The 144179-nt window shown below is 46.6% G+C and overlaps 1 protein-coding gene across 1 annotated transcript; it reads right to left on the minus strand.

Annotated features, from left to right (window-relative positions):
- Positions 1–15030: 15030 nt before the first annotated feature.
- Positions 15031–79058, minus strand: PAFAH1B2 (platelet activating factor acetylhydrolase 1b catalytic subunit 2). Its single transcript, XM_086957050.1, has 6 exons — positions 78944–79058; positions 75821–75911; positions 21292–21381; positions 18515–18631; positions 17143–17265; positions 15031–16897 (listed from the first exon to the last, which is right to left on the minus strand). Exons 2-6 carry the CDS (start codon positions 75899–75901, stop codon positions 16619–16621), a joined length of 690 nt encoding a protein of 229 aa, XP_086813176.1. The 5' UTR covers positions 75902–75911; positions 78944–79058; the 3' UTR covers positions 15031–16618.
- Positions 79059–144179: the final 65121 nt, after the last annotated feature.

Raw genomic sequence — 144179 nt, forward strand, 5'->3', positions numbered from 1 at the left:
CAAGGAGTTATTTTTGTTGACTTACCCTCGAATTATCCAAGTACTCTTTTACCAATTGTCACGACATCCATGTGGTGACCTTCATCTGTGTCACATAATAACAGCCGTGAGGAAGTCGTTTCAGATGAAACACGTGTTGATTGTGCTGTTTCCATCTTAGAAAACGACCTCTTTCAGTATATTACATCATGTTCATCAACACTAAAATCGAACAATTGTTTAAAATGTCTTTTGTTGTATGTTCCAATACTAAGCACTAACATATTATTGTGAGAACCCAATGCATTTCACCAAGACTGGAAATAAACAACTCTTTTTTTCTTTCTTATAAAATTGCGAATTACTATTTTCTGTGTGCTCCAGATTACAAAAGTATGTATAGTAGTCATTGCTCTTGCAGTTGACTAATTCACAGCTCATTGCAGCAGCTGTGCAGTCTGTGGTAGCACCACAAAACCTTTTGCTTTTTATGTACTGACAACACCTGTAAGGAGATACGTGTGCAGTAATGTCCTCCTCTGCTGCATACTTGTAATAGTAAGTTGGAGGCATCGAGGTAGGGGTAGTCTCGAATGGTGGAAGGGGAAGGGGGGGTAGTAGTCCCATCGGACTATCTGAAGACCCACCTGTCTGACGTGAGGTTTCACCAGTGGAAGGAGGGTGATGGCTGATCCTGCCACCAACTGGTCGCCCTTGATCTTGAAGGGCCAGACTAGGAGGGTTTGGAGGCTGAGGTTGCAAGGGGGCGGAGTGAACTGACCTGACCTCTGGCTGCCTGACCCACAGGGTCGAAAAGCCCCTTCTGTAACCACAAAAGAAGCTAAAAGCAGATGGGAGATGTGTGGCCACTGAGAGGCCCAAGGACTTTGACTTAGCCTGTGAGTCCTTAAAGCGCTCAAGAGCCATGTCTGCTTGGTCTCTGAAGAGGCGGATGCCATCAAAGTGCATGTCCAGGAGGGAAGCCTGTGTCGGAAAGTAGGATCTCCGATATGGTAGCTCTCACTTTCTTGCCTGGTTTCAGTGTGTTTAGACTGAAGTACATTGGAATCCTGCTAACCAGGGCCCCAGTGTCCGTGCTCTCTACCCTAAATTGACTGATAAGTACATTGTACACCCCACAATTGGCATACTGGTGTACCCCTGTAAGTCCTTACTATATGATACTAAGGTAGCGAGGGTATGAGTACACGAGGGTCTCCCGTGGTCTGCAGCATGCATTATGCCGTCCATGCAAACTGTATGCACCTTTCACCCAGACCTATAAGTCACCCCTAAGGTTAGCCCTTCAGCCTAAGGGCAGGGTGCATGGCTCAAAGTGTGATAATACCCTTACATGAGCAGAGGCACCTCTATAAACCCTGGACTACTTCCCTGCGCTTTGTAAGTGCAGGGAAGCCAAGGTATGTAGTGTACACAGGCAAACTCGAGATGTCATCCACACAATGGCTTCACAGAATCTGGTCATGTTTGGTATCAAACATGTTGGAAGCATGCAACTACACCAATTCCAATTTTAGTTGCATGATACCATGTACTGGGGAGCTCCTTGTAGGATCTCCCTCATGCATACCTGTGTAGCCTTGCAGTGTCTGTGTGCAGCCAATGATGCTGCCGACCCCAGACACTGTTCTGCCTTCCTGCTGGTGAGCCTAACTCTAGCAGGGGAAGGCAGAACAAAGGATTTCCTGTTAAGAGAGGTGTGACCACCTTTCCTTTAGAATTAGGTGTCTGGGCTAATGTGAGAGTACTTCTGAGTGCCACCAAACTGTTTTGAAGGGCACATTTGGTGCACGCCTTGCATAAACCAGTTTACTCCAGTGCAGGAGCCATTGGTTCCCGAGCCAGCACTAAACTAACAAAGGACAGGGGAGTGACCACCCCGTGCCCAGCAAGATAAGTAGAGGCCCCAGGGAGCATCTGACTGGTCAGTCCATAAGACGCCTCGTCCCTGACCCCACCCTGATTAGTGGGTCACTGCTGATGCTGTCCAACCTATTTTCTGGGTTACTTAAGGGCTCTCCTAGGGCTATCCTGCAGGTGGGTTCTTAGATTCATCTGGACAAAGATTCCTCTGCAAGATTAGTCTTCAGGATTCTCCCACAAGACACCTCTGCTGCTTGACGCTGAACTCCGCTGTTAAGCTAAGCCGGACTCAAGACAAGACTGCTTCTGGTAGGAAGGTTCCTACTGCAACTTCGTTTCTGTGCTTGCAAACATCCTGTAATATCCACGGTTGTTCATCCTCCTGAGTCACAAGTACTCTGTGTGCATCAAGGACAGCAAGAAAAGGATCTCCCTTGGAGTGGAGGAGTCACTTCTCTGCAACCACAGGCACCTCTATGACAACGACCGGCTGGTGGAGTCTCCTGCACCAGGGACTCGCCCAGGCTCTGCAACACAGGTGGGGGTGGATTTCAGTCTTCTCTTTAATTTGGAAGATAAATCCCATGTGGAGCTACATCCCTGTGCACCGCACCTGTCCGCCGTTGCCAAGGCTTCTAAAGATCTTCAAGCTCCAAGAAGCCCCAACCTCAAACACCACACAGCAGCAGAAACGATACCGTCACTGCCTCTCCAGCAATGTGGGCCTCCATCTTTAGTGTGCTGCTGAGGTCTCCCTGAGACTCCCTGTACCTGCTGCTAGAGGAACCGTGTGTGTGTGTGTGTGTGGAGGGGTCTCCTGCGATTCCTGCTGGCTCGCCTGATAGCTGTGGGACGGCTCTGATTTACCTGTGGTGGGTGAGTCCCTCAGACCGTGCTGGTCTGCAACTCTATATTTTCAACTTGCAACAAGTCTGTTGCATTTGCCAAGACTTGTTGGTGATCCTGCTGGCCACTGACCCTCCTAAAATTAGTCGGTCAAATGGGACACCTCATAGATGACTCCTGTGTTCCTACATCATCCCCTGATCTCCATAGCTGCAACTGCCAGACCTCCCCTCTACCGTGAAGTACCCCGGAGAAAGGTGTGCATTGTTATCCTGCACCTCTGGGACGACTACGGTGGAATGGACTCTGTCTCCTCTCTCCTCAGGTGCTCCTCATCTGGAATCCACACCTGGGTTCCACTGACCTGGCCCACAGGTCATGGGAGCAGCTGGTTAGCTGAAGATCCCCACCGACTTCAACGGGAGGTTCTGACACCACTTCACACCGATGCACCCGGGCTCCCTGGTGTAGGTACCATGCTTCTCTGGGTATCCACGGGTGGGGATGCTTCCCAACCTCCCTGGTTCCGAAGGTTTCATCTGGGTCCTCTGAAAAGGGTGCTGAATCGTGAAAATCCTAACTGTAACGTCCCCATTTTATCCTCTAGACACTGACCCGGGTAATCACTTCTGCACCCGGACGCCTAGGGACTCCTAGTTACTTACCTTTGGTAGTTACGTGCTTCCCCTGGCCTACAGATCCTTTGGGTGGTAGTCTTGGTTAGGTACCCGTTTTGCATTTCACTTAGTATATGGTAAACCACGCTTCAGGCTATTGTGGGAGCATGTCTGTATTGAGGTACTGTGTTGAACCTAATTTTAAACAATATACTGTGGTACTCTGTGAACCTGCTTCAATCCACATTTTTTGAGGTACTGTTTTGAACATTGTTCAAGCTACACATTTATGCTCACATTTCTTAGCTCGGAAGTGTGGGGAAGACACCTTTATATTTTAGCACAGCCGCAGTGCAAACAATACCTGATTGAAGTTTGTTATTTTAGTGTCTTGTGTCATCTTGTTATGTTACTTCATTATTTTAGGTTGATTCATTAGTTAATTGTTTTTACAAACCGTGTTTGATCTTGTGCCAAGACTGAAGCATGACAGTAGGAAGCATGCTTTCACCTTCACAATTTCTCTTTGAGGCAGGTGACCCCGTTTTGTTAAGGAAGAAACTCCGAGTCTTAAATAATTGCAATTGGGGCAGGGGAGGGTTTTGTGGAGGGGTAATTGTCCCCAGTAAGGAAACAGGGTGTATTACTGCATTATCTTGGAATTTAAATTTATAGCAGTTTCGATGAGTTACCCATAGGGAATGTTGTGCGAGAGTTCAGATATATTATGAGATATCTATGGCTATATTGGAAAAACACTGTGGATCGAGAATCAATGTTGTCCTAGATAGACAAGTTTTTCATGAAAGTTCAGAATAAAACTGAAAAGGAGGAAATTACATTACTAAAAAGAGTTTGGCATGCACTAGTGAATTCAGGGACTTAACTGACTAGTTAATAAGAGACCAGCAGATGAATTACACGAATAGTCCTAGAGTACAAGAAAAATTACTTATAACAACAGGATGGGTCAATGAAATGCAAGAGGAACCTGCCACCATGATGGAAAGACTATCTCATACGATGGATGAAGAAAAGCTATCCGAGCTGAGTGAGGCCGGGCAAAAGGGGGCCTGGCTACTTTTATATAAGTGACTTTGGTGCACATTAAGGTTCTCGAAATTGCTGTTACACCTTATTACCATATACTCTTGGCCACTTTGTAGAAATCCTTTGATATGGTATCGGTCATTTTTTATTACAATATATCCGATTCCTTCATGACTAAGATTGTGGACGGATCAGAGTATGCCCTACATAAGATCCAGAATGACCATGGAATGGAACTTTTAATCATGTAGGCGGGAGAATCGAATATTGAAATGTGCGATTGTAGGGTCTCTGCATCATGTGGCGTCTGTTATGAATTTGACCAACCCCTTATTAACTTTGAGCATACCACGTATGGGGATACACTGAATAGAGCGCTTTTTGCCAATAATTTGCTCAAGATTGTTTTATTGTGAGTTGAGCACAAATACCAACATATATGGGGTCAGGCGCAAATGTAATCATTGACAATATATTAATCTCTAAGGAATTGCTACCAGTGTTTATTAGCTGTAAAGTTATAGCCCCTGCATACGAGATCACAACCCTTTAATATTAGAGCTTAACTTAGATCTAACCGGAAATACACATAAAATCCCACAACATAGGATACAATAAAGCAAGAACAAAGATATAAGCATTAAGTAGGAGAAAATTGTTAAGAAAGCCTTCCATAGAGACCTCTTTGTACGTAATCAAACTAACATGGATAATGTCCTGCAAGAGTACTTCGATCCAGTAGAGGTTATACAAGCCTATACCTCCTTAAATGATTATAAGGCGGCAATACTAACTAAAAACACCTCAAAAACCAGTAATAGCCCAAGCTGGTTTGACAGTACCTGCTCCAAGGCCCATAAATTGTTAAAGCTTTCTTTCAGCAAACTCCCACAAGACTAGGTGAAAGTACCCATGGCCAGAAAAATGTATAAAGCCATTAAAAAAAGAAGGGAATACAGGAAAAGGCTTGGAAGATTTAGAAACTGCAAGCTAGATGAAAGAGTCACAAGCCTTTTTGCAGGCAGTAAACACCCTAAATCTTTTGGGTGAGGATATACCAAGTCAAGTGTTTTGTCCCATGCAAAGATAGGTCGAATCACTTTTCTAAAATATTTGGTCCAAAGGCGCAGAATGTAAATGAGACTCGAATGCTGTTTTGGAGCAGAGTAGGTCAATTAAGGTGCCTGCGGTCATCTTAGCCATTGAGAGTAGTCCCTCAGATAATGCCCTGGACCTGATAGAAAACCATCAGACCTTTCAAATTCCTCCCACAATTTTGAGTCCCTTTACTAACAAACATTATAAGATGTGCAATTGTAGGCCCTTTAGTTAAGACATGGCAGGAGGCTATCATTGTCCGAATTTTTAAAAAGGGTGAAAAGCGTCAGCTCCCTTGTTACCGTCCAATTTTCCTCCTAGATAATACGCTCAAGATTTTAGGTAGGGCAATTTTGGCCAAACTGGATACCTGGGCCACCAATACCAAAGGGCTCTACGACCTTCCGTTTGCATTCAGTCCAGGCCTAGGAACACAGAGCAGTCCCTGAGCCTATCTTTGATAGTTTAAAAATATACAAAGCTTAAAAAATAGGCTGTGTCCATCTAGCCTCAATGAACGTAACATAAGCCTTTGATACAGTCGACTGCCACAAACTATGGTCAATAAGGTCACAACTAGGTATTGATTGTGTGATTGTTACCCTGCTTTGTAAGCTTCATGCACACACTATAGCCAGAGTCTGGTATTGTAGGAGTGGGGACCTCACAGAATAATTTCCCTTGTTAGCAGGGGTCAGACAGGGATGTACAGGCACCCTTTCTCTTTTTAATTTATATTAATGGCCTTGGAGAGCATCTGACAAGGGCAGGAAAAGATATCCCTAAGGTTAATTCCTGTGTTACTCTATACAGGCGTTGCTGTTCTTGCAAGAACAGCTAATGGACTCCATGTCCTGCTAGATGCTTTTAACAGTTTTATGGATAGCCTAGGACTAAAGACAAATCACACCAAGTCTTTTGTAATGAAATGTGGCCCTACATTATCAAAGAGTAAGACATTTTTACATGGTGGTGAAGAAATTTGGAAAAACCCTCATTTTACATCTCTGGGAGTACGATTGATGTAGATTTTAACAAAGTTTTTAATGAATGTAAGAGTTCTGCAATTTCAAAGGGCGACTGATGCAGTTTTTAGATTTTCCAAAAGGCTGGGGCAAAAACCAACCAATGAACTGCTTTGTATTTTTAAAGGTAAATTTGTGTCAGTTGCTACATTTGGTGCCAGTATCTGGGGGGTCATGCCAACTGGAAGTCTCCCGAATTGTGGAAAATAAGTTCATAAGAAGGCGGTTGGCAGTCCCACAATCCACTGTAACGTCCCTCTAAGATGATGAGATTGGGCTGAACCACCTACAAGATCATATTAAACTAAAGCCTCTGTTACTTTGGCTCAGAAGCTGAACAAATCCAGAACCCAATCGTGCAGAGCAGATCTGACTGATTGCATGAATTTGGAATACTGCTTAGATATTCCATGCTTTAAATAGATCAAAATGAGTTTTGCTAGGCTTGGTACCTCTATATATTTTTCTAACCCAGCTATCTAACTTAACATCTCTCAGAGTAGAATAAAAGAGCTCTTCTATCAACACCTTCAATCGGCATGAATGGAGGACAAATGCAATGGGTTGGGTGTTAAGCCATGGCCATTACCTGCACGTCGCATTCTACTTGCAGATAATTACAAAGGAGAGGCAGGAGTTCCTGTTGTCAAGGTTCCGTCTTAAATCTATAGATTTTTTGGTTACTTTCCCAACTAAAGGTATCTGGTTCCCATCTCGTCCCCGTCATTGTGAAGCTCCAGCGGAGCAAAGCACTATGCATTTTTTTCCATTTTGCACATTTTATACCCCACAAAGAAGGCAGTTTCTTCATGCAATATTAGAGTCGAGATCACACGTAACTTGCTTTGCTTATTTACATCACTTGGGAAGTTAAACCGTTATATATGCTATACTGAATTAGAGTTTAAGAGCAGTAGGATTCAATCTAAATACTGAATCATGTTTTGTTATTATTGCTGTTCTTACACTCGTACACTTATTTTAAACGATTTTTAAAGGTCCTTTCTTTTATTGTGTATTGTAACATATTTTCTCCCTGGTGGCTCGAAAGAGCTGAATAAAGTATTTTTATTTTAAATTCGCCCCTTTTTATGAGGAAACTATTCATGAAATTGTACCACCACCACTGGCACGGAAATTATTCATTCAATACGGTTTCAAAACTTTTCCAACTAAGATTCTGTCGAAAGTGGTGTAGTAACGCCTCTGCAGACAATGAGTGTCCTGCATGCAATGCTTGCTCTGAGTCAATAGTCCACTTGCTGTTCTTCTGCCCTTACTATAAAAATCTGAGGGCTATGTGGATTGTGCTATTATGTCGATTGGTAGGACGTGGGCATTACCTGGAGGTATGAGAATCCTAGCCACCGACATGCGCCAAGTGGTATTTTGCTTGGCCAAATTCTGACATGCATTATGGATCAAATGTTCCAAATGTTTCCTAAATCTTTGTAAGGAGCTACTCTTACCAATTTTTAATTTTGTATTGTTTTCATCTATTGCTGTATTTTGGATATTGCTTTTCTTGCTTGTATCATTCTTACATTGTATGTCACCTAGTACTGGAGTGGCTCACCTCAGTAAAAACAATGAGGAAGATGATGAATCTAAAACATCAATTTATAAATGGGTACCGTCAACTCCAAAGGATATTCAACAAATGTCAAAAGCAAGGGAAATGCAAAGATATGAAAGACTGTGTTAAGATAAAATGTTATAGATATGGCAATCCCAACCACCTTTCCAACGGCCCAGATTGTTTGCCAGAAAGTTTACTTGCAAGGGTTGTGGGAAGATGGGACATCTATTATGGGTGACTATAAATAGTATGGTGCAGTCCATAGATTATCAACCTGATGTGCATCAGCATGTCATTTTATATGTATCTGAAAAGGAGGAGAGGAGAGGTGGACTGTGATTGGAAGGTGATGCCGGGGTGCCAAATAACTGTGGATTGAAAGGAAGTCACTGTCTTGGCCAATACTGGTTCACACTTCACTTTAATTGGTGATAAAAACTGGGAAATCACAAGATAAAATTGAGTGCCCCCGACATCTCTCAGCTATCACAGCTATGGTAGTATTAAAATCGTCTTGATAGGCTACACTATAATGAACGTCAACATCAAGTGTTGTGAGACGGTAGGCAAAGTATAAGTAGCTAAGCAAAGTAAAAACCTGTTAGGCTGGCACCATCAAAGGAATTTAGAAATCACGATCAGTCCCAACGCCACTAATCAGGTTATACTCCGAGAAGATCAGTGAGGATGAGGACATAGCAAAAGATTATCCAGATATGTTCAGGGGCGGTTTGGGTTTGCCGAGAGGTTTTGAGCATAAAATCATCCCTAAAAGCAATGCCAGGCCGGTAGTGCATAGGTTGCGCAAAGTTTCCAATCTTATGATGGGTTCTTTGAAAGATGAACTGGACAAGCTTAAAGCATTGGATGTCGTGGAGGAGAATGATTTGGAGTGGTTGGCCCCTGTGTTCTCCGCACCAATGGGTCCAAGTTGAGGATGTATGTGGGCCTCAGGAACCTAAACCAGTGTATCTGGGTTGACCGCCAGCCTCTTAAAAACCATAACAGATGCTTTCTCTGTTTAAATGGGTCCATTGTATTTAGTGTCATGGATATGCCGGCAGCTTATCACCAGATCGGGCTGAATAACAATTCCCGTCACCTCATATCTTTGTGACACCATTAGGCGCTTACAGATTTAAGAGGATGTCTTTTGATTTAGCTTCAGCTGCCACTTGCTTTCAAAGAGTATTGACAAAGGTCTTGGGGTCGGTAATGTGTTATTCTCTCAAGATGATATTCCTGTTTTTGGGAAGGACAGGACAAGCCATGATGTTACTTTAAACCAAGGTTTGGAGAAACTGAAAGAAAACGGACTTGTATTGAAACGAGAGAAATGCAAATTTAGGGTGAGCACTGTGTCCTATCATCTCTGAGGAAGCATAAAACTTAAAGTGAGTTTGACGCAGTCTATCATCAAAGTGCCACCTCCTACTGCCAAAGACGGTGTTCTGTCATTCTTTGGATTGGCCGATTACTATGCCAAATTTGTACAAGGATTTGCTAGCACTGTTGAGTCTTTAAGGGCACTGTTGAAAAAGGAGCTAAATTTGAATAGTCAGCTGAGTGTGAGGAAGCTTTTTCTAATAAGAATATGATGAATGGTAGTATTCTATAGTTTTGGTAGAGCGCGACAGCTGCCCCAGCAATGAGGCGTCCCGGCGCTAGGAACCCAGAGCCTGGTCAGAGGGAGGGGACAGGACAGAGGGGGGTTACAGGCAAGGGAATAGGAATGCTTTCACAGCTTTCCGGAATGCTGGTAGATTGTCTATTGAGCGGATGTGTTGTGGCAAGTCGTTCCACATCTTGGCTCCGAGGAACCTAAAGGAGCGGCCGCCCATGCGGCTGAGTTTTATGCGAGGGACGCATAAGAGATTTTGGTTGGAAGATCTTAGGTTCCGTGTCGGGGCGTAGGGAGTGAGGAGGGGTCGAAGCAAAGGGGGGTTGTTGAGTTTGAGAATTTTGAAGGACAAAATGAGGGTCTTGAATTTGATTCTGGAATCGACGGGTAGCCAGTGTAATTTTTTGATGGTCGCTCTGGCTGAGCATCTGCGGGGGAGGCCGACCAGAGTTCTGGCCGCAGAGTTCTGCACTCGTTGGAGACGTGCTATCTCGCATTTGTTGGCACCAAGAAGTAGCACATTGGCATAGTCTAGACGCGAGAGGATGGGGGCTTGGATAATTAGTTGGCGGGTTTTGGCGTCAAAAAAACCTAGTATGTGGCTGAGGCTTCTCAGCAGGCCAATACAGGTGCCGGCAAATTTCTTGGTGTGGGCCCGAAAGTTGAGTGAGTCATCCATCCATACACCTAGATTTTTCACTAGGGATTTGGGGGGGGGATGGTTCCCAGGGAGGATGGCCACCAATGTTCATTCCAGAGGCTGGTGTTTTTGCCCAGGAGGAGTACCTCTGTCTTTCCGCTGTTAAGTTGTAGACAGTTCATGGTCATCCATCGGGCGACTGCAGAGAGTCCGTTTTTGAAATCAGAGGATAGATTGGAGGGACCTTCTGAGAGAGCGATGGCCAGCTGTGTATCGTCGGCGTAGGATACTAATGTTAATCCCCACTCTTTGGCCACTGCTGCCAAAGGCTGGACGTAGAGATTAAAAAGGGATGGGCTCAGTGCGGAGCCTTGCGGAACTCCCTGTGCGATGGGGTGAGGTTTGGATAGGAAGGGAGGGGGGGGGGGGGGGGGGGGGGGGCAGAAACTCGAAAGGACCTGTTTTCGAGGAAAGATCTGAGCCAGTCCAAGGCGTGACCAGCCACTCCAAAGGTCTCCAGACGGTTGAGAAGGATGGCATGGGATACCATGTCAAAGGCCGCGCTGAGATCTAGAAGGATCAGCGCGGCACTTGGCGTCTAGGATCGCTCGGAGGTGCTCTGTGGTGGCTAAGAGAGCAGACTCAGTGCTGTGGCCTGGTCTAAACCCGTTTTGTGATGGATCAAGGATGTCGTTATCGACCATGTGCTGGGATAGAGTGGTGTTGACATGCACTTCAGCGAGTTTAGACAGCCATGGGAGAAAAGAGATAGGACGAAAGTTTTCCGGTTTCGTTGGGTCTAAGGTGGGTTTCTTGATGATAGGCGAAACCCATGCTTGCTTCCAAGCGGAAGGAACATATGCTGAAGTGAAGGAGAGGTTCAGAATGGCGGTGAGTGTTGGTAGAAAGAAGTTGAGTGACTAAGAATTGAGCCGGGCGCATAGGGTCTGCGGGGGAGCCAGATTTGACCTTTTTGCATAGTCTGGAGAGGATGTCATCAGGGATGTCTGGGATGCGCGTCATGATCGAGTAGCTGGGGGAAGAGGAGGAATTGCTGGTGGTACTAGGGTCGGGTTGAGGGAAGGAGGTGTAAATTTTTCGTACCTTGTCGACGAAGAACTTGGCAAGGTCTTCGCACTGCTGCTCGGAGGAGATAGTAGGGAGGGGGGCTTTGCTGCTCTGCAGTTCTTGTACAAGTTTGAAGATTTCTTTAGAGGGGGTGGGGCTGGATTCGATCTTATCGGCGTAGAAGGCGGACCGCGCCGCGCGGATGGCTTTGTGGTACGTTTTCTGTAGCAGTAGATATTTCGATTTCTCTTCTTTGTTGTAGTCCCTACGCCAGAGGCGTTCCGCCTTTTTGCATTCTTTGCGTAAGTTTTTGAGGGTATCGTTGTACCAAGGGTTGGATGGGGAATTGCGACCTTTAGTCCATTTAGCCGGAATGAGGCTGTCTAGTCCGCCCATGATCCACTCATGGAACGCACTGTAACTGGCGTTGATATCAGAGTTGGCGTCCAGGTGGAAGTCCCCTAGGGTCGTATGCAGATCGTTATGAGATAGTTTATGCCATGGTCTTTTTAATCGGCGGGTAGAAGCCGTGTTGTGTCTGCTTTTGGTGACCGGGATGGCCAGTTTAATAAGGGAGTGATCTGTCCATCCCATTGGTAGGGGAGGCTCTGAGGTAAGTTTGTCTAGGTTTGAGAAAACAGGATCTAGAATATGACCAGCTGAGTGGGTTGGAGTGGAAATGAAAGAGTTGAGTTGCAGTGCGGAGAAGTCTGCAAGGAGCGTTTTGATTGTAGGGTCATTTAACTGGTCGAAATGAAGGTTCAGATCTCCCAGAATTGTAAAATTAGAGTTTTTGGTTATTAAGGAGGTTGTTGACTCGAGGAGGGCCTCAATGAATTTAGAAGCGGGGCCAGGTGGGCGATAGATGTAGAGACCTGACACTGTGAAGTTAGGATTTATGGTGATTTTAAAGCGGGCGCATTCAGTTTGGCATTTCTTCTTTAACAAATGCCAAATTTAGGACACTTTGATGTGATGAAAAGAACAAAACTGACTAAAGATGCCAGTCACAAGGTGATGCAGGTAGTTTTGGCCCAGATTGTGGCTGGAGAAGAGAAAGTCAAAGCATTTGCTTCACACTCACTTAAAAGGGGCATAGGAGAGATATTCTGTCATCGAGAGTGAGGCACTTGAGTGCGTCTGGGCCATCTATCATTTTAAGTTTTTCCTTTGGGGTTTGCCTTTCACCCCAAAGTCTGACCACAAACCTCTGCTCCAGGTGTCTACGTGCAAGGGTTCTGAAAAGATAACTCCGAGGATTAGGAGATGGGGGGAAGAGTGTACTGGAATATAATTTTCAAGTTTAATATCTTCCAGAAATCAGATATGCTGCAGGAGATTGTCTTTCCAGGATCCCTTTGAGGTACAGGTATTATCTGAAGCTGAAATTCCGATCATGCGGGTGAAGGAATCAGCTATGAATGAACTGAAGTAGGCTTAAGAATTTGACAGGGATTCGATTTGGGTGGAAGTGAAGAAATATGTAGTAGAAGGATGGCCTGAGCGAAAGCTTATGTTGGAAGAGAAGAGATTTTGGGGAGTGAAGGAGTTGAGTATCATTGATGGCAAGTTGTTCAGGGTAGATCAGTTGGTTCCACCTAGTGGGTTGACAAAATTATGAATTTGGCCCATGAAGGATACCTTAGCAGAAATCTCACCAACTCACTAAGGCGAGGGTAAGGGAGAACTACTGGTAGCCTGGCTTTGGTAGACAAACAGAGGCACTGGTGAGAGACTGTTGTATCTGCACAAGCAGAGACAAATCTGAGGTGGTGAGGATGGCACCATTGTCTCCAGTGGAGGTGCCAGAGGAGACTTAGTGCAAACTGGGGTTAGATATTGTTGGACCTTTTAATTTGTTGGCCCTGAATGAAAAGATACATATTTGTATTAGTGGACTAGAAGTCCAAATGGGTAACTGGTTGCTGCATCAGTTCCATTACCACTGACAATATGTTGGAGTTTATGAAAAAAGTGTTTGCGTGCGAGGGTGTCCCAAGGGTAATTATCATTGATCAATGGTGTTCAGGTCGTATCAGATGAAATGAAGAGCTTCCTTGAGGAACTGTCCATCAAACATCGCCATACTGCATTGTATGCGGCCGGCACCCCAGGCCAATTGTCTAGTTGAAAAGATGAATGGTCTGGTGAGAGATTGTACTCAGGCAGCTGTGAAAACAAGAGGGTCATTTAGAAAGATTTTTAGGAAAGAAGCTGGGTGGCACACTGCATCACCCCCAACAATGTTACAAAATTCTCTCCGATCCATTGTCTGAAGGGACGGGTGGCTGGATCCAAACTCAATCCTTTGTGTTTGGAGTGCAGGGATGACAGAGTCCGTTTTGGTGTGGGAAATTGGGCTGTGTATCAAAAGAAATGCAGAGAATGTTACAATGTCAAACAGGATACCATTAAAAAATTCTGGAAAGTTGGAGAATAAGTGTATGGGAAAAAACCTAGGTGGTTTGCCAAAGGTGAATCTAAGTTAGAGGGATTTTTCCTCATAACCGAAGTCAAAGTGAATGCGGTGGTTCTGGAAAATGGGGCTGTGCAGAGTATGTCACGCTTGGCAAGATGTCCCTCACAGATGGATCAGAAGCTGAATAAACTAGCAGTGAAACGTGCGCTTTGTGGATGTTAAGCATAGATCTTTAATAAGTCTGTCCCGCGTTGGTGCTCACGTCAAGAGGAGCCCAATCTTTCTGAAGGATTATGTTGTGAGATAGTTTTACTCTTATAGGGATAAGAATAATTTTTGTTGGAGCTTGTGTGAAATGTCATCATGTATTTTAGCAATTTTCTTTTTACCCTTGTATTTTCTGTTATATAGCATAGTAGAATTAGGTAGAGTATGAAGCCTTCCATTTTCTTTAAGTTGTTACATCATTTCTTTTAACTTTTCCTATTTGTTTTCGAATTAATATTATGTACTGTTCTTGTGTTATTATGGGGGGGGGGAGAAGATGTGTTATGGCCTATGCATAGTTGTACATGCTTCTTTAATGATGATGTAATCCTTGGAGTTCTGTGAGCATCATGCAGAGAATTATGCTTTGAGAACAAGGGGACAGTTGGAAAAAAGGTTAGCCAAGCTGTGGCTTTGCTTGTAAATGGTGAATGCAATAAAGAATTAAAGCAGTTCTACTGTGTGCTGATACTCTCAACGCATGTCTTGACATGCTTGGCAATTTTTAATAGAGTGACTACCATGATCAAACAGCATACGCAAGACACATTGTTCCTTTGCTGATTTCATTACACCACATAATGGGCGACTAAAAATAGGTAAAGTACGCTGTGTGTTGTGGTCACAATGTAGCAGAAACAAAGATTTGGCATAAATAAATCAAAGATCACACCAAAGAATGCGGATTTATGTGGAGAAAGTCTAAATATCAGACTAAGAAGGAGCCAGAGTTGTAGAAACAAGGGCAGAAGCCAGGAATCATCATGCATGGACACAAAAAATATCTTCCAGTCAAATACCACAGCAGTGACAGTAGTAAAATGAAGCTCGAACTCCACGATTCCTATTCCAGTACTGACAATATGCTCCCTTTATAAGCAATATTTAATACTCCAGAAGCAAGAAATGTAGACACAAAAAAATACAATTAGCCAGGTTTGGAAAAAACAATCTTTCTTTCAAGGAGTGGAATGGAAAAGGTGACAAAATTAAAAATAATGCATACAGGGTGAAAGACAAAACATTGGGAACAAGACACTGAGCACAACATCAAGTGAAAGTCATGGTCCCCAGGATCTACTGCAGTCACACAATGCTCTCAAGCAACACTATATACACAAAGCACAACTACCTCAACAGCACACAACAGAAGCAGCATCTACTGGAGGAGCCAGTCAACCATACAAGAAGGCTGGGTCTATTTACTCGGCAAGCTACAAACTACAGACTATATACAACTGAGAAGTCTTGCTATGAAGAAGTCCCTTTTTTTAACTCGCCCGTCCTTGGGACTTACAGCACAGCAGACGGAGTGCAAGATTCCAGAGACAAATAGTGTGTCACTGGTGGCATTAGCTGTTAAAGTTCAATGAACAAGGATATACTTTCTTTGATAAGGTCATGGAAGGGGAAAAGTGAGGACAGCTTGCCACATACGATGCTGATAGCACATCTGCCAACCTATTTCTTTTGAGGACAGAATGTGTGCCAGCTACACTGTTGTCTAGAGTGGGAAACCATGCTGAGGTTTTATAGGGTATCTGTTCTTCCGCTTAAAGATTCCCTTTAGAAGAGACAGTGATTAACCCAAGAGAAAGGAGAAGATGGATAACGATTTAGCAGGGAATTTTGGATGCAACGTTATACTACACCGGAATCAAACATGCTATGAAAATATTGGCAGAGGCGTTGAATTTACAAGGTAAATGACTATTTACAGAACCAGCATGGTGCTTAAGCAACGGGAGCTAGACCAGATTCACAGCGATGAGAAAGAATATGCACATGTGGAATGAGAATGATTTTAACATCAAGAACTGTCCCACCCCCAGGTCTCATGAGGGACGCGAGAAAGGAGCGGACAAACCTAACATTATGCTAGCAGTCTCCCAATCAAATGGTTGCGAAGTGAGGTGGGTATGAGGCAGCTGCAGGATGCTGCAGCACTTCAGTTTCACATGACAAATAAAGCAAAAGTCGGTGGGAGCAAGATAGGGAGACAGGAGACATTTAAAACTCTGAAGCCAATTTTCAGCACAAAGGCAGGCTAGCTAAACACCTGTGCAAATGTATTGATAGTTTAAGAGTAGTGTATGGCCCTTATATACAATATTTTAACAGCCTCACTACTGGGAGATGCTCAGGCTTGAAAACAGCACTTCTTTATGGCACCAAGTTCAGTAGATGTTAAGATGTAATTCTGTCTCCAAGGGAACCAGCAAAGAGTCCCTGCTTAACCAATCTGAAGGTTTCCATTACTGCATTTGGGCACCACAGAACAACATGCCTCCTAAATGTAAACCACCAGGAGCAAACAGTGCCGCTCTGTGCCTTTTTCTTTACAACTCAGCTAAGCATGCTCATGTAATTTCTTAGCCCATCCCTTGCCCTAACGTGACCGCTTTATCCATACAGCCAGCATAAATTTGGGAAAGAAACAGTCCTAGGTAGGGTTTCTGGGAATAAAACTTATCAGTAATGAAATAAAGAATGACTCAATAGGGTCAAACCCCAGAAGAAGCATGTCAAGCCAGAGTGGCCTGTTTTTCTTCGGGTGTTTCCTCCAGCAGCTGCATGATCAGTTCATGGAGAGGTTTACAGACTTTAGTGTAGCCCGTAGGCGTCAAGTGCAGGAAGTCGAACAAATCATGGCATGAGATAGTTCCGTCTGAGTGCACAAAGCCTACATCCACATCAAATAGCTGCACCCTGGGGAGTTTAGGAAGAGCCACTCTGAGTTGCTGGTTCACCTTTGCATTCTTTTGCCGCAATGGGTTGGGCTTCTCACCTCGTGGCTGCAGACCCTAAAAAAGAAAAGAATGACAATCAAATACAATCTGTCACCTTAGATTTTATGCGCTTTTTCAGAAATCTCTGGGCCCTTTGGGCTTCCAGGTCACATGTGTAATCACACAAACTGATTTCTCTGGAAACATCCTAATTAACTTTGAACGGCTATGGTCATGAAATATGGCACAATAATGAACAAGTCAAACACCACCACAATGAAGAGTGCAAGATGTGAGCCTATCTAGCCAAGGTTACCTACCATTACAATAATCTTAGCTTGCGGCTGTAACCGGTTAATGAGCTTCACAATGGCTTCAATGCCACCAACCACGTCCTCCGCTGTGTTCTCAATATTGTTTGTTCCGATCCAGACAACAATAACCTGCAGGGGAAATCAGGTGTGTTATGTTTGAGGTTGACTCAAATCCTGATATTCTTGTGTGCGTGATTCATCAAATGACAGCCATCGATGAATCTGTGGGGTAAAGGTTCAAACATTTTTGCTCATCTTCATAATTCTTTACCTTGGGTTTTCAGGCTCTGCAGGGACAGTCACTCTTTAGCTTAGCACTTTGACACCTTTGGGTTTAGGGTGCTTTACAAATATGTTTTCATTACATTTTTCATCATCACTAAATAAATGAAAGGCATGACTTCAAAGTAAGCGATCTAGATAGACACCCCTATGCATGGAACCTTGACAAGAAACAATCTCTAAAAACCAGATATTGGCAACTCCTCACATCAAATTTATTTAAAAACATACTTCTGGAGATGACAGAATAAAATGCTATATGCGCTTCCACAATGCTGTTGTTCCTATGCCTTTCTGGAACTGCAGGACTCTAAAGACCACAGATTTGGGCCAGTGATTAAGTGTCAGGACGGGAATCAAAATAACTGAAATGTGTACATTAGGCACCTAATTATGAAAGGACTGAACAGGTCCTGAATGTGCCAGTTCACACCTTCACTAAATAATCTTGGCTCAGACAAAACCTAGCTGCATCATTCCAAATAAATAAATAGCTACGTTTTTTTTTTAAACCTCCACTGCAGTGCATAGGCTTTTACTTTATGTGGGCGCCCATATGGTGCGGATAGCGTACAGCATGGAACTATGGAGCATTGGTTTAGCTCCCATGCTGCTCCGTCTGGGTGACTTCCTTGCCCTTTGAGGCGACCTTTAAGGCCTTCATGAGAGTGGGTATAATCTTACACTGACCTACAAAGCCTCTACTTTAGGGCACAAGTGAGGAGCCATGCATAACTACAAAGACTTTAATAGTGCTGTTCTTGCCCCACTGTTGGTATCTTTTAAGGAGCACCATGCCCAGAGTCTATGACTGCACCAGTTTGTTGTCCCTGGATTCCTTCTTGCCCTTTCTCAATAGTGGACATCTATGCCTAGCTGGCTAGTTCGTGCACACTTAACATGTTCCTCCAGGGTATCTTTGAGATTGGCACAGGAGGTAAAATTGTGGCCCGAGTAAGCCTACAGAGTACAAGGATAGCCATTCCACCCCCAATGTGCAACGTCTTCTTGAAATAGGACACACTGCACAAGCTTCCTAGAAGTGTTATTCAGTCCATCAATGCCAACTCACTCACTCTTCCGAAAAACCCAGTACCTTAGGCTTGATGTTCTCAAGTTCCCCGTTTTGCAGCCTCCAAAGCAAGTGCTCTGTCCTATCTCCACCGATGCCGAAGCCCAGGGCATGAAGGGGAGAGAAGAGCTCCCTCCATAGCTGGAAACATAAAAGAGAAACAACAATGAAGCTGTCATTCTGCAAATTCACAAGACGAAAAACACGATGGACTACAAAATGAAACGGGTTTGTTCAAAGTTTTAAGTTGGACAGCTATACTAATGCCATCAGCTGGTGCCGACAGCATGTTTGAACTGAGGAATTATGTGAAAATCATGATTTAGACTTGCAATAGCCCTATAGCATATAGGATAACACATTATTTCAATAGTTTGCTGCAGATCTACATTTGAAAAGATCCCCTAGCTGGACATTGTCGGGTCTCTCTGCAATAATGAGTAGGTTAGGCAATTAGCAAACATGGCTGTGTAGTGTTGCTCGCTGACCTGCTACAGTGCAAGTGGGCCGTTTTACGTGCTACTTTATTTGTAACTAGCTAGCACCAACAGTGATGACACAGACAGAGCCTCCTTCAAGTCAGCTCTCATCAAATATCACCAACTAAAAGAGGCGAAAAAGGAGTCTCTTGCAGACCGCATGGAGGCTAGTGCGAACCACACCAAGGATCTCTTCAAGACCGCCTGAGAGTTCTCCTTCCCAGCAGCCATGAGAACTTGATCCCTCCCTCACAGGAACTCTGTGACGCATTAGAAAATCACTTTACCAACAAGAGATCTACTATATACAAGAACTTTGACCCCCAACCCACCGACCTTCTCAGTCACACCACTTTTACGGAAGCCGCCCGACCACCATCTCACTGCATGAGAACAGCTCAGCACATGGGGTAACACAACCATAATGAACTCCATCCACTCAGAAGCACCCTCTACCCATGCCTCCACCGCCTCTTAAACCTACGAAGTGACGAGAACCATCACCAACTCATCACCACCCTCAAAGCATCCATCGCCACAGCCATCTTTCCCGACACATGGAAAGAAGCGGAGATTAGACTTTCCCTCAAGACACCCTCCACAGACCCCAGTGATCTCCAGAACTACCACCCCATCTCGCTACTCCCGTTTCCCATCAAAGTCCTGGAGAGGGCCATCAACCGTCAACTCACCAAACTCCTGGAGCTAAACAACCTGCTAGATCCCTCCCAATCTGGTTTCAGAGCCAACCAGAGCACCAAGAGTGCCCTTATCACTGCCAAGGTCGACATCTGCACCCTCCTCGACAGAGGAGAATCGGCCACCCTATTCCTTCTCGACCTCTCTGCAGTCTTCTTCTGGCCGTTTTACACCCCACACTCATCAAAAGACTGCACCAGATCGGAATCAAAGGAAGCACACACAGATGAACAACATTCATCACGGAATGCACGTAGAGAATCCGCACCACCCTTCACCTTGCAATCCAAGAGCACCATCTGAGGCGTCCCCCAAGGTTCATCTCTCAGCTCCACCCCCTTCAACATCTACACGACTCCTCTAGCCAACATCATCAGAAAGTACGATATCATCATCATATCTTACGCCGACACCCAGCTCATCCTCTCGCTATCAGCAGAACCCATTACAACGAAGACCAACTTATATAACTGCATGAAGAACGTCACAGCCTGGATGAAGGACAACTGCCTGAAGCCTAACATGGACAAGGCCAAAGTGCAGATCTTTGGCAACCATACCTCCCTCTGGAATGACACCTGGTGACACGTGGAACTCGGACAACTCCCCCCCACCCCCCCCCCCCCCCCCAAAAGACCCCGCCTGCATCCTATGTATCGTCCTGGACAGCAAGCTCACCATGAAACAGATCAATACTGTCTCCTCTACCTGCTTCCACACACACTGCATGCTCCGAACAATCTTCAAATGGCTAACCACAAGCACCAGCAAAAAGTCACTAAGCAGTAATTACTAGCCGTCTGGACTGTGGCAACGCACTGTAAAGAGGCACCACCATCAAACTCATGAGAAGGGTCCAGGAGGACACCGAGCTCAGCGGCCAGACTGATCCTCAAGCTGCCCAAAAGGACACACATCACCATGCACCTGAGAAACCTCCACTAGCTCCCCATCCAGAAAAGATGCTAATTCAAGTTAATGACACACGCCTACAAAGCCCTCCATGACCAAGGACCAGCATACTTGAGTCACCACCTGAAATTCAAATGATCCAGAAAAAGTCGCTACCCCGCCTTGGCAGTCACTGTCCTTCCACTGTAGCCACAGCGAAGATCGCTCCTTCTCTCACCTTGCCATCAAATCCTGGAATGTCCCACCCCCTCCACATCTGACCATCACCTTCGCTGGCAGACTTCAGCATGAAACTCAAGACCAGGCTCTTCGACAAAGCACAGCAACCCAGCCCTGGATACCTTCCATGGTGATACGCCCTGCTATACAAGGACGGATTGATTAAATGATTGACTGACAGTGCAGATCTAGCCCTAAGGAGCAAAAGATGACGTTACTATACACAAACCCACCAACATGAGCCAGGTAAAGCAGTTTTAATCGATTATATCCTTGTTTTGATTCCCAATCAAGCAGAGCATTTCAACTGAGGGCAGAACCCCAAAACTTCACTTTATTTAAATACAGTAATGACCACTGTGGTAACTGGGGTGACCTTTAAATAGTCCTTGGACAGGTATTTTACCAATACCTCTTCATTCAATGGACATCAATGGGCTTTTAGGGTTAAGGGATGCCAAACATATTCTGTCTCCAAGCACCAAACCTTACCTCATACTGCTGAAGCACTTGCACCATGGAATCACCCACAAATAAAACTTCAGGCTCTTTATCTTTGCAATCCAGGACAAACCGGAGGTGCTGTAATGTAAAAGAAAAAAAATATCTCGATACACTGACACAAACTTGTGTAACTGCCATCTTGCATCCTGGTGCCTTGCACCACAGGAGTTATTTAAAGGTGGTTCCGAAAGCAGGTCACAACCATGAAAACAAATAATCAGTGCTGGCATTCTTCTAGCCATTGCTTTCTGCCATCCGTAATGAAAATCTGGAGTTACAAGATTAAGACAACTGTGGCATAGTTTGGCCCAATCTGTAGCTCTACCCCCACTATACCAAATAGGAAATTGAATACATACTTCTTAGTAGGGTGTGAGAAGTTGGCCTGATATATGATGTTTCCAATTCTGGAACCACCTTGTATCAGTCCAAACAATCCCTTATGGTGTCTGGTTGTAAGTCAACCTTATTAGACAAGCTATCCTAGTGGTAGCATGGACTAAGCAGCCTTAAAGGCTAAACTCAAGAGGTCGTGTTACGCGAGCTGTTTTACCAATCACAATCCTGTAATATCAAATGAAAGGACACCACACAAGTATATATTATAAAAATATATGTGTTTATTACTAAAATAATCCCCAGTACTCTTTATGAGCAAAGGGGCACAAGTGTTAAAACAAAAGCACAGTATAACATATGAAAGTTGCACAATTATGGATGAGGGCGGGTGGCCACTCAAACCATATATTAAGAAAGTGGTATAAGAGATACCAATCGAACAGTGGTTAGGCCTAGGGCCTAGGGAATCGCTGGGAGCAGTCGGGACTAGCTATGCTGAAGTCAGGAAAAGCCCGCGGGATTCGGGTGCAGCGCTTAAAGCACACGCATGCACCAATGCAAAGTCAATGGTGCGTAAAAGTTATAAAGTTACTGTTTAAAGAGACTTCCGCTTAACCTAGAAGGACGAAATTTAAGACACATACACTAGAGGTGTGTACCAGTGTGGGAACACCGGCGTTGTTGAGTTACCTCACCCACAGGAAGCGGGTGCATAGGGTCGAAGTTGAGTCGGGTTTCGTCACGCAGGTTGTTGGTGCTTGAAGCTGAAGATGCTGCAGGCGATGTGAAGGAGAAGTGTCCGGTGTGATCCAAGGGTGGATCAGAGTTGTAGAGTACCTGAAAGCAGAGGGGACAGAGTCTGGGTCACTCAGCAGTGACCAGGGTGGAACCAGGCAATGTCGGGTGCAATCAGGTGGTTGTCGAGGAGCTTCTCTCTGCTGCCACGTGGGCTCTAGGGCATCTGCGACGTCCAGGAGCGGGTCACGAGCTGTCGCACGAAGGCTCTCACCGTCGGCACTGTCGGCTTCAAGATCGGAGCAAACAACACTTGGCAAGAGCAATCCACGCAGGACTGGAAGATTGCTTCTCACTCGGACCAGGAGGGTCAGAGCGGGTGCTCCTTTTCAGAGGAGCGGGTGCAAGTCTGGAGCAACCAGAATCACAAGTCGTATTTCAAGTTTCGTCGGCAAAGGGCCACAAGCCAGCTGGCAAGTGACCGGGCCAACGCGTTGAGCCAAAGGAAGCAGAAGGGCCCCACGCAGCACTCGTCGAGTGTAGAGGGGTGAGCTTCGGTGCAAAAGGGGCTCAGGGCTGGGGCTTCTCAAACCCCGGTGTACAGCTTCGAGGGTCACTCGTGGGCTGCACGGTCAGCGTCTCGTGGTCTTTTCAAGATGGCGTGCCCCACTCTTCCGGTCGCCTCCACGGGTCTCAGCTCTGCAGGGACTGTGGATCGGGCTGTTAGAAGGCAGGCAAGCTTGATCTCGTCGATCTCTGTCGCTCGAGTTCCGGCTGGAACTGCAACAAAGCAGACGTCGAGGTGCTGGATGGTGCCTGTTTGGACAGGGTGGTCACTCCTTGACCACAAGGGAGATTCTTCAGTCTTCTACATTGAGTAGGATGTCGAAGGGTCCAGAGTTTCGTTTCAAATGTTTCATCAGGATAATCTGAGTGCGTTGGCACTGCTCCCATTCTTATACCAATCTAGGGGCCTGGATTACCTGCTAGGTCCCCTCCTATGGGTGGGACCCAGGAAGGGGGTGGATACACCCCTTTCCCTTTGATCCAGGCCGCGCTGGGACTAGGGCTGGTGTGCCCCAGAACCGGTTTGGCCGGATTATGCAAGGGGAAGCCTTGTGCTCCCCAGGCAGTGTCTGGTTTCTTTCAAACCTCCCTGCTACAATCCACTATCTCCTGTCTGGGGTGGTGTGACACCTCCCTGTGACAGGAAATCCTTTGTCCAGGCCTCCTTGGCTGCGTTTCGGTCAGCTGCAGGAGGTCAGACTTGTGTCTGTGGCAGAAGCATCCATTTTGTGGATCTGAGGCTCTTTTTAAAATCAACCGCGTTTTAGCAAAGTAACATGTCGTCTCCCTCTAGAGGGGTAAAATGCTACCCCCGTCGCCAGGACTGGCGAGGGGGTAGTATTCCAAATCGTATAACACCTTACACGACATGTTTTGATAAAGCCAGACCAAAGTTAACATATAACCTCAAGGATTATAATGCACTTAATAGTATATGGTATGGCAATATCCCGGAACAGCTTAGGGAATTGGTCCCGACAGCTGCAGACAGGCTCAGCTCATGCTAGAGCACCATCTCACATAAAACCCGCACTCTGCCTCCAGGATTGTTAAGGCCTGCCATAGGAGTGGCTTATAGGTTTATATGTGTCCAGATAGGTTTAGATATAGGCCTACTATATCTAAGCAAGGGGTGATTACACCACCTTGCCCCAGCTGAGTGATCAGCCAGTTGTGTCAATTTTGGATAGCCAGCCAGGGGTGGCAAAAGATATGCTGCAGCCCCTGGTAGGCCTTGGATGCACCTATGCCCTGGGCACCTATAGTGCTCTGTACAGGGGCTGATAAGGTGACCCAAGCCAATTTAGTTATGCACCTAGGGTACATGGAATCCATTTTACAGAGAGAGCAGATAGCCTGGGACCGAGATTAGCAGGGAACCAGGCCAACTAAGTCGAAAACTAGCTAAACACAAGGAAAAAAATTTGGGGTAACCATAGTCAGGTAGCCACCTTCCTACATAGGGTGATCAACTTCTTCCAAGTCATTAATGAAACTGTTTCCAGTACTTCCATTTCTGTGATCACAAAATGCATCCTGGGTGGATTCCTATTCAATTAAATTACTTCGACTAACACTTAAAAATAATTATTTGCAGCTGAAAAGGTCAGGACCAGAGACAGTGTCCGGAATGACCTAGAATAAGAAGGTAATCGTTTGCTTAGAGTACATGAAGAAAGTGCCCCCACCAGAAGGGCTTAACTAGCCACCCTCCTTCTACACTATAGCGCACTCTCTCACCTTGCAAGGCCAAACCCTCTTTCACAAACAGCTCTCCTTCCTCACTTATTCCAATCCAAATTCCTCCCTTTTACTTTTTATCATCTTCCCTATAGTTGTGTTGTGTGTATCTGTATAGCATGCATAGTATCCTGACACTGAAGCAGGAGCTCTATGGGCCAAGCTAGTGTTGGAGCAGGTTGAAGAGCCAGTTCTACAGTTACTCGTGGAAATCAAAAACTGCGGAGGAGGCTTTGATATACAGGGGAAAATCATTCCAGGCTTTAGGATCGAGGTAGGAGAAGTCAGGACTGCCAGATCTGGTTCTGCGTATTTGAATGGGGAGGGGGTGCGAGTACGTTTCCAGAGGAGCAGAAGAGTCTAGTTGGTTTATAGAAGTGTATGCAGTTGGTGAGGTATGTGGGGCCACTATTGAGCAAGGCTTTACATGTGTGCGTGAGGACTTTGAAAAGTGCTCGTTTGTGGTTTGGGAGCCATTGGAGCTCTTTGAGGTGCGCAGTGATGTGCGTGAAGGATGGGAAGTTAAGGGTGAACCTAGCTCCGAGTTGTGTATGGTCTGGAGCCTTAAGGTTAGTTGAATGTTGATTTCACGACAGAGTGCATTACCATTGTCCAGCTTGCTAGTGATGAGGGCTTGGGCGACGCTTGATTTATGCAATTCATATCTCTATAATATGTCAATAATATGTACGAATCAAACTTTTTATATGATACATCAAAATGAGATATAATTTTAAAAGTCCATGTGTTCCCTTATGAGCAGACAGGGGGCTTGCTTTGGCAATCCCAAGGTGCTCTTATAGGGAGTAGTGTGGTCGAGCAACCTTAGGCTTATCAAAGAGAAGTGCAATTCCACTACAAATACACACAATAGTCAGTAAACGATCCACACAACTCAAAAACGAGATCCACACCAATGTATAACAAGCATTTGCAATGCAATTGCTCTCGCATCACTGAACGTTTGAACTATTGGCGATGCACATAATAGTGCTTTTTAGTTTTTGTTAAGAAATATTCCAGTAGTAGCACAAGTAATAAAAGAAAATCCACGATAAAAAGGCAAGGGTGTAGTACTATGGGCTATTACTAGGTGTTCCTGTGGGGTTGCAAAAGACTCCTATTAGCCATATAAGGTGCTGCACCCTTAATGCAATAATAAAGAGAAAGATTGCAGCTGAGCATATGTTTCCATTTGTTTTTATTGAAAGTGAGATTTCTGTTACCTTGCGTTTAAAAAAATGCAATATTAACATAAACAACAATGGTGCATTTTTAAAACGCATGCTTACAAAACAATCTCACTTCCAATAAAAACAAATGGAAACATCTGCTCAACTGCAACATGTCTCTTTATAACTGCATTGAGGATGCAGTGCCTTATGTGGCTAATAGTGGTTCCTTTACAAATCCGCAGTTAAATCTAGTAAAAGCCTGTGGTACTGCAATTTTTTCTTGCTGTGTAGGTTTTATTTTATTACTTATGCTACTGCTGGGATATTTCTTGACAAAAAAAACTGCAAGAAACATCATTTGCAACGCAAATAGCTGAAACTTTCAGTAATGTGAGACCTATTGCAGTGCAAATGCTTGTTTTGTAGTACTGCAGCTCTGTTGGTTCAAAGCACTGAAAGCTCGGAATTACTATTGTAATTGTAACTGCATTTATATCGTGCTTACTACTACTGATGAGGCGTCAAAGTGCTTTTTAGCGAGTAGGACGCTGCTCTGGGACTTAAAATGGATTAGTGGTGAGTTAGTATAGGGAATTATGAAATGTATTTGAGCGGTGGACATGTGAGTCTGTTATTGGAGTTCAAAAGGATAGTGCAGAGATAGAAGAGGGATTGGTTTGCATTCATATAGTGCATGCTACCCCTGATGAAGCATTAAAAAGCTATGAGGAGTAGCACGCTAATTTCGGAACCAGCACAGGAATTTTCTTTGATAATCTAATTTATTAGCATTTGAGAAAAACAAAAACCTACAGAGACAGCATGGGAGTGCACAATGTATCTAAGTCCATCACCAGTAGACAACAGTAGACTCTGCCTGAATGCAAGGCCCTTGAACAAGCCTTCTCGTAGAAAAAAAACAAAGTAGCAAGACAGGAGAAAGACATGCACAGCATTCAAAACACCAAATTTAGCCACTTGCCCCAAACCTTTTCAAATTTTTCAGGACGTCCCCGGGCCTCAAAGAGGGGTTCCTCTTGGGCCGTGCACCAATCCACCCCTCGTCGCCACTTACGTACGGTAGGGGGTTTGGCCTGTGTCCAGGCTGTTTCAATATCGTGCTTGGCTACCGCAACCGCAGTGCCCAAGAAGCATTTGTCGGCTCTAGAGCCGTCCAGGCCATCAAATACTCCCAGGAGAAAACGTAATGGATCGTGGGGGACAAGCCATGCCAAAGTCTGCATGAGCTCCGATTCCACCCCCATCCAGAATGGATTGAGAACAGGGCACAGTCAGACCATGTGATAAAAATCAGCCAGGGCGTGTACACATATTGGACAGTCTGGGGAGGAGCGTAGTCTTGCCCTGTACAGGCGCTCTGGGTAAGGTATGGCGTGTGAAGGTAATGAAGATGAATGAGACGTAATTTAGTGGAGGTCGTCAGAGTTTTGGGAGCCATGAGTGTCTCGCCAGTCAGCTTCCTCTAGGGGACCTAGTCATCACTCCCAGCGGGTACACACGGAGTCTAGGGTCGCGGGCCATTGTTCACAAGGGAGCAGTTGATCTGTGACACCCCCCATCCAAACAGGATTAGTGGTGAATTAGTATAGGGAAATATGAAATTAATTTGGAAAAGTGAGTTTGTTAGTTGGATTGAAAATGATAGTGGAGGGATAGACGAGGGAAGGGTCTAGAAAGTGTTTTTTTGGAGATCATAGCAGCAGGAGCAGGTTTAGGAAGAGTAGAGAGGAGGGGGGAAGAGTCAGAGGGAAGAGATGCTCACGTTGCTGTGTCATAGATGGTCCTGCTAATGGAATTCAGTTTTCGGTTTGCATGACTTCCAGTTTCGCCCAGAGGAATCTGTCCCAGCTTCAGATCTCTCTCGTAGCACTAACTTCCATTAACGTGAATCACCTGTTCTCAAGGGGACAAGATGGTGACAAGAGCAGGCTGTCTGATTGACATGGCAGTTCTGGCAGGTTCTTGGAGGCAGCCCAGCTGGCTACTACACCCTTCTAGTCAAAGCTGGTTCATACAGCCCTTCCTGTTAAGGCCCTTCCATGGAATGTGTGGTAATCTACATGAAGCAGCTGGTGTTGCAGTGGAAAAGGAACTGTCTCTCATACCATTTAGGGGAAACATATTTATGCTGTGCATTGTACACCTGGTGACAAAAAGCCCCCTCCAAGGTAATTTATGATCTTTCTTTTATTACTATATTTTTTTATATGCCATCTGGCCCATAGAAGGCGAACCACCACGAAGAGGAGCAAAGTTTCCCTGAGGCAGGAAGCCTGGTTATGCAATGTGAAAAGTGGGCAAATGTTGCTTCTCCAAGAGAAAAGAGTGGCCATCTTGTGCACTTTAGAAGGAAGCCACCACATTGATGTGCAGTAGCCTCTCCTATATAATAGTGCAGCTTGGCATGGGCAACAGATAAAATTAAAAAGCATTTCCTCAATCGTTCACACAGTGAACCATAACGTGCTGATGGAAGGCCCCAGAGGAAGTGCCAGTCTGTGCTTCTGAAAAAGTGGCCGCATGGCAGCCAACAGAAAAGTGTTAACCAGGAGAAGAGGCAGAGACAACTGCAATGCCCATCACTTTGCAGCAGCCAGACTTGAAAACCAATGTGCAGTTAGACAGACAGATGAGCTTGCAGCGGGGCATATTCTGCGGTACAAAACCTATGGGACTTGCTAAAGAGCATCAGTGGTGACTACCAGGCAAAAGGGTGCCAGGACCTTGAAGATGCACATTTGTCAAGACAAACGGTCAGAACACTAGTATGGAAAGCATCACAGATTTTAACACTAAAAATGTGTGTTTAAAAAGGTACTGTACTCTCCCATGTTGCATGCAATGCACACTCCCTTCCTTCACTTCACCCACACCCTTATCAAAGCATGGGATCTGTGTCTCATCATTGCTATGTACAGCACTTAGTGACAGAGACTATAAGCAACAGATATTAATTGTCCTACTTTAAGGATGCATTCCAGAGCTCGCTAGGTCTCCATCATCTCCCAAGAGAAGTCTAAATTAAGCGTTGGAATTATTAAAAATTCTTCAGACTTTTAGGCAAAAGTAATAGGGGATACGGATTAAGAAGGGAGCTGATGTTTGGGAGGACTAAGTGACCATATGTATATGTAAATAGCACCAGGTAACAGTTTAAATAAATAATTAAGAAAAGGCTTTTGTGATATAGGTCAGGACATTTCCCTAGAGAGGCGTGTATCAGGGGATGTCCACACTCACAAACACAAGATAATGAAACAACAAGGACGCCAATACTGAGTTCTACTCCAAACCATACCATAATCATCAAGCTAACAACCAATAAATGATTAACCCTGTGTTGGATTTAATCCATCAATATTTATTTCTTTTTTTGAAATTTCAAAAGAACACACATAGTAGAAAATGAATTTATAAATATGTGAAAACACCTAAACGTTATTTTAGGGAACAGACGTACACAACAAAAATAAACGGACAATTATTATGACCCATTCGCACAAAATTCTCACATTCCTGACTCAAATCGTCTTCATGTCAAACTCACACACATTCAGACTTGCACAACCAGACACGACATACAACAAAAAAAACCCTTGTGGCATTTTCTAAAACCTCTTGACTTATATGAAGACATTGCCCCTTTATTATTTGTTTTTGTATGTCGTGTCTGGTTGTGCAAGTCTGAATGTGTGTACGGAGGTAGTGCTCGCAAGCCGTTGGCCGACGAACGCACACAACGGGTTTAAGCACCACAGAGGTTTTTAGGTTGGCAGGAGTGGACTCCTTGTGACACGCACAAAATTGTGCTGTTACGGCTCGCAGCTCTTTACCCTAATCTATGCGCCTGAATAAGGGGCCTCTGGCACCTGTGTTCATGCAGCAATCTATGATATCTCAAGCAGCCAAACGGTTTCCCTGAAAACCAAAAAAACAGGAAAACACAAAAAAAAGGGGAGGGGAAAAAAAAAAAAATCAAAAGAGCTTGCTTTCTGTAAAAAACGTTAACAGCCCAGCTCGCCGTATTGTGCTCCATGTCCTGCTTTTACTTTACCTGTGGACACGCCCTGTTCTTTAGCCGAGCTGCGTGTAAAGAAAGGGACGTGGAAGCCATCAAAGTGAAAGTGCGGCATTGGGTGCTTTTACAAAAATGAAAAAAAAGTATTTGTTGGTGAACTTCACAAACAAATGATTTTTTAGGTCTCGTAGAGAGACCTAATGCCGTCCATCCACAAAGCTGACTTTTACAATCCGGATTTGGCCTCAGGCATTCACCCCAGCAGCATTTCTCCTCCCCTTACCATTTGCTCCTGCCTCCGAGAACTTCAAAGGGATCTGCTTCACACTTCACGGCCGCCGTGACTCACATTTCTCCTTCCTTCGTGCCCAGCCCCCCTCCCAGCGCTGCCTTGTTCTAATTTGGGAGTCAAATGCGTTGGAGTTGTCTACAACAGCCCTTCCTGGTTAAGCTATGTTGCGTCCACGTTACTTTTATCGCCTTACTGCTGGAGAAATCAATTCCTGTCAAAATTAATGGGATATTATATAACCAGACTGGGTCCTTTCAGAAATCGACCTTTCAAGTGGTGCTTTCTATTTTGCTTCCATCATCTGAGCACGTTTCTCACGTCGGTATGCTTCATCTTTCTTGTTTTAAAACTTGTTCATATCTAGAAAGCACTTCATGAGGGTGCATTTGTTTTACCTCTCTCCCTTCAACGCTTCTCTGCCCAACACCGTGTTGCTGCATCATTCCCTGGGGTCTACGGAAACCCCACCCACTGCCCTCTATCTCACCCCGGTGGTTCTCCGATACCCTCACAGTCCCGATCTCCATACTCCGTTTCATCCATTTTTTTCTACCGGCCCTCCTGTTGTTTAAACCCCTCCCCTAAACTGTTTCGCAATTAACATTTGGTTTTTAAAAAAAACATTTTGTGCTACTTTAGATGTACAGCCAAGTGCACAGCCATGTTTTGCACATATATATTTTTAAATATATTAAAATAAATATTCAGTCTTTCTTTGTAGTGCTGTTTAAGCGGGCGGACATACGCGGAGATGCAGCTAAATTAGCTCTGCCTCCTGGCTCGAGTTAGTCACTTTTAGCATCCCACAGTTTGATTTGTCTGACTATCTGAAAACAGATTTCTTCCAGCAGAAACTCTCAACAGCAGACTTGTATTTTCATATCCAGCTGGAAGAAGCCTATTTCTTGTTTTTAATTTGAGATTACTTTGGGTGTTCCTCCTCTCTCAACGCCACCCTTATTTTAACAACCCCCCCCCCACACACACACGTTCCTCCTCTTCTCAGCTCTCTCGCCCCCTGCCTCTCCCCTCTTTCACTGTGTGCTCTGTGTCTCGACTGCCTCCCCCGCCCATGCCCAGCCTTTTTCATCTTCCCCTCCCACACGGCCTCCCCTCTGCCCATTCATCCATTACCAGCAGCCGGTACAAGAGAAGCTACTGTCTCCGGAGCTTGGCCGGGAGGGGTGCTGCTGTGCCCAGACCTCCCAGAGAGCCACTGCACCCCCTCACCAGCAACTAAACCGCCCTTCCCCCACCCACCTCCAGCCTGGGTTATTTGGGGAGAGCCTTCATCCACCGCCTTTGTGCGCTGCGCGGATGCCGCTCCGTTTCTTAACTCTCCTGCAGCTTGCTACCTGAAGACTCCAGGGGGTCCGGAGACATCTTCAGCGCCACCCCCTCCCCCACCGGCACCATCCATCATCTTAGCTAGAAAGAGCCAAGAAACCACAGCCCTGCGGCCCTTTCCACAACTTCCAGGTCAGAAACGGATCTTGTAGCAGGCGACCACCTACTTTAAAACAATTTATAGAGCGCCTACAAAACGGTATCTTAAGGCGCCGAGAGCGGACGTTAACATTAAAGCACGTTGGTGCTTCGTGGGCTGCCGCAGAATGGCAAGTTGGGCCGGATTCCAATCTGCGGTTGCATCAGCACTTCCGCACTTCATTCTTCAAAGCCACACCATTTTGAAAGGTTTTTCAAAAAACTATTCTGATGTGAGACCCCCTGCCACACACACACACACATACAACCACTGTTGTTTGTGGATGATGTCAATGGGGTCCCATCCCCCCAAAACACTTACTTCTGGCTAGGGGCCTGACAGAACACATGCAAGTAGAGGTCATTTATGTGCCCCCTTATTTAACATATCTTTTAGTGCTGAGTTGAGACACATCAGCCCAATGCTGCTGTTACCCAAGGGTCACTTGTAAAGGACAGGAGGGCCGCTTGGGGCCCCAGGCCGTTCTCTAAGTATCACTGAAGGTCAGGGCAGGACTGGGAAAACAAACACAGCCTTTGCAATAAACGTTTTGCAATGCAATAGGTCTCACAGTTACAAGAGTTTGAGCTATTGGCATTATAAATTACAATGCCTTTTATTTATGTGTTGATTTTTAAAAAATAAATAAAAGGCATTGCCATTTATAATGCCAATAGCTCAAACTCTTGAAAATTCGAGACCTATAGCGTAACATACCAAAACAAAACATAGCATACAAAAAAATAGCAGAACAAAACATAGCAAAACACAAAACCTAGCATAACAAAACACAACAAAACATAGCATAACAAAACACAACAAAACATAGAATAGCACAGCAAAACATAGCATAGCATAACAAAACACAACAAAACAAAGCATAACATAGCAAAACATAGCATAGCATAACAAAACACAACAAAACAAAACAAAGCATAGCATAACATAACAAAACAAAACACAACATAGCATAACAAAACAAAGCATAGCACAGCATAACAAAACAAAGCATAGCATAACAAAACATAGCATAACAAAACATAGCCTAGCAAAACAAAGCATAGTATAATAAAACACAACAAAACAAAGCATAGCATAACAAAACACAACATAGCATAGCATAACAAAACAAAGCATAGCATAACAAAACAAAGCATAGCATAGCATAGAATAGCATAACAAAACAAAGCATAGGATAGCAAAATTAAACATAGCATAGCATAACAAAATAAAGCATAGGATAGCAAAACAAAACATAGCATAGCATAACAAAACATAAAACACAACAAAACATAGCATAGCTTAACAAAACACAAAAAAATAGCATAGCAAAACAAAACATATTATAGCATAGCAAAACATAGCATAGCATACCAAACACAACAAAACATAGCATAGCATAACAGAGGATAGCATAGCATAACAAAGCATAGTATAACAAAACACAGCAGAGCATATCAGAACAAATCAAAGCATAGGATAGCAAAACAGCATACCATAACAAAACAAAATATAGGATAGCAAAACAAAACATAGTATAGCATACAGCATCACTCAGCATCACCACAGCATCACTCAGGGGCACCACAACATCACTATGCACTACCACAGCATCACTGAACGCCACAGCATCACTCGTTCGCCATTACAACATCACTCAGCGCCACCACAGCATCAATCTGTGCAACCATTCAACAACAACTGGTTTAAATATGTTCTCTCAATGTTTCAAGCTTTATTACAAATGTAACAAAAAGATGTTCATATTTCACTTCTATTCTTGGATTTTCATCACAATAAAATACACTGAACATAATCTTCACAAAAGTTATTTACAAATGTTTAAGCTATTGCCATTATAAATTACAATAACTTTTATTTAAGTATTAATTATTTAAAAAAATTAAAAGCCATTGTTATTTGTAATATCAATACATGTAAGTCACGTAAATACAACACATATTGCATTACAAATGCTATAGGTGTCATATTTACGAAAGTTGCAACTATTGTCATTGTAAATGACAAAGCTATTAATTTTGCTATTTTCAAAAACAAAACAAATAAAATAATTGTCATTTACAATACCAATAGCTCAAACTTTCCTAATGCGAGACCTATTGCATTGCAAATGCTAGTTTGTAAAAGCACCCCATAGCGCGCTTTCACATTAATGGCGGCCACGCCCCTTTCATTATATGCAGCTCGGCTAAAGAAAGGGGTGCAACCGTCGTTAAAGTTAAAGCAGGACATGGAGCGCAATACAGCGAGCTGGCATATAGATAGGCCACGGCGGCAGGAAGGTGGGCTGTGGGAGCCATTGTTGACTGTTTGCCCATATTAATGTGAAAGCGGGTGCCTCGCTCAAACCTTAAGAGTGGCGCCTGGGGGTAGGAGTTGGCTGCGGGCGCCATTGTTGACTGTGCGCCACTACTGTTCATTTAAAATGGCGAAGATGCAGAGGACTGCATAAATAAATACGTTATAGTGTGAAGGCCATTAAGCGGGCGCCGCGCTGAGTTGCTAAAACACAACTAAGCAGCAAAGAGTTTGCAATACAGGACACTAATATTCGAGCCCAATCATGGCGATTTTGGAAAACATAACATCATATAGAATGAGGCACTTTTATGCAACTTCTTTACACGTTTCCGGAGAGAAGAGAAATACCATAAAAAAGTAATTGGCACGCAGTCTTTTTTGCCGTGCTCTTTGTCAAGACAATTTTTATACATGAATAAAACAAAACCACAGGACACACGATCAGTAGGCAAAAAGTTCTGCACGCCGGAGGCACCCGCAGAGTTATGCCACCGCCACATTCTCTTGCCCCTAATGCCTGTGCCAACGTGTCGCTACCCCTACATTTGCCCACCTACTCTCCAACAGAGTAACCAACAACAGCGCCCTCTGCCCTCATGCACCCTCTGCCCCACACACCCTCTGCCCCCACGCGCCCTCTGTGCCAGTAGGAGTCCTGGAGAGATGCCCCAAGGTGCATGCTTACCCCCTGAAATAAAAATGCTGCTCTTCTCCGAAACAGCCGCAGCCTCAATGTCTTCCTCCCCCCAAAACAATACAGCAATGCCCCTGAAACTCTGTTAATTACGCAGGGCAGTACAAAAACTACTCTTAGCTGCGACGGCAGTCCCCTACCTGCACTCCCCTCCTTCCGGGCACCGCTCTGCCTCAGGTCCTGGCAGGGTCACGAGGCCAGGTCTCGCTCAGCCGCATCCCTGGCCCGCACCTCACAGCATCCTCACACAGAGCTGAGTCGGGCTTTCCAATCCACAACATACACGCCTGGAGTTCAGACTGCACGCGGAAAAGCCCCGGAGCTCGTGGCAGGAAAATCCCAGGTAATGTTTCCAAAGAGCCCAAAAAGAAACAAGACTGGTCTTTCCAGCGCAGGTCCACCCTGGTCCAGAGCTCTCCTTGTGGAGACCGGGAGCGGCGCCTCATGCTTTGGAGGTGCCCTGTCCATTCCCGGCTCCAACCACTTCGTTTTGTCACTTCTTACACTTAACCACCCACTGCTCGCCCTCCTGGGAGAGGAAATTGGGCGGAGAGCTTCACCTTCATGAGTGCAGGTTTCCCGCCCTGTAATGAGACCTTCCAAAGTTGCTGGAGGTGTGGGTGGAGTGGTGGGGACTGAATGGATGGATGTGGATGAATGGGTTGACGGACGGACGGACGGCTGGGTGGCTGGGTTGGAGGATGGATGGACGGATGGATGTATGGATAGATGGGAAGAAGGACGTGGATGGATGGAATGAAGGACGTGGGTGGACGGATGGATGGGCTGATCACTGGATGACGGATTGATGGCCGTATGGACGACTGAATGGATATATGGATTGATTAATCAATTGGCCGATGAATGGATAGCTCGATGGATGGGTGTGTGGGTAGAGAGACTTGCACCACACAATGAATGGAGTTTTGCATCCTCTTGTTAAACGTGGTAAGGGACCCGCTGCGCTTTCGGGAAATACAAACCACGATCTGAAATCATGAAGAGTTTCCTCGCCTCCCCGGTAAGTCTCCTGACTCTGATGCCACAGAAATCCGTCCACCTTCAATTACTACAAACTCAAACAGCCGCTTGAAAGGTCATGGTTGCTCCAGTCAAACCTTTCCCTTCCTCGAACTCGTCTCCAATATTTCCACAATAAGCTTCCTTGAAACACTATCTAAATTAGAAATATCTTCTGTGGCTGTACGCGTGCCTCATCTCCACACGTCAAAACACTGAAATGATTGTTGGGAAGCTGGACGAGCACTCCCCTCTATTTATTCAACATGCAACTACAAGGGTGAAACTTGCAGGTAAATAACATGTACTTCAAATTAAACAAATAAACAGTTAAAAACTCCTGCTTTCACTAATACATAATGTAGCACGCAAGACACACAATTGCCGGATCGCTTTTGAAGAATCTTTTTCTTTCTTGGTTTCTTTTTGTGGCACATGAGAGGCCTAGGGCAGGGGATTTGAAGTGAAATATGACTGCTACCCTTTGGAGACTGCTGGGGCTTGTCCTGAACGGGGGGCATTAAAAAAAATTGCATGCTTGTATTGCGCATGTGTTCTGGAAACTGCCATCTTTTTGTCAGGCAAAATAAGCCGCCAGCAGCGTGTGACACCAAAAAGAAAGTGCAAATTCACCCAGCCAATTCCACAACACACAAGCATTTAAAATTCAATAGGAATCGTATTTACGCAAGACCTATTGCAATGCAGGAAAAACAGGAAGGCACGAACGCGAGGGTGGCGCGAAAAGTCACGGACTGCGGGAGGGAGAGGGGGGGAAACACAGGGAGGAAAATAGCATTGGAGTAAAGGGGCAGATAGCCTCGGAAGTATACAAATGACGACATGGCCTTCAAGAGGAGGAACTAACAATCCGAAAACCAATCACCAATCAGAAGACAGCATTTACGATCTAACCCAATCAAACAGACGGGCGGAGTGGGCGGAGCTTCCACAATGCTTTCACGCTATAGTATATACTGCATGCCTCGCAAAGCGAGTAGCGCAGGCGTGCTGCAGGGCTAGGTGAGACCTAAAAAGGGGGCACTTTCCTACATAGATCCAATGCAACCTTTGTAATCGATGACAAGCAAGTAGAGTTGATGGTAGAATATGGATTGATGGATTCGACCACACTGCAAGACTTATTGGTAAAGGGTGGAATGCGAGAGGAGAATAAATATATTAATCCCAGTGGTACCAATGTAGGTGGATAGATGTATTAGGCAAGATACATGGGAAGAGAAATAATTTTCAGGATGAGTAGCATCAGAGGGAAAAAGTAGGAGGCAAAGCCTAGACTAAGGTTTCCGGGGACCTTTACTGTTTAAATCAGAAAATAGTTGTGGACAGCTTCATCCTAGCAAAGATGAGCGAGATGATCTTGATGCTCAAAGAACAGAACTATGTCTCAAAATTAGATCTGAGGGATGCTTACCATCAGATCAAACACCATAAGGAATCAAACTCATTAATAACATTGATAAAATCCAAGCATGCGATTTAATTCACCTGTCTGCCTTTTGGTCTCACCTAGGTGGGAGTGTGTTCTTATGTCTGACATTCCGAATCAAAGTGTATTCTACCAAGCATATATCCTTGTTTTTGGACAAACCGTGGAGGAGCACAACTTGGTGCTGATCAACTTATGGATAGATTAGGAAAGCCTGGAATTACATTGCATAAGGAAGACTGTAAATGATTGGAAGAGGAAATACTTGGGACATACCATCTCCGCCAATGGATCGAGACCAAAGACAGCATTGGTGAGAGTCATAAAGAAGGCGCATGAAGCGCACAACAAAAAGGCATAGGTTTTGTAATTGGTTTAATTGCATATTCTGCCAACTCTGTAAGGAATTTTGCAGACAAGACTGAATTGTTGAGAGCATCGGTACTTACAGGAAAATAGCTTGAGTGGTCAAATGCACAGAAGAACATTTAAAAAGATATAGATGAAACTGTTTAATGCCAAGATCGTATTTAAAGGGAGTATATAATAATGGTGGACTCAAGTGTTAAAGGGATAGGTGCTGTGCTGTCACAGATGCATGGGAGTAAAGAGAAGGCAGTGGCTTTGTTTCTTCTTCATTGCCTGAGTACAAAAATAAAAAAAACAAGTACTTCATTATCGAGAGGGAAAGCATTGGCTGCCCTATGGGGTTTGAATTACTTTAGAATGTACATTTGGGTGGTAAATGTAATCTTGCATACGGACTATGTGCCCCTTCTAAGGTGGCACAGACTGGCGGTATGATCAAATGTCTCAGCTATAGTAGCTGCAAGATTACAATCATATGGTTTTCAAGCAAAATACATCCAAGGAGCAAAATACATCATGGGAGGACGCAATTTAAAGAGGCGATAAGATAGTCTTTCCAGTTCACCCTTTGCTTTATTGAAGAATAGAAAGTAGCATGAGCACATTGTAGTGGTCCAATAGCGAATGAGGAGTGGTTAGTTTAGGATGTAGAGGATGCACAGCTGAAGAAGATAAATACCTAGTAAAAGTGTGTGTGAAGGGGCAGCAGGAAGACCGTTGTATGAACATATGTGATGTCATTTTCATGGCAGGAGTTGAGTCTTGAAAGAGAGGGTGTTGTTAAGGCGAGGGTACCTAACCCCAATAAGTGTCACTTAGGCCAAACCGTGAGGCTAAAATGGATCAAAGTACACTTTTGGTAGCTGATTATTCAAAGGGTGGAGGGTTGTGAGGTGGGTAATGCAAAAGAAGAGTCTGGAAGTAGGAAAGCCCAACACAAATGATCCAGCTGTCTGTGGTAGTGATGGTTCATACACACACACAAGATGGCTTGAGTTAGACTTTGAGAAGAAAATTACCACAGCAAGTTCCATAGGGTTCTAAGAAAGATATTTGGAAAAGCAAAGGTTTGCTCACAGCCCATGTTTAGTGGGGTCAAAGTCTTTCGCCATCTTAAAAAGGCTGAGAAATGCATTTTGGTCCTGTTTGCTGTAAGGCAAAGATGAACTACTGAAAAGGTTAGTAGAGTAGACCCCGGGAACTTTTACCCCCACCCACTATCTAGCAACTGGTATAAATGTGGCAACTCCAGGCATCCACTTCAGAACACTTTCTGGACGTGCGGAAGAAAAGATCAGGACTGGATCAGCTGTCTGATTTGAGAGGAGCCTGGCAACTGCACTGACAACTGGACCTGTACTGGACCCTGCTATTGGCCTTTACGGGAACACTTTAAGTGCTTCCCTAGGTCTTGGGGGTCTTAGAAGTGTACTGCTGTGGTTGGTTGGGTCTTAAAAGAGAAATATCTTTGATCAAGACAAACCTGGTAGGTGTATTTGACCCGTGCTCCATTGGGGTTGGCCTCAAATCCCTCCCACGTCCTGGTTTACCGTGACCATTGACTAGATCTTGTGTTCTGTGCTTTTTGGTGCCATTTTTTATTAAAGCATGAGAAATGCATATCTCAGATTTCCGTAATTTGGTTTTTGCCATTTTTATGTCTTTTTGTTTATTAGATATAACTCTATTGTTCAAAGTAGGTTTGAAATTTTTATTGTTTTGAAAACTGACTAATGTTTTAGAACTGCATAAATATTATACACATTGTCTGCCAGAGCTAACAGGGGTTTGAGCTCAGGTTGATTTAGGCATCTTGAGGGTTCCCCCTTACAATGGTTGTGATTATTCTTTGAAATGGACTGTCCCCCACCCAAAATAATAATCCAATTTTTTACAAGCGGTCTTGGAAAAGTAGGCTACTTCTGGTATTTTGGAGTCAGAATGGTGCATCAAACCTATGCCAATTAGGCCACAGGACACTATACTTTCTGAAGAGCGGCAGAGACAAAAAAACAGTTAATGTCTATCTGGATGAGGGAATTAGACGGGAAGAGAGAAGTAAATGGCAAAAAAATGGAGCAAAGCTAAAGACAAATGGGTGAAGTAAGGCAATTAGATCAAGGTGAAACTGAGTGGTTGGACCGAGGAATTTTTAAACTTAGGGCGCTGTAAAAACTCAGTGCGGTAAGCTGTAATTACGGGAGGAAGGGGACAGACTTGAATTGGAACAGCAGGAGAGTGGTGGTATGTCAGATGGGAGGAACATGTGAGGGAGCGCAAGAGGGTAGGGAAGGATGTAGTGGTATATAGTTAATAAGCAATGAGTGCTGGCAAGGACAAAGTGTGACGAGTAAGGGAGAAGAGGGTGTGTCTGGAGGCAGACATTTTGGTGTCGATCTGATGGGAGTTATGAGTTACAAGAGGTCTTATCAAACCAGTGTGATAAGGGTGTCAGATTGTCTGGAAGACTGTGTGGTAAATACTCCTGCATGTTGGTCAATCTTAGAAACTTTGTAAATAATTGATGGCATGTTTTGGGAAAGGTTTTCTGCAAATTAAATTATTCGGTTTACTTTTAACACTATAAAGGGAATAGGATGTGTAATAATGTGTACAGCCCTGTAGAATGTGAGGAATGTGTTTGAGGAACTCAAGGGCAATGTTCTACAGGAAGTCAGTTACCTTCTGACTGGCCTGGGTAGCACCACGGGACAGGCCTATCCTTATAGGTGTGGAGTGACTCTGCAGTTGTAATGATACCACTAGTAAAATTCCGTTGTGAATAGCAATCAAACTTACACAACAGTATACGTTTACCTTTGTGAATCAGGTCCCTAGTATTTTGCTTTGCCAACTGGACCATTGTTTACACTTCTAATTTTGATACTGTATGCCTGATGGTTGCCTTCTTACCCTCAATGCCATAGGTCTGGGTTTGCTACTTTGACAAGCCAATGATAAAAGCAATAGGCCATATTGGTTCACCAGTAAACGTTATGCCCGGAGCCATAAGTCTGATCTTTTTATTACAAAATGGTATGCAAAAGGCAGTAGTCTTGGCTTATTTGCTGCTAAAAGCATTTCTTAAAGCTAATATGACTTTGAGTGGTTTGTCATCTTGCCGTGTTACAGGCTGTAGACAGGTATTTTGAAATCGTTCAGGTGTAAAATTTTCACTGTGATGATCATTGTTTTGCCCTTTTGAATTGGGTAGTATGTTGGTTTGACAGCTGTTATTTTGTACATATTTCCAATTTTGTAACTGTGGGCTCCTAGCATTTGCCCACTTCAATACGCCCATGTCGCTTATAGTGTCAAGCCAATGGTAAAGGCTATAGGCCTTATTGTTCAGTGGGAAAATGTAGGTCAGATTTCATAGGCTTGAACTGTTTATTATGAAAATGTATGCGAAAGCCAGTAGGCCTGACTTACTTATTGTGAAAAGATTGTGTTAAAATTAAAGACTTGGGGGCGTGGCTTGGCGCCCGGTGGCGGCTATGTGAGGCTCCTGGTGCAGGTGCGGCGGACTCCTATTTCCACGACACCTTGAACGAAGCCGAACGGATCACTGAGTCAGTGAAGTGCTCTGCGATAACACGCGCTGAAGCTTGAAGAGCGTTTACACCGCGGCAAGAGTTTTTTTGCAGGTAAAAGTTCGGATGTAGGCGGATCGCGGCATTGCGGCCGCCATTTTAATTGCCACGTCTACGCTACGAGTGTCCTACTGCTTCAACTGTGGAGAACACATTACTCCAATATGCCCAACTGCCCACTAGAAATGTATACTCTCTGGGCATCATTAGAGGAAATTTGAGGGGGCACATTTTTCCAACATTCTCTCGCCTTATTTCAGAATGGCTGAGGAGGCAAAGAATCAAACGCCATTTTGTAGAACCTCACCTAATGCCTCAAGGCATCTCCTCTAATACCAGTGCCGCTTATGAATATGCTCACTTAATTTCTTTCATAATATCACAATAGAGGACTACTTTTTCATTTTTTTGCACCCATGTTTCAAATTCTTCAATACCTTGATTGCTGACTTACATGGCATATATAAAAAGGAGGAGAAGCATATTTAGGAGAGCAAAACAGCTATTCTAGTAGCAAAGGCTGTAGTGGTTCATGTACCTTATTCTCAGCAAGTATCTCATAGCTTACTGAAGGATACACTACCAAGCTTAGCTACTTTACTTTCATTTCAAAACGCTACATATCCCAATTTGAAGTTGTTATCTCATCTGACAATTTTCAGGCCAACTCTCTCTCAAGCCATATCCAGGATTTTCTGTTTTGCTTATCTTTCATGTTAATGGGCAGAACAAAAGGATCTATTCGCAGCACACTAAAACCACATCGCTCATTAATTAAAAATTCAACGCTTTTTACACAACTTTCCAAGCTGGAGGACTCCGGATTAATCAAAGCAGAGCATACCAACAAAACAATGGATTCCTCACAAGGAACATCAGGAAAGTCAAATGTAAAACTCTTGAAAAAAGTCCCTCCCTCAACACCCAAACCAGCCTCTCCAGTCTCAATGGAGCATTTATTACAGGAGATAAGGGCTTTCAGGCCCTTCATGGAGGAGACAAACTCTAAATTACAAACCCTTTCAGACAACTGGTCGCAAATGGATACTAGACTTACAGCAGTAGAACATAATGTTTCTTCTCTTAACAAAACTACCAAGAGTGTCACTTTTCAGCAGTCTCAAGTTTCAAAACTCAAATTGCAATAGAAGAAATAACATGTGTATTTACGGTCTGGTGGAGGGGGCCGAAGGTATGGACCCTCTGTCATTCTTCACATCATTCCTCCCTAAAGTTCTACATATGCCAGCAGGTATTACACTTAACATACAGCGTGCTCACAGGTTGGGACGAGCTCCTAATACAACGTCATCTTCACAGAGACCAAGGGGTGTCATCCTCTATTTTCTAGAATATACAGACTTGTTGAAAGTCTTAGCAGCAGTTAAAACTATGCAACAGATCTCATGGTCTGACTCCACCTTGTTCTTAGCACAAGATTACTCTAGGGCTACAGCTGCCAGACGTAAAGCCTGTAACATGAGACCTGACCTTCGTTCCATGGGTGCTAGATATGGTCTCTTTCGTCCAAGTCTTTTTAAGGTCACTTATAATAATAGAACAACATATGAAGACCCAGTTCGTCTACAAAGCTTCATAAACTCGCAAAAGACTTAATATGGACTCTTCGGGCTCTTCCACTTCTCATATTACAAGATTTGTTTGATCTGCTTGTATGAGAGGTTATTTCTCTGTTGATTAAAATCTCTATGATCATAGTCTCACGTTTTAGTTGGTACCTTCTCCTCAATAGTATTATTGCTTTAGCTATTTTGTTTCAATATTCTCATATTTAATGTTCGGTTTCTAAATTAAAGTTAACCGTGTTATCTTGCGCCTCACAGTTAAGTCCTGTCATGATGTGGTCCTCCCCCGGTCTTTTTGAGTCATCACAAGCCATCTGTTGGCTTCATGTGGTTCCACCCTCCCCCGCATTCCAGTTTCCTTTATGTAGGTAAGTTATTTGTTTTATTTTTGGCTATTTGTTTTGTCTTTTGTTCTTTGGTTTGTGTCGCATATTTTGGTTTTTTCCTTGTTTGATGTCTTCAATATTCCCTGCTCCTCAGGTATTCCCAGGAGTATGCTTCTTTTTATAGATGCAGATTCAAGTTTCCATGTAGACAAGTGATTTGTTTCGTTCTTTGTTCGGTATTGCACTCCCTTATGCTCTTCTCTTTTGGGGTCATTAATATATTCACCTTTCCTAGCATACTTATGTCTGTTAATATATTTTTCGTTAGATTACCAAATCTTATTGTATACTCTTTCTTATAATATTTATCTAGAGTATATCATTTATGCTATATTCTTTCTACTTTCCATTTTTGTTTTAAGACGTCTGATTATTCTATCCTCTTTCGCACTGAAATGGAATTGGTTATTCATCTTCAATGTTTCTCTTCCTATATTCTCCACTTGTTTCTCTTCCTATATTCTCCACTATCACTTACATGATTTGGACTTCTACTTCATGCTCCTTCTCCATTTTTCTCCTGCAATCTTATTTCTCTAAAATTGATCTTTTGGAACGTTAGGGGATTGAACTCTCCCATCAAAAGGCAAAGAGTCTTATCTCATCTAGCTAAAATGGGCGCTGATATAGTTTTGCTCTAGAAACGCATCTTACGGCAGTTGAAGCTCTAAAACTAAAAAGAAACTGGGTTGGGGGAAGTCTTCTTCTCTCAAGGGGATGGTAAACGTAATGGAGTTATAAATCACTTTCTGTTAAACTTTTATCACAGGAATCAGATGCTAATGGCAGGTGGCTGAACTTTAAAATGTCTCTCAAAGGTGTTCCAGTCTCTTTCCTTAAGGTTTATGCTGCCACTGGCGGTGATGCCTCTTTTTGGCACACATTGGCTTAGCAAATTACTCATGGCATGGAGGATAATTTTATAATGGCTGGGGATTGTAATCAGATTTATGACCCGTTTATAGACCGATGTTCCAAGGTTTATTTTGTCCCTAGTAAACCTCATAAATCTTTTGTTCACACTATTACTCAACATAAATTCTTGATGCTTGGCATTTATGCAACCAGACTACAAGGGAATACACTTTCTCTTCTCCAACCCATCACACTCAATCATGAACGGACTATATTTTTGTTTCTCATAATATTTTGCAAGCCCTCACATGCAGAAATTGGTCCTATCCTACTGTCTGATTATGCCCCTGTTTCAATTGGCCTGGATATACTGCCTATAGTCAACGCTCCTTGGAGATGGCGTTTTAATAATGCTCTTCTTTTAGACCCTGTGTTTACAGCTTCTTTTACCTCCTTCTTTAATGAGCACTTTGCCATAAACCAAGATGATTCCATGCCATTTTCAACCATTTGGGATGCTTTTAAAGCCTCAGCGAGGGATTTCATTAATATTTTTGTTTCCAAGAAGCGAAAAACAGCTCGCAACCTTACTAATGATCTTTTACATGATATTTAGAGACTGGAACACTCCTATTACACATCCCCTTCGCAGAAATGTTTATCAGTTCTTATAGATGCTAAATTGCAATTTATTAAGACATCTATGGATAATGCCTCACTTTATTTGTTAAAATCTAGTGCAAAATGTTATGGTGGTAAAAATAAAGCTGGGAAAATACTGGCTAAATATTTAAAAATTCAGCACAAGTTAAATATTTAATCCATTGATGACGACTGTTCGGTTTTAAAGTTGCAGAGTTATTGAATGAATTCTCTCTCTTTTATAAATCATTATACACATCTGAAATTCAGCCCACAGACCAAGAACAGTCACACTTTTTTTCCTACTATTCTGAAATCCCAACACAACCCTTCTGATTTATTTTCCTTCTAAATAGACCTCACACAGAAAGAACTACCTAAAGCTCTTCATTGTCTTAAAAAGGATAAGGCACCAGGTCCTGATGGTTTTACTGTTGAATTTTATCTTCACTTTTCTACACTTTTAATACCAAAGCTATTCTCCCTGATAAACTCATTTTTTACATACATAGTTCCTCTGGATCTTTCTCTGAAGCCCACATTTGCCTCATCCCGAAAGAGGGGAAAGATACTAAGTATTGTAAAAACTATAGGCCTAACTCCCTCGTTAACATGGACTATAAAAAAAATTCGAAGGCATTGGCTTCACGTTTAGATTCATATCTACCTACTTTGTTGGGCAAGATCAATCTGCCTTAAAACCTTAGAGGGGAGGGGGCGTGAGGCCGCCTGGGGGGGGATACAGGGTCTGTCCTTGGTGATGCAGGATTCTCAGGGTTTTGGGTATTAACAACTCCTGTTTGCATCTTGTGCTCAGGCTTGCAGACCAGAGAGGTCTTCAGTAGACTTTAGGGAAGGGGGGCAAAGGGAGCAGACCTGGAGTCAGCCACGGGCAGAGGGATTTAAGGGTAAATCGTGAAAAGTGGTCCATCCGAAAGGCCGGCTGCGCTGGGGCCAGGTCAGTCACACTGAGAGCGCGCTGATACCAATGCAAATGGAAGTCCATGTAGACTTGTGGCTTCCAGCGCCTTGGTACTTTTCCTAAAGAGAAGAATTTTCTGTGGTAAACCATGTCCTCTGGCCGGAGATTAAAATGCCATGAGAGGGAAATGGGGGCAATATAAGGTCGTTTGGAAGCGCGTGCCACACAGCTGAGGCCTTGTTGGAAAACTGCCCTGGCAGCGACCAGAGTCAGCCTATGTAGAAGTAAGAGGGGTTGTGGCGGGCCGGCACATAGTACTTTACCAAGGAGACCTGCCTTCCTGGCAAGAGCATCTTAATGGCCTTTAAAGCCCATGTGTCCAATGAGTACCAATTTTAATGTTTAACAAACTCACTTGGCAGACATGGGTATTTCTAGAAATACACGCCAGAAGATATTTCTAGAAACACACGGCAGAAGACTAAAAATAAACAAAGTGCCACTGCTGACCTGGAACCGGTTTCTGATGATGGTGGGCCCTAGTTGATAGACATTAAGATTGTGCGAAAAAGAATACATCAGGACAAAAAGTGAAATTAAAAATAATTGCATTTAACATTTTTTCCTCTGGTTTCAAAATTTGTAGGCAAACCACTCACATGTTTAAGATCCTCCAAATCAGTGACAATGTAAATGGAGCATGTTTTGGCGGGAGGTGGGGATTTTATATAGCACAAACTCGACCCAAAGGTATCAGAGTGCTTTACATGAGCTCCAGTTGCGTTACTGATGGACACATTCATTTTGTGAGGCATGGGGAGATTAAATGATTAGCCCAGAAACACAGGACGTTGAGCGTCCCTGACGAGACTCGAACCCGGTTCTCCAGTTTTGAGGTCGACCACTCTGGCCCTTAAATTTAAATGCTAGGCAATAAAAAAAAAGCTTCATAAACTCTGAAAACGTCAGAATGTGAAAGCCAGGGGCTGACAAGTATGGCATTAAACACATTCCTGGTTATTGAAGCAATGAAACTATATGTTTGGCTTGAGTTACTGCAACCTGACACTACGAATAAAAGGAAACAGCATTAGCAAAGTAAAGTACTGGCCCAACAGCCTTTGCAATTTAGTGCACTTTTTGTTACACAGATATTTACATACAATCAAGCAAAATGTTATTAATTTGTCGTGCAAGGCAGCCAACAACTAAAGTACGCTGAACCACAACCCTATATTGTGGTAGGAATAAGCAAAATGTGATTGATGGTTGAACAGACCACTGGGTGAAGTGGGCCAGCCCACAGCGCCTCAATGTATCTATTTATGCAGGCTATTTCTTGACTTATTTATTATACGAGACAGCGATCCAACTAAAGTTGTTTCTAGGCCAAACCTAAACAAACTGGTACAACTGACGTCAAAAGAGAGTGCTATACAAAAGATACACGACTGTAGCAGATGGCTGACTAACTCGAACAGGGAACTAATGTGATTAATTTTAGAGTATATTGTAAAGCTCAAAGCTTCCAGGTTGTCACCCCAACTTCTCCTACACCTCATTGTGCATCAAAGAAAACCACCAAGGGCAAGGCAAGATCTCTTCCAAAGTTCTCTATTTCGCCAGGATCGTCGCCCTGGTGCACATTTTAACTCAATGTAATTAATTTATCTGTAACCCTAAACACTAGAGACTTCTGTGATGATAACCCACATCGACAACATAGCGGTCAGTGGACAAGGTGCATATGTGAACTAAAAACAGAGAACGCAGGCACACCCACAAAACCTACAAAACCAAGGAGCAAGAAAGCTCCACCACACCAGTGTGAACACGCAACACGGATCAGACAGCACAATTAAACTAGGAGTACAAACCTAAACAGATGGAGGCCGAGGCGCACAGGACCTAACCTATAATTTCAGCACTTTCCTTACGGACAGACCCTTTGCTGGCCTGGAAGGTATGCAGCGTTGAATTTATCAGCAATTGGCCTCCTCAACTCTGCCGCTCATATCTCCCGCATCCATGTTATGGAGTCTGGCTTCAGGGCAAAACATGAACGGTATAATCTGGATGTTATATGCTCTTTATTATTATTATTATTATTATTATATTCTTATATAGCGGCAGAATCGACCCCCGAAGGGGTATCTCCGCGCTTGCCTTGGGAACCCGTCCTGGTTTTTCCCTGTGAGATAGCCCCTACAGGGCATCCCCAAGGTGAAAGCCAGGCATCCCGCCGCGGGGGGCCGTTGTGGAGATTAAGCAAGCTTAATGCCCAGAGTTGCAGAGTGTGAACCCATGATTAGGTCAGACGCCGAAGCGAGAATTATCGAGTCCATGAACATTTGAGCTCAAGACCCTGCCGCGTCGGGAATTGAACCCTGGTCCCGGGTCTGACCTCTGCTTCAGGGTCTGCCTGCTCTAACCAGTGAGCCACACTTCTCCACTTCCATGTTCTCCGTCCATGTTGGCGATCGCTATCATCAGGGGTGGAAATTCCTCAGGGCAAGCGGATATGAGGGTATAAATGACCACAGAGTATGCTGAAGTTGCATGAAAACGAAGAGATCCATATGGAGGTGTCTTGTGCACGTGAGTCGTCAGCCAGATGTAGGGCTGGGCCGACTGTGAATAGGTCTCTTCTGGTAGATAGATTTTGCCGGCGTAGCGTGCGTTGGACACATTTTTCCTGCATACGTGGAAGCCGCGTAAGTCTATTATTGTGCAGGGGGAGTGCGCTAAAGTAGAGGGGGCCTCCGCCTAGCATTTGTCAAAGCCTATGACAAGCTCAGCATGTGGTAGATTTTGTGTGAATGTCCGCGCCATCCAGCGGTATGCCTTTAGGTAATCTATGCAAGTGTAAAAGTCTATCCAGCTGCGCTCGCTCCGTCCGCGCCTGGACCGCGCCCAGCGCCAGACCCCCTGCCCCTCGCGCTGCCCAGCCCCCCCGCGTTACCTACGATGCCGCCACCCTCCTAGCCCTTAACCCCGGTTGCGCCCCCAACTGCGTCCAAGCCGCTCCTGGACGCACCCATGGACCGTTCTCCTGCTTCTCCTGCAAATTTAGCGGCACCGACAACATCTCCGCTACGACCACACCACAGATTCCCGACCCCAATCTCCTACAATGCATCCTCCTCAACACCCGCTCGATCCACAGACACGCCATTGACCTATGGAATCTACTAGACACCATCTCTCCAGACGTCGCCTTCCTAACGGAAACATGGATGAACGCTTCCTCCGCCCCTGACATCGCCATCGCTATCCCTGATGACTATAAGATCACACGCAAGGACCGCACCGACCATACAGGAGGAGGAATCGCTATCGTCCATAAGAAATCCATCCGCATCTCTACCAGCTCCGACGCCAACCTCGCTAACTCCGAACACCTTCACTTCCAGATCCACATCGACCCCAAGACAACTCTTAGAGGCACCCTCCTCTACAGACCACCAGGACCCCGCGCAAAATTCAGTGAAGACATCACGGACTTCATCACCCCACACGCGCTCCCCTCCAAAGACTACATCCTTCTGGGAGACCTCAACTTCCACCTTGAAAAGATCAACGACCGCAACACCGCCACCCTCTTAGACAACCTCGCCAACCTCGGACTTAAACAACTGGTCACTTCCCCCACCCACATCGCAGGTCACACACTCGACCCCATCTTCACCTCCAGCAACCATGTCTCCTTCAGCCACACTACGGATCTCCTCTGGACTGACCACAGCTGCGTTCACTTCACCTACAACAAGCCGAAACCCATCATCCACCTCCAACCAACTCTACAAAGAAACTGGAACAAAATCACCACGGATCAGATCTCCACATCGCTCCTTCGAACCTCCCCAGCCCTCTCTTCTAACGCCAACGAAGCCGCCTCCAACCTCACCCTTTGGTTATCCAACACCGCCAACACCTTAGCACCACTGAAAAAACGTCAACACAAACTTGGCAACAAGAAGGCCTCATGGTTCAACGGTGATCTCAAGAAGTCCAAGAAACTGTGCCGCTCCCTTGAAAAGGCCTGGAAAAAAGACCCATCCACCAGCAACAAGGACGCCTTCAAAAGCGCCACCCGTACTCACCACCAACTGATCCGAAAAGCCAAGAAAACAGCATTCAAGGATCGACTTGACAACAACGCCCACAACAGCAAGGAACTTTTCAACATCGTCAAGGAATTTTCCAACCCCTCGGCCAACTCCAACGACATCACCCCCTCTCAAACCCTCTGCGACTCCCTAGCCTCTTTTTTCCACAACAAGATTGCTGACATCCACAACAGCTTTGACAACCAACCCGGAAGCCAACCCACCCTACCATCTGCTGACCATCTTCCCCCCGTAAACAACCTTAACGCCTGGAACCCAATCTCCACTGAGGACACCATCCGCCTGATGAATTCCATCCACTCTGGATCCCCCACAGACCCATGCCCTCACCACATCTTCAACAAAGCAGACTCCGTCATAGCTCCGCACCTCCGAGACGTCATCAACTGCTCCTTCAACTCCGCTACCTTCCCAGAAGACTGGAAACACGCTGAACTCACCGCCCTTCTGAAAAAACCAACAGCAGACCCCACCGAACTCAAAAACTACCGCCCCATCTCGCTTCTTCCATTCCCGGCCAAAGTCATCGAGAAAGCCGTCAACAACCAGCTCGCCGCCTTCCTCGAAGCCAACAAATCACTCGACCCCTCACAATCTGGCTTCCGAGCCAAACACAGCACTGAGACCGCCCTCATCGCAGCAACAGACGACATTCGAACTCTACTGGACAATGGAGACACAGTCGCCCTCATCCTCCTCGACCTCTCTGCAGCCTTCGACACAGTCTGCCACAGCACCCTTTTACAACGCCTCAGAAACATCGGAATCCAAGGAAAAGCACTGGAATGGATCACCTCGTTCCTCACCGGAAGAACCCAGAGAGTCCGCCTCCCACCATTCAAGTCCGAGGCCTCTGAAATCATCTGCGGCGTACCTCAAGGATCCTCACTCAGTCCCACCCTCTTCAACGTATACATGAGCCCCCTCGCGGCCATCGCCCGCCAACACAACCTCAACATCATCTCTTACGCGGATGACACTCAACTGATCCTTTCTCTCACCAAGGACCCCAGCACCGCCAAAACTAACTTACACGAAGGAATGAAAGAAGTCGCCGAATGGATGAAACAAAGCCGTCTGAAACTGAACTCAGACAAAACAGAAGTCCTCATCTTAGGTACATCCCCCTCTGCATCGGACGACTCCTGGTGGCCGGAAGCCCTCGGAAAAGCACCCATCCCGACAGACCACGCACGGAACCTTGGCGTCATCCTGGATTCTTCACTCTCAATGAACAGACAAGTCAGCGCCGTATCCTCTTCCTGCTTTAACATTCTTCGCATGCTCAGAAAAACATTTCGCTGGATCCCCTCCGAAACAAGGAAAACAGTCACCCACGCTCTAGTCACGAGCCGACTGGACTACGGAAACACCCTCTACGCAGGTACCACCGCTAAACTCCAGAAGAAACTACAACGAATCCAAAACGCCTCAGCCAGGCTCATATTAGACATCCCACGCAACGAACACATCTCTGGTCACCTTAAAGACCTCCACTGGCTACCCGTCAATAAGAGGATCACTTTCCGACTGCTTACCCACGCACACAAATCACTCTACGACATCGGACCAGATTGCCTCATCTCTCGACTGTCCTTCTACACCCCCTCCCGCCAACTTCGCTCTTCCAGCCAAGCCTTCGCCACTGTACCTCGCATCAACAAGACCACCATGGGAGGCAGATCCTTTTCATACCAGGCTGCCAAAACATGGAACTCACTCCCCGCTTACCTTCGCCTCACCCAGAATCACCTAGCGTTCAGAAAGCAGCTTAAAACGTGGATATTTGACAAATAATCCTCCTCCCCTTCCTAAGCGCCTTGAAACCCTCTGGGTATGTAGTGCGCTATACAAATTTTATGACTTGACTTGACTCTGGTTGGTACCTGCTGTGTGTGTAGTGGCACTGAGCAGCTAGGTAATATAAACAAAATAAAAGGAACTCCAAGTCCGCTGCGCTCATAGGGGAGAGTAAGCGTGTCCAACTTAACACTGGGGCGGGGTCCAGCCCAAACCAAGCACATTAGGATGCTGTGCAGATTATGGAAGAAGGATTGCGGCACGGGGATAGGGATATTAGTAAAAAGGTATAGAAAGCAGGGAAGCACGGCCATTTTAGTAATGGCCACTCGTCCAGCCATCGAGAGGGGTGAGGTCAGCCACTGCCGGGCCATAGTTATGCAGCAGTATTTGGTCTCTGTCTTTGAAGAGAAGGATATCCAAGTAGTTGGTGCTGTTTGTAGCCCACTTGAGGGGATATTTTGAAGGTGCTGTGTCTGTCAGCGGGATGAGTTTCAACTTTGCCCAGTTTATACGGAGTCCAGAGCGGTCTCCATAGTGCAATCTCCTGCATAAGCAGAGGGAGGTTGTCTTGAGGATGTTGAATAAAGAGCAAGATATTATCCGTGAAGAGAGAGCAGTAGGGGGGCACAAGTAAGCTGCAGCCCACGGCGTGTGTGACGGTCTTGCAGGGCACGGACTACAGGGTCCGCTGCAATTATGAAAAGGAGGGGGAATTGTAGCGGGCAGGCCTCCCGGGTGCCCCGCAGTAAGGGGAGCTAGCCTTGTGGCAATTTTTGCCAATATTTTTTATCTAGTTTCAGCAGTGAGAGGGGTCCATAAGAGGAGCAGTGGATGGGGTCCTTGCCAGGCTTTAACAATAGCGCCAAGACCGCTTCTCAATAAATTACAAGCAAGGGAAACCGTTAGGTAGCATCGGACCAAGGGTATCAATTATTACAAAAAACAAAAAGGTCCTATGCTCATTTAAGAATTTTTTGAGAACATTAATGATATATAGACCACAATAAGAGCTATATACGTTTTTCCAGTGTCCAGCCGGACAGAGGATTTCATTCAATTGGTTTTTCAAGAATAAGTTCAAGGAATATAAATACACAAATATACACGGGCACAGTCCTGTACCCAACAAGAGGAAGAAGGTGGGAGGAAAGGACAATAGACTAGTGCACAAAGCAAGATTTAGAAAATAGTCAGGCAAATACTCTGGAGCAAAAATAGGCTTGCCTATAGAATGTACTAACAAGCTCTACAAAACAATAATCACATCAATATAATTCAATGGTCAATATTTGGTATTGTTTCAAAAACAGAAGGTTCAGACGGACCGTATTGATCGCGTGTGAAGGAGACTCCTTAGAGCTCCAAAGCGGCCATACACACGTTATCTAGCGGGTCCGTCTGAACCTTCTTGGCTACCTGGAACACTCCTCCGCCAGCCACCAACTAAACCATTGTTTTGAAACCCCTTGCGGTCCACTATTAGTGACAACAGATAAACCCAAGCCATGCAGGATCTCCCCGGGTAAAACCCGCTAACGAGATTGCTACGCCGGATTCTTGGTGTCAACGTGATAAATCAGGCAATAGTTAATTTAATTAGTCCTGATGATGATCCCACTCACCTAGGAGCCAGGGATCGAAACGTCGACTGTTTTTGAAACAATACCTCATATTGACCATTGAATGATATTGATTTGATTATTGTTTTGTAGAGATTGTGTTATTACATTCTATAGGCAAGCATATTTTTGCTCCAAAGTATTTGCCTGACTATTTTCTAAATATTGCTTTGTGCACTAGTCTATTGTCCTTTCCTCCCACCTTCTTCCACTTGTTGGGTACAGGACTGTGCCCGTGTGTATTTGTGTATTTATATTCCTTGAACTTATTCTTGAAAAACAAATTGAATTAAATCCTCTGTCCGGCTGGACACTGGAAAAACGTATATAGCACTTACTGTGGTCTATATATCATTAATGTTCTCAAAAAATCTCAAATTAGCATAGGACCTTTGTTTTTTGTAATAATTAAGACCGCTTCTCAAAGCACGGGCGGTAGCATACCGAGTTTTAGTGATTCATTATACAGTGCAAGGAGTTGCAGAGTGAGTTTCTTAAAAGCTTTATAAAAAGCCCTGGTTGGCCCTTTCCAATCCAGACGCACTGGATTCATCCAGGGCGCCAATAGCCTGTGTAACCTCCTCCTGGGTCAGTGGTTCACTGAGAAACGGTCGCTGGCCATCCATGAGCCAGAACGTCGCGATTTCCTTAAGATAGGAAGACATCGCAGGAGATACATCAGAGACATGGGATGCATAAAGCTCCTGGTAGTAATTCAGAAATTCGGCCAGGATATGCTCCCAGCCTGTGATAACCAACCTAGTCTCTGTTCGCAGTTTTGCTATGTATTGCGCAGCCTGTCCGGACGTAGTAGATGTGCAAGAATGCGACCAGGGCACTCGCATACCCCGTAACGGCAGGCCTCGGCGTGCTTGCCCAGATATGCAATTTCCCGATCAGCAAGTTCCTGTAACTCCGCCATTAAGGCGGAGCGCTAGTGCAGTCTGGTGTCCCCGTCCCCTACAGCCTGACTCTCCAGTTCCTGAAGAGCGCCCTCAACCCGGTGCAGTTGGGCGCGAATGCCGCCTGTATGTTTGGAGATGTTCACTTTGCGGATGTACGCTTTAAAGCCCTCCCACAAAGTGGACTGAGTGGATACCGTGCCCGAGTTTATCATGAAATATTCAATGATAGAAGCAAGGAGTTCGCTATGGAACACTTGATCATGGAGGGCCTCAATGTAGAATCGACAGCTAAGCTTCAGGAGAGTTCCGGGGGAGTACAGCTACCTCAGAGACCCTTAAGTGAACACTGGAGGAAAGGAGCCAATAATCTAATTGCGTCCAGATAGAGTAGGGTGCAGAGTAGACCCTGGGTCGGAAGGGTGGCGAGTACGCCACGCAGCTAGCAGTGTATATGCAACAGTGATATGCCTAAATACTTCCCGTGCCCAGGGTTATCGCTGGGTTGTGCACTAGTAGAGTCAGAGTGTGGCATATTGAAGTTCCCGCCCAGTATTAAATGATCTGCCTCCAAACGAGAGTATAAAGCTTGAAAAAAAGTCAGGATTGCCTATGTTTGGGGAACATATGTTTACTAATAGAACATTTTTGTCCACTAAGGTTCCCTGTAGGAGTATGTATCGGCCACTCGGGTCAGTGTGATGCGTGACAGTGGAAGGGAATACTTTTATGAATCAGGATGCAGGTGCCACGTGAGTTGGTGCAATAACACGTAACAAAACAATGTTGGTCTAAGCTCTTGGCAAAGGCATGGTCGGTGCTGGGGAAGAGGTGTGTCTCTTGTAGAAAAGCTATTTTAATATCATGTCTATTCAGGTATGATAGTGCCTGCTTCCCTTTCCGCGGGATGTTAATACGAAATAGCAGAAAGATCAACTATTTGGGCCATAGTGGAGAGTGAGGATATTCTGAAGGGGTGCATCCCTAATGAAGAGAGTATGTGATGACCTGTATGTTAAGTGCAGTGTAAGCAGCAAAAGGCAATATAACATTAACAAAAACCCACCCCACGAGCCTCCCTCCCCTCACTATCACCAGATTAGAAAGCATCCAGCGGATCCCATGTATTAAAAGAAAAAGAATACTGCAATGCATAAAAGTTGGTGATCGCCACGGGAATGTTACAACTCTGCCACCCCCAGCCCATCAACAGAAAAAAAATAGGGGATAGGTAAATCAACCGCTAGTAAATAACAGTAGCACGAACTAAATGCGAAGCTGAAAACATTAGTGCCCCGTGAACACGAGCAAACCTGAACACCTAAACAAAGAAGCATCAGGTGGCATCATCAGGGGGAGAGGTAAGCGACTTCCTGGAGTGCTTCGACCCAGGATGGGTAGGAGATGCCCACCGAGATGGGTGCGGGGGTGGAGGGAGAGGGTCGGCCAAATGAATGAATGAAGAGGCATTTCTAGAGCGCATGGCTACCCAGAGGCATCCCAGCGCTAGTAGCAGCGCAGCTTCAACCACAGGCAATATTAGGGGACTAGATACATTTTTAGCTGCTTTTGAAAGGTCAGGTTATTTGGTTTGAGGCGAATACCAGGAAGCAGAAGATTCAACAGTTTAGTGGCATTGTACGAGAAGAGACGCCCTCCGCTTTGTGTTTCTTATTTTTGGAACTACCGCCAATTGTTTATTATCTGACCTTAAAGACCTATTTGGGCGATAAGGTTGAATAATGGAGCTGATGGTGGGTGGGCCTTTACCTGAGAAAGCTTTGTGTGTGATACACAAAGCCTTGAACTGGATTCTCTCTTGAATGGGCAGCCATTGAAGCGATGCAAGCGCAGGCTTAGCTGAAAGGCGCTTGGAAGCATTCATGAGCACATGTGCTGGGCAGTTTTGCACTACCTGCAATTTTTTAGTGGTAGTGGGTAGGGCTCCCAGATATAGAGCATTAGCATAGTCAATGCGTGACAGAATCAATGCTTGGACTAGCAGTCTTCTGTCTGCGAAGGGTAGCAAGCACTGTTCCCTGTAATGTGCGCGCCCAAGTCTCCCAGAGGGTGCAGTGTAATATGCTAAGCGCGCACACTCAGCGGAGGACCGTTCGCGCCGCCACTTTTCAAATGCGTGCGGTACGAAAGGTGGAGGGAGACCTCCCGAAGTTTTTCAGCAAGAGGCTCCTGCTGCATTTCTTTTGTTTAAAAGGGATCGGCTGTGGGGAAGATTTTATACTTTTTTTTTTTTAAGTACTCATGTTAATCACAGTGCCCGTGTGCGCTGCAATTAACATGAATACTTTCCGAAAAAGGCACACAATCTGCCCAGGATCTGTGCCCTATTAACAAATGAAAGGCAGCAAGTCTACCAGCATGACATGTGCTTTCATGTGTTTCTAAAAGCACATGTCCTACCTGTAGACTTGCTGCATCTCTTTTGATAGTAAAGTAGGGCAGATTGTGTGCCACGCATTATTAACAAATGAAATGCAGCAAGTCTACAAGCATGACGAGTGCTTTTAGAAATACCTGAAAGAACACGTCAGGCTTGTAGACTTCAGATAGGATTTTAAAGCATGGCTGTGGGATGATGGAGGGGGGGAGGGGGGGGGGGGGGTTTAGAGACATTCTTAAACATACCCAGTAAATCACAGGTTTTCAACCCACCTTCACATCAATGTTGAGTCAAACCATAGGGTTTTAAGACGAACTTACAAGGGTGCCTTCAGACAAGCAAGAAACAAAGGCCTCTTACAGTCGCAGTTTTGTAGCAAAATGAAGCCATACTTGGGTGAGGTGAGTCTCTCAAGGTCTTGTGCCCAGTGCAACTGCACCTGCTTCTCTATCGACAGCTCCACCATGCATTCAGTTCGGGGAATATTTTCTCAATGCCACCCACATTTCCTCACAATAGCTAAAATGATATTGATGTCTGTATTAAAAACGTTGCGGCTTTCTAAATTATTTTGAATGTGCTGCATTATAACCACTTACGACCATCTCGCTTGACAATAGCATGTTCTATGGAGTAGGGAGGTAAAATGTATACCTCTCAACATAGCCAGGCAATGCAGGTCCACCTCTATTAGGGTGGGCTCGAGCTCAAGCATTCCCATTAATGGGAAGTTGAGTTCTGCTGGTCGAGCCACCAGATAGTACCATTTAGCCAGGACTTAAGAATCTCCACAATGAAAACATCTGAGAAAAATGTACCTTGCATACGTATCATTGGAAATAAATATGCATATTTGATAGCTATCCCAAAGTCGGATTGTGCATAACTAACTATTCGCTGGATCAAGAAAACCAGCCAGTGCGTAAGTTAATTTGTAAAAAAACATGCCTGGGCTCTCGTCAGGAGGCCATTGCAGCTTCCACCACACATTGCCCCTACCATGCTGCTAATTATAGTAACAACACGACTACTAACCATCACACTCCTCCTACAAGTGGGACAATTCAGACTTTTACAGGCCCCCAAAGCTTTAAGAATGACTTGGGCCGCAGGTAATAATAGTTTACAACGTATATTGAATTAATAATTAACTGTTGTTGTGGTCATCTCTAAATTAGCGAGACACTGCCACCTTGCGGCATACTGTCACGAGTGATGGTGTTGACAAGTAAGTACTGGTGCCAACACTGGAAACCACCAGCTCAAATTAAGCACTAAACCCAGCACTAATAGGACGGCAAGCAATCTTTTTCGAGACTCTCTGCTTGGACACACGGACAAGCGCCACACTGTCAGGGATCCAATATGGCTGCCTGCTTTCGAAGAGACCACAAGGAATTTAGTGTGCCCAACAAACCACCAAGGAGAGCTTTGGCAAAACACACAACAGCATGCAAATAAACACAGAAGCACAGTGGGTCCCATAATCTATGAGAATGTTTCTGTTTCACTTGGATCCCTCCTCCTTGCATCTGGCTCTACACCTTTGTTTGAAATATCATTAAGCTCTCATATGTGTTGTAGAATATGTCACAATTGCTTTACTTTTCAGCAGACCCTACTGCGGAGGGTCGCGGATGCACAGAATATTACTTAATACACATGAGAGCCGCCTACTATGAATATACAGACCTTGCTTTCTCGCCAGATCTGGTATTGTTTGGGTTCGCCTACCACACAGCTCAATCTGTCTGGTTGTGAAAAGACCTATTGTAAACTTGCAGTTGTCTTAGACGCTACCCACTGCTTCCCATTGTTTGGCTTTATTTTCACTGTCAGCTTGCTCATTATTAATTCCCTTGTGTGGGCTTACCTTCTTTTCCTGTTTTCCCTCCCCCTGGAACATAGCATCTTTACTTCCTTCAATCACTTACTTTTTGGGAACTAAATTTTTCTATTTGGTTCAGCACTCCATGAGAGTGCATGTGTTTTCCAGCTGTCTCCCTTGTGTACTTCTCTACCATATTCTGCTATGTTCCATGTTGCTCTCTCTTGCCCATGTGTTTCCTCCCCCTCTATGTATTTCATGCATCTTCGTGTGCTACTACACCACTTTGCTTCTACACTTCTGTTCTTCTGCCACAAGTGATATCTTCCCCAACCAAAGTCCATTGCTTCCCTCCACACTCCTGCTCCCCCAGGCTATCTCCAGCCCGCCTTCCAACTTAAAAGCACTTTTGAGCTACTTCTACTCTATTTTTTTTTTAAATCTACTATTCCATCCGAGTTCTGTAAACAAACATTTTGTAGGCATACATGAGCAATGCAGCATACTCGTGCCAACAAAATAGCATGGCTGCATAATAACACCTTCCATTTTTTAGCTTTCCATTATGCTGCACAGCATATTGATGCTGCTGAATAGCACAGCTAAAAGGTTTTGGCAAAGAGGCTGTAAAAACAGGACATATTTTCTTTGCCAATGCTTGTTATTTTGCTACTTTTGCTGCAAAGACATTCCTGGCATTTACTACACATTCTGAGCTACTAAGCAACAGATCCTGATCTATAGAAATGCTTCCCTTGTACATGATGGTCTCTTGAACTGTATTTGTACAGTTGGGCATTTTACTGTCTACCTCATCTTACTCCTCGCTTCCACAAAATATGTATCAAATTTATGTCTGAATGGGTCCCCCAAAAATGTAAGAAAACGTGAAAAGCGGTGCAGTGCGTTATATAGTAATAGGAAAGTGAACCCACTTTGGTTCACGTGGAGACTAGGGAGCAATTCGGAGTGTAAGATGGAAGGAGAGAGTTAAGTGGGACAGAGTTTCTTCATAGTTGGGCTCATAGACAGAGGAGCTCGGAGGTCCTTATCGATGCCAGATGAGGTGATCTCAAAAGAGAAAAGACTTTAGTTCCTTTCTGAGCTTCGAGAGTGATATGATGAGCCTGAAATCCAGAAGGATTTTATTTTGGAGGTCCTGGTGCGTACACTGTCTCCAGTTCTCATTCTTGCATTTCTCAATCTGAAGTCTTCCAATGTCATGATTTCAAGCAGGTGAATTAGTGGACCGGTTTCGGATTTGTAGGTTCAAGCCTTAAAGTCTATGCAGTCTTTGATGGACAGCATTTGCAGATTCACCACTCTCGCTGTGATGCGATATATATTGAACCCCGTGATGAGATGAGCGGTGGCACATTGGATGCAATGCCATGGAGCGAATGCGGAGTGATGGAAGCTGGTGAGTAGGACATTGCCACCACCCAGGTGAGAGAGGATCAGGGCTTGTGCATTGCTTCTTACTCAGTTAGAGCCGAGACGGAGTTCTTTAATGTCTCTTGGGAAGTGAAAAATGTATCCAACTGACCACTTTTCCTTGTAAGGTGACCTTACATTGCCACACTCAGAGGAAAAAAATTAGAGGGAACATTGGTCGACGCACCCACATGTGCGGTCTGGGTCCTGGCGCCATTAACCTTGGATGCAGTGCACATAGACCTTACACTGCCGCACACAGAGGTAAGAAATTAGAGGGAACATTGGTAGCAAGGGAAGGATCTTTCTTAACATTCTTAAAATCCCAAAGCAGCAGGCTGCAACCTTGCCTGCTTGCTCTTTAAAATCAAGATTAAGGTCCAGCCATACACCCAGACTCTTAATTTGTTCTTTTGGGACAGGTGGTGTCCCCAGACAGCTAGGAGAGAATGAGTATGCTCAGCATAGTCTAGTTACCTAAGAGCATCAGCTCAGTCTTAGCTCCATTAAGTTTTAGGCAAGAGCTGTCCATCCAACTCGACACCTTTTCCAGGCATGAGGCTAGCCCCGAGCCTGAATCATTCAGTTGATTAAGCGAAACCACCAACTGGGTATCATCAGCGTAGGTGATGATCTGAATGCCAAAAGGTGTTACTACTTCTGCCAGGGAACTCATATAGACATTAAATAGAGTGGGGCTCAAGGAAGATCCCTGAGGAACCACACATCTAAGGGGTATCCAAGATCATAGTGTGCCCATTATATTCCACCCCCAGGCGACCTGGATAGAACATAGCATATCAAACGCCCAACTTATTGAGAGTATTTTAAACATCATTACATTTCTGTCTCACCTCCTGAACTGTCAGGATGAAGTCTGAGAACAATGAAATGTTGGAACCCTGGTGTCGAAGTGGGCCTTTTTCACGTGCCAGGCGCATAGCAGTGATTGTCCCTATAGTAGAGTATGAGAGCTATCCGGTATCGTGGCAGGACTCCGTCCGGATGTCATGGGCCCAGGGAGCGATGCATTTGCTCCACAGCAAATGTGGTTGAAAAGCTGTGTCAAAGAGATCTGACAGGAGCTGTTCCACAAACACCTCTGGGCTTCCCATGCTGGTGGTCTCCGCTATTGCAGAAATACCGATATTATACCTGTGGGACCGGGCTTCAAGGTCCTTATGTTTGATGACCACTTGTTCCTAATGAGCTCTACTTGCACTGTGGAGGTGGTGTCCTCCAAACCAGTGATCCTCTCTTCCACACCCTATATCCTTACCCCCTGTGGGTCCAGTCGCTCCCCCAGCTGGTCCATGTGGCCTGGAAGGGTGTCGAAGTGTGCATCCATTGCGCGGAAGCCTGCTTTACGTTCGGCCATTATAGCGGACATATTAGTAGGGGCGGCTTCCATCAGACCTTGATCTGTGGGCTCTTTTGTGTCTGAGTGGGAGCTATGGCTCCCAGGAATTTTGGTGCAGTCAAATGTGAGCCACCATTGTTTGGGGTTAGTTTGGCCCATAGTGCAAGAACAGCGTTCAGTGGCGGCAGCAGTGAGGAGCACGGTGTATAATCTCACAGCAGGAGCAGCTTGATCGGGCCACTAGCCCTCCATAGGTCATCCCCACGTCTCCGCCCAACACATTTAATATAAAACTTGAGTTACAACAATTTTTTCGGAAAATTCGCCTCAAGTACTTTTATGTGAAGGCAGATGAATACCACAAAAACCAGACCCCACAAACTTTCACCCCGCTTCTACTTTCACTCCAGCCACATACCTGATGAGTGAAAAAATTGTGGCCTTTGAAAGAATAGTGATGACAGAAGTTATGGATCTACTTGAAAGTAACACTAAGTACATCAAACACAATATCACCAAAAGTTGAGAGACTGGCATTACACGCACTGAGTAACAACTGGAATATTGTTATAAAGACAGCCGACAAAGGGGGTACGGTGGTGGTTCAGAACACGGATAACTACACAAAAGAAATCCTCCAGCACTTAAGCTGTGAGGCCAGCTCTGGAAATCAAATTGGTTTTTGGCGTGATATGCTTGTAAATTGGACCTGACCATCAAAAAAAATTATTTTTTTATTCACATGTCTACGTTATCGCGGCCACCGATGACATCCGAGCCCTGATGGACAACGGAGAAACAGCGGCCCTCATCCTCCTAGACCTCTCCGCGGCCTTCGACACTGTCTGCCACCGCACCCTAGTGCAGCGCCTCAGCAACGTCGGAATCCAGGAGAGGGCACTGGAGTGGATCATCTCCTTCCTCGACGGAAGAACACAGAAAGTCCGACTACCACCGTACAAGTCAGAGGCCACCGAAGTCATCTGCGGCGTCCCTCAAAGATCCTCGCTGAACCCCACCCTCTTCAACGTCTACATGAGCCCCCTCGCGGACATCGCACGCCAGCACAACCTCAACATCATCTCCTACGCCAACGACACCCAGCTGATCCTCTCCCTGACCAACGACCCCGCCGCCGCCAGAGCCGACCTTCACGAAGGGATGACACACGTAGCCGAGTGGATGACGACCAGCCGCCTGAAACTGAACTCAGATAAGACGGAGGTCCTCATCCTGGGCTCCTCGCCCTCCGCCTGGGACGACTCCTGGTGGCCCCCCGCCCTGGGCACCGCACCCAAACCGACAGACCACGCACGGAACCTGGGCGTCATCCTGGACTCCTCCCTCTCCATGACCAGACAAGTCAACGCCGTCTCCTCGTCGTGCTTCAACATCCTGCGCATGTTACGGAAGATCTTCCGGTGGATCCCCACCGAGACCAGGAAGACGGTCACCCAGGCCCTCGTCACCAGCCGACTGGACTACGGCAACGCCCTCTACGCCGGAACCACCGCCAAGCTCCAGAAGAGACTCCAGCGGATCCAGAACACCTCAGCCAGACTCATCCTCGACATCCCACGACACAGCCACATCTCCGGACATCTGAGAGACCTGCATTGGCTCCCCGTCAACAAAAGAATCACCTTCCGTCTCCTCACCCACGCACACAAAGCCCTACACGATCAAGGCCCGAGCTACCTCAACAACCGCATCAACTTCTACGCTCCCAAACGCCATCTCCGATCAGCCAGTCACGCCCTCGCCGCCGTCCCCCGCGTCTGAAGAACGACAACAGGAGGAAGGTCCTTCTCCTACCTGGCCGCCAAGACCTGGAACTCCCTCCCTCCCGACCTGCGCCTGACCCAAGACCACCTCTCCTTCAGGAAGAAGCTCAAGACCTGGCTGTTCGAGCAGTAGCAGCACCCCCCCCCCTGCCCCCCCCTCCCCCCCCAGCGCCTTGAGACCCTCCGGGTAAGTAGTGCGCTCTATAAATGTCTTTGATTGATTGATTGATCACTGTATGTACAGCACTACAGTCACTAATCACTGAAAGTCACTCAAGACTCACTTGAACATTGTACAGTCTTTGTTTTTTAAGCTGGCCACCTGACAACCATTCTATACATTGTAAAGTAAAGATACCACTCACTGCTGATTAAGAGCCGTGTGTATTATTATCTTTGTAAAAATGTTAGTGTGCAGCTTACAAATGTTTGAAGTGTATTCATTACCCTGCTCAAATTAGAGGTTATACCCGACAGAACCATTTTTCCTTACTGCACTCCACGGTTCAATAGCACAGACTCTGTGTCAGCCCATGAGGAACAGGTGTTGAAGTAGCACAACTGTGTCCAGAGAGTCCCTGCACCTTTGGGGGGAATGAAGAGTCACATGGTCATAATCAGTGCAGCGGTAGCAAGGCATCTCAGCCGGGAGTGGACCAGAGGCATATTGGACCCCAGAGAGTCATCCAGTGCAGCAGCGGCCTAGCACACTACCCGCATGGCCGCGGGAATCCCTAGCAATATGGCGATGAAAATGGGTGTCCCCATGTACCAACAGAGTGGGCCATCCATCATGTGGCCCTTTAAATGGTGGCAGGCTTCCCCACATGCCGAGGGGGAAGGTACCTGGGCCAGAATCCGGATCACACACTGGGCCTGCACTCACCGCCTCCTCCTAGGTCCGATGTCAGATCTGCAGAATCAGGCAGTCCGGGGTACGCCACAACCGCAGCCACGCCAGTGGCCCTCGCCTGGCTGCTACGCAACTCAGCAGCTCCAGACGAGACCACGACACAGGAGAGTCAGAAAGTCAAGTCAAGTCAAGTCGGAAATTTATATAGCGCTCTACATACCCAGAGGGTCTCAAGGCGCTTGAGGAGGGGGAGGGAGTTACTTGTCGAATATCCAGGTTTTAAGTTGCTTTCTGAATGCTAGGTGGTTCTGTGTGAGACGTAGGTGGGTGGGGAGTGAGTTCCAGGTTTTAGCTGCGAGGTAGGAGAAGGATCTACCTCCCATGGTGGTTTTATTGATGCGAGGAATGGTAGCAAGGGCTTGGTTGGAAGATCGAAGCTGGCGTGGGGGGGTGTAGAAGGAAAGTCGTGTGTTGAGGCATTCGGGTCCAAGTTCGTAGAGTGCTTTGTGGGCGTGGGTTAGGAGTCGGAAGGTAATCCTCTTATTGACGGGGAGCCAGTGGAGGTTTTTCAGGTGGCTAGAGATATGGTCTTTGCGTGGGATGTCAAGTACGAGTCTGGCTGATGCGTTCTGGATGCGTTGTAGTTTTTTCTGGAGTTTTGCAGTGATATCGGCGTATAGGGTGTTTCCGTAGTCCAGGCGACTTGTAACCAGTGCATTGGTGACTGTCTTTCTGGTTTCGGTGGGGCTCCAGCGAAATGTCTTTTTGAGCATGCGGAGGATGTTGAAGCATGAAGATGAGACTGCGTTGACTTGTCTGTTCATCGAGAGAGAGGAGTCCAGGATGACGCCCAGGTTTCGTGCGTGGTCTGTCGGAATGGGTGCTTTTCCAAAGGGCCTCTGGCCACCAAGAGTCGTCCCAAGCGGAGGGGGAGGTGCCTAAGATAAGGACTTCTGTTTTGTCTGAGTTCAGTTTCAGACGGCTGTGCTTCATCCATTCTGCTACTTCTTTCATACCTTCATGTAGGTTGGTTTTGGCGGTGTTGGGGTCTTTGGTGAGTGATAGGATCAGTTGGGTGTCGTCTGCGTAGGAGATGATGTTTAGGTTGTGTTGGCGAGCGATGGTTGCGAGGGGGCTCATGTAAACGTTGAAGAGGGTGGGGCTGAGTGAGGAACCTTGGGGTACGCCGCAGATGACTTCAGTGGCCTCGGACTTGAATGGTGGGAGGCGGACTCTCTGGGTTCTTCCGGTGAGGAATGAGGTGATCCATTCCAGTGCTTTTCCTTGGATCCCGATGTTATTGAGGCGCTGTAGGAGAGTGCTATGGCAGACTGTGTCGAAGGCTGCGGAGAGGTCAAGGAGGATGAGGGCGACTGTGTCTCCGTTGTCTAGTAGAGTTCGAATGTCGTCTGTTGCTGCGATGAGAGCGGTCTCCGTGCTGTGAGGAGTCGAGGGATTTGTTGCTTTCGAGGAAGGCGGCGAGCTGGTTGTTGACGGCTTTCTCGATGACTTTGGCCGGGAATGGAAGGCGCGAAATGGGGCGGTAGTTTTTGAGTTCGGTGGGGTCAGCTGTGGGTTTTTTCAGAAGGGCGCTGAGTTCGGCATGTTTCCAGCTTTCCGGGAAGGTGGCGGAGTTGAGGGAGCAGTTAATGACATCTCGGAGGTGTGGTGCTATGATGGAATCTGCTATGTTGAAGATGTGGTGAGGGCATGGGTCTGTGGGGGATCCTGAGTGGATGGAGTTCATCAGGCGGATGGTGTCCTCGGTGGAGATTGGGTTCCAGTTGTTAAGGATGTTCGAGGGGGGTGCAGGTATGGTAGTAGATTGGGTGGGACGGTCTCCGGGTTGGATGTCGAAGCTGTTGTGGATGTCTGCAATTTTGTTGTGGAAGAATGAGGCTAGGGAATCACAGAGGGCTTGCGAGGGGGTGATGTCGTTGAAGTTGGCTGAGGGGTTGGTGAATTCTTTGACGATGTTGAATAATTCCTTGCTGTTGTGGGCGTTGTTGTCTAGTCGGTCTTTGAATGCGGTTTTCTTGGCAGTCCGGATCAGTTGGTGGTGTATGCGGGTGGCGTTTTTGAAGGCGTCCCTGGTGCTGGTGTTTGGGTCTTTTTTCCAGGCCTTCTCCAGGGAGCGACAGAGTTTCTTGGATTTCTTAAGATCATCATTGAACCAGGAGGCGTTTTTGCTGCCAGGTTTGATTTGACGTTTTTTCGGCGGTGCTAGGGTGTCGGCGCTGTTGGATAGCCATTGGGTGAGGTTAAATGCTGCTTGGTCGGGGTTTGAGGAGTGGGTGGGTGGGTTTTGAAGAAGCGAAGAGGAGATCTGGTCGATGGTGAGTTTGTTCCAGTTTCTTCGTAGAGTAGGTTGAAGTCGGTTGCGAGTGGTGGTTTTATTGTAGAAAAAGTGTACGCAGCTGTGGTCCGTCCACTGGAGGGTGGTGGTGTGACTGAAGGAGACATGTTTGCTAGAGGTGAAGATGGAGTCGAGTGTGTGACCTGCGATGTGGGTGGGCGTAGAGACAAGTTGTTTGAGTCCGAGGTTCGCGAGGTTGTCCCGAAGGGAGGTGGTGTTGCTGTCATTGCTCTTTTCCAAGTGAAAGTTGAGGTCTCCCAGTAGGATGTATTCCTCGGAGGGGAGGGCGTGTGGGGTGATGAAGTCTGTGATAATGTCGCTGAATTTTGCACGGGGTCCTAGAGGCCTGTAGAGGAGAGTGCCTCTGAGTGTGGTCTTGGGGTCGGTGTGGATCTGGAAGTGAAGGTGTTCGGCGCTAGCTAGGTTGACGTCTGAGCTGGTTGAGATGCGGATGGAGTTCTTATGGACGATAGCGATGCCTCCTCCTGTTTGGTCGGTGCGGTCCTTACGGATGATCTTGTATCCTTCCGGGATGGCAATGGTGATGTCAGGGGCAGAGGAGGCGTTCATCCATGTTTCTGTCAGGAAGGCGACGTCGGGAGAGATGGTGTCTAGTAGATTCCAAAGTTCGATGGCGTGTCTGTGGACTGAGCGGGTGTTGAGCAGGATGCATTTTAGGTGGTTGGTGTCGGGTCTCTGCTTGGCGTCGGTGGATGAGGAGTTGGTTTTGGTGCCGTCGAACTTGCAGGAGTAGCAAGAGAAGGGTCCATGGGTGTGTCCGGGAGCGGCTTGGACGCAGTTGGGGGAACGGCCGGGGTTAAGGGCTAGGAGGGTGGGGGCGTCGTAAGTAATGCAGGAGGGCTGGGCATTGCGAGGACCAGGGGCTCTGGCGCTGGGCGCGGTCCAGGCGCGGAATGGCGTAGACGGGCTTACCTTTGGCGCACCTTCGGCGCGAATGGGGCGCGGTCGCTGCGCGTGGACGCTGCGCGTTGGGTCATTGGTCATAAATGGATGGTGGAGGGGGCGGAGCGTGGGAGGGGCAGCAGCTGGGAGGCGGTGGCGGGAGGAGGGGCGGACCAGGGGAAAACAACAACACAAAATGGAGGGTCAAAGGCGAGCACAGCCAGGGGCAGTAAATGCACAGCGTGTAATGAGAAAGAGCCTAAAGCGCACAAATCAGTATCAGTATAGCGGCAATCACAGTTACAGACTCAGCGAGGTCGCGCTACAAATTAATAAATAATTCATCGACAGTGCAGCGCGAGTAAATCAATAGAGCGACAGTGCAGCGCTGTAATTAAATAAATAGTTGCGTGCAGCACTAGGCGATCAGAGAGCTGCAGAGATGCAGGGCAGGAGATCAAAACGATACCAGCGTGTTAGGAAACAGGAGCGTGGAGGAGCAACCGGACTGAGGGAGGGTCCAGGCGGTACGGCCAGAGGGCGCGAGGCAAGCTCTGGCCAGGCCCGCCCCCCAGGCTCAACAAGGAGTCACAGGCCCTGTGCAGCTTGCACCAATTTAGCCTCTGGGTTATTGATTTCCTCAGCTGCCAGGCCTGTCTCCACTTCAGATGAGCACAACGCGGGGAGGAGAGAGTGGGGATCACTCATGGTGCCAACGGGATAGGTCGATCCCAGCCTCAGCTGCGGCCCCTGTCTCTGCAGGGCCTCTGAGGTGATGTTGGCTGTGCAGGTCTGTCACTGCTGAAACGGTCCAATGTGGCCTTCCTTACACCCAGCAGTGGGGTAGCTCTCCCGGTCCGTTAGGCCCCCAGGAACCGCAGTGGGGAACTCATCTTGTTCCCAGAGTTTGATTATCGTCAGATAAGGGCCGCAGGAACGTCGCAAGAGTGCTGCCATCTGTTTGGCGGTCGTGGCCACGCCCCCCTTAGAAGTTTTCAATGTGCGGATGGCCGCTACAATTTGTTCTTTAGTGAGGGGCGCATTCAGTGGATACCTGTCCTTTCTTGATGAACAGGTCATCCACAAGTCTGCCAGAAACATCACCCCCTCTACCTGTGCTTTAGTATCTAGTGCAAAACGAGCATTTGCAATGCCATAGGTCTCGCATTAGGAAAGTTTGAGCTATTGTTTTCTTTTTATTTATGTGTTGGTTTTGAAAATAGCTCAATTAATAGCTTTGTCATTTACAATGCCAATAGTTATAACTTTCGCAAATGTGGCACCTATAGCATTTGTAATGCAACATGTTTTGTATTTACGTGACTTAGATGTATTGATATTACAAACAACAATGGCTTTTAATTTTTATAAATAATTAATACTTATATAAAAGTGATTGTAATTTATAATGGCAATAGCTTAAACTTTTGTATATAACTTTTGTGAAGATTATGTTCAGTGTATTTTATTGTGACGAAAATCCAAGAACAAAAGTGAAATAGTAACACAGTACAGGGAGCACTGCGAGGGGTCGTGGACGGAGGCACTATACTTGTATGCTGTTGGCGAGGTCAGGCAATGTTAAAACAAAGGCGCTCTAATAAAGTAAGAATGTTTAGTTGTGTTGCAATTACAAGTCAATCTTAAAATTAAATCCTGCCCGTCCTCTAGCTGAAAAAAGGAGCAGAAATGGCTGTGCACACTAAACGCCAAGATTATCAATTATCAACGAGTCAGATGTCAAATGCATCACTCTGGCGCAAGTTGAAAAGGAACTTCATTGTGTGTGATGCCTTTTAAGTATTATTTACTAGAATAATGAAACAAAGGCTCAAATTATGCGGCACATGTTAAATATTACCCGATTGTTTTTTTACACGTTAACACTATCTGGGCACAGTTAGTCCCATTGGTTGCCCTCCGACACCTAAATACATAAATAAGCAACACAGATTAACAGTCAAAACATGCTGCTGCACTGTTAGTAACTTTTGATCCGGTTGAGCAAGAAACAACTTGTTGAAATCTGCAGATCATGCAGCAGATTACGGATTATGTGGCAAACTGATCATCACAATCCCTGTGGTCGATAGCACCCCCATTATCATTAAGAAAGCTGGTGGATTAAGTTACGGCCAGGTGACTACATCCATCGGGAAGACTACAACTCCCAGGCGCCCTTGCTGCTGCGAGCTAAATTTAGCAGATCTAAAGAGCAATTTGACCTGGGAAAACCACACTGAATGTGCACTTTCTATTATTATTTAGAGAGCGCAATGGCCAAGCTGGAAAACACGTATGGAATAATATAAAGCGCCATTTATTTTCTAAATGCTTCCACCAGCATAACAAGGGAAGAGGGAGGCCGTGGGCAGCAACAGCAGTGAATGAATAATTAGGGGGGGGGGGGGGAGAAATGCGAGACACAGCCTGGCGGCCGTGAAGTGTGAAGCAGGGGGCGGGGAGCGGATGACTTTGAAGTGAAGCTCTCGTAGGCAGGCGGCTCGGTGATGCGAATAGAAGCGCGTTCACGAGACCACATGCACTTCTGGAAATCCGCATTTTTCAGAGCTTAGTTTAGCTCTTAGTTTAGCCCCAATAGTCTCGTCCTATTCATTCCTTGCGGAATAGAATAGGACGAGACCTAAACAACAGTTGATGGACAGAATGCAGAATAATATCATACATTCACCCCAGTACAGAGATCTGGGCCTAAATCCATCGTTTTTTTGCACTCCACACCACCCCAGTTCAGACATGGCCATATCAAATCAGCCTTGACCCTGTGCCTCATGGGAACAGTCCAGCCCGAACTGCCAAGCCATGTCTTTCCTGGACCGGAATCAAGCATCCTAGGACCGGTTTCTGGCTATCAGCCGTCTTCAGCCAGGATAGCTGGACTCCAGTGGTGTGGAGAGCATGGGACTCACGTCTGAGCATACCCATCCCACTCGGGGTGACAAATGCAAAACAAGCATTGGAAATGCAATAGGTCTCGCAGCATTAGAGTTAGTGCTTTTAGAATTGTTTATGGGTTTTTTTTGTAAATCTTTAGCATTTTTGTTTCCTGTAGCCAATGCTAAAGAATTACAAATAAAAAAAAGCCATAAACAATTCTAAAAGCTCTAACTCAAATGCTCCGAGACCTATTGCACTGTGTGAGGGTGAGGGGTTGAGGGTGAGTGAGGGTGAGGGTGGGTGAGTGAGAGTGAGGGTGAGGGTGGGTGAGTGAGAGTGAGGGTGAGGGTGGGTGAGTGAGAGTGAGGGTGAGGGTGGGTGAGTGAGAGTGAGGGTGAGGGTGGGTGAGTGAGAGTGAGGGTGAGGGTGGGTGAGTGAGAGTGAGGGTGAGGGTGGGTGAGTGAGAGTGAGGGTGAGGGTGGGTGAGTGAGAGTGAGGGTGGGTGAGTGAGAGTGAGGGTGAGGGTGGGTGAGTGAGAGTGAGGGTGAGGGTGGGTGAGTGAGAGTGAGGGTGAGGGTGGGTGAGTGAGAGTGAGGGTGAGGGTGGGTGAGTGAGAGTGAGGGTGAGGGTGGGTGAGTGAGAGTGAGGGTGAGGGTGGGTGAGTGAGAGTGAGGGTGAGGGTGGGTGAGTGAGAGTGAGGGTGAGGGTGGGTGAGTGAGAGTGAGGGTGAGGGTGGGTGAGTGAGAGTGAGGGTGAGGGTGGGTGAGTGAGAGTGAGGGTGAGGGTGGGTGAGTGAGAGTGAGAGTGAGGGTGAGGGTGGGTGAGTGAGAGTGAGGGTGAGGGTGGGTGAGTGAGGGTGAGGGTGGGTGAGTGAGAGTGAGAGAGTGAGGGTGAGGGTGGGTGAGTGAGAGTGAGAGTGAGGGTGAGGGTGGGTGAGTGAGAGTGAGAGTGAGGGTGAGGGTGGGTGAGTGAGGGTGAGGGTGGGTGAGTGAGAGTGAGGGTGAGGGTGGGTGAGTGAGAGTGAGGGTGAGGGTGGGTGAGTGAGAGTGAGGGTGAGGGTGGGTGAGTGAGAGTGAGGGTGAGGGTGGGTGAGTGAGAGTGAGAGTGAGGGTGGGTGAGTGAGAGTGAGAGTGAGGGTGGGTGAGTGAGAGTGAGAGTGAGGGTGGGTGAGTGAGAGTGAGAGTGAGGGTGAGGGTGGGTGAGTGAGAGTGAGGGTGAGGGTGGGTGAGTGAGGGTGAGGGTGGGTGAGTGAGAGTGAGAGTGAGGGTGAGGGTGGGTGAGTGAGAGTGAGGGTGAGGGTGGGTGAGTGAGAGTGAGGGTGAGGGTGGGTGAGTGAGAGTGAGAGTGAGGGTGAGGGTGGGTGAGTGAGAGTGAGGGTGAGGGTGGGTGAGTGAGAGTGAGGGTGAGGGTGGGTGAGTGAGAGTGAGAGTGAGGGTGAGGGTGGGTGAGTGAGAGTGAGAGTGAGGGTGAGGGTGGGTGAGTGAGAGTGAGAGTGAGGGTGAGGGTGGGTGAGTGAGAGTGAGGGTGGGTGAGTGAGAGTGAGGGTGAGGGTGGGTGAGTGAGAGTGAGGGTGAGGGTGGGTGAGTGAGAGTGAGGGTGAGGGTGGGTGAGTGAGAGTGAGGGTGAGGGTGGGTGAGTGAGAGTGAGGGTGAGGGTGGGTGAGTGAGAGTGAGGGTGAGGGTGGGTGAGTGAGAGTGAGAGTGAGGGTGGGTGAGTGAGAGTGAGAGTGAGGGTGAGGGTGGGTGAGTGAGAGTGAGGGTGAGGGTGGGTGAGTGAGAGTGAGGGTGAGGGTGGGTGAGTGAGAGTGAGAGTGAGGGTGAGGGTGGGTGAGTGAGAGTGAGGGTGAGGGTGGGTGAGTGAGAGTGAGGGTGAGGGTGGGTGAGTGAGAGTGAGAGTGAGGGTGAGGGTGGGTGAGTGAGAGTGAGGGTGAGGGTGGGTGAGTGAGAGTGAGAGTGAGGGTGGGTGAGTGAGAGTGAGAGTGAGGGTGAGGGTGGGTGAGTGAGAGTGAGAGTGAGGGTGAGGGTGGGTGAGTGAGAGTGAGAGTGAGGGTGAGGGTGGGTGAGAGTGAGAGTGAGGGTGAGGGTGGGTGAGTGAGAGTGAGAGTGAGAGTGAGGGTGAGGGTGGGTGAGTGAGAGTGAGAGTGAGAGTGAGGGTGAGGGTGGGTGAGTGAGAGTGAGAGTGAGAGTGAGGGTGAGGGTGGGTGAGTGAGAGTGAGAGTGAGAGTGAGGGTGAGGGTGGGTGAGTGAGAGTGAGAGTGAGAGTGAGGGTGAGGGTGGGTGAGTGAGAGTGAGAGTGAGAGTGAGGGTGAGGGTGGGTGAGTGAGAGTGAGAGTGAGGGTGAGGGTGGGTGAGTGAGAGTGAGAGTGAGGGTGAGTGAGTGAGAGTGAGGGTGAGGGTGAGTGAGGGTGAGTGTGAGTTGGGTTGAGGGTGAGTGAGGGTGAGTGAGGGTGAGTGAGGGTGAGTGAGGGTGAGTGAGGGTGAGTGAGGGTGAGTGAGGGTGAGTGAGGGTGAGTGAGGGTGAGTGAGGGTGAGTGAGGGTGAGTGAGGGTGAGTGAGGGTGAGTGAGGGTGAGTGAGGGTGAGTGAGGGTGAGTGAGGGTGAGTGAGGGTGAGTGAGGGTGAGTGAGGGTGAGTGAGGGTGAGTGAGGGTGAGTGAGGGTGAGTGAGGGTGAGTGAGGGTGAGTGAGGGTGAGTGAGGGTGAGTGAGGGTGAGTGAGGGTGAGTGAGGGTGAGTGAGGGTGAGTGAGGGTGAGTGAGGGTGAGTGAGGGTGAGTGAGGGTGAGTGAGGGTGAGTGAGGGTGAGTGAGGGTGAGTGAGGGGTTGAGGGTGAGTGAGGGTGAGTGAGGGTGAGTGAGGGTGAGTGAGGGTGAGTGAGGGTGAGTGAGGGTGAGTGAGGGTGAGTGAGGGTGAGTGAGGGTGAGTGAGGGTGAGTGAGGGTGAGTGAGGGTGAGTGAGGGTGAGTGAGGGTGAGTGAGGGTGAGTGAGGGTGAGTGAGGGTGAGTGAGGGTGAGGGGTTGAGGGGGAGGGGTTGAGGGTGAGTGAGGGTGAGGGGTTGAGGGTGAGTGAGGGTGAGGGGTTGAGGGTGAGTGAGGGTGAGGGGTTGAGGGTGAGTGAGGGTGAGGGTGAGCCACAAAACACAATGAACTTAGGCACTCATAAAAAGAGACATTCATATTATGAGCAAGTCGTGTTTGGGATCAAGTTTCTGAAAGCCCAGCTATTTGTCCTCAAGGCCTCCCTGGTTGACACAGGCACTCTGGCAAATTAATTTACAAATATGCTTTTATCCTTAATGAACGATTCAAATGTGCATTTATTTCATGTATGTATTCCCTGCTTTTTAGGAACACATCCATTTCGTTTGTGTGCACAAATACAATATTATTGTATGCAAGCAGGAATTCACATTTAGGATTAAAGTGAATAGAACTGCACTGGGCAAATCAGTTTGAAAGGAAAAAGTTTCTCTTCTGGGCAGAGCTGGGAGAATTCAAAGTGGAAAACATCCATTAGAGTGTCAGCATCACTTTAACATACGGCCAGTTTGTGCGATCGACAGTGTTTGGGGCCCATTTGTGGTGGAGACGGTTATAGAGTCGATAAGATCTCTGCAGACTCCAGAGCAGCCAGCTGCTTTGTTTCCGCATTGTCACTTTCATGTGCACAACACGCTCTGTAGGCTTTCAACCTATGTGTCACTTCCTTTTACAGCCAGGGGCACGTGAAAGGAGTGTGTCTTTCCGTTCTTATCTATGTTTATAATAATTTGCAAGCCTTACACTTAAATTAAGGAGACAACTTGAAGAAATGAAAAAAAAAAACAGGAACGAAATTAAACCAGGGATTGAAAAACTGTACAATTACCACAAACTGGGTCATGCAGTGTTGATTCAGGAATGCATGCCTGCTTGATGCACCAAATGGAAAGTTTATCGATTAAACTGTACAGTTTAAAACCTTTTGCAAAGGACGCCCTGCTGCCCCCACCCCCTCCTCAGCCCTGTAGAAAGGTCGGTCTGTGGCGGGTCACACGAAAAGAATGACGTTGGTGTGCAGGAGAGCCTGCGTGTGGATGGAAGCTTGCAGTAGTCTGGCACCTGGTTTTTAGACATGCAGCTGTTGAGCACCGGCAGAACCCGACCCACTTAAAGCCCCTGGGTTCGCCAATGTTACCACGTCTCTGTCAGTCTCTGACATACAAAGACTCACTCTCGCACCAGGCATTGCAAGGGAGACATTTTTGAATGGTTTGATCGGCGCTGAAAGTTTACATTTCTATTTCAGCATGAATCTCGTTGGTATGCTCCCTTCCCGTATCTTCAGATCCAGCACCCGTGTGACGTCTTAATGTTTAGCCTCTTCGCGTCATCTCTGTCGCAATCATACACATCTGGGTCTGGAGTGTGTGGGGAGCTTCATGCACTCATGGCTGCTAGAGGATCCCCTTGTTACCCGCCTCTGTGTTTCCCAGACTAGACTATGTTTTCCTTTTGTTAATAAAAACGCTTGCTAACAGTTGGCGCATGCGCAGAGCGGGGGCAAGCAAGAGAAGGAGTAGACACAGGAGGGAGCCGGAGAGAGGGAAGAAAGGAGTTATGTCACGTTGGCTGCTTATACGGCACGAAAGTTGCCCTACATTTTTAGTGCACCGTAGTACTTTAAGGAAGCAGTAGGGGTGAGGAGAAACAAGTGGAATGAGAGAAGAAATTGGAGAGAGGGAACAGGAGAACCCGATGTAATATGTCAGCAGTTTGCATAGATAGTGCTTATGCCGCATATAGATAGGGTCAAAGCGCTGCATCTGAAGGGAAAAGGTACACAGAAGCGGCGCGGGGAAGATGTCACTTTATGTAATGTATTGGCTTGCATAGTGCTTATTGCGTTTAAGACATGTTTAAATCGCTGCGACACAACTGAAGAGGGAATGACAGGGCATGGGGGAGAGGGAATACTATAGGGAATTGGAGCGAGGGAAACAGGGAACACGATGCTACGTCACACTGCTTGCTTGAATGGTGTTTAACCCTAAACATTATGCTTTGTTATACTGCTTCCTAAAATGTGCAGCGCTTATGCCAACCCTATGCACGGGAAGAAAGGCACGGACATTAAATAAAAGAAAGTGGCACGAGTTACAGAAAGATCTCGGAAACAGGAGCTGTAACCCGAGGAGTTGTTATCCATGACTACAGGATGGGTGAAAGGCGGGGTACAGTTACAGAGACTCACAAGACAAGACGGAGGGAAGAGAGGGGAGGGGGGAGGAGAAATGCGACACGGCGGGAAGGGGAGGGGGCGGAGCGGGTAAAATAAACAAGACGGAGGGAAGAGAGGGGAGGGGGAGGAGAAATGCGACACGGCGGGAAGGGGAGGGGGCGGAGCGGGTAAACAAAGACGGACGTGCACGCGCTTTTAAGCTCAATGCGCATTGAGCTTAAAAGTCACGGGCACTGCAAGGAATCGCCACGATTCCTTGCAGTGTGGATAAAGAGCGGATAAGTCCCAATACTCTCGCCTTGCTCGATGCGCATGCGCATCGACAGGCGAGACCTAAACAACAGTTGATGGACAGAATGCAGAACAATGTCATACATTCACCCCAGTACAGAGATCTGGGCCTAAATCCATTGTTTTTTGCACTCCACACCACCCCAGTTCAGACATAGCCATATTGTGCCTCATGGGAACAGTCCAGCCCGAACTGCCAAGTCACTGTGCTCTCCACGACACTGTTCCCACCCCCAATTTCCACCCCTTACATCAATTCTTATGGGTTCAAAGGAGGAGAGGGAGTTTAGTCTAATTTGGCATGGTGGCGAATGAGCCGTAAGAGGACTTTATAGATACTGCGTAGAATGGAGATGGCAGTCGAACTGAGAGCCTTACTCAGTTTCTGAAACAAACCACAAAGTTTGAGGGAGATCGGTCTATGAGGTAAGAGGAAAGTCAGGGAAGGGTTGTTTCAACTAGAAGAGCGGTAGACTAATTTTGGGAGAAGTGAAATAAGATTTTCTACAAGACATAGTTTGCGCTTACCTGAGACATCCATCTGTCATCACCAAAAATGTCGGCACCAGGCTGCGGAACTGCTGCGGAGTTTGTGTCCCCCTGGCTCATTTTATCCCCGCTGAAAGGCAGAATAGAGAAGAGTGGCTTGTAAAAATATGCCCACACTTTGAATGTTTGTGAAAAAGGTAGAGTTTACCTTTCGCAACCCAAATCTCGCTCGAGTAAAATGACTTGACTGTATTAAATCTGGTGATCCATTTTTTCATGGTGGACAATCAAGGTTGTAGGGCTTTAAATAAAACAATTAACGTGGGTCCGAATGGTGTGCCGGGGCCAATATACTGTTGCACACCAGCTGGTGAGGTCGAATAGTCAAGGTTTTATCCAGAAGGTTATGCTGGGTTAAACTTAGGAACAGAGTGAACATGAAATAACAGGTAATAATTGTAATATTCACACAATTTGTATTGCTCAATATTCAAGGACTTTAATTACAAATAATTAAAATTTTAAAACACTTAAAATCTAATCAGCAGCAATCAGAAGCACCCAAAACCTTCTCGGCCATATTTAGGAACTCAAACATGTTCATGGCCCCTAACCACTAGGTTCATTTTAACACTGGGCCTAATGCCACTTCAAATACTGTAGGGACACTGTTGACAGTGAACCACGACTATGCAAAATGCCTTGAGCCAAACATAAAGTTTGTAAATTCAAAGCCTTTACTTGCGTTACTTTTAAGAATAATGGTTCTTGGGGTTTGGGTGTGAATCTATTTAGTTTGGTGATATGTAGGAAGGCAGACAGGAGAGCATCATATGCGCCTGCTACGAATTAAAAAAAAAAAATGCCAGCTGGGCCCACCACCCAAAGAACTGATGAGCATATCCTTGCTGGTGGCCAGGTGTCAGTACATACAGACACTTAAATCCAAATCCAGTATCCACTGGGCTGCTTGGTATTAACAAGGTGGAGAGGGTTTCAGTTTAGTCTATAACTCCCTTTAGGTGAGCGTGGCAGATATTTGAGCAGTCTCTTCAACTCTACTGATTGCTGTAGAGCCCCTTTCCTTTTCGAGGCACTCACAGTGACATAAGTGAGTCTAGTAGCTACTGGATTACTGTCCAGAATAGGAGACTTCCAAACTAAGCTTTAATACAATATACCAAAAAAATTGTAAGGAACAAGGCGGCTATTCCTATCATTCTGAAATACAGGTTGCGAATGGTTCCAAAATTACGGTAATTTCTAAAGAAACCGTTTTCCCAAGCAGGAAAGAGGAGGGACAGGTTTCATTCCGGTAGGGGATCTGTGGCTACATCAATCGAGATCTGATGCGCTACCTTTTACAGTAGACCCCCACCTACAGAAGCAACTATTTTTGGTGAATGTGAGCAGAGATAAATACGCAGAGGCTCCAATATCTGGGTATATATTGCCAGCCCAGTGACCACCATGGGGTGCAACACATGCTCGCCGAGTTGAAATTAACTCCTCATTCACCAGTTCATGCACATATGTGAAACCATAAACTGTTACAAATATGGGCAAGAAACCGTCATGCATGTCCCAGGCACCATGGGGTTAAAGAACAACAGTTTTGCAAAACTCACAGACATCACATAGAGGAAGCTTGCAGGCCATGCCTTCACTTGGGTAATGCTTAAAACTAGGGGTGGGCAGAATGTTTCATTCTCCTACGGAATTGGCAGAATTTGGTGACTCCGCATTACTCTTGTAACTCAGCGTTCTGGCCAAATTCTGCCAATCGCCATGAGGCAGAATGTTTTTCTGTAAAATGCAAGCCGTCCTGTAGTGTAATTTTTTAACACGGGCTGATATGGTGAGAGGGCTGCTGCTCCAGTAGATTGGCTTCCGCTAGAATAGATTTTCTACTTGAGCAGCAGGAAAATCACATGATGGCAGCAACCTTCTGTGCACCGCATGGCGTCACTTGTGCTGATTTTTCAGTGCTGTGCGCACTACCACAGCTAAACTGCACCACGGTATGCATATTTCCATCCATTCGCATAATCTGCATAATCTGACAAAGTTTTTATGTAACTCTGCGGAATTCCGCGGAGTGAAACTCTGAAAGTTCCACCCACCCCTACTTAAAACCTGTCCAGCGACTATGGCTTAATCTGCCAAAACCGTTATAGGCTGGATGGAGGGAACAGTAGTCATTTGCACAAAAAGTCATGCACTATGTGTGGCCGTTTGACATCATGGCCCAGCTCTGAAGTGTCACACATCTTAAAGGGGAGTACCTTCAGTGAGCTTGCATAAAGGTCATGCTTAAAGGGCAAATAAATATGTGGCAAACAAGAACCCCCTGATAGGGATAAGATTCCTGGGTCAGGGCAAACAAATTGAAGCAAAATAACAACCCAGGCAATACACAAATACTTCAGTGCTTTATTGTTCATTATATATTTTTCTTGTTGTTTCTTGAACTTTGCCAGTATTTGTTAATTGCCTGGGTTGTTATTTTGCTTCAATAAAGGGCAAATAAATAAATACATAAAACATCACACATGGCTATCTAGTAAAACATACAAATGCAGGGCTTCAAAAAAGAAGGTTGAAAACTTTCGCCTAAACCATTCCCTTCTAACAGTTCGTTGAAAACATTTGTTTTTAAGCGCCCTTCCTTTTTAAAGAGCAGCAGAAAGAGCCCCGAAAATATGCATGCTTATTTTCCTTCCAAAAAGTTTAATGCAGAACTGGTTCGCTGTAGATCTCTCACTTTAAAAAGCTGCTTTCATGCCTTTCCATTCTAAAGAGGAGTCTGGATGTACTCCTGAAACCCCGTTTACTTCAGAGCCCCCTTTTAAAGTTCTCGTTGCAGAACTTCCTTTTCTAATACACTATAAGCAGAGTTCACTTGTTAATGCATTACTGTAGGATTCACCTTCTAAATATAAACATTCAGCTCGCCCCTTTGTACAGAGCCCCATTTCTAAGGAGATTCATGCAGAGAGAGGCACATTTAGAAGAGCTCCCCCCGAGACTCTCCTATTGTAAAGAGCTTAACAAGGCGCCGATTCTGAAGATATAGAGGAGTTCCCCGGAAAGCTCCATTCAACATAAACCCTTAGGTGTCCTTTCCCCCCAAGATAAGGTAAACACATCTACACTACTTACACGAACAGTCCGTAAATTTCAGCTTAATGTCCGTTGTCGATCTTTTATTTAATAGATGACATTTGTCAGTACTTCCGGGTCGCATGACAGCCTATTCCATGGCTTAACGTATTCTGGAGTCTGGTTGGTTCTGGTGGGGGCTCCTAACATGTAAGGCGACCAAGGATAGGAGCTTTGGCAGCACATCCAATCCTAGACGTTTACGACACTTCGGCAATGCTCATTGGGTGTGTAGTGTACGTAGGCCGCTACGTTGACTAAAAAGTGTGTTGAGAGATCATCCGGAAATGCTACTAGAGTTGGAATAGTATGGGTTTGTTGGGTGACCGATGACAACAGTCACAACCCAGTGAATGGACCACGTGGTGATAGTTGATCTGGTCCTGCTGCTCCTTGCCCCCCACGATTCTGGAAGGGAAATAAGACTGAGGAAGAGGAGCGATAACGTGGCGGTGTTTGGAGGACTGCCCCCTTGTGGTGGGAGTCGTGGGGCTCCAACGGTGGCCTGTCTGATGGCGTATTTATTGATCCACTGCTGACACCAATTGTTCCACGTGTTGGAGTTTATCCCGTGTTTTTATGCTTCCCGGAAATGAAGGGAAAGATAAGGATAAGGTCCATGTATGTTTGTGCTAGGCTTACTTTTAAGTTCCCTCTTAACTCGCATTATGGTTATCGAGGATGGGGTCATAATTATTGCTTTCTAGAGCTCAGCAAGCCTGCAAATTATTAGCCAGAACCGAGCCAGGAAGTGTCTGTGTAATAACAGACCAATGGTAAGTAAGGAGCATCACGCCATTTAATCCACTACGAGTCGCATCTCCACACAGCATGGCGAGGATGTGGCGTTAGGATCAGACCTGTCAACTTGAGTCCTGGTGAATCTGGTTCAAGCTCAACATCCTGTGATTCTTGACAAACCACTTAATCTCCCTGTGACTAGTAACAACTGACTGCAAGTATACAGAATAGCAAACCTTTAAATGTAAATGTGGGTGTACTTGTAAAGCGCACTGCGACTCCATGGAGTATCCTGGCGCTGAAGACCGCTTGGGAACCCGTCCTGGTTTTCCCTGTGAGATGGTCCCTTTCTGGGTATCTCCAAGGTGAAACCAGGCACCCCCAGCGTCTGTGGGGGGGCTGTTGTAGAGATGAGGCAAGCTTAATGCATACATGCCAACATTTCAGAAGAGCAAAGTGGGAGATTAAAAATAAATAAATAGGGAGAATGGGGCCTTGAATTGGGTTACTGGCATGTATGGGCTTTGGAAGTGTGCTGCTGCAGGATCGGACATTGAAACGCCAATACGCGCAATGGCAGACAGAGAGAGGGTGATGCAAGGGCTGTGCACTGGCCTGGCAGGTTGCTGGCAGTGCATGCACCCCCAACCCGTGGGTTTTCCAGGTCACACACACAGCTCCCCCCCCCCCCCAGTACTTTATGGGTCTTTATAAGACTATTCATTTGTTAATGACGCCTTGTTGGTTTTTCACCCCTTCTAGAGCGCCTGCATCTATTGCTGGAAGAATTAACACGTTACACAATAAATACCAAGCCCTGTCACGGGTTTTTGCTTGCAGGAATCGGGAGGCGGGAGAATAGCCTTCAAATCAGTAGTCTCACGCCTGAATCAGGAGGGTTGGCATGTCTGTTAATGCCCAGAGTTGCCGAGTGTGTTCCCTAGTTAGAGTAGGCACCAAGGCGAGAATTATTGAGTCAGTTTTGACCCTCGTCGATGACCCTGCCGCGTCAGGTATTGAACCCTGGTCCCGGGCTGTTCTCTGCTTACGGGTCGGCCGCCTCTAACCAGTGAGCCACACCACTCCACAACCAGGAGGATCCTGGGCAGTCGGCATAAACCACGGTTAACCTGTTTTTTTAAACCAAAAACATTTCTGAATCTGCTAAGTTGTATTTAGAGCACTCATTGAATATACAAATAAGTTAATGTAAGTAAACCATCTAAGACGACATCTTGCCCTGAAAATATAATGGATTTTTTAAATTTATCAAATGTATGTAAAGCTCTAAAAAGATTAGCAAAATGATTTTATATACAAATGACCAGTGTACACCCATTAACAAGTATTTGTAATGCAATCAGTGTCACATTTGTGAAAGTTAGAGATATTGGCGTTGTAAATGATATTGTTTTTTTTACTTTTTGTTTTGGTCCACTATATTAACAATGCTGCAGAGGACATCATGTCTCCCTTGTTCCTAAAAATTACTTAAAAAAAATCTGGTCTATTTTCCTTCGGTTAAGCCTGTACCGGAGTATCTTCATGGCTTTTTTATTAGCTCTGCGTAAAAGTAAAAATATGTGTGCTAGCTTGATTACTGCATGTTTTCATTCCTGCATATATGGGAAGTTAAGTGCTAAAAACAGCTTTATTGATAAAGTGTTACCACATCAGTGACCTGGTAAAACACCTGGTGTTACCTCTAGAAAAATAGTGGTAATTACACTTGGAAAAAAACTGGGGCAATTACACAGGGAAACTAGTGGATGAGAGAACACTGGGCTGCTACCGACCCATATCGTGAACTTTAAGAGTAAAAGTACTGAGAAACGAAATACAGTAAATGGTGAAATCAGGTAAGGCGCACGTCTACTTGTTTCTGAGGAGTACCCAAGTCTGAAAGGGGAGGGCCGACATTGCTGGCCTGAGCTGTAATGAAATAAAAGCGGCAAGCATGTAATGCCTGATAGACACCAGACCGGGTGGGAGGTGGTGGGTTAAGAGAGGTACTGGCAAATTTGGAGGGAGCGCATTGTCTAAGTGGCAAGTCGTACCTGAAATGAGAAGATTATGTTGGCAACTTTAGTTGCTTGAAGGTCCGTTTGGTCCCAGAGGCAATGGCCAAGAGTGCAGCATTAATGTGGTGTACAAGTAAAAAAAGTCAGTGTCATAAGTCTGGGCAGCAGTAGAGACCTTTCGCCTATTCCTTGCAGGAGCAATCTTCACTGCATTCCATTGTTTCCACTTTAGGCATAGACTAGCTAAGAATAAACATAGCAAGCAGTATCAGCATTAACAACCAGGGAAGCAGTTTGGAACATCAGCTGTTTGAACATCAAAGCTACTCCCAGGGAGATGTGCTAGAAATCAAGTACCTCTCTGACAATAAGGGTTCCCGGAGAGACTTGGTAAACAAAACATGTGCAAGCTCACCCAAAACAACACAGCCCAATGCAATTGTTCTCTCCTTCGGGGCCTTATAAGTATTTAGCCATACATTATGGTGGCAACTTGCCTTTCTTTTCTATTTATTTGCTTTTGTAGCATTTGTGGCACACCATGATTTAACTTCATATGTTTAAAGCTAAAGCGTGCCTAGGCGCTAATGCTAGATAAGTAAATAAATAGAAAAGAAAGGCAGGCGGCCACCATGTTTAAAGGTAAAGCCAACGTAAAAACTGCAAAGCCAGATGTGATGGCAGCCGCCTGCCTTTTTTTCCGACTTATTTACTTTTGAAGCACTCACAGAGAAATTTATCTTTAAACATGTGAAGCTAAAGGGTGGCGTGCCACAAACGCTACAAAAGGAAATAAATAGAAAAGAAAGGTGTCGGCAGCCAGCATTTTTTACCTATTTACTTTTGTAGCATTCGCGGCACGCGGCCCTTTAGCTTTTAATGCGTGAATCTAAAATGTGGCATTACGCAAATGCTTGAAAAGTATATAAAAAAGAAAAGCAGGCGGCAGGAAATGAATAATAAGAAGCAGGAGGGAGGAGGAGAAGGCAGCTGCAGCCAGAACAGAGGGCGTGTTGAGAAAGTGCAGTCTGGGAAGCTGCCATGTTTAAAGGTAAAAAAGCAAACACAAGGAGATGATGGACGGAGCACTGAAACTTTTCAGACACTCGCCCCCATTCACAGATCTGGGTTGAATCCATCATCATTCTTTAGCTCTCTTTGCCACCTCAGTTCAGACCCAGCCATATGCAAATCAGTTTTGACCCTGTGCCTCATGGGAATAGTCCAGCCTGAACTGCCAAGCCAGGTCTTCCCTGAACTGGAAACAAGCATCCTGGGATTTATTGCAACTGAATTTATTGAGTAGGCCTCTGATCCTGGCAATATCCCCAAAAGATATATTGCTAATAGTTTCTAATGTCCTCTGATCGTAACAGCATTTCATTTTTACTTGATTGAAAAGCCTATATTTTTATGAGTAAAACAAGACGAAAAGGTCAACAATCCAATAAGTAGAAGTCAAGATATGGATTTCAAAGGAATAAGCTGTTTTGTAGTGCTAAGAAACTAATCGCGCCAACAGGGCTATCTGGTTGTGCTTGACTTGGTCAAATTCAAAATTTGAGGCAGACTGCAATGGAGCGCGGTTCAGATACAGGGACGAGCCTTTGCCCACTGAATAGTACCTGGGATGCGTTGAGGGCGATGCAGTAAGCAAGGAAGGCAATGCTTCACTGTCCATCCCGCAGATGTAGGCGATGCCTCAGTTCCAAGCTACGCACAGTTGAGGATGTATCAAGAGTCAAGATGTGCAGAGCACCGGGGCAATCTGTTGTCGTCAAACAACTGGGTCAAAGGCGATGCAAGCAGCACGAAGCGATTTGTTGGCCGAGCCGTGCAAAGTCGGAGATGTGTCACAAACTGGAGACGATGTGTTGCGCAGTCGGCGATGCGTGGTCCGCATTCCATGCAGCAGCGTTGATGCGTCTGCGATGAAGGAAATGCGCAGTCCCGATCGGCACAACGTCGTCCATGCAGCCTTTTTTTAAAGATGCCGCACTTTAAACTCACTTCCACGGGCCCAGGACTTGATTGGCACCACTTGGCAGAGCAGGACTCACAGCATACAGAGTCCAGGTGCTGTCTGGAAGTTGAAGAGCGAAGTCTTTGATATCCCTGAGACTCCAGAAAACAGGAGGCATGCCAGCAAGCACTTGGAGATACTTACGTTCTGAGACGGAGAGACGCAGGTCCTGTCCTTCTCACTCCCAGACAAGAGGGCAGCAGGTCAACACAGCAAAGCAGTTCAGCAAAGTGGCAGTCTCTCAGCAGCACAGCAGTCCTTCCTGATAAAATGCCCTCAGTTCCAAAAGTGTTCTGAGTTGGTGTTGTCAGAGGTCCAGTACTTATCCAGCTGTGTCTTTGAAGTGGGGGAGACTTCAAAGAAATGCCTTTAAAGCTCACAAGTCCCTTTTTTCCTGCCCTGGCTCCAGTCCAGGGAGGTATGCAACCCTTTGTGCGGGGACAGGACACAGCCCTTTCAGGTGTGTCAGCCCCTCTCTCTCATCCTGCCCAGAATAGCCCATCATGATGTGGATAGCCCATCAGTCACACCTAAGCTCCTGTTGTGTATAGCTGTCTAGAGGGAATGCACAAAGCCAGCAGTCACCCTCCCAGATGTGTATTTAGAGACAGGCAGAAAGCACAAAATGGTTACAGTAAGGAAATGCAACTTTCTAAAGGTGGCATTTTCCGAATTGCAATTTAAAATCCAACTTCACCATAAGTTGTGTTATTTGAATTGTGATCCCAGAGACATCAAATGTTGGAGTCCAATCTCTTCCCAACTGGAAAATACATTTATAAGCTGTTATAAGGTAATTCTAATGTTAACCTATGGGAGATAGGTCTTTGCAGTAGTGAAAAACGAGTGGAAGTGTTTTTCACTGCCAAGACATGTAAAACGTAAAAGTAAATTTCCTAATTTTTAAATACACTGCACCCTGCCATTGGGCTGTCCAGGGCCTACCATAGGGGTGACTTATATGTTATTAAACACGCATTTGCAATGCAATAGGTCTCGTATTAGGAAAGTTTGAGCTATTGGTATTGTAAATGACACATTTTTTATTTATGTGTTGGTTTTGAAAATAGCAAAATTAATAGCTTTGTCATTTACACTGCCAATGGTTATACCTTTCGCAAATGTGACACCTATAGCATTTGTAATGCAATATGTGTTGTATTTACGTGACTTAGATGTATTGATATTACAAATAATAATTGCTTTTAATTTTTTTAAATCATTAATACTTAAATAAAAGTTATTGTAATTTATAATGGCAATAGCTTAAAGTTTTGTAAATAACTTTTGTGAAGATTATGTTCAGTGTATTTTATTGTGACCAAAATCCAAGAACAGAAGTGAAATATTAACATCTTTTTGTGACATTTGTAATAAAACTTGAAACATTGAGAGAACATATTTGAACCAGTTGTTGAATGGTTGCACAGATTGATGATGTGGTGGCGCTGAGTGATGTTGTATTGGCGACGAGTGATGCTGTGGCGTACAGTGATGCTGTGGTAGCGCATAGTGATGTTGTGGTGCCCCTGAGTGATGTTGTGGTGGTGCTGAGTGATGCTGTGGCGATGCGATAGATAGATAGAGTGAGTGCGATAGATAGAGTGAGGGCGATAGATAGAGTGAGGGCGATAGATTCAGTGAGGGCTATAGATAGAGTGAGGGCGATAGATAGAGTGAGAGCGATAGATAGATAGTGAGAGCGATAGATAAAGTGAGGGCGATAGATAGTTAGAGTGAGGGCGATAGATAGAGTGAGGGCAATCGATAGATAGAGTGAGGGCGATAGATAGAGAGATAGATAGAGTGAGGGCGATAGATAGATAGAGGGAGGGCGATAGATAGAGTGAGGGAGATAGAGTGAGAGCGATAGATAGATAGATAGATAGATAGATAGATAGATAGATAGATAGATAGATAGATAGATAGATAGATAGATAGACAGTCACTCTTTGGTAGCTACCCACTGGAAATAAAAAACACTGAACAAAGAAAAGCATGCAGAATGTGAACAAATAGTGAAATACACAAATTGGTACCATGAAAGACCATCAAAATGAGAACGCAAGTGGTTAACAAGTTTACGCACTTATACATCACCGTCAGCAGCAGTGTAAGCTTTCCTCCGCTTCTGTAACTGCACATGATTGCATATGATGGAGAGCGAGGTGTGTGGTGTACTAGAGTGAAGTGTGTGCTAGTAAAAAATCACAAGGTGAAGGTATGGTGTATATGAATGATAGAAATATTTGCAAGAGAGAAAACATAGCAACACATGGTTGTTGAAAGTTCCTGCCTGCACGTCATGACTGACGTACTTTTCCACACAATACAGGATGACATGGATATGTGAAGAGGGGGCGTAAGTGGACAGGGCTGGAGTGCCAAAGAAAGGGAGAGGCAGTGTCATTGCTCCGCTACTATCATCATGCCTTTATGAGGCTGTAAGCCTCCAAATTTGTACGAGGGGTGCTCTGATTTGAATATTTATGCTACAGCAAATACAAACATAAAGATGTTCGATTTACAGCAACTCAGCACATTTCTCGGGCCTGCCAGCCAACAGAACAAACACAGCCCACTGCCATTTGCACAGAATAAACAAAGTGTTTTTTTTCCAAAAAATGAAGAGAAACCGGGCTTGTAACCAGATTGGGGGGGTGGGGGTGCGGAGGGTGCTGTGACCCGACCCATGTCCAAACTGTGGATGCAAGTAACTGGGATGAGGAGAGGGTGTCTGTGAAGAGAGATGGTACAAAACATATGTGATACAGTGGATGAAGAGAAAGGACTGGAATAAAAACCAACAGCAGTGAGAGAAGAGAGTGAACAGAGCATCTAAGGAGCGACTGTGTAGCAGAATGGAGGGTAATTATCTTAGAAGAGGTTGTTCTAGGGTATGCAGGGCAGAAAAAAGGATAACAAGGCGCTACCAGATGGTGCGAAAGATTACATTTAGAAAACAGTGTTTGAAGCAGCCGAAAAAAGGGCTGGAGGGCATGTGTTGATGCCGACTGTTTATACTTGCGATGGGGTGTGAGACGAGGAGGGAGGGGAAGAAGGGGGGGGCGGGGTGGCCTCGGCACCTCAGAGCACTGGGCCGGTAAAACTTTGCTGCTGAGTTAGGAGCCAGCCCTCCACCAGAGCACTGCGAAGCTCAGAGTGCACTGGCTAACGTTCAGCTCTCAGCCTTAAGAGAAGAGCTGTACACCTTTGCTGCTGAGCACCCAGGGGCAGGGAACAGTTCAGAGCTAAATGCTGTGCACCAGCCCCTGACCACGGGCTGTGAACGGCCAGGCACTGGGTCCCGGTCCCAAAACAACTCAGCTCCGCAGAGCAATGCAGGCCGTGAAGTGCTTAGAAGTTAGCACTTAGCGCCAGGCTGGGTAACGGCTCCGCAGTGACGGCGGGTGGGGGGCTGCTTGTCACTTAGAACCAGGAGACAGAGCAGTACTGACCAGTTTATACAGAGGCACACACAGATGCGAAAGCCACTAAACTTAAATTAAATGACTTCATTCCGTATTGGTTACGAGATGCTTAAAACATGTGATTAGTGACTGTGGTGAACAAAGTGACTAGTGCATTGCATATAGTGACACTTATATACAGATTTTTACAATTGAACCGGGGGGGGGAAACGGGGGCCAGGGGTGTTTTCTTTCGTTGGATGGCCAGTATTACAAAGTTAGTATTCCAAGGAAATAGATGGTTAATGTCCAAGTTCCTGGAGGTATCTTGGCCAAGTATGAGCGTCGACGTTTCGACCCTATTGCGCCCCAGTTGGTGGTCGCGGCGGGTCTTTATCAAGACAAGGGGTTAGAAGGGCCTGGAAAGGAAGGGAAAGGTATCAGAGAGGTGTAGATAATCATCGTCATGAATGACAGGGGGAAATAGAAATTACTTACATGGGGGTCTGGTAGGGTGGGGATTGACTCCGGAGGGGAAGCTCGTCGGTCAACCTAGATGGAAAGGGTTTAAGACCTGATCAATATTGAGAGGTCTGATGGGGGATATGCGATATTTAAAAGTGCCTAGCTGGAGTGCAAAAAGGCAATTACGCAATGCTGGATGTGCCTAGGTGATTTACTGGGACTCCTAGGTACCCAAAATAGTTACGCTGGTGAGTCATCTGCGCAGCAGTTGGACCGGCAGGAGGCTGGCTTACCCTCGGTATTGCGAACTATGGTAGTAACACTGGCGGTCAAAGCGATGTCAGAGCGCCATCCAAGCTGTCGGGGTAATGCTCGAGTAGAAAGAATGAGCCCGAGAAACTCAGGGACGTTAAGTATGCTCGTTGCTGGGCAACGCGGGTCAGTGGTTCTGACGCGCCATGGCTGGCCCAATCAAACTGGGGGCGTAGGACTGGGAGACGTGAGGCTCGTCTCCTCGAGGACGCATGCTTCGTCGGTTGCCAAGTAACTATGTGATGCCCCATGACTGGCCCAATCTATGGATCGTGTCATACGTCCCGGGGTACTAGTAGGGGAACCAAATTAAAACATTTAAAATACGATTTCAAGGTTAGCAATTGCAGTAATTCAAAGATTTCACATTTAAATTCACAAGAACCAACATACAGAGATGCATCGTTCAAGGGAGATTTGAAAGTTCGAAAAGGAGTTCATGTTAAGTCCAAATGAACAGTTTTACAAGAGATTCATATATCAAGGTTACAGTAAGCCCATTTGTTTTTAAATCTCCTCATGTTCATTCAATCCATGACTCACAGAGTTAAGGGTGTGGATCCATTTACACTCCTTTCTATTCAGAGCAGTGGACAAGGAACTCCCTCCTGGGTTTGCATTAATTTTCTCCAAGATGCGCCAACGCATACTGTCAAGATCATGATTTTGAGTTACGAAGTGGTCCACCATGGGTGCCCCTTGAACCTTGCAACGAATCCTACTCATATGCTGCAGTATGCGAGCCTTCACCTTCTGTGTGGTCTGTCCCACATAGGGTTTATTGCTGGACATAGAACGATGTATATGACATTGGAAGTGTTACAGTTTGTCAGGGAAGGCAATGTATATGTTTTGTTATTGTTGGAGAAGGAGGGTCCATCAATGCACAAGGGGCATGCTTTGCAGGTATTACATTTGAAGTGTCCTTTCATGGGAGGTAGACCCAGATGATCTCTGAGTGTTGCTGGTTTTGGTGGTTCAAGGAAAGCTTTCACTACATTATCCTTTATATTCCTACCCCTCTTGAATGCAAAGCGTGGACCTTCATCAGTATTGAGCTCGGATGCCGCCAAGTTCCAGTATTTCTTTATTGTTTTCTTCATGAGGTTGCTCCGTGAGTGGAAAGTAGTGACACAGACTAGGCTGGCCGTGGCAGGTTTCTTTTCTTTCGGGATCAGTAACTCATCTCTCGGACAATACCAGGCTCTTTTCTTGGCACGTTTGAGGAGTCCTAATGGGTAGCCACGTTCACGTAGGCGATTTGTGAGTGTCTCACATTCCTTAAAGAAGTCTGTTTTTTTGGTGCAGTTACGCCTCATCCGTAGATTTTGACCGAATGGCAGAATGTCACGTAGATTACGTGGGTCGTGAGAGTCATATTTCAGTAGGGTATTTCTCTCCATGGGTTTCCTGTAGAGATCACATAGTATTAGTCCGTCTTCTGTTTTGAACAAAAGATCAAGGAATGCAATGCTCTTTTTGTCATAGCTGATGGTGAATTGGATGTCTTTGCACCTTGCATTTAACCACCTTGCCAAAGGTGCACAAGGGGTTAAATAACCAGCCGGGAAGACCAATCATATCCGGTTGTGGATCCATATTAGAACCTGTGAACCAATTCATCGACCACTTTCTGCAACCCTTTCCATCTAGGTTGACCGACGGGCTTCCCTCCGGAGTCAATTCCCACCCTACCAGACCCCCATGTAAGTAATTTCTATTTCCCCCTGTCATTCATGACGATGATTATCTACACCTCTCTGATACCTTTCTCTTCCTTTCCAGGCCCTTCCAACCCCTTGTTTTGATAAAGACCTGCCGCGACCACCAACTGGGGCGCAATATAGTCGAAACGTCGACGCTCATACTTGGCCAAGATACCTCCAGGAACTTGGACATTAACCATCTATTTCCTTGGAATACTAACTTTGTAATACTGGCCGTCCAACGAAAGAAAACACCCCTGGCCCCCGCCCCCCCCCTGGTTCAATTGTTAAAATCTGTATATAAGTGTCACTATATGCAATGCACTAGTCACTTTGTTCACCACAGTCACTAATCACATGTTTTAAGCATCTCGTAACCAATACGGAATGAAGTAATTCCCGTGTATTGTGTTCTTTGTTTTTATTATAAAAAACTTTGTTTTCAGAGAGGTGTGCTTTTGTGTTCTGAGCTATTTCAGCCTTCCTTAAAAGTAATTCTTGCTACCACCCGACAGAACCATTTTTGTTGTTAATCACGCTTACCCAGGTTCTGAGGGACACAGGGTTACCCCTTTTTTTGTAAAAAAAAAAACCCTTATCCTGGGGGCCGTTTTTAGGGCCTCGCTCAAGATTCTCTCCTTGAAGGTGTATGTTTTGAAGTTTATTAGTATTTTCCTTGGGTTTTTCCTATCCTTATTTCTCCCAAAAGGATCGCGATGTGCCCTTAGTATATCCTCTTCCAACCCTTCCGTTTTTGTCCAAGGCAAATGTTCCTCTAGGAGTTGAACTATAAACTTTTTGATATCTGTCCCTTCTTGGCCTTCTGGTACATTTAGGATTCTTCAATTGTTCTTTCTTGCTTGGTTTTCCAAAGATTCTAATTTTTGGTTGATACTTTTATCGCTTTCTCTCAGGACCCTTATTTCCTTTAGATTTATTTCGACTCTTTTGCTCAGTGCCCCAACCACTGATTCCACTGCAGTGACTCGGTCGCCCAGAGCATTTAATTTAGTGTCTAATGTTACACACACCTCCCGGATTTTGCTCTGGTTTACTTCTGAGACTGCAAATTTCACTCTCATTTCCTCCAACAGCTTGCAGCGATTGAAAGCCCGGGGGAAGATGGCGGCCGGCTAAGAAGCCAGGTCGGGACCTCCGTGCAAGCCGTCTGTGGGAATCAACCTCACTGCAGAGAAAACGTCCAGTACGCAGTTTTCGTGTTTAATCCACATGTAAACCTGATCCCCTTTTTAAAACAGGATAAATCTCAAGAAATCTCAAGAAATCAGGAGTGGTGCAGAGGGAACCAAAGTTAATTGGTCATCGGAATCCGACCTGCACAGGCACCGTTTAAAATTCAGAATGAGCGAAGGCGGACACGTTTACCTCTACTCGGGTGTGGGATCTTTCCCTCAAGGAAAGTTGAGAGAATCACTTCTCCCCTACGTCGGTCTATGGACCGCCGCTCAGGAAGCCAGAAAGAATTACCTGAAGGCAGCGAGCAGAATCCCCTTCCTCTTCCGGGGGAATGAGGGCACCGCCAGCGCTCGCACTGCAGCTGGGACGAGCGCCGAAGGCAAGAACGCTCAGAGTGCACTCTCAGGGGTGCCAAGAAGGGCAGAGAGCAGTGTATTCCCGGGAACGCTGCTGAACAAGGAGAGCAACGGTGGGGAATTTGGTGGAATCTCGACCGATTGGTGTAGGCTACATAAAGAAATAGATCATCGATGCTCGGGTGCCCTTAGTACACAGGGCTCTTAAGGCAGAGAGAAGACAGGCAACGGCAGCAACAACGGAAACAACAAGGTCCCCCCTGACATCGAGGGTTGATCTTGGGGCAGCTTCGGGACAGTCACTGGAATTTACCTTGCCCCCTGCTGCAGATACGGGACCAACAACGCCTAGAGAGGCAGAAAGGGAGTCAGAGGGTAAGGAGGACAGAGGAACAGTGGCAGTGGCAACCGAAGCTCCGCAGCGGATGAAAAGGGGAAGTGGGCTTGAGGGAGATAAGGGCACGGATGAGGGAGGCAAAGTCGTAAAAGACCGCTGTAAGGAGACTACAGAGCAAGTACTAAGTATAGAGGTGTTTTCGGCAACATTATGGGGAGAGAGGGGGCGCCGGCATTTCTACTTGAGGAAGCAAATACAGGGGAAGACAGGTCAGACGAGGAGCAAGAAAGAGGTAGATCAAGTTACTGCTTGAGAAATAGACAGTTCTTTCAACCACCCTCCCAGTAGCCTCCAAACAGACTATTGCTCCCCGCAGCACTAGGAGGAAGACCAAGAAACACGCTAAAACAGATACACACACCCTTACCACCAAGAGGAAATCTTTGAAAGAAAAGGGGGGGTTTGGGGGTTCATCGGAGCAAACCATCAGAATCACCCCTTCCCTCAGATCCTTTTTCAAAGTACAGGAACAGACACAGGAACAGGTGCAGGCCACATGGGAGAACCAAATAATAGAATCTGTCCCAGCCCCAGTGGCAGGTCAAGTTCACTCACTCACGGTAACCAGCACTAATTCTGCCATACGAATAGCGGCAGGATGGAAACCGTCCAAAGCAGTTCCATAGATGCACTATCTCATAAGGCACCTAACACCACTGAGACACTTGCCGCCGACACGGGGTTACCGGCAGGGCAGTTCTTGCAACACGCTTCCATAATCAGAGCGCTCACGCAGAAGTGGGGAAACATTACTGAAGAACCTCCCATACACCAACTGATACAGTGCATGCACGTCATGGGAAATGGCACACACGTGGTGCACTGGCTAACCCAAGCGCTGCTCTCACACACACAATGCACCTTACAACCACTGCGGGATAAGTGGGCGGTGGACAGAGGGAAGGCCTGGACAGACAAGGAGTGGGCGGTGATACTGGCAAGCCCCAAGAACATCCCCCGCAACGCACGCTTTAAACAGATCCAGTTTTATATATTACACAGAGCATACCTCTCCCCAGACAGGATAAATCTATACTTTCCAGGAGCAGCGGCAGGGTGCCCGAGATGCGAGACAGAAGGAGCGGATCTCTTACACGTGCTGTGGCAGTGTCCACAGATCCAAACGTACTGGCGGTCGGTGTTGCCGCTACTGGAGCGGAGCACGGCGATGCCGATTCCTCACACGTGGGAGGCATGCCTGTTGGGCCTCTACCACAGAACCAAACACAACAGAGTGCCCTCCCGCTTCTGGGATCTTGGCCTTATTACGGCTAAGAGGCTAATTACTAAACACTGGAAACGCGCAGAACCATCCAGGGCAGAGCACTGGCGCACCTCACTGGACAACTGGGCAAAGGCGGAAAGCATCTCCCTTCACAATGAGGAGACAGCAGGGCTGCGTAAATTCCCCATTGCGGCGCTTTGGGACGAAATGCTACACTCCTTCCACAGCGAATTCCAGACACTAGAAGAACCCACAGGACACACCTCCCCAAGCGGAGAATACAGAGACAGGTGCACAACACCAAGCACTGCTGATGATGGCCACGCCGCCGGCACTCCCGTCATATAGTTGGGATGAGCACTGCCCCCCCCCTCCCCCCCCCCCCCGCCCCACTCGCGAAGCACACCCACCGCTGATTCCGCATCGCCCTCTCTGTCCTACTGGGAGGAGCACGAACCGACCACGACACCACCCTCGGACCCCCCCCACTGCATGATCAGATGTCCATCACACCACACGCCATACACTTCCAAGTTTGGTAACCCCACACCTCCCCGTTCTTATTATCCTAACCTCTCCTTTACAACATGATAACGAGGAAGGCATGATTGAGCTATGATTCCACCATAGTATTTCATTGTGAAGTAACAATGTACCTTATGCTTTGCTCCGTGATCCATGTATGCAATTTTTTTGAGTTTTCGTGTTGCGAAATACTGTACAATTCATGCTTTCTTTATCCTGTGAACCAAATAAAGGATATATTTAAAAATAAATAAATAAATAAGGCCCCTAACACCACAGTCGAGGGGACATCTGCCTCGCATTCCGCACCATCTCTTCAGCAAGCTGAGACACAAGACAGCGAAGACCCAGGTAACCATTCCCAAAATACCACCCTCATTCGAAACTCAACAGACCAGTTTCTACTTCTTTGTCCTTTGTCCAGTTTCGTGCCAGAGCAGGAGCCAACGGCTCCCTTGACTGGTTTGAACTGGGCTATTGATAGGAACACCAAATGTGCCCCTCATGCCAACTTTCGGTCGCCGACATGCGCACCCACCCTGGCCTAATACACTAAATCCTCTCTGGAAGGTGGTCACACCGCCCTGTGACAGGATGCCTATTGTTCTGCCTTCCCCTACTTGGCTCAGCAGCAGGAGGACAGAAATGTGTCTCTGGTCGGCAGCAACCATTTTGGGCTGGCCAGGAATAGAAAGCTGGTTCCGGGAACAACAGGGACCTCGCAAAGCTTGTTTCTGAGGGGTAGAATGATACCTCCCACACCGGTTACCAGTGTGAGGGTATGATTCCACAATGTTTGATACCAAACACAATAGGGTTACTTTTAGCCATTTTAGAGTTGGTCATTACGTGGTCATATAATGCCCTCTATATGTCGAAAATGGCTGATACACTGACAATCCGGGAGAATGGACTCCCTAGGCTGCAGGGGTGTCCCGCTCATGCAGGGGCACCCTCTCACTTAGAACCAAGCCCCTTGCCTTCAGGATTGTTAAGGCCTGCTATAGGGGTGACTTAAAGGTTTTAAGTGCAGTGACCCTTAGGTATAGTAAACCTATATATAAAGTAAGAGGTGCATGCACCATCTTACACAGGCTGCAATGGCAGGCCTGTAGTTCCATTTTGCATGCCCTCTCGTGGGTGGAATGATACTTGCTTCAGCTCATGGGAGGCCTCTGGGGTACCTATGCCCTGGGTACATGGGTATCACATACTAGGGACTACAAGGGTACCCCAGTATCCAATCTGGAGTGTATCTAAGTTAAAGCAGATAGACTGGGGTCCTAATTAGCAGGTTCCCAGTCAAACTAGTCAAAAACAGTTTCACATGAAGCAAAAAGTGGGGGTAACCATAAGAAGCAGACCCTACTTTCCTACATAGGCACTTCGGTGCCGAAAAGGATTATGGCCGATAGAGCACAACCCAAATAAAGGAGATTCTGTGCACTCAAAGGTGGTCTGTTTCCCTATTTGTGTGATTGCAAAGTCCGGCTGGCAGAGGAGTTTTTCAAGTTATGTATATATATATATGTATATATATATATATATATATATATATATATATATATATATATATATATATATATATATATATGTATTGAGGCTCCAGCTTGAGTCCGTAGTACAAGGAATCACTCGAGCTGCATCGAAGGCTCCAAGCAAAAGCCTTTATTCAAAAGGTAAGGGAAACATGCATTGGCAGAATCCTTTTAGCAGTCACACGCCTGCCTGACGCGTTTCGATAATTCTCTTCAGAGGCTTCTGGCGGGTGAAATGCACCACCGCGCTTCCCAGTTCTGTCCAATGTTAATGCGCACCTGTTTAGGTTGCTAATTAAGACTGCGCTGCGGATTGTGGGAATTGTAGTGCCGGTTACGGGTGCAATGTTCTGCCGGCTTTCAAGACCCGGGATGGGCCCCCGCCTCGGATGTTTTCCAAAATCCTACATGATGCAGCTCCAAATGGCCTGGCAGGATGACAGACCACACGGCTCCCAAGTTACCAGGATGGTGCGTTCCTTACGGCACGGCCGCCGTGTTAACATTGAGGCTCCAGCTTGAGTCCGTAGTACAAGGAATCACTCGAGCTGCATCGAAGGCTCCAAGCAAAAGCCTTTATTCAAAAGGTAAGGGAAACATGCATTGGCAGAATCCTTTTAGCAGTCACACGCCTGCCTGACGCGTTTCGATAATTCTCTTCAGAGGCTTCTGGCGGGTGAAATGCACCACCGCGCTTCCCAGTTCTGTCCAATGTTAATGCGCACCTGTTTAGGTTGCTAATTAAGACTGCGCTGCGGATTGTGGGAATTGTAGTGCCGGTTACGGGTGCAATGTTCTGCCGGCTTTCAAGACCCGGGATGGGCCCCCGCCTCGGATGTTTTCCAAAATCCTACATGATGCAGCTCCAAATGGCCTGGCAGGATGACAGACCACACGGCTCCCAAGTTACCAGGATGGTGCGTTCCTTACGGCACGGCCGCCGTGTTAACATTGAGGCTCCAGCTTGAGTCGACAGAACATTGCACCCGGCAGAACATTGCACCCGTAACCGGCACTACAATTCCCACAATCCGCAGCGCAGTCTTAATTAGCAACCTAAACAGGTGCGCATTAACATTGGACAGATCTGGGAAGCGCAGTGGTGCATTTCACCCGCCAGAAGCCTCTGAAGAGAATTATCGAAACGCGTCAGGCAGGCGTGTGACTGCTAAAAGGATTCTGCCAATGCATGTTTCCCTTACCTTTTGAATAAAGGCTTTTGCTTGGAGCCTTCGATGCAGCTCGAGTGATTCCTTGTACTATGGACTCAAGCTGGAGCCTCATTGTTAACACGGCGGCCGTGCCGTAAGGAACGCACCATCCTGGTAACTTGGGAGCCGTGTGGTCTGTCATCCTGCCAGGCCATTTGGAGCTGCATCATGTAGGATTTTGGAAAACATCCGAGGCGGGGGTCCATCCCGGGTCTTGAAAGCCGGCAGAACATTGCACCCGTAACCGGCACTACAATTCCCACAATCCGCAGCGCAGTCTTAATTAGCAACCTAAACAGGTGCGCATTAACATTGGACAGAACTGGGAAGCGCGGTGGTGCATTTCACCCGCCAGAAGCCTCTGAAGAGAATTATCGAAACTCGTCAGGCAGGCGTGTGACTGCTAAAAGGATTCTGCCAATGCTTGTTTCCCTTACCTTTTGAATAAAGGCTTTTGCTTGGAGCCTTCGATGCAGCTCGAGTGATTCCTTGTACTACGGACTCAAACTGGAGCCTCAATGCTAACACGGCGGCCGTGCCGTAAGGAACGCACCATCCTGGTAACTTGGGAGCTTTCAAGACCCGCGATGGGCCCCCGCCTCGGATGTTTTCCAAAATCCTACATGATGCAGCTCCAAATGGCCTGGCAGGATGACAGACCACACGGCTCCCAAGTTACCAGGATGGTGCGTTCCTTACGGCACGGCCGCCGTGTTAACATTGAGGCTCCAGCTTGAGTCGACAGAACATTGCACCCGGCAGAACATTGCACCCGTAACCGGCACTACAATTCCCACAATCCGCAGCGCAGTCTTAATTAGCAACCTAAACAGGTGCGCATTAACATTGGACAGAACTGGGAAGCGCGGTGGTGCATTTCACCCGCCAGAAGCCTCTGAAGAGAATTATCGAAACGCGTCAGGCAGGCATGTGACTGCTAAAAGGATTCTGCCAATGCATGTTTCCCTTACCTTTTGAATAAAGGCTTTTGCTTGGAGCCTTCGATGCAGCTCGAGTGATTCCTTGTACTACGGACTCAAGCTGGAGCCTCAATGTTAACACGGCGGCCGTGCCGTAAGGAACGCACCATCCTGGTAACTTGGGAGCCGTGTGGTCTGTCATCCTGCCAGGCCATTTGGAGCTGCATCATGTAGGATTTTGGAAAACATCCGAGGCGGGGGCCCATCCCGGGTCTTGAAAGCCGGCAGAACATTGCACCCGTAACCGGCACTACAATTCCCACAATCCGCAGCGCAGTCTTAATTAGCAACCTAAACAGGTGCGCATTAACATTGGACAGAACTGGGAAGCGCGGTGGTGCATTTCACCCGCCAGAAGCCTCTGAAGAGAATTATCGAAACGCGTCAGGCTGGCGTGTGACTGCTAAAAGGATTCTGCCAATGCATGTTTCCCTTACCTTTTGAATAAAGGCTTTTGCTTGGAGCCTTCGATGCAGCTCGAGTGATTCCTTGTACTACGGACTCAAACTGGAGCCTCAATGTTAACACGGCGGCCGTGCCGTAAGGAACGCACCATCCTGGTAACTTGGGAGCCGTGTGGTCTGTCATCCTGCCAGGCCATTTGGAGCTGCATCATGTAGGATTTTGGAAAACATCCGAGGCGGGGGCCCATCCCGGGTCTTGAAAGCCGGCAGAACATTGCACCCGTAACCGGCACTACAATTCCCACAATCCGCAGCGCAGTCTTAATTAGCAACCTAAACAGGTGCGCATTAACATTGGACAGAACTGGGAAGCGCGGTGGTGCATTTCACCCGCCAGAAGCCTCTGAAGAGAATTATCGAAACGCGTCAGGCAGGCGTGTGACTGCTAAAAGGATTCTGCCAATGCATGTTTCCCTTACCTTTTGAATAAAGGCTTTTGCTTGGAGCCTTCGATGCAGCTCGAGTGATTCCTTGTACTACGGATTCAAGCTGGAGCCTCAATGTTAACACGGCGGCCGTGCCGTAAGGAACGCACCATCCTGGTAACTTGGGAGCCGTGTGGTCTGTCATCCTGCCAGGCCATTTGGAGCTGCATCATGTAGGATTTTGGAAAACATCCGAGGCGGGGGCCCATCCCGGGTCTTGAAAGCCGGCAGAACATTGCACCCGTAACCGGCACTACAATTCCCACAATCCGCAGCGCAGTCTTAATTGGCAACCTAAACAGGTGCGCATTAACATTGGACAGAACTGGGAAGCGCGGTGGTGCATTTCACCCGCCAGAAGCCTCTGAAGAGAATTATCGAAACGCGTCAGGCAGGCGTGTGACTGCTAAAAGGATTCTGCCAATGCATGTTTCCCTTTCCTTTTGAATAAAGGTTTTTGCTTGGAGCCTTCGATGCAGCTCGAGTGATTCCTTGTACTACGGACTCAAGCTGGAGCCTCTATATATATATATATATATATATATATATATATATATATATATATATATATCCTTGTACTCGTCTCACCCACAGGAATTCAATCTCCACAGAGAAGAAGCGTACCCAATGTCATGCTGAAATATTTTTATTGTATTCTTTCACCCAGCACCTCCGCCATGACGCGTTTCGGTCCCACTCGGACCTTGATCACATGATATATATGAACGTTTCCAATCCCGGGCCGTCCTATAATTTCGGCGATAAAGAGCATGACAGAATAAGTTTCAAATACACTTGATGTTGGTAATGTGACCCCGAGGTGAGATCTTTATCATCCGATCCGGTCACCAATAATTGTGGCAGCAATACAGGCAACCTGCTCAACAAGCTTTAATGCGTGCAGCTGAGGGCTAAGGACACGATGTACAGAAACAATATCGGCTTGAGGGAACTTTCTGGGACTAAGGTACCTGACCTTGTGGAACAACAATTATGTTCGGCAGCATGGATTTTTAAGTACATTTTAATCTTATTACTCAAAACAGACGTTACAGGACTACAAGTTTGGCTGCAGATTTTATTTGCCTATAGAACTCCCACTGTGACGTAATTCATGGCTTGTGTGTGATTTACTCTGTTTGCTTTAATGGGATTTCCCATCCGTTGAGTTTACACAATTCGTGGAATTTATTTTTGCGTTATGTTTAACCTGCTTTATTGGAGGCTTTAGGCAGTACTTCACAGACACACACATGCATTATCAGAGCCATGTGATGAATGGTTACACATGAATGTGTTTTCTATGTTTATGATGAGGTCCAGGGGAAGGGCTATTTGATGTGTTTGATATATGTCGCCAAACTAGAACGACAAAGGCCTCTGTGCAGGCCGAAACGCGTCACTTGTACCTGGGATTGAGGGCGACATGATTGATTAAACTGATGCCAAATCCTGAAACCACTTTGTGCCTGTGCCTTCTTCCATGGAGTTCGTCTTTGTGGGAGCTGGATGTTCTGTTCATTCATTGCAGCGTGAGCGGTCGTCCCGCTTTCCATGGGACACCAGGCATTTGTGGCTCTCCCTCTCAGACCGGTTGTTTGGAGGAGTACTTGAGTGCTATAGGGGGAGCCCCCGGACCTGCAGTCAGGAAGCGGTTCGTGGATGACTGTGGTGAGAGACGGTGGTCTCATAGCGGGGCGGCTTTCGTGGCTGTCAGCATGGGATCCGGTGTTCCTGCCACAAGAAATGCCTCGCCCGGAATACTGGCGCTTTCTGGCGACTGGGCACCGCTGAAAACATATGGAGATGCGGTGAGGTGGTTATGGCATAACATCATTTTGTTAGGGGGTCGCCCTCAACCCCGAGTTTTTACTTGATTGAAATCACATCCATGCTGCCTGGTATTTGCCTCTGCCCCAGTGCCATCCATTTATTCAAAAGTCCGACCCAGCGCAAATAACAATGGTTGACCTGTGCCTGTTCCCAGTAACTGTCCATCTGTGGGGCATTATGGGACCGGTAGTCCCGAGGGGTGGATTGCACTGGCCCAAACATTGACTTTGAGTTTCAAATACACTTGATGTTGGTAATGTGACCCCGAGGTGAGATCTTTATCATCCGATCCCGTCACCAATAATTGTGGCAGCAATACAGGCAACCTGCTCAACAAGCTTTAATGCGTGCAGCTGAGGGCTAAGGACACGATGTACAGAAACAATATCGGCTCGAGGGAACTTTCTGGGACTAAGGTACCTGACCTTGTGGAACAACAATTATGTTCGGCAGCATGGATTTTTAAGTACATTTTAATCTTATTACTCAAAACAGACTTTACAGGACTACAAGTTTGGCTGCAGATTTTATTTGCCTATAGAACTCCCACTGTGACGTAATTCATGGCTTGTGTGTGATTTACTCTGTTTGCTTTAATGGGATTTCCCATCCGTTGAGTTTACACAATTCGTGGAATTTATTTTTGCGTTATGTTTAACCTGCTTTATTGGAGGCTTTAGGCAGTACTTCACAGACACACACATGCATTATCAGAGCCATGTGACGAATGGTTACACATGAATGTATTTTCTATGTTTATGATGAGGTCCAGGGGAAGGGCTATTTAATGTGTTTGATATATGTCGCCAAACTAGAACGACAAAGGCCTCTGTGCAGGCCGAAACGCGTCTCTTGTACCTGGGATTGAGGGCGACATGATTGATTAAACTGATGCCAAATCCTGAAACCACTTTGTGCCTGTGCCTTCTTCCATGGAGTTCGTCTTTGTGGGAGCTGGATGTTCTGTTCATATATATATATATATCCTTGTACTCGTCTCACCCACAGGAATTCAATCTCCACAGAGAAGAAGCGTACCCAATGTCATGCTGAAATATTTTTATTGTATTCTTTCACCCAGCACCTCCGCCATGACACGTTTCGGTCCCACTCGGACCTTGATCACATGATATATATGAACGTTTCCAATCCCGGGCCGTCCTATCATTTCGGCGATAAAGAGCATGACAGAACAAGTGGGGCAATATGTAGATTTCTATTTACAGGAACTAGTAAAAACTTTGCCCTCTTATCTGAAAGACACAGGGGATTTTTTTAATAAATTGAAAGACATTGCATGGACGGATGACATGATTTTAATGACTCTAAACAAAGAGTCATTATACACAAGCATTGAACATTTGTGTGGCATACAGGCAATCAAACATTTTCTTAATTCTAGGCCCTCTGAATATGTTATGCATAACAAGATGTTGATATCATTGATCACTTGGTGTCTAGATAACAACTTTTTTCATTTGGAAAAGACTTGTTTAGGCAAAAACATGGAGTTGCCATGGGGGCCTGCTTCTCCCCGAGCTACGCGTGTTTACACTTAGGGTTCTGAGAGGAGCAGGTCCTTAGGACACAATACAAAGACATTTGTGACAATAGAATCATGCACTGGTTGCGTTTTATTGATGATTTTTTTATTCTTTTGAAGGGAGATGTAGAGAGTAAGGAGGATTTTATTAAAAGTATTAATATTAATTGTTTTAATTTACATTTTACCTCACATCTTAGCCCAACTTCAATAGAATTTTTAGATGTTTGCGTTTATGTCAATAACAATGAACTAGCTACAACTACGTTTAGAAAACCTACTGCAGGAAACAAAACACCACGCAACCAGTTCACACCCTAAACACTTAATTGCCAGCATCCCTTATGGTGAGATTTTAAGGTTGAAGCGCATCTGCAGCACACCAGAGGATTTTAATAAATGTCAAACTGAAGCCCTGGATAGAAAGAAAAAAAGAGGTTACACAGATAAAATGCTAGCAAAAGCGGTTCTTAAAGCAAATACAAGATCAAGAACATCACTATTGCCACAAGAGGTAGAGGCAGCAGAAGATACTAGTGAATTGGAAGATTCACCAAGATTAGTCTCAACATTCAGTTGGCTGGGGATCCCCTTAGATAGCCTGGTAGACAGGACTGGCTTGAAAGGGGTGCTTGTGCACTTCAAAACCACTCTTTGAAGTTTCCCCTACATCAAACACACATGTGGGTATAAGTACTTAGTTTCTGACCCTCCCAAATCAGACATTTCTGGACCTACTCCGAATCTCTGTCAGAAGAACTGTGGAGCTGCTCAAAGGACTCAACTAAATTGCTTCTCTAGCAGGTATGCGTTTCTGCTTGCTGCCCTGCTGCCTGCTGCTCTCTGACTCTGCTGGGAAGGAGAGCTGGACTCTGCCTTCCCTCCAAAGTGATCTCCAAGTGTTTGTTAGCTTGCCTCCTGTTTCTGAAGTCTCAAGGACACCTAAGGCTTCCTGCAGTTCTGCTGGTGCTGCTGCACTGTGCCTTCAGTGAGTTCTACCCATGCCTGAGGTTCCCCCCTGCAGGTCTGGGCCTCAGAAGTGGGTTTTGCAGCTGAGTTTCTGTCAAATCCAATGTGAAGCAACATGAGGACTTGCAAAGCCTCGCTGCACAGCTGACAGCTCTCAGAACCGACGTCGGGCCACATGAATCCTCACCGCACAGCCACTTGGAACTGACACCGGACAGCGCAAAGCCTAGCCACGCAGGCTGCGCCACAGGATCAAAGGAACTATGTTCAGTGGACCCAAGTGTGTCACGGTGGCTGGCCTGCGATCCATCGCTGTTTGCCTGACCTTGAGATTTGCACCGGTCCCTCGTGAACTGAAGTAACCTTTTTAGCGTTACCTGCATCTAAGCACTTCATTGGGATTTGTTTTATCGAAATTCAAAATCTTAACTTCTACTTGATGGATTTTGATTTTTTGGTCTTGTTTTACTCAGATAACTATTTTCTAATTTTCTAAAATGTTGTGGAGTGTTTTTTGTGGTTTACTTACTGTGTTGGTGTATGAGTTATTGAACAAATCCTTTACACATTGCCTTCTAAGTTAAGCCTGCCTGCTCTGTGCCAAGGTACCAGAGAGTGAGCACAGGATAAATTAGGATTGTGTTGTGACTTACCCTGACTACAACTGTGATCCCTACTTGGACAGGTTGCATACCTTGACTAACTAGAGACTCAATTTCTAACATTGTTGGCAGAGGCGCCATAGGACTTTTGTGCAGGTCCGTACAATAGCTACGTGGACATTACTCTTTCACATCTAAGACCATTTTGATTTTTCTTCATTTTTAGGTCTCGCCTGTCGATGCGCATGCGCATCGAGCTTGCGAGACTATGGGGGCTTATCCACTCTTGAACCAACTTGCAAGGAATCGTGGCGATTCCTTGCAGTGCACGAGAAATTTAAGCTCAATGCGCATGCGCATTGAGCTTAAAAGCGCGTGCACATGCCCCCAGCCGCCTGCCTTGCCTACTCTCTCTCTCACACCCTCCCCCAGCTCCGCCCCCTCACTTCTTGATTGCACGGCCGCTAGGCCGTGCCTCCCCTACTCTCCTCCCCCCTCCTCCTCCTACTCTCCTCCCCTGCCTGCTCGTCTTTAGTTTTCCAATGGCGCCCGCGTTTTTTTTGTAAAGGGGTTTTCGTAAGCGGTAGCAGCACGTTATTTTGTGAAACATTTTGATTTACCTTTATTTTGAAGAAGGTGGCCGCCTCGGTGTTTAGAAGCTGACTCACTTCTTGATTGCACGCCTCCCCTACTCTCCTCCCCCCTCCTCCTCCTACTCTCCTCCCCTGCCTGCTCGTCTTTAGTTTGCCAATGGCGTAGGACATCGCTACTCTGGGAGATTCACCTACATTAAAGTAAGTCTTGCGCGCACCCGGCCCTTTGCCCGTTGAACAATGAGACTACTAGCTGCCTATATTATTATATATATTATTCTATCGTTTATTCCGACTTGGCCCCATCTTTTAAATACGAGGGGAGCCGATCTCTCATCTTGCCCTTACCTGATCTCAATATCGGAACAACGTCGTTGCGCCTATATTGTAAGGGGCTTTAACTAGGTTAGTGCATTCAGAATGATCCTATCCGCTAAATCACGGGACTTCCGCCTTTTTCCTCCTCTTGTTCCCTCTCCCCGCTCCGCCCCCTCCCCTCCCCGCCGTGTCGCATTTCTCCTCCCCCCTCCCCGTAGGACATCGCTACTCTGGGAGATTCACCTACATTAAAGTAAGTCTTGCGCGCACCCGGCCCTTTGCCCGTTGAACAATGAGACTACTAGCTGCCTATATTATTATATATATTATTCTATCGTTTGTTCCGACTTGGCCCCATCTTTTAAATACGAGGGGAGCCGATCTCTCATCTTGCCCTTACCTGATCTCAATATCGGAACAACGTCGTTGCGCCTATATTGTAAGGGGCTTTAACTAGGTTAGTGCATTCAGAATGATCCTATCCGCTAAATCACGGGACTTCCGCCTTTTTCCTCCTCTTGGTGCGGCCTTTGTTAGATAACAAAACCAAGCTTACCGTTATTCTCATTTTGGGATTATGACTCCTTCGGAGTCTCATGGAATGTTATACTAAATGTTTGCGAACTCACATCAATGCGCCCTATTACACCCTGCAGCCACAGGTCACCACTGATTTATGTTTTGAATTACCAATATACCATAATAAGAGACCAACACTCTCGTTTAAGGGGCTTACTTTATAATCAATAAAACTAGAAACTATTCATCCTGTCCTAAAACAATAGCGATACAATTATAGGGTTCTTAACCAAGCTCTGCCTTTTAATTTAAATAGCAATAATAAAATCGATGGTTATTTACAAAATGATACAAGATGTATAGAAGGGTAAAATGTTTTATGATGGTGAACTACACAATTGTGAATGTATTGAAAATCATACATTTTCCCTTACAGAATTGTATGTATAAAAACATCTTTGTTGACACTGTGCATTGGCAAAACTGAAAACATCTATTGAATGACTAAACCAACCTGATATAGGTATTAATAATAATGATGTATTTTATAGCTTTACCTTTTTTACTAGTACTTTGGGTATCTTTCTGCTTTCTCACATAATACTCTATCCCTAAAAATAAATTTGAACTATATAGGGATCTCCACACAGGACTGCATGCACTATCTGAAACATACACCCCTCACCCTCACTCACTCACCCTCAACCCCTCACCCTCAACCCCTCACCCTCACTCACCCTCACCCTCGCTCACCCTCAACCCCTCACCCTCACTCGCCCTCAACCCCTCACCCTCACTCACCCTCAACCCCTCACCCTCACTCACCCTCACTCACCCTCACCCTCACCACCCTCAACCCCTCACCCTCACCCTCACTCACCCTCACCCTCACTCACCCTCACCCTCACTCACCCTCATCCTCACTCACCCTCAACCCCTCACCCTCACTCACCCTCACTCACCCTCACCCTCACTCACCCTCAACCCCTCACCCTCACCCTCACTCACCCTCAACCCCTCACCCTCAACCCCTCACTCACCCTCACTCTCACTCATCCTCACTCACCCTCAACCCCTCACCCTCACCCTCACTCACCCTCAACCCCTCACCCTAACTCACCCTCACCCTCCCTCACCCTCACTCACCCTCACTCACCCTCACCCTCACTCACCCTCACTCTCACTCACCCTCAACCCCTCACCCTCACTCACCCTCACTCACCCTCAACACCTCACCCTCACTCACCCTCACCCACCCTCACCCTCACCCTCACTCACCCTCAACCCCTCACCCTCACTCACCCTCAACCCCTCACCCTCACACAGTGCAATAGGTCTCGGAGCATTTGAGTTAGAGCTTTTAGAAATGTTTATGGCTTTTTTTATTTGTAATTCTTTAGCATTGGCTACAGGAAACAAAAATGCTAAAGATTTACAAAAAAAACCCATAAACAATTCTAAAAGCACTAACTCTAATGATGCGAGACCTATTGCATTTCCAATGCTTGTTTCTTGCTTTGCATTTTGATCCATCCTCCTCATCATGTCTCTGACTGGTTCTGGAGCCAGGGAGTTTGAACTGGCCAAGCTGGAAAGTTGCACAGTGGCTCAGTGGAAAACCTTCTGCAAGGAGATTGTGGTACCTGCCCCAGGAACCACCAGGAAGGTGGATTTCGAGGCGGTCCTGATGGCCTGGGCTGATTCCAGCTACCAAGAGAATAATGCATTGGAAGAGACTGAGAGGGGCTCTTCTGAGGAGCTGCCTGCGGTAGATGAGGGGGAAACCCCTGGATGTCAACCTCATAGAAGAACAGGAAGCAGTGTATCCGCCTGTGGCCTATCCCCAGGTAAGCTGAGGGAGAGAAGGAAGGAGGAGAGGGAATTCAAGCTGCAGATGGCGTAGCTAAAGATAGAGTCGGAGGAGAGAAAGGCAGGGGCTGAGAGACCCTTAGCAAAGAAGAAACCTTTGTTGGTGAATGAACTGAGTATAAAGAAGCTAAAAATCATGGTCAAGCGGTCTGATTTCTGCAGTGATGGTGGTGGCATGTGTACAGTACCTAATGGAGAGAATATGGTTCAGATACCTAAGAACTCAGTGCCCAGTAATGTGGTGGGGGATGATATTGATAAGTGGTTGTCTGCGTATGAAGTTGCACTGATGGAACACAGGGTTCCTAAGGAGGGGTGGTGGCAGGTCTGTGGAAACACATACCTACACTGGGGAGGGACACACAGCTAACTTTTGAAGTTGGGGATCAAACTAGGTACACTCCCATGAAAACCACCTTATCCATCTTATTTGCCAAATTTGGGCTGACTCCCGAGAAGTATGGCCAGATATTCAGGCACAACCAGAAGCTCCCCAACCAGTCCTGGGTAGATTTTGTGGATTACTGCAGTAAGGCACTGAATGGCTGGATAAGGGGCACCAAAGGAAAGTATGTTGAGTTGTATGATTTGTTCATGAGAGAGCACATGCTCTATACAGAGCTGCACCAGCACCTAGTTGGCAGTAAGCTGACCGATCCCAGGAAGTTTGCTCACCCTGGACAGACCTCTGGGTTTACATCAGAGTGTCCGAAAATGTATCTAGGGGTGACACACACAAAGGTGGTCAGGGTTCCCAACAGAAGAAAAAGGTAAAGATGAAATTAAGAATAAGGAATTCTCAAAAAGCCCTCAAAGGTATTCCCAAGAGGATAGTGCTAATTAGTCCCAGCCTGATCCAAACAAAAGGAAATGTTTCTTTGACCATAAAACAGAGAGGTTTGAACCCCAATGTAGTCAATACTACAAATGTGGGCACAATAGGGGTGACTCTAAATGTTCCAAGAGGGTCAAACAACAGGGATCGTGAGTGTAGCGCTCAGGGAGAAGTTAGTCCCCGTTAGTTTTGGGGAATAGACAGAGATGACACTAGTTTCCCTAGGTGATAGAGAAATGGTGCCTAGAGGCCAAATGCCTTCCAATACTTCAAAGTATAGGCAGTGGGTCACCATTAACAGTCATCGGGTGGAGGCTCTGCATGACAGAGGAGCCAGCATGATAACTGTCAAGTGTCATCTGATGTCAGTAGAGCAGGCACTTCCAAACACATTCCACAAAGTCATAGTAGCTGACAATTGTGAAAGCCATCTAACAATGGCTCTGATTTCCTTTAAGTGTGTGGGGGTGGGAGGAGTCTCCGGTTCTCTGAAAGTAGCTGCGAGTCCTGCCATGCCTGTAGATTGTCTGTTAGGCAATGACCTGGAGCATTTTACTAGGAGGAAGGTGGAGCTCAGATCTCACTAGGAAATTATGGCATTTTCGGAGTGGGTCTGATCGACCACCCGAGACATGGCTGCCCTAAAAGGTGAGTATGGGTAGTCTGGAGCCTTGAATAATGGCCAAGATAACTGTCAAGGCGAAGAGCAAGGGATGCAGGAAACCTGTCTCTGAAGTTGCCATGAGGGAGGTTGACAGGGTTCTGGAGGAGGAGGTCTCCCGAGGCAACCGGGGAGGACATTGCCACCCTAGGTAAACTACCTGAGGTTTCCAGCTGGCAGGTTGAAGGTGGGTCCACCAGGGAGGAATTCTGTCATGCGCAGAAAGAGTGTCCGACTCTTGGGGTCTGAGGCGATAAGCCCCAGCACATGCAGTAGGTGAGGGCTCTGGGAATCACCTTATCTACTGGGAGAACAATCATCTTTAAAGTTAACCTAAGGTTCCTGGAGCTGGGGCAGCAGGGGTGCTGGTGGCCCCCCAGTGTTACCGGGCCTTCCTATTGGGATTGGCTCAAGACATCCCTGGCAGGACATTTGGGGCAAGACAAGACCTTTGCCAGGCTTGTCTCCCACTATTATTAGGCCCGGCTGAAGACATTCTCATACATTCTGTAGGTCCTGTCCCACCTGCCAGACCACTGGGAAGGCAGGATAAAATCAGAAGGCTCCCCTCATTCTACTCCCCATCACTGGTACCCCCTCTGAGAAGGTAGGCATCACTGTCATTATATCTCTCGACTCCAAGACCGCCATGGTCAACAGGTTTATACTAGTCTTGGTGTACCATGTCACCGCTACCCAGAGGCTATCCCTTTGAGGATGGTGACTGCAACCATGGTGACCAGAGCTCTGATGGGATCTTTACCCATGTTGGGTTCCCTAAGGAGGTTGTGTCTGACAGAGCCACAAACTTCCTGTCCATGTACATGAAGAACCTGGGGGAGGAGGGTGGTGTGACTTACAAGTTCACCACCACTATCACCCCAAACCAATGATCTGGTTGAGAGATTCTACAAGACTTTGAAAGACATGATTATGGGTCTGCCAGAGCCTATGAGCTAAGTGGGACGTACTCTTACCATGCCTTCTCTTCCCCTACAGGGAAGTGCCACATAAAAGAGTAGGGTTCAACCCTTTGAGCTCCTCAATGGACACCACACCCTGTGAGAGACCTCTAGGGCTAGTCTAGGAGGAGTGGGAGCAAGCTTCCAGGAAGCCCCCCAGGATGTGGTCAGCTACATGCTGGCCTTCCAGAACCAGAAGCACTGCTTCTGGAAGCAAGTTAAAAGTAACCTCGAGGCTAGCCAAGAGGTGATGAAACTCTGGTAAGACCAGAAGGCCACACTGGTGGAATTTCAACCTGCCCAAATGGTGCGGGTCATGAAGCCAGTGGAGCCCCAGGCTCTCCAAGACCGCTGGACTGGCCCATATAAAATCAAGGAGTGGAGGGAGACAACACCTACCCGGTAGACCACCGGACCCCTAGGACCCCCTTGAGGGGCTCCATGTGAACATGCCGAAGCCTCATTCGAGAGTTTCAAAGTGAGCAAGTCTATGGTGACAGATGAGAAAGTGGAAGAGTAGAGTCCACCTGACCTCCTCTCTGCACAGGAATATGCTGGGTCAGCGGAGGGTGTCACTCTCTCTGCATCCCTGACCTCGGAGCAGCAAGGTGACTGTTACCAGTTACTGGGGCAGTTTGCCCCTTGCTCTCACTCATCACCGTACTCACACATCTGTGCGTCCACGAGATTGACACCGGATATAGCCTCCCTGTAAAGAACAAGCTTAACAGGTTGTCACACCGAGTTTGAGCCAGTATCAAGGAGGAAGTCCCCAAGATATTAGCCTTAGGGTGTTTGAGCCTCTGACAGTCCCTGGCTGGCAAGGAGGCGTTCTATGCCACCTACATAGGCGATATTACCATCTACAGTTGCAGCTTGGAGGAACACCTACACCACCGTCAGGCACTGCAACAGGAGGGCCTGACCATTAAGGCCAGTAAGTGCCGGGGGAAGAGTTCCTTGGTATATTTGGGGCAACTGGTGGGGGTCATGCCAAGATTGAAACCATCCTGGCCTGGAAATCACCTAAAACCCAAATGGAAGTGAGAGCCTTCCTGGGCCTCACTGGATATTATTGCTGATTTATTAAGCAATATGGCACCATTGTGGCCCCCTTAACTGAGCTGACTTCTAAGATGAAGCCCAGGTTGGTGAATTGGACAGAGGCTTGTTAGAGAGCCTTTGATTCCCTCAAGGAAGCTATGTGCACAGCACCGATACTCAGGGCCCCTGATTCCTCCAAGGAGTTCATCATGCAGATGGATGCTTCAGTGCATGCCGTGGGGCCAGTCTCAGCACAGCTGAACGAGAAGAGCCTAGACAAACCAGTAGTAAGCATGGGCGAATTTTGCGAATCTCGCGTTCGCGAATTTTGCGGATTTGCGAACTCGCAATCCGCAAAATCCGCGAATTCCCACGAATTTGCGGATTTTTTTTTTTGTTTTCGCCCGTGTTTCTGCCAGTTCGTGAGGGTTTTTACAATTTCGCAATTTGCGAACTTACCTGTCGGGTCGCAAGTTTTGCGAACTTGTTGTTTCTACGTGTCCAGCCTGTTTGGGACACTCTTCTTCATCACTGCCACTCTCTGTCACCACTGCCACTCTCTGACTACTCATGCCACCCTCTGGCCCATCCATGCCACCCTCTGTTTCATCACCACACCCTCTGGTTGTCCAGTGTACATTATTTTCGGCAAAGCAAAGCACACCTTCCCTGCCTCAAGTGACCTGAATTAATTTGGGGCTGATTAATGTGTCACAGAATATTTTTTTAGCTGGCACCTGCTTCCTTAGTGCGCCCTGATTAGTGATCTTTTGCACTTGCTAAGTGCTTTCATTGTTGCAAAATTAGTTACAACACCTGCCCTGCCCCAACTGACAATAATGAATTAGGGGCTGATTAATGGATTTTAACTTCCAGCCTGGCTCCTGCTTGTCTCCCTTAGCTGTAATTCAGGACCTTTGTGGCATATGTGTAACTATTCTGAGGTTCAGAGCAGGGTCACATAATAGTTGCAACTGGCAACTGAACTCTGGAGGGGCCCCTCAGGAAGCACTATCGGAAATGGCTACTAATGATGAGCCTGAACTTTTGAACCTGGTAAGTAGTTTCAGTTTTGCTAAGATCGTATTTCTGCAATTTAGCACTTATTCGCGGGGCGCGAAGTTGTACTGGGAAGCCGCGAACTCACGCGAACAGTGCGAGCAGTGCGAGCAAAATCCGCTGCTCGCGGATTTGCGGATTTTGCGGGAGATTCGCGAATCTCGCGGATTGCGAATTTCCCGAAACGCCGCAAAATCCGCGAGCGAAACGGATTTTCCGCCCATGCTTAACCAGTAGCCTTCCTTAGCAGGAGGCTACTTCCACTGAAACAGAGGTGGAGTGCCATTGAAAGAGAAGCTTTTGCTGTGGTCGGGCCCTGAAAAAGTTGAGACCATACCTCTATGGGACTCATTTCCTAGTTTGGACCGACCTCATTCCTCTAAATTGTCTCATGCAGATGAGGGTGGAGAATCCTAAACTCTTGAGGTGGTCTATATACCTACAGGGAAATGACGTTATGGTCGAGCATTGCCTGGGGGCAGACCACGCCAATGCTGATGGTCTCTCCAGGTCCTTCCGCCTTAGTGAAGAGCACTCCCAAAAGGTTGGGTAGCTCTCCCCACTTTCAGCTGGGGTGGACACATGTAAGACCTGACAGCCTTGGGAGGGTATTTCACCCAATTTGTAGTTGCCTGCCTCACTCCAATTTCTATAACCATTTCTGCAGACTCTAGAACTCTGAACAATTTTGCACTGCTAATCAGTGTTATAGTGCTTGTGCTCTCTCCCCTAAAACATGGTAACATTGGATCGTACCGAATTGCTTATTTAATTTACTTATAAGTCCCTAGTAATGTGCACTACAGGTGCCTAGGACCTGTAAATTAAATGCTACTAGTGGGCTCACAGCACTGATTGTATCGCCCTCGTAAGAAGCCGCCTAATAATGTCCCAGGCCTGCCATGGCAGGGACTGCGCATGCAGTTCACTGTCACTGTGACGTCGCAAAAACTACTGGCCAAGCTCTGCACTCTTCCTTTTATTACATACTAGCATCCCGTCCCGACGTTGTCCGGGTATGAATTGCTGCCGGCCAGTAGTATATTGTTTTGTAGGATTTCGTTTTGATATTCTTATCTGTGACAGGTCTGTGAAACGCTCCGATTCACAGTGAACTGCTGATGCACTTAAGAGTGCGCGTTCAGTAGTGTGTGAACTCGAGTTTCCCTACTTTATTTTTCCTTGCAATATTATATAGCGCGAACTCGACAACATGGCATGAGCACAATTTACATTACAGAAGAACACATTCATTTGTGGTAGGCACGGGGAGACAAAGCGATTTGCCTGGAATCACAAGATGTTGAGCTGATACCGAGATTCGAACGTAGCTCCCCAGCTCTAAAGTTCGCAATTCTAGAACTTGTGGCGGGAGGTGTGTCTAAAAGTGTATGTCGGTGCTGGCCATCAATGAGAGAGACCTGTGCATTTTTCAAATGCGTGGTGAAAAAATATGATTATGTTGCTGGAGATGTGGCCCGCCGTGCCACCAATGTACTTACCGGGGGAGGGTAACAACCCATTATTCCGCAACTTTCTTTCCGCATACCATCACTCCTCATACTTTCATTACGAAAGTACCATGAATCCTCAATATCATTATAAAGCATGGCATTACATGTTATACGCTTTTACCATGCATACAATTACAATGACATTCGTTGTAAATGCATGAATGGTAAAAGCATGTTTTTTTTAATGTTTGTTAAGGTAAGTATGGGTATAGGGGTATATGTTTTGGGGTACTGAGGTACATGTTTTGGGGTGTTTGGGTATTTTAAGGGTTCAGATATAGTTTTGGGTTATGGGGTACAGGGGTAGTTTTAGGGTTTAGGGATAGGTATGGGTTTTGGGGTATAGGGGTATTTTTAGGGTTCAGGGGTAGGTTTGGGTTTTAGGGTACAGGGGTATTTTAAGGGTTCAGGGCTAGGTTTGGGTTTTGGGGTGCAGGGGTATTTTTAGGGTTCAGGGCTAGGTTTGGGTTTTGGGGTACAGGAGTATTTTAGGGTTCTGGGGTAGGTTTGGGTTTTGGGGTACAGGGTTATTTTTAGGGCTCAGGGCCAGGTTTGGGTTTTGGGGTAGAGTGGTATTTTTAGGGTTCATGGGTAGGTTTGGGTGTTGGGGTACAGGGGTATTTTAAGGGTTCAGGGCTATGTTTGGGTTTTGGGGTACAGGGGTATTTTAGGGTTCAGGGGTAGGTTTGGGTTTTGGGGTACAGGGGTATTTTTAGGGTTCTGGGCTAGGTTTCGGTTTTGGGGTACAGGGGTATTTTTAGGGTTCAGGGGTAGGTTTGGGTTTTGAGGTACAGGGGTACTTATAGGGTTCAGGCTAGGTTTGGGTTTTGGGGAACAGGGGTATTTTTAGGGTTTAGGGATAGGTTTGGGTTTTGGAGTACGGGGTATATTTATAGGGATAAAATGGGTTAGTGTTTAAGGGTGTTGGGGTATTTTAAAGAGTAAGGGTGGGTTATGATTATGGGGTGCAGGGGTATTTAAAGGGAGCAGGGTGGGATTCGTTTTTAGGGTGTAAAGGGTAATAAAATAAAATAATAAATACAAATAATATAAAAAATGCATTTTAAAAGAATAAATGTTTTAATTAAATTACAAAAATGTATATATATATATATATATATATATATATATATATATATAAAAATACACATATATACAAACATATATTTGATGTTTTAATAATGTACTATTACAATGTATATGACTTTACCACACATGCATTTGCGTTATAATGGCATTCGTGATGAAGTCATATGCGTTGTAAAAGTTTTAGAAATGTTGTCTTTGCGGAGTAATAGTCCCGCGTTATAAAAATTGCGGAGTGATGGTATGCGGGATGTTGGTTTGCGGAATATCATCACATATTCCCGGGGGAGGGATAGTCACTTTCTTGCTATTTCCGTGGAGGCGGGCCTTGTGTCCGGATGTTCGGGGCGCGAGGCCTGTGCGCAACAGAAGTGGAAAATCTCCAGTGTGCACTTCAGGTGTCACCGAAAGTTAAGGCGAGATTACATTTCCTGCACAATGACCCCTGTTTGCGCTCCTTCCGGCCCTTGGGAATAGTGCCATGCCTGACCTCCATACAGTTAAGCAGGTGCATGTCACTGGGAGCCTGAGACAAGCACACCCGGAGCTGGAATGTACAGAACCTGGGGAGAAAAAACAATGAAATATTGGGCACAACGCTCGCTTTTTTTTTCCGTAATCCCGCGCTCTGCACACGCCCACGCCCCCAGCACATGCCCACAGCACACAATTTGAGACATGGCATGAAGGGCGGAACCTACCACACGCCCCCAGCACACGCCCACAGCACAACGCAGACATGCCCACAAGACACTACTTTGCTGGCACGGTTCTTTTACCTTTTAAATGTATATGGTGGGCGTCTGCATAGCCCATGTCCTTCTGCTGCAACTGCCCTCTCCAACGCTGTATTGGGTGTTGTGATTGGTGCTGTGGTTTCTGAGATTACCCGCCTCAAAGGTTTGGGCTCTCTCTTTATTATATTAGTATAGATAAGCCAACTCTAAGGACAGTCCTTGGCAACTCAGAGGGCAGGGTGCTATTTACACAAAGGGAAGGACATGTGCTTGTATGCTTTACATGGCCTGGTAGTCAAAAACAGCCTATTTTGTTTTTCACTACAGTGAGGTCTACTCCCCTCATAGACTAGCATTGGGAATTCCCTTCCATTCTTTTAAGTGGTGTTAGAACTGGGGGTCTCTGGTTGGCAATGGCTGGCACTTTTGTCCAAATAGGGACCCTTGCTTCTAAGTCAGGATAAGGGATAAGGATAAGGGATAAGAATAAGGATATCTCTCCTAGATAACCCCTGTTCACCCCCTTGGAGCAGACAGGCTTATCTCAGACGCAGTGTGCTAAGCATTTGTGAATACATACAGCAATACAGTGAAAACACTACAGATGGACACCACACAGATTTTATAAAAATAAGTATTCTTTATATAGACTTATCACGAAAATAAAGGTACATACAAAAACGCTGTGTGGGCGCTTCCATGCAAGAGCAATCTTTTTTGAATATTAAGTGGCCTGCTCAGGTCACGAAGCAGCCCCCCCGCTAAGGAACAGGTCCTGCTGTTATACTTTGAGAATATCATGAAGGAACAGCGCTGCCTGTCAATTTGGTGGAAGAAAGCAAGTGCGTGTGGCACTATGTGGTGAAAGCAATCCGATGAGAAATAATTTTGGGAAGGTGAAAAGACTGCTGCTTGAACCACGATGGATTTCACTTACAAGACACTACAAGAACCACAATGCTACTTGTGTACACGCCCCAGTAGGAGTAACTGAGTACCAACTTAAAAAATGAAATGTGAAGCAGCTGGTTTCTGCCTCCTGAGCCTGCCATGAGGAAGGGAGCACTGTCTCCAGAAACGCGTCGGCATTTGGGCTTTGAAAACTTGCAATTACCTGTGTGCTGGACTCCTTGCTGCCAAATTGACGAAAATAAAGGTACATACAAAAACGCTGTGTGGGCGCTTCAATGCAAGAGCAATCTTTTTTGAATATATATATATATATATATATATATATATATATATATATATATATATATATATATATATATGAAAGTAATTTCGCCAATCGACTCGAGGCAGCCGCCCCAGCCCAGTCCCAAATGACGAAGGAGCAGACCCGTGATTTTGTGCTTAGTCAAGGTGCTTTATTTCATCCAGCAAGCCAGCCGCCATTACGCGTTTCGCTTTTCACAAAGCTTGATCAAATAAATATTATTAACAAAACATATACAATATTTTTAACGTAGGATAGCGAGAGGGTTAAATGTACTATTACCACTCCAGTGAGTGCAAGAGTAGGGAAAGCATTGGATAGCGTAGGGGTAAAAATTACTATTCCCACTCCAATGAGTGCAACAGTAGGGAAAGCGTTTAATAGCAGGAGAATAAAAATTACTATTCCCACTCCAATGAGTGCAACAGTAGGGAAAACATTGATAGAGTAGTAGTAAAATTTACTATTCAAACTCCAGAGAGTGCAACAGTAGGGAAATCATTGGATAGTGTAGGGGTAAAAATTACTATTTCCACTCCAGTGAGTGCAACAGTAGGGAAAGCGTTGGATAGCGTAGGGGTAAGAATTACTATTCCCACTCCACCGAGTTCAACAGCAGGGAAAGCGTTGGATAGCGTAGGGATAAAAATTACTATTCCCACTCCAATGAGTACAACAGTAGGGAAAGCGTTGGATAGCGTAGGAGTAAAAATGACTATTCCCACTCCAGTGAGTGCAACAGTAGGGAAAGCGTGGGATAGCGTGGGATAGCGTAGGGATTAAAATTACTATTCCCACTCCAGTGAGTGCAACAGTAGGGAAAGCGCTGGATAGCGTAGGGTTTAAAATGACTAGTCCCACTCCAGTGAGTGCAACCGTAGGGAAAGCGCTGGATAGGTAAAATTTACTTTTCCCACTCCAAAGAGTGCAACAGTAGGGAAAGTGTTGGATAGCGTAGGGGTAACAATTACTATTCCCACTCCAGTGAGTGCAACAGTAGGAAAAGCATTTGATAGCGTAGGGGTAAAAATGACTATTCCCACTCCAGAGAGTGCAACAGTAGGGAAAGCGTTGGATAGCATAGAGGTAAAAATTACTATTCCCACTCCAGAGAGTGCAACAGTAGGGAAAGTGTTGGATAGCGTAGGGGTAAAAATTACTATTCCCACTCCAGAGAGTGCAACAGTAGGGAAAGCATTGGATAGCGTAGAGGTAAAAATTACTATTCCCACTCTAGAGAGTGCAACAGTAGGGAAAGCGTTGGATAGCGTAGGGGTAAAAATTACTATTCCCACTCCAGTGTGTGCAACAGTAGGGAAAGCCCTGGATAGCGTAGTGATAAAAATTACTATTACCACTCTAAGGAGTGCAACAGTAGGGAAAGTGTTGGATAGCGTAGGGGTAAAAATTACTATTCCCACTCCAGTGAGTGCAACAGTAGGGAAAGCCCTGGATAGCGTAGGGATAAAAACTTACTATTACCACTCCAATGAGTGCAACAGTAGGGAAAATGTTGGATAGCGTAGGGGTAAAAATTACTATTCCCACTCCAGTGAGTGCAACAGTAGGAAAAGCGTTGGATAGCATAGGGGTTAAAATTACTGTTTCCACTCCAGTGAGTGCAACAGTAGGGAAAGCGCTGGATAGCGTAGGGGTTAAAATTACTAGTCCCACTCCAGTGAGTGCAATAGTAGGGAATGCGCTGGATAGCGTAAGGGTAAAATTTACTTTTCCCACTCCAAAGACTGCAACAGCAGGGAAAGTGTTGGATAGCGTAGGGGTAACAATTACTATTCCCACTACAGTGAGTGCAACAGTAGGGAAAGCGTTGGATAGCGTAGGGGTAAAACATTACTATTCCCACTCCAGAGAGTGCAACAGTAGGGAAAGCGTTGGATAGCATAGAGGTAAAAATTACTATTCCCACTCCAGAGAGTGCAACAGTAGGGAAAGTGTTGGATAGCGTAGGGGTAAAAATTACTATTCCCACTCCAGAGAGTGCAACAGTAGGGAAAGCATTGGATAGCGTAGAGGTAAAAATTACTATTCCCACTCTAGAGAGTGCAACAGTAGGGAAAGCGTTGGATAGCGTAGGGGTACAAATTACTATTCCCACTCCAGTGAGTGCAACAGTAGGGAATGCGCTGGATAGCGTAGGGGTTAAATTACTATTCCCACTCCAGTGAGTGCAACAGTAGGGGGAGCCCTGGATAGCGTAGGGTTTAAAATGACTAGTCCCATTCCAGTGAGCGCAACCGTAGGGAAAGCGCTGGATAGCGTAAGGGTAAAATTTACTTTTCCCACTCCAAAGAGTGCAACAGTAGGGAAAGTGTTTGATAGCGTAGGGGTAAAAATTACTATTCCCACTCCAGAGAGTGCAACAGTAGGGAAAGCGTTGGATAGCATAGAGGTAAAAATTACTATTCCCACTCCAGAGAGTGCAACAGTAGGGAAAGTGTTGGATAGCGTAGGGGTAAAAATTACTATTCCCACTCCAGAAAGTGACACAGTAGGGAAAGCGTTGGATAGCGTAGAGGTAAAAATTACTATTGCCACTCTAGAGAGTGCAACAGTAGGGAAAGCGTTGGATAGCGTAGGGGTACAAATTACTATTCTCACTCCAATGTGTGCAACAGTAGGGAAAGCCCTGGATAGCGTAGTGATAAAAATTACTATTACCACTCTAAGGAGTGCAACAGTAGGGAAAGTGTTGGATAGCGTAGGGGTAAAAATTACTATTCCCACTCCAGTGAGTGCAACAGTAGGGAAAGCCCTGGATAGCGTAGGGATAAAAACGTACTATTACCACTCCAATGAGTGCAACAGTAGGGAAAATGTTAGATAGCGTAGGGGTAAAAATTACTATTCCCACTCCAGTGAGTCCAACAGTAGGAAAAGCGTTGGATAGCATAGGGGTTAAAATTACTATTTCCACTCCAGTGAGTGCAACAGTAGGGAAAGCGCTGGATAGCGTAGGGGTTAAAATTACTAGTCCCACTCCAGTGAGTGCAACAGTAGGGAAAGCGCTGGATAGCATAAGGGTAAAATTTACTTTTCCCACTCCAAAGAGTGCAACAGTAGGGAAAGTGTTGGATAGCGTAGGAGTAACAATTACTATTCCCACTACAGTGAGTGCAACAGTAGGGAAAGATTTGGATAGCCTAGGGGTAAAAATTACTATTCCCACTCCAGCGAGTGCAACAGTAGGGAAAGCGTTGGATAGCGTAGAGGTAAAAATTACTATTCCCACTCCAGAGAGTGCAACAGTAGGGAAAGTGTTGGATAGCGTAGGGGTAAAAATTACTATTCCCACTCCAGAGAGTGCAACAGTAGGGAAAGCATTGGATAGCGTAGAAGTAAAAATTACTATTCCCCCTCTAGAGAGTGCAACAGTAGGAAAAGCGTTGGATAGCGTAGGGGTACAAATTACTATTCCTACTCCAGTGAGTGCAACAGTAGGGAAAGCGCTGGATAGCGTAGGGGTTAAAATTACTATTCCCACTCCAGTGAGTGCAACAGTAGGGGAAGCCCTGGATAGCGTAGGGATAAAAATTACTATTACCACTCCAAGGAGTGCAACAGTAGGGAAAGCGTTGGATAGCGTAGGGGTAAAAATTACTATTCCCACTCAAGTGAGTGCAACAGTAGGTAAAGCGTTGGATAGCAGAGGGGTTAAAATTACTATTCCCACTCCAGTGAGTGCAACAGTAGGGAAAGCGCTGGATAGCGTAGGGGTTAAAATTACTAGTCCCACTCCAGTGAGTGCAACAGTAGGGAAAACGCTGCATAGCGTAAGGGTAACATTTACTATTCCCACTCCAAAGAGTGCAACAGTAGGGTAGGGAAAGTGTTGGATAGCGTAGGGGTAACAATTACTATTCCTAATCCAGTGAGTGCAACAGTAGGGAAAGCGTTGGATAGCGTAGGGGTAAACATTACTATTCCCACTCCAGAGAGTGAAACAGTAGGGAAAGCATTAGATAGCGTAAATGTAAAAACTACTATTCACACTCTAGAGAGTGCAACAGTAGGGAAAGCGTTGGATAGCGTAGGGTTAAAAATGACTATTCCCACTCCAGTGAGTGCACCAGTATGGAAAGCGCTGGATAGTGTAGGGGTTAACATTACTAGTCCCACTCCAGTGAGTGCAACAGTAGGGAAAGCGCTGGATAGCGTAGGGGTTAAAATTACTATTCCCACTCCAGTGAGTGAAACAGTAGGGAAAGCCCTGGATAGCTTAGAGATAAAAATTACCATTACCACTCCAATGAGTGCAACAGTAGGGAAAGCGTTGGATAGCGTAGGGGTAAAAATTACTATTCCCACTCCAGTGAGTGCAACAGTAGGGAAAGCGTTGGATAGCGTAGGGGTTAAAATTACTATTTCCACTCCAGTGAGTGCAACAGTAGGGAAAGCGGAGGATAGCGTAGGGGTTAAAATTACTAGTCCTACTCCAGTGAGTGCAACAGTAGGGAAAGCGCTGGATAGCGTAAGGGTAAATTTTACTTTTCCAACTCCAAAGAGTGCAACAGTAGGGAAAGTGTTGGATAGCGTAGGGGTAACAATTACTATTCCCACTCCAGTGAGTGCAACAGTAGGGAAAGCGTTGGATAGCGTAGGAGTAAAAATTATTATATGGCTGAGATACCCGCCACCCCCTCTCGACACAATCCCCAAGGATGGGAAACCGGAAACAGTTCTGAACTTTTGGAAGACGGGAGGGAGTGACCCTCCCGGCCGTATTTATTAAAATATGAAACAAAATTAAAACATTAAAATAACAGTTTCATATTATGTACAATTTCATTACCACATTGCGATGTTTGGCTAACCTTAACATATTCTCTAATACAAAGGTTCTCCTAGCCGAACTAACATCCTACAAAACATTTAACTTGAAATTTTGAAATTGTACATCCTAACGTTTAAGGGCCAACGGCAAGGTCGTAACCGGTGTCAAGATCCCTAAACCAGAAATATCCCCCTCACTTGTGAGGGGCGACCGCACAGAGGTGTACCTCAAGTGCAACTACCAATTTCCCTTGACTTGACGGGGGCCCCAATAAACTCGACGCCACTTAAAGGTCGTCCGAGGACTCGTGTGAGGTATCTAGAAGGTAGCGTAGACCCCCCCCCAAACCCCACACAACTTACCACATCTGCCGTCGCAGATGCCCTGGCCCCGGGAAATTCTCCAGGAGGGGGCTGTAGCCCCTCCTACCCAGGAAGGGGCCTTGACCGCCTTTCCTTTCCTTTCGGCGGCCCATCCTTAGAAGGGACCGCCTCCCCGTTGAGGGGCCAATGGCCACCTCCCTCGAGCGCTCCCATCCGTAATGGGTGACGCCCACTCATAGGGATCTTCCAATTAGTGCTCACCGATCATGACCTTACCGCCCGACCAAAATAAATGCGACAATTCTAAACTAAATGACTAATTAACTTAAAAGACAGTAACAACAATAACTTTATTAAAAGCATGCTTACTGATCAACACTAGAGCAGGATTACTTTATTTGCAAAACATACCACAAATTGACCATTCTTTATTGCATATTCAAAGTTATCACGATAATAATCCGAACCTGCAAACAAAATTAGAGTTAACACATCAAACTTTATTCAAAACCACTTGCTGTCCCCAGGGGCTGGTGGGTGGGTCAAAATTGGCTCTTCGTTCCGTCTCGAGCTCACGTGCAGCGAGGTGGTGCAGCTTCAGAGCACAGGAACAAGAGGATGCTTCCTTGGCTTGTTGCTCCTTTTATCCGTCTTCAGGGCGGGCGTAAACCCGCCCCTGCCTGCCCCAAGGGCGTGGCCGGCCGCGTCGGTGTCTAGGCCAGCCCACTCCAGGGCGGGAAAAAGGCGCGCCCCGGCTACGCCGCTTCGGGCATACCAGCCGAGACTCGCCTCCCGCCCAAGATGGCTTCCCGGGGGGATCGTGGTACTCCGCCATACGTTCGGGGGGACCGAATGGTCGCCCCTTTCCATATGGCTGAGATACCCGCCACCCCCTCTCGACACAATCCCCAAGGATGGGAAACCGGAAACAGTTCTGAACTTTTGGAAGACGGGAGGGAGTGACCCTCCCGGCCGTATTTATTAAAATATGAAACAAAATTAAAACATTAAAATAACAGTTTCATATTATGTACAATTTCATTACCACATTGCGATGTTTGGCTAACCTTAACATATTCTCTAATACAAAGGTTCTCCTAGCCGAACTAACATCCTACAAAACATTTAACTTGAAATTTTGAAATTGTACATCCTAACGTTTAAGGGCCAACGGCAAGGTCGTAACCGGTGTCAAGATCCCTAAACCAGAAATATCCCCCTCACTTGTGAGGGGCGACCGCACAGAGGTGTACCTCAAGTGCAACTACCAATTTCCCTTGACTTGACGGGGGCCCCAATAAACTCGACGCCACTTAAAGGTCGTCCGAGGACTCGTGTGAGGTATCTAGAAGGTAGCGTAGACCCCCCCCCAAACCCCACACAACTTACCACATCTGCCGTCGCAGATGCCCTGGCCCCGGGAAATTCTCCAGGAGGGGGCTGTAGCCCCTCCTACCCAGGAAGGGGCCTTGACCGCCTTTCCTTTCCTTTCGGCGGCCCATCCTTAGAAGGGACCGCCTCCCCGTTGAGGGGCCAATGGCCACCTCCCTCGAGCGCTCCCATCCATAATGGGTGACGCCCACTCATGGGGATCTTCCAATTAGTGCTCACCGATCATGACCTTACCGCCACAGGCCGGATAGTTGACCGGCTATCCGGACCCCCCACAACACTCCTACCTAAAGGTCATGTCTTAAAGTCTTTAGCCAAGCTATCAAGTCTCCTATGAGTAACTCGTTCCCCACCCGGGACAAATGAACACCATCCCCCAAATACATACTGTCACCAGTAATACAACCATGCGAAATAGAATGCAGTGCATTGGAACGGAACAATCTACTCACTTTGTTATTAATTTTTCTTACTGAATGATTCAGAGCAGAAACAGAAATAGCCCCCCGCCATACTTTTCGTGGGATCATATGGGACCATGCAATTGTGCACCCTGGAACTCTCCTCGCTAACCAACTTACAGTGGAAAGCATCGCCTCAAGAAGAAGTCGTCTACCAGTGGTGACCAAATCATTGCCCCCAAGATGTACTATGACTATAGACGGCGGTGACCTCGTCCGCCCTAGCAAACCCTCGAAAAATGATTGAAACTGGTCAATACAGAGTCCGCCCCTTCCGTAGAAGGACACACTGTACCCGTATTCCCCAGCCACGTGAATCATGTCACCTGCTTTGAATACGTCCGCGGCACACCTCACGTATGAGTGGCCCACGACCCACACCTCCTTTTTCACAGCCGGTGATGTCTGACCGCTGGCCCGGTGTTGGGTCGACTGCATAGTCCGCCCCGCCTCGTAGGCTTGCGCAACTGAAACCAAACAAAAACAAGAAGCGTGAGTACATCATTACAGCTTCACAACATGTGCAACCGCACATACCTTTTATAACAATTGGAGGACCAACGCCCCACACGTTTAACTTGTTCTACATTCAGACCCCTGGCTGTAGCCTCTGTAGCAGCCCCTATCCGAAAGGAGTGGGTCCCAAACTCGCCTGGGTTCAAGCCCGCAGCGGCAATCGACATCGCAAGCACCCGCTGAAACTGAAACCTCGTCAGTGGGGTGGCGTCAGCGTGTCTCAACAAGGTCCCCCCCCATGATGCCACCCTTTGTGCTAAAAATTCCTCTACACAACTCACCGGGCACATGGAGGACCCGGGAATCCTTTGTATGATTATGCAATCACCCATCGCACCCTGATCGGTCTTGGACCTGACAAACGAGACAGTCATTGTCCCCCCTCTGACCTGAACGTGCTCTCGGCACAGTCCCCCCATCACATCCTGCTTGTTCCTTGCCACTAGTTCGCTTACCCGCATAGCCCCATGGAATGCCAGCGTAAAAGCGGCTCGGAATAACACTGTTTCATACTGGGATGAACACGTTGCAGGGAGTATGGATAATAACAGGGCCAACCTATCCAAACCTATCGGGCGCCTTTCATCTACTCTGCGACCCTCAAGGCGTTGCCACCCACGTAGCGCTTTTTGCACAACAAAAGACGCTGTCGGGTCCTGGATCCCATGAGCCCTAGCCACAAAGGAAATGGTGGCCCGATGCCTCTGGGCTGTAGCCACTGATTTGCCTGCCCGATGTAAAGACAGCAGGAATTTCACTACCAACTCCTCCTGGCCCCAAAGCTCCCCTCTAGCAGCCCCCAAAAAGGCCCAATAGGAACGGAACGCCCCTTCATATGCCTTCCTCGTCCTGGGTGCTAAACTCTCTCCCACGAGGTTACGAAGTTCGGGGCACCGAGAGACCAGAGAGCTTCGGGAAAGGGTGCCGCCACCGGGTCCGCTGTGGGCAGAAAACCCCAGAAGGCCTGCATACGAAAATGAGAAAGCGCATCAGCCGCCTGGTTCATCACCCCCGGCACATGTCTTGCCTTAAATAGCACATTCAATTGCATTAACAGTAACACAATTTCCTTGAGCAATCTCAGAATCCATTTGCATCGTGCTGCCTGGCTATTGATACACTCAACCACGGTCATGTTATCAGACCAGAATACCACAGAGTGATCTCTGAACCCCTCGGGCCAAGTTCTCAGGGCCACCAGAATGGGGAAAAGTTCCAGAAAAGCAATGTTACTTGTCAGTCCACTATCATGCCACCATGACGGCCATTTTTGTGCCGACCACTGAGTGCCGAATATGGCACCAAAACCAATGCTCCCTGCAGAATCTGTCCACAGCCCCAGCTCCTCAGAGGACACCGCCGGTTTGTTCCAGACAATTCGACCATTGAAATCCGCCAGAAATGCCAACCAAATGCGCATGTCCTGGCGAACCTCTGCCGAGAGCCTTGTGCGATGATGACCCTCCTTCAGGCCGACCATGGCTTGAGCGATCGAGCGGGAAAAGGGGCGGGCCATCGGTATTACTCTTAAGGCAAAATTCAACTGTCCCACCAATTGTTGTAATTGATGTAGCTTAACCTTAGACTCGCTTATACACGTTTGCAGGCATGCCCTGAATCTTAACACTTTGTCTTCGGGTAAACGAAAACAACCTTCTTCGGAGTCGAGCTCGATCCCCAGAAACTCGAGGCAAGTCGAGGGACCCACAGTCTTACCAGGTGCCAATGGCACGCCAAACTGATTCATCAAGACACAAAATTCAGTCAAAGCCTGTCCACATTCCGGATCCCCGGCTGCCCCCAGAAACAAAAAGTCATCGAGATAATGCATAACATGTTGAAACCCCGTCTTCTTTGTGAAGACCCATTGCAGGAAACAACTGAACTTTTCAAAATAGGCACAAGATATAGAGCACCCCATTGGCATACACCTATCCTGTAATAGTGACCCTGAAACATGAAACCAAGGAGACGCTGATCGTCTGGATGTACCGGGAGCAACCGGAACGCTGACTCGATATCAGATTTTGCCATCAGCGCACCGGGCCCCAGGCGATTCAATATGGCTACGGCCTCATCGAAGGATGCGTACCGCACCGAACACACTTCCGGGTCTATCGCATCGTTTACGGAAAGACCACGTGGGGCTGATAAATTATGTATCAGCCGAAACTCACCCGGGTCCTTCTTGGGGACCACCCCTAAAGGGGAACAAACAAAGTTAGCCACTGGTGGCACATTAAATGGACCGGCGACTCGACCTCGAGTAACCTCTTTCCCAATCTTTTCCTGTACCACGGTCGTATGTTGCAAGACCGATATTTGGTTTTTACATTTCGCTATACCCTGAAACTCCCCAACTGGGATGCGGAAACCATATGAAAACCCCTTCCGCAACACCCCAGCGGAAGCGTGATCCGGGTATTCGCTGAGCCAGGGAATCATTGCCATGGTATCAATCGGAGTAGGTAAAGGCGCCCCTCGGACTAAATCAGACCTGTTTGGCGCCTCCTCTACCCCCGTTATCACCCGTTTTGGCTCTGCACATGGACTCAGGATGGGATGATTGCCCACACCCACCACATTCGTGCCTAAATTTGCATGACCCCTGGGGCCTCGTACATTTACCCCTGTTAAAGTTCCAACAAATCCCCCTTTTACCTGCGTTGCCGATCGGCCTCGAGTGGTTGTCGTTACTTGTACCTGATCGAAAGGGCGTCCCAGCATATTGGCGGGAGGATTCACCCACGCTACTCCCTACCAGTGGCAACTTCAACATACCAGTATCTTCCATTTTGGACCAAGACACAGAATCATAACAATCCCAAGTTAAGTTTTTATCATGTTCTTTCGCTTTTCTGAAAATATTATCGTAACAGAACCATTGATTGCCCTCGTGTGATACAGAATACCCCATGATCCGTGACTGATAAATCGGCAATTCGGACAGCAATTCGGGCCTACGTTCACCCATGATGGATGTAAAAATCCCCCACGCTCTGCCCCAATTGCCAATGTTTTCATTTACCGTAAAGGCGGCCATCTTTGCGCGCCAAACACTCGGATGCATGAGCTCCTTCTGGCTCTTAACATGCTCCATCTCATAATGATCGGTAAGCAACGAGAAGATGTTTATATACTCCTCTGCCCATATCTTCTCTTTAATAGCCAAAGGGACATGTTGACCCAACTTTTCCCTTCGTGAGGGTGCAGACTCATTTATTTATTTATTTATTTATTTTATGGAGTTTGTAAAGCGCGCAGCTACCCCCGAAGGGGTGTCCCGGCGCTGAAATCCAGGGGTTACTGAGTGGAGACGGGAAGAGAAAAAGACAGTGCAGGGGAAGTTAGAGTCCGGAGAAGAGCCAGGTTTTGAGTTTGGCTCGGAAGACGGTTTCAGAGGGGCAGAACCTCAGCTCAAGAGGAAGGGAATTCCAAAGTCTGGCAGCAATGACACCGAAACCTCTGCCACCGGTTCTGGAAAGTCTGAAGCGGGGCAAGATGAGGAGGCGGAGGTCATTGGATCTCAGGGATCTGGTGGAGCAAGATATCGAGACCCGATTTTTCAGGTAAGTAGGACCGAAGTTGTTAACGGCTCGATAGGTAAGGGTGAGGACCTTAAACTGGATGCGGCTGGCCACAGGGAGCCAGTGGAGTTGCCTTCGATATGCAGAAACAGATTGACGGTAAGGGATGTTACCGATCAGTCTGGCCGCAGCATTCTGGACAATCTGCAGCCGGCCAATCAGGTACTGCGGAGCTCCTGCATAGAGGCTGTTCGCATAGTCCAGGTGGGACGTGATAAGGGCCTGGGTGACTGTGCGGCGGGAATCCGTGGGAAGGTACGGGAGGATCTTTTTTATCATCCGTAATTTCATGAAGCAGGCGGAGGTAACCTTATTAATCTGGGTTTTACATGACAAGGAGTCCTCAAATTGGAAGCCCAGATTCCGCGCCGAGCGAACCGGGGTTGGGGCGGGATCAAGAGCTGTCGGCCACCACCAAGACGAGGGAATAGAGGTTTTCTGATTGAAAAACAGAACCTCCGTTTTATCTGCATTCAGTCTCAAATGGTTCGTAGTCATCCAGCCGCTGATGTTATTCAGGCATTGGCGAAAGTTGAGGAATGCGGAGTCCGAGTGGTCCCGGAAGGAAAACACCAACTGAGTGTCGTCGGCGTAGGATACCACCCTGACTCCGCAGGACTCCACGACGTCAGCCAGGGGGGCCAGATAGACATTGAAAAATAGGGGGCTGAGGGCGGAGCCCTGTGGCACCCCACATGACAGAGGTTTTTTCTGTGATTTGTAGGGGCGTAGTAGTACTTTCTGACTTCTGGATGAGAGAAAGGACTCGATCCAGCCGAGGGCAGTGCCACCGACGCCTATCTGCCTGAGACGGTCCAGGAGGATGGGGTGAGAGACCGTATCGAAAGCTGCGGACAGGTCGAGGAGAACCAACATGGCCTCCTCGCCCCTGTCCACGCACTCCCGGATGGTCTCCGACACCTCCAGCAGGGCCGTTTCGGTGCTAAATCCTGCTCGGAAACCGGATTGGGATCCGTGAAGCAGAGAGTGGCTTTCCAAGTAATCAGTAAGTTGGAGCTGAACTGCTTTTTCCAGGACTTTGGCAGGTTTAGGAAGGAGGGAGATGGGATGGTAGTTAGAGAAGATCGAGGGGTCTGCGTCTGCCTTTTTCAAAATAGGGATCACCAGTGCCTCCTTCCAGGTGGTGGGGAAGAAGCCATGGTGAAGGGAGGCATTCCAGACGGAGAGGAAAGGGCAGGCCAGTGAGGGTGCCAGTTCTCCCATGATTTTGGCGGGAACAGGATCAGAGGGGGCGCCAGATTTGCAGGCGATGAGCAATCTAATGGCCTCGTCCGTGCTTAGTTTGTTAAATGCAAGGAGAGATGGAGACTCAGGGGGATTGGGAGCAGGAGATGGAGTGATTGTCTCAGTGGGGAAGGAGACACATAGTTTATTTATTTTTTCAAGAAAAAAATCTGAGAGTCCCTCACAAAGGGCCTGACTAGCGGTATTCTGGGGGGCTCTGGCCGGAGGGTTAATAAAGTCTTTGACGACGTTAAAGAGCGTTTTTGAAGAGTTTTTTGCTCTGTTAATTTGAGTGGCAAAGTGGTCTTTCATAGCGCCTTTTTTCAGTTTAAGAAATTGTTTGAGTGCCATTCTGTAAAGTTGTTTGGCATCAGAGTCGTAGTGGAGCCTCCACTTGCGTTCAAGAGCCTTACACTTGCTTTTCTCCTCCCGAAGGGAGGTGGAGAACCAGGGAGCCGAGGGCCGCGACCTGGTGGAGGAGATGGTTATCTGGGGGGAAATGGAGTCAATTGCCGTAAGGAGGGTAGAGTTTAACCTAGCGACATTTTCATCAATATTCGGGGAGAGGTGCTCCGATTGGTAGTGGAATATGGGGTCCAGGGTAGCGCAGGTGACTTTATGCCACTTTCGTCCTAATTCCTTCCTGTGAGCCGGTTGGACAGATTTGCGTCCTAAAGTAAGGGAGAATGGGACGAGGAAGTGATCGGTCCAGGTTAGAGGGAGAGGCTGGAGGGCAGTGATGAGCGAAAAGTTTGCGAAGATGAGGTCCAGGGTGTGGCCTGCCACATGGGTGGGACCTGCAACCAGTTGTTTAAGATTGAGGCTTTCCATGGTGTCAATCAGGTTAATAGCCTTAGCGCAAAGCGGGTTGTCGATGTGGAGGTTAAAATCGCCCAGGACAATGAAGTTTTGATGTTTAATAGAGAGATCAGCTAATAAGTGGACAAGGGCGTTAAGGGAGGGCGTGGAGACAGGAGGGGGACAGTAGACGAGTGTGCCAGCTAGAATTGTTGACGCATTGTCGGAGATGGAGAAGTACATGGCTTCGATGGTGCCAATTTCACTAAGTCTAGTGAAAGTAAACTGGAAGGAAGATTTGAGAATGACGGCAAGACCGCCACCGGACTTGCCTCCGGTCCGATTTAGGCATTTGATGTCATAGCCTGGGGGGATAGCCAGATAAATGTCTGGTGAGGAAGAGTCTGTGATCCAGGACTCGGTAAGGAAAAGAATATCCCATTCCTCAGACGAGATGGACATCCAGATGTCGTTGGCGTGACGGGGTAGAGATCGACAGTTAATCAAACCTGCACGTAAAGTGAGCTGATTAGAGGAAGAAGGATGCGGTGGTGAGCAAGGGGGAAGGCGGGGTTGGCAAGGTGGAAGCGTAAAACTGCATTGTGAGCAGAGATAATGAGCGGTTTCCAGGTGATTCGGGATGCAGCGGGGGCAGGTCGGGCATAGATGCGAGTTGAGTAGGTGAAGTTGGGCAGAAGTCCAGCAGATGCGGGTGGGGCTGATGGAAGAGGCAGGGGGACTGGCCCTGGGCCCGGTCCAGGCCCGGACGGGCCCAGACGGGCTTGCCTTTGGCGCGCCTTCGGCGCGCTGCCGGCGCGCCCGCTGCGCCCGTCCGCTGCGCTTCCTGGCGAGGCACATCTTTTATGTCCGTGCGAGAGGGAACATGGGGGTGTGTCCAGCTGAGGTGGGCGTGACCGCCGTGGCGCCTCGCCCTCAGTGATGGCGATAGATGGCGTTCGTTGCAGCGCTAGGAGCGCTGTTTAAAGTGCACAGGAGAGTGAAGTGAGGCAGAGTATCACACAACAAATGTTTTAAAAAGATAAGATTCACTCCCGGCTTCCGCCTCAGGAGACTCCCAAATTAAAGTGACGCGCTTTCCAGCCGCGCGCACTTTATAGTGACAGGGGAGGGGGCGTGTCCAGCTGAGGTGGGCGTGACCGCCGTGGCGCCTCGCCCTCAGTGATGGCGATAGATGGCGTTCGTTGCAGCGCTAGGAGCGCTGTTTAAAGTGCACAGGAGAGTGAAGTGAGGCAGAGTATCACACAACAAATGTTTTAAAAAGATAAGATTCACTCCCGGCTTCCGCCTCAGGAGACTCCCAAATTAAAGTGACGCGCTTTCCAGCCGCGCGCACTTTATAGTGACAGGGGAGGGGGCGTGTCCAGCTGAGGTGGGCGTGACCGCCGTGGCGCCTCGCCCTCAGTGATGGCGATAGATGGCGTTCGTTGCAGCGCTAGGAGCGCTGTTTAAAGTGCACAGGAGAGTGAAGTGAGGCAGAGTATCACACAACAAATGTTTTAAAAAGATAAGATTCACTCCCGGCTTCCGCCTCAGGAGACTCCCAAATTAAAGTGACGCGCTTTCCAGCCGCGCGCACTTTATAGTGACAGGGGAGGGGGCGTGTCCAGCTGAGGTGGGCGTGACCGCCGTGGCGCCTCGCCCTCAGTGATGGCGATAGATGGCGTTCGTTGCAGCGCTAGGAGCGCTGTTTAAAGTGCACAGGAGAGTGAAGTGAGGCAGAGTATCACACAACAAATGTTTTAAAAAGATAAGATTCACTCCCGGCTTCCGCCTCAGGAGACTCCCAAATTAAAGTGACGCGCTTTCCAGCCGCGCGCACTTTATAGTGACAGGGGAGGGGGCGTGTCCAGCTGAGGTGGGCGTGACCGCCGTGGCGCCTCGCCCTCAGTGATGGCGATAGATGGCGTTCGTTGCAGCGCTAGGAGCGCTGTTTAAAGTGCACAGGAGAGTGAAGTGAGGCAGAGTATCACACAACAAATGTTTTAAAAAGATAAGATTCACTCCCGGCTTCCGCCTCAGGAGACTCCCAAATTAAAGTGACGCGCTTTCCAGCCGCGCGCACTTTATAGTGACAGGGGAGGGGGCGTGTCCAGCTGAGGTGGGCGTGACCGCCGTGGCGCCTCGCCCTCAGTGATGGCGATAGATGGCGTTCGTTGCAGCGCTAGGAGCGCTGTTTAAAGTGCACAGGAGAGTGAAGTGATCCCTCGCAATCGGCAATGGCCGCTTACCTGAACCGGAAGCTGTATCTGCGACTGGACCTGTCCCAGGTGGCTTCTCTACTGCCGCAGCCGGCGATGGTGCCTTCGCCGCTTCCCTTGTTTCACGCAGTTGCTTCATCAACACCTGCGCGTCGTCAGCCGTGGCGCCCTTGCTACCTTTACCCAACCACGCTGCTAGTTGTGCTGCCAACTCGGGCGGCATATCCTCCCCGGACACGGGGGTGACCACCACGGGAATCGGATTCCCCTCTTCCGGCACGGGAGTTGGTTCTTCGAGTGGGGTACAGGGAACCGGGATGTCTCCCCCAGCTGCTCCCCTTCTGGGCCTCTTGCCTTTTCCTCCCGGAGCTGCTCCTGCCAAAGGACGTTTCGGTCCCCCTTCCTCGTCTTTATCCGCCATTCGCCTCTTTAGGTCGGTCACCTCTTTCATAAGAACACGCAGCATCTGATCGGTAGTCATTCGCTTTCCTGCTTTCTTGGGCATTCTCCAACAGAGTATCTGCAAAACAAACAAGAAAGATTACAACGCTCAAAATTGGCTCTTCGTTCCGTCTCGAGCTCACGTGCAGCGAGGTGGTGCAGCTTCAGAGCACAGGAACAAGAGGATGCTTCCTTGGCTTGTTGCTCCTTTTATCCGTCTTCAGGGCGGGCGTAAACCCGCCCCAGCCTGCCCCAAGGGCGTGGCCGGCCGCGTCGGTGTCTAGGCCAGCCCACTCCAGGGCGGGAAAAAGGCGCGCCCCGGCTACGCCGCTTCGGGCATACCAGCCGAGACTCGCCTCCCGCCCAAGATGGCTTCCCGGGGGGATCGTGGTACTCCGCCATACGTTCGGGGGGACCGAATGGTCGCCCCTTTCCATTCCCACTCCAGAGAGTGCAACAGTAGGGAAAGCGTTGGATAGCGTATAGGTAAAAATTACTATTCCCACTCCAGAGAGTGCAACAGTAGGAAAAGTGTTGGATAGCGTAGGGGTAAAAATTACTACTCCCACTCCAGAGAGTGAAACAGTAGGGAAAGCATTGGATAGCGTAGAGGTAAAAATGACTATTCCCACTCTAGAGAGTGCAACAGTAGGGAAAGCGTTGGATAGCATAGGGGTAAAAATTACTATTCCCACTCCAGTGAGTGCAACAGTAGGGAAAGCGTTGGATAGCGTAGGGGTTAAAATTACTATTTCCACTCCAGTGAGTGCAACAGTAGGGAAAGCGCTGGATAGCATAGGGGTTAAAATTACTAGTCCCACTCCAGTGAGTGCAACAGTAGGGAAAGCGCTGGATAGCGTAAGGGTAAAATATACTTTTCCCACTCCAAAGAGTGCAACAGTAGGGAAAGTGTTGGATAGCGTAGGGGTAACAATTACTATTCCCACTCCAGTGAGTGCAACAGTAGGGAAAGCGTTGGATAGCGTAGGGGTAAAAATTACTATTCCCACTCCAGAGAGTGCAACAGTAGGGAAAGCGTTGGATAGCGTAGAGGTAAAAATTACTATTCCCACTCCAGAGAGTGCAACAGTAGGAAAAGTGTTGGATAGAGTAGGGGTAAAAATTACTATTCCCACCCCAGTGAGTGCAACAGTAGGGGAAGCGTTGGATAGCGTAGGGGTTAAAACTACTATTCCCACTCCAGTGAGTGCAACAGTAGGGAAAGCGCTGGATAGCGTAGGGTTTAAAATGACTAGTCCCACTCCAGTGAGTGCAACCGTAGGGAAAGCGCTGGATAGGTAAAATTTACTTTTCCCACTCCAAAGAGTGCAACAGTAGGGAAAGTGTTGGATAGCGTAGGGGTAACAATTACTATTCCCATTCCAGTGAGTGCAACAGTAGAGAAAGCATTTGATAGCGTAGGGGTAAAAATGACTATTCCCACTCCAGAGAGTGCAACAGTAGGGAAAGCGTTGGATAGCATAGAGGTAAAAATTACTATTCCCACTCCAGAGAGTGCAACAGTAGGGAAAGTGTTGGATAGCGTAGGGGTAAAAATTACTATTCCCACTCCAGAGAGTGCAACAGTAGGGAAAGCATTGGATAGCGTAGAGGTAAAAATTACTATTCCCACTCTAGAGAGTGCAACAGTAGGGAAAGCGTTGGATAGCGTAGGGGTAAAAATTACTATTCCCACTCCAGTGTGTGCAACAGTAGGGAAAGCCCTGGATAGCATAGTGATAAAAATTACTATTACCACTCTAAGGAGTGCAACAGTAGGGAAAGTGTTGGATAGCGTAGGGGTAAAAATTACTATTCCCACTCCAGTGAGTGCAACAGTAGGGAAAGCCCTGGATAGCGTAGGGATAAAAACTTACTATTACCACTCCAATGAGTGCAACAGTAGGGAAAATGTTGGATAGCGTAGGGGTAAAAATTACTATTCCCACTCCAGTGAGTGCAACAGTAGGAAAAGCGTTGGATAGCATAGGGGTTAAAATTACTATTTCCACTCCAGTGAGTGCAACAGTAGGGAAAGCGCTGGATAGCGTAGGGGTTAAAATTACTAGTCCCACTCCAGTGAGTGCAATAGTAGGGAATGCGCTGGATAGCGTAAGGGTAAAATTTACTTTTCCCACTCCAAAGACTGCAACAGCAGGGAAAGTGTTGGATAGCGTAGGGGTAACAATTACTATTCCCTCTACAGTGAGTGCAACAGTATGGAAAGCGTTGGATAGCGTAGGGGTAAAAAATTACTATTCCCACTCCAGAGAGTGCAACAGTAGGGAAAGCGTTGGATAGCATAGAGGTAAAAATTACTATTCCCACTCCAGAGAGTGCAACAGTAGGGAAAGTGTTGGATATCGTAGAGGTAAAAATTACTATTCCCACTCCAGAGAGTGCAACAGTAGGGAAAGCATTGGATAGCGTAGAGGTAAAAATTACTATTCCCACTCTAGAGAGTGCAACAGTAGGGAAAGCGTTGGATAGCGTAGGGGTACAAATTACTATTCCCACTCCAGTGAGTGCAACAGTAGGGAATGCGCTGGATAGCGTAGGGGTTAAATTACTATTCCCACTCCAGTAAGTGCAACAGTAGGGGGAGCCCTGGATAGCGTAGGGTTTAAAATGACTAGTCCCACTCCAGTGAGCGCAACCGTAGGGAAAGCGCTGGATAGCGTAAGGGTAAAATTTACTTTTCCCACTCCAAAGAGTGCAACAGTAGGGAAAGTGTTTGATAGCGTAGGGGTAAAAATTACTATTCCCACTCCAGAGAGTGCAACAGTAGGGAAAGCGTTGGATAGCATAGAGGTAAAAATTACTATTCCCACTCCAGAGAGTGCAACAGTAGGGAAAGTGTTGGATAGCGTAGGGGTACAAATTACTATTCCCACTCCAGAAAGTGACACAGTAGGGAAAGCGTTGGATAGCGTAGAGGTAAAAATTACTATTGCCACTCTAGAGAGTGCAACAGTAGGGAAAGCGTTGGATAGCGTAGGGGTAAAAATTACTATTCTCACTCCAGTGTGTGCAACAGTAGGGAAAGCCCTGGATAGCGTAGTGATAAAAATTACTATTACCACTCTAAGGAGTGCAACAGTAGGGAAAGTGTTGGATAGCGTAGGGGTAAAAATTACTATTCCCACTCCAGTGAGTGCAACAGTAGGGAAAGCCCTGGATAGCGTAGGGATAAAAACGTACTATTACCACTCCAATGAGTGCAACAGTAGGGAAAATGTTAGATAGCGTAGGGGTAAAAATTACTATTCCCACTCCAGTGAGTCCAACAGTAGGAAAAGCGTTGGATAGCATAGGGGTTAAAATTACTATTTCCACTCCAGTGAGTGCAACAGTAGGGAAAGCGCTGGATAGCGTAGGGGTTAAAATTACTAGTCCCACTCCAGTGAGTGCAACAGTAGGGAAAGCGCTGGATAGCGTAAGGGTAAAATTTACTTTTCCCACTCCAAAGAGTGCAACAGTAGGGAAAGTGTTGGATAGCGTAGGAGTAACAATTACTATTCTCACTACAGTGAGTGCAACAGTAGGGAAAGATTTGGATAGCGTAGGGGTAAAAATTACTATTCCCACTCCAGCGAGTGCAACAGTAGGGAAAGCGTTGGATAGCGTAGAGGTAAAAATTACTATTCCCACTCCAGAGAGTGCAACAGTAGGGAAAGTGTTGGATAGCGTAGGGGTAAAAATGACTATTCCCACTCCAGAGAGTGCAACAGTAGGGAAAGCATTGGATAGCGTAGAAGTAAAAATTACTATTCCCCCTCCAGCGAGTGCAACAGTAGGGAAAGCGTTGGATAGCGTAGAGGTAAAAATTACTATTCCCACTCCAGAGAGTGCAACAGTAGGGAAAGTGTTGGATAGCGTAGGGGTAAAATTTACTTTTCCCACTCCAAAGAGTGCAACAGTAGGGAAAGTGTTTGATAGCGTAGGGGTAAAAATTACTATTCCCACTCCAGAGAGTGCAACAGTAGGGAAAGCGTTGGATAGCATAGAGGTAAAAATTACTATTCCCACTCCAGAGAGTGCAACAGTAGGGAAAGTGTTGGATAGCGTAGGGGTACAAATTACTATTCCCACTCCAGAAAGTGACACAGTAGGGAAAGCGTTGGATAGCGTAGAGGTAAAAATTACTATTGCCACTCTAGAGAGTGCAACAGTAGGGAAAGCGTTGGATAGCGTAGGGGTAAAAATTACTATTCTCACTCCAGTGTGTGCAACAGTAGGGAAAGCCCTGGATAGCGTAGTGATAAAAATTACTATTACCACTCTAAGGAGTGCAACAGTAGGGAAAGTGTTGGATAGCGTAGGGATAAAAATTACTATTCCCACTCCAGTGAGTGCAACAGTAGGGAAAGCCCTGGATAGCGTAGGGATAAAAACGTACTATTACCACTCCAATGAGTGCAACAGTAGGGAAAATGTTAGATAGCGTAGGGGTAAAAATTACTATTCCCACTCCAGTGAGTCCAACAGTAGGAAAAGCGTTGGATAGCATAGGGGTTAAAATTACTATTTCCACTCCAGTGAGTGCAACAGTAGGGAAAGCGCTGGATAGCGTAGGGGTTAAAATTACTAGTCCCACTCCAGTGAGTGCAACAGTAGGGAAAGCGCTGGATAGCGTAAGGGTAAAATTTACTTTTCCCACTCCAAAGAGTGCAACAGTAGGGAAAGTGTTGGATAGCGTAGGAGTAACAATTACTATTCTCACTACAGTGAGTGCAACAGTAGGGAAAGATTTGGATAGCGTAGGGGTAAAAATTACTATTCCCACTCCAGCGAGTGCAACAGTAGGGAAAGCGTTGGATAGCGTAGAGGTAAAAATTACTATTCCCACTCCAGAGAGTGCAACAGTAGGGAAAGTGTTGGATAGCGTAGGGGTAAAAATTACTATTCCCACTCCAGAGAGTGCAACAGTAGGGAAAGCATTGGATAGCGTAGAAGTAAAAATTACTATTCCCCCTCTAGAGAGTGCAACAGTAGGAAAAGCGTTGGATAGCGTAGGGGTACAAATTACTATTCCTACTCCAGTGAGTGCAACAGTAGGGAAAGCGCTGGATAGCGTAGGGGTTAAAATTACTATTCCCACTCCAGTGAGTGCAACAGTAGGGGAAGCCCTGGATAGCGTAGGGATAAAAATTACTATTACCACTCCAAGGAGTGCAACAGTAGGGAAAGCGTTGGATAGCGTAGGGGTAAAAATTACTATTCCCACTCAAGTGAGTGCAACAGTAGGTAAAGCGTTGGATAGCAGAGGGGTTAAAATTACTATTCCCACTCCAGTGAGTGCAACAGTAGGGAAAGCGCTGGATAGCGTAGGGGTTAAAATTACTAGTCCCACTCCAGTGAGTGCAACAGTAGGGAAAACGCTGCATAGCGTAAGGGTAACATTTACTATTCCCACTCCAAAGAGTGCAACAGTAGGGAAAGTGTTGGATAGCGTAGGGGTAACAATTACTATTCCCAATCCAGTGAGTGCAACAGTAGGGAAAGCGTTGGATAGCGTAGGGGTAAAAATTACTATTCCCACTCCAGAGAGTGCAAGAGTAGGGAAAGCATTAGATAGCGTAAATGTAAAAACTACTATTCACACTCTAGAGAGTGCAACAGTAGGGAAAGCGTTGGATAGCGTAGGGGTAAAAATGACTATTCCCACTCCAGTGAGTGCACCAGTATGGAAAGCGCTGGATAGTGTAGGGGTTAACATTACTAGTCCCACTCCAGTGAGTGCAACAGTAGGGAAAGCGCTGGATAGCGTAGGGGTTAAAATTACTATTCCCACTCCAGTGAGTGAAACAGTAGGGAAAGCCCTGGATAGCTTAGAGATAAAAAATTACCATTACCACTCCAATGAGTGCAACAGTAGGGAAAGCGTTGGATAGCGTAGGGGTAAAAATTACTATTCCCACTCCAGTGAGTGCAACAGTAGGGAAAGCGTTGGATAGCGTAGGGGTTAAAATTACTATTACCACTCCAGTGAGTGCAACAGTAGGGAAAGCGGAGGATAGCGTAGGGGTTAAAATTACTAGTCCTACTCCAGTGAGTGCAACAGTAGGGAAAGCGCTGGATAGCGTAAGGGTAAATTTTACTTTTCCAACTCCAAAGAGTGCAACAGTAGGGAAAGTGTTGGATAGCGTAGGGGTAACAATTACTATTCCCACTCCAGTGAGTGCAACAGTAGGGAAAGCGTTGGATAGCGTAGGGGTAAAAATTACTATTCCCACTCCAGAGAGTGCAACAGTAGGGAAAGCGTTGGATAGCGTATAGGTAAAAATTACTATTCCCACTCCAGAGAGTGCAACAGTAGGAAAAGTGTTGGATAGCGTAGGGGTAAAAATTACTACCCCCACTCCAGAGAGTGAAACAGTAGGGAAAGCATTGGATAGCGTAGAGGTAAAAATGACTATTCCCACTCTAGAGAGTGCAACAGTAAGGAAAGCGTTGGATAGCATAGGGGTAAAAATTACTATTCCCACTCCAGTGAGTGCAACAGTAGGGAAAGCGTTGGATAGCGTAGGGGTTAAAATTACTATTTCCACTCCAGTGAGTGCAACAGTAGGGAAAGCGCTGGATAGCATAGGGGTTAAAATTACTAGTCCCACTCCAGTGAGTGCAACAGTAGGGAAAGCGCTGGATAGCGTAAGGGTAAAATATACTTTTCCCACTCCAAAGAGTGCAACAGTAGGGAAAGTGTTGGATAGCGTAGGGGTAACAATTACTATTCCCACTCCAGTGAGTGCAACAGTAGGGAAAGCGTTGGATAGCGTAGGGGTAAAAATTACTATTCCCACTCCAGAGAGTGCAACAGTAGGGAAAGCGTTGGATAGCGTAGAGGTAAAAATTACTATTCCCACTCCAGAGAGTGCAACAGTAGGAAAAGTGTTGGATAGCGTAGGGGTAAAAATTACTACTCCCACTCCAGAGAGTGAAACAGTAGGGAAAGCATTGGATAGCGTGGGGGTAAAAATTACTATTCCCACCCCAGTGAGTGCAACAGTAGGGGAAGCGTTGGATAGCGTAGGGGTTAAAATTACTATTCCCACTCCAGTGAGTGCAACAGTAGGGAAAGCGCTGGATAGCGTAGGGTTTAAAATGACTAGTCCCACTCCAGTGAGTGCAACCGTAGGGAAAGCGCTGGATAGGTAAAATTTACTTTTCCCACTCCAAAGAGTGCAACAGTAGGGAAAGTGTTGGATAGCGTAGGGGTAACAATTACTATTCCCACTCCAGTGAGTGCAACAGTAGGGAAAGCATTTGATAGCATAGGGGTAAAAATGACTATTCCCACTCCAGAGAGTGCAACAGTAGGGAAAGCGTTGGATAGCATAGAGGTAAAAATTACTATTCCCACTCCAGAGAGTGCAACAGTAGGGAAAGTGTTGGATAGCGTAGGGGTAAAAATTACTATTCCCACTCCAGAGAGTGCAACAGTAGGGAAAGCATTGGATAGCGTAGAGGTAAAAATTACTATTCCCACTCTAGAGAGTGCAACAGTAGGGAAAGCGTTGGATAGCGTAGGGGTGAAAATTACTATTCCCACTCCAGTGTGTGCAACAGTAGGGAAAGCCCTGGATAGCGTAGTGATAAAAACTTACTATTACCACTCTAAGGAGTGCAACAGTAGGGAAAGTGTTGGATAGCGTAGGGGTAAAAATTACTATTCCCACTCCAGTGAGTGCAACAGTAGGGAAAGCCCTGGATAGCGTAGGGATAAAAACTTACTATTACCACTCCAATGAGTGCAACAGTAGGGAAAATGTTGGATAGCGTAGGGGTAAAAATTACTATTCCCACTCCAGTGAGTGCAACAGTAGGAAAAGCGTTGGATAGCATAGGGGTTAAAATTACTATTTCCACTCCAGTGAGTGCAACAGTAGGGAAAGCGCTGGATAGCGTAGGGGTTAAAATTACTAGTCCCACTCCAGTGAGTGCAATAGTAGGGAATGCGCTGGATAGCGTAAGGGTAAAATTTACTTTTCCCACTCCAAAGACTGCAACAGCAGGGAAAGTGTTGGATAGCGTAGGGGTAACAATTACTATTCCCACTACAGTGAGTGCAACAGTAGGGAAAGCGTTGGATAGCGTAGGGGTAAAAAATTACTATTCCCACTCCAGAGAGTGCAACAGTAGGGAAAGCGTTGGATAGCATAGAGGTAAAAATTACTATTCCCACTCCAGAGAGTGCAACAGTAGGGAAAGTGTTGGATAGCGTAGGGGTAAAAATTACTATTCCCACTCCAGAGAGTGCAACAGTAGGGAAAGCATTGGATAGCGTAGAGGTAAAAATTACTATTCCCACTCTAGAGAGTGCAACAGTAGGGAAAGCGTTGGATAGCGTAGGGGTACAAATTACTATTCCCACTCCAGTGAGTGCAACAGTAGGGAATGCGCTGGATAGCGTAGGGGTTAAATTACTATTCCCACTCCAGTGAGTGCAACAGTAGGGGGAGCCCTGGATAGCGTAGGGTTTAAAATGACTAGTCCCACTCCAGTGAGCGCAACCGTAGGGAAAGCGCTGGATAGCGTAAGGGTAAAATTTACTTTTCCCACTCCAAAGAGTGCAACAGTAGGGAAAGTGTTTGATAGCGTAGGGGTAAAAATTACTATTCCCACTCCAGAGAGTGCAACAGTAGGGAAAGCGTTGGATAGCATAGAGGTAAAAATGACTATTCCCACTCCAGAGAGTGACACAGTAGGGAAAGCGTTGGATAGCGTAGAGGTAAAAATTACTATTGCCACTCTAGAGAGTGCAACAGTAGGGAAAGCGTTGGATAGCGTAGGGGTAAAAATTACTATTCTCACTCCAGTGTGTGCAACAGTAGGGAAAGCCCTGGATAGCGTAGTGATAAAAATTACTATTACCACTCTAAGGAGTGCAACAGTAGGGAAAGTGTTGGATAGCGTAGGGGTAAAAATTACTATTCCCACTCCAGTGAGTGCAACAGTAGGGAAAGCCCTGGATAGCGTAGGGATAAAACGTACTATTACCACTCCAATGAGTGCAACAGTAGGGAAAATGTTAGATAGCGTAGGGGTAAAAATTACTATTCCCACACCAGTGAGTCCAACAGTAGGAAAAGCGTTGGATAGCATAGGGGTTAAAATTACTATTTCCACTCCAGTGAGTGCAACAGTAGGGAAAGCGCTGGATAGCGTAGGGGTTAAAATTACTAGTCCCACTCCAGTGAGTGCAACAGTAGGGAAAGCGCTGAATAGCGTAAGGGTAAAATTTACTTTTCCCACTCCAAAGAGTGCAACAGTAGGGAAAGTGTTGGATAGCCTAGGAGTAACAATTACTATTCCCACTACAGTGAGTGCAACAGTAGGGAAAGATTTGGATAGCGTAGGGGTAAAAATTACTATTCCCACTCCAGCGAGTGCAACAGTAGGGAAAGCGTTGGATAGCGTAGAGGTAAAAATTACTATTCCCACTCCAGAGAGTGCAACAGTAGGGAAAGTGTTGGATAGCGTAGGGGTAAAAATTACTATTCCCACTCCAGAGAGTGCAACAGTAGGGAAAGCATTGGATAGCGTAGAAGTAAAAATTACTATTCCCCCTCTAGAGAGTGCAACAGTAGGAAAAGCGTTGGATAGCGTAGGGGTACAAATTACTATTCCTACTCCAGTGAGTGCAACAGTAGGGAAAGCACTGGATAGCGTAGGGGTTAAAATTACTATTCCCACTCCAGTGAGTGCAACAGTAGGGGAAGCCCTGGATAGCGTAGGGATAAAAATTACTATTACCACTCCAAGGAGTGCAACAGTAGGGAAAGCGTTGGATAGCGTAGGGGTAAAAATTACTATTCCCACTCAAGTGAGTGCAACAGTAGGTAAAGCGTTGGATAGCAGAGGGGTTAAAATTACTATTCCCACTCCAGTGAGTGCAACAGTAGGGAAAGCGCTGGATAGCGTAGGGGTTAAAATTACTAGTCCCACTCCAGTGAGTGCAACAGTAGGGAAAACGCTGCATAGCGTAAGGGTAACATTTACTATTCCCACTCCAAAGAGTGCAACAGTAGGGAAAGTGTTGGATAGCGTAGGGGTAACAATTACTATTCCCAATCCAGTGAGTGCAACAGTAGGGAAAGCGTTGGATAGCGTAGGGGTAGAAATTACTATTCCCACTCCAGAGAGTGCAAGAGTAGGGAAAGCATTAGATAGCGTAAATGTAAAAACTACTATTCACACTCTAGAGAGTGCAACAGTAGGGAAAGCGTTGGATAGCGTAGGGGTAAAAATGACTATTCCCACTCCAGTGAGTGCACCAGTATGGAAAGCGCTGGATAGTGTAGGGGTTAACATTACTAGTCCCACTCCAGTGAGTGCAACAGTAGGGAAAGCGCTGGATAGCGTAGGGGTTAAAATTACTATTCCCACTCCAGTGAGTGAAACAGTAGGGAAAGCCCTGGATAGCTTAGAGATAAAAATTACCATTACCACTCCAATGAGTGCAACAGTAGGGAAAGCGTTGGATAGCGTAGGGGTAAAAATTACTATTCCCACTCAAGTGAGTGCAACAGTAGGGAAAGCGTTGGATAGCGTAGGGGTTAAAATTACTATTTCCACTCCAGTGAGTGCAACAGTAGGGAAAGCGGAGGATAGCGTAGGGGTTAAAATTACTAGTCCTACTCCAGTGAGTGAAATACAGTAGGGAAAGCGCTGGATAGCGTAAGGGTAAATTTTACTTTTCCAACTCCAAAGAGTGCAACAGTAGGGAAAGTGTTGGATAGCGTAGGGGTAACAATTACTATTCCCACTCCAGTGAGTGCAACAGTAGGGAAAGCGTTGGATAGCGTAGAGGTAAAAATGACTATTCCCACTCTAGAGAGTGCAACAGTAGGGAAAGCGTTGGATAGCATAGGGGTAAAAATTACTATTCCCACTCCAGTGAGTGCAACAGTAGGGAAAGCGTTGGATAGCGTAGGGGTTAAAATTATTATTTCCACTCCAGTGAGTGCAACAGTAGGGAAAGCGCTGGATAGCATAGGGGTTAAAATTACTAGTCCCACTCCAGTGAGTGCAACAGTAGGGAAAGCGCTGGATAGCGTAAGGGTAAAATATACTTTTCCCACTCCAAAGAGTGCAACAGTAGGGAAAGTGTTGGATAGCGTAGGGGTAACAATTACTATTCCCACTCCAGTGAGTGCAACAGTAGGGAAAGCGTTGGATAGCGTAGGGGTAAAAATTACTATTCCCACTCCAGAGAGTGCAACAGTAGGGAAAGCGTTGGATAGCGTAGAGGTAAAAAATTACTATTCCCACTCCAGAGAGTGCAACAGTAGGAAAAGTGTTGGATAGCGTAGGGGTAAAAATTACTACTCCCACTCCAGAGAGTGAAACAGTAGGGAAAGCATTGGATAGCGTTGGGGTAAAAATTACTATTCCCACCCCAGTGAGTGCAACAGTAGGGGAAGCGTTGGATAGCGTAGGGGTTAAAATTACTATTCCCACTCCAGTGAGTGCAACAGTAGGGAAAGCGCTGGATAGCGTAGGGTTTAAAATGACTAGTCCCACTCCAGTGAGTGCAACCGTAGGGAAAGCGCTGGATAGGTAAAATTTACTTTTCCCACTCCAAAGAGTGCAACAGTAGGGAAAGTGTTGGATAGCGTAGGGGTAACAATTACTATTCCCACTCCAGTGAGTGCAACAGTAGGGAAAGCATTTGATAGCGTTGGGGTAAAAATGACTATTCCCACTCCAGAGAGTGCAACAGTAGGGAAAGCGTTGGATAGCATAGAGGTAAAAATTACTATTCCCACTCCAGAGAGTGCAACAGTAGGGAAAGTGTTGGATAGCGTAGGGGTAAAAATTACTATTCCCACTCCAGAGAGTGCAACAGTAGGGAAAGCATTGGATAGCGTAGAGGTAAAAATTACTATTCCCACTCTAGAGAGTGCAACAGTAGGGAAAGCGTTGGATAGCGTAGGGGTAAAAATTACTATTCCCACTCCAGTGTGTGCAACAGTAGGGAAAGCCCTGGATAGCGTAGTGATAAAAATTACTATTACCACTCTAAGGAGTGCAACAGTAGGGAAAGTGTTGGATAGCGTAGGGGTAAAAATTACTATTCCCACTCCAGTGAGTGCAACAGTAGGGAAAGCCCTGGATAGCGTAGGGATAAAAACTTACTATTACCACTCCAATGAGTGCAACAGTAGGGAAAATGTTGGATAGCGTAGGGGTAAAAATTACTATTCCCACTCCAGTGAGTGGAACAGTAGGAAAAGCGTTGGATAGCATAGGGGTTAAAATTACTATTTCCACTCCAGTGAGTGCAACAGTAGGGAAAGCGCTGGATAGCGTAGGGGTTAAAATTACTAGTCCCACTCCAGTGAGTGCAATAGTAGGGAATGCGCTGGATAGCGTAAGGGTAAAATTTACTTTTCCCACTCCAAAGACTGCAACAGCAGGGAAAGTGTTGGATAGCGTAGGGGTAACAATTACTATTCCCACTACAGTGAGTGCAACAGTAGGGAAAGCGTTGGATAGCGTAGGGGTAAAAAATTACTATTCCCACTCCAGAGAGTGCAACAGTAGGGAAAGCGTTGGATAGCATAGAGGTAAAAATTACTATTCCCACTCCAGAGAGTGCAACAGTAGGGAAAGTGTTCGATAGCGTAGGGGTAAAAATTACTATTCCCACTCCAGAGAGTGCAACAGTAGGGAAAGCATTGGATAGCGTAGAGGTAAAAATTACTACTCCCACTCTAGAGAGTGCAACAGTAGGGAAAGCGTTGGATAGCGTAGGGGTACAAATTACTATTCCCACTCCAGTGAGTGCAACAGTAGGGAATGCGCTGGATAGCGTAGGGGTTAAATTACTATTCCCACTCCAGTGAGTGCAACAGTAGGGGGAGCCCTGGATAGCGTAGGGTTTAAAATGACTAGTCCCACTCCAGTGAGCGCAACCGTAGGGAAAGCGCTGGATAGCGTAAGGGTAAAATTTACTTTTCCCACTCCAAAGAGTGCAACAGTAGGGAAAGTGTTTGATAGCGTAGGGGTAAAAATTACTATTCCCTCTCCAGAGAGTGCAACAGTAGGGAAAGCGTTGGATAGCATAGAGGTAAAAATTACTATTCCCACTCCAGAGAGTG

The sequence above is a fragment of the Lissotriton vulgaris genome, chromosome 2_1 (assembly GCF_964263255.1).
Source record: "Lissotriton vulgaris chromosome 2_1, aLisVul1.2, whole genome shotgun sequence".
In the NCBI taxonomy this organism is placed as follows: Eukaryota; Metazoa; Chordata; class Amphibia; order Caudata; family Salamandridae; genus Lissotriton; species Lissotriton vulgaris.

Coding starts and splice junctions, on each gene's coding strand:
- PAFAH1B2 (XM_086957050.1), bottom strand. CDS start 75,901: ATGAGCCAGGGGGACACAAACTCCGCAGCAGTTCCGCAGCCTGGTGCC. Junction 18,632..21,291: donor AAGTGCTTCAGCAGTATGAG/GTAAGGTTTGGT, acceptor TTATGTTTCCAG/CTATGGAGGGAGCTCTTCTC. Junction 17,266..18,514: donor TTGAGAACATCAAGCCTAAG/GTACTGGGTTTT, acceptor TTTCCCCTGCAG/GTTATTGTTGTCTGGATCGG.